Raw genomic sequence first — 144,179 nt, 5'->3', positions numbered from 1 at the left:
ATCTCATCAAGTTGTGCAAAAATGAGTCTGCAAACATTAATGAACTGAAGCAACGTTGGAAAGAAGGCCGATGTGAGTGGCAGAACCTCTGGGTCTCATCAACAGTTATGTTTACATGCTCAAAATGTCACGATTGGAGCGAAATGTATCTGGATTAAAAAACAAAATCAGATTGTGCCGCTTATATGGACACGCAATTAATTAATCTGATCATAATTAGTTTCTATGCACCTTTATTTAGAATAGAACCGCTCTGACATGCGCTGTTAGGAAGAACTTCCGTCTTTGATAAACAACAAAAATAGTAAATAAAGCAGTTTTATACGAGTTTGTTTGTTTTCTCAGCACTGAGGCTGGACTTTCACCAGCTTCTGATGACGGTTGAAACGTTACTGAATAAATAATGATTTTGAGCTCTTTAAATGTTTCTAATAGAAAGGTTCAATCCGGAGCACAGACAGTTTTTCTTCCCGACATTTTTCTGGAAATACGTCAGGTTTACGTCGGGCGCACATGCGCAGTCCAGTCGTTTTGCCATACTCGGAATAACTGGATTCTGACCAGCGTTCACATGCATGTCGATCTGATTATCAATCAGCATAAACCACCCCTCTCATTCCGTTTGAGCTTAATCCGATCACAATATTCCAATTATTTTCGTCCATGTAAACATAGCTACGGTTAAGGCGTAGTTAGTCATTCGTGTGACTGCTGCAGACATTCTTTAAACCTTTGAGAACTAAAACTGAAGCTAAAGGTTTCTCCTTTATAGGTAAATTCCTGCTACCACAATATCTCCCCAAACACAAAGACGAGAAGTTGAAGATGAGATGAAGAAGACGCTAACTTGAAAATAGCAGAGTAGTTTTACAACCCTGTTTCAGGTTGGACGTGTTTTTTTTTTTTAACTAAACCATCTTAAAAAGTGTCATTAATGCTGGTGTTTCACATTCACAATGAAAAATTAGTAAAAGGGCATACAGATTTGTTGCATTTGTTTATGGAAATAGAGACTACGACTTTCTGAGGGAACCTCCCTTTTAGCTTTTGATAACCAAGGAATGGGAGGGAGGGCAAAAAATGTTTTTGTAGAGGTTCAAATAAATCTGGAAGCAAAGAAATCCCAAAATATAGGACAAATATTGATTTCTACATTACTTGTAACTAAATCTTTGCAGAGGGGCTGGAGAACCGCAGGACGCAGTGGTCGAGTGAAATAAATGAACGGCAGGAGATTCTCGGTGAGGATCAACACAACCAGGCGCAACACGGTGATTATTTACAGATATGCTGGCCCAGAAAACAGCCGGCGAGCTTCAGGAACCCTCCCGCTGCTTTCTGGGTATGAAAGCAGGCGAGGACAGCAGGAGCGAGGTGACTCTGAGTGGGGACGGAGGCAGATGGGAACAAAGATCAGCTCGTCTGTGAGCGCTTCAACAGCTGCATTAATAATGAGCGCAGAGATGCAGCTGCTGCTGCTCCTGCTTTTGATGGCCGCCTTCATAATGATGGCACCTTTAATGGGGAACTTCTGGCTGCTGTTCGCTTCGCTCCGGGATGGAGCAGGAAAGGAGAGCATGTGAGCTCAGTTCTGCCTCAGTGTGAGTCCCTCTGCTGCTGCTGCACCCCGACTGAGCGGTCCTCTCCTCTGAACACAAGTCATCGCTTTAATTGTTGTGTTGGTCTCAAACGCTGCAGACCAAAGATCAAAACCAGACTTTTCTGCAGTTTTTGTAGTTTACAGGGAGAAATGCTGAGTTATGCTTGGAGAAAGGGACACACCTGATTCTAGTACAGATATTATTTCCACAGTTAAACAATTTAGTCATTTAAATGAGACGTAAAAGCAGGCAGAGATCTAAATCAATGCAGCACAACGGCTGACCTCACTGAGCAATGTCAGCGAATGTTTACAGAATAAAAGATGTGAAGTCTGCCATAGATTCTCAGACAGGTTTGGGTCTGGGCTTTGACTAGGTCATTGTAACCTTCGGCTATGCTCTGATCCGACCCGTTCCAGCCTCCTTTCACGATCGTCCTGTATGCACAGTAGCTTCATCTATATTCCCTGAAGCAGACTCGCCTCAGCATGACGCTGCACTGCTTCATTGGGTCCATGGTGAGTTCACGGTGTCAGATTTCCACCACACTGAATGTTGGCATGTAATCTAAAAGGTTTACACTGCAAAAAGGGAACTAAAAGTACGTCAAATTCTCTTGAAATTAGTGTATTTTTGCTAGCTTTGAACGGCTAAATGGAACAGTTGAATCAGTATTTTACCACCAAAATAAGACAATCGGATATCCTGCCCTTGAAATAGGATGATGGCGATGAATTGTTCTTATTTTAAGTGCAAAATCTTAATCCATTGGCAAATAGTCTTATTTACCTGCTCAAATCAAGGGAAAATACACTAATTTCAAGAAACTTTTACCTACTTTTGGTTCCCTTTTTACAGCGTAATTTTGATCTTGTAGGAAACTGCGGAGGGACATTCTTTTGCTGGTTTTGTCTTTCTTGTCTAAAACATTAAGTAGAGGGCAGGATGCATGCAGGAAGCCCAATAAGGCTTTGTTCAGCCATTTAATGTTCTCTTTCAACCGTTAGCTGTGGAAATCTATCTAAACAGTTTTCCATAAGCCTGAAGACTACAGCAGGACGAGGAAGAGTTCAATCTGCTCTGACCACACCTTATGTTTGCTTTTAGTTTCTATTTTCCCATGTTCTATTTTGTTTCTACATTTTATTCCTACTTGCTTTTATTCTGTTTTTTCTTTCCTATATTTTAATCATGTAAAGGACTTTGCATTGTTTCTGTACTGAAATGTGCTATACAAATAAATCTGCCTTGCCTTTGCCTAACACGAGTGGGGGCTCGTCCGGGATTACCTTTCCTGCCGCGTAGACAACTGCAGTAGCTGATGAGTTGTTGGAGCTGTGTGCTAATTAGTGTTACGCTGATGCCATTGTTTTGCCCCGATACTGATACCCGATACCTGGCTGCGCAGTATTGGCCCATACCGATACCATACCGATACCATCTGTTTGAAATTGATGCGTGTATATATGAAGAACTGCATACTACTTAGGGTAGTAGAACTTTTTATTGCCTACCTGGAATGGGTGACAATAGTTGAATAAACTTTTGGCTCTCAAAGGCCAAAATAGTGCGACATTTGTCAAATTATAACATGTATAATAGTAGTGCAACAGTAAAACAGTAAAATTACATTAATAACTGAATAATCTCTTTAAACCCTGAGTTTTGGCTCTCAAATGCCAAAATAGTGCAACTTTCATGAACTTATATAACATGCATAATACTAGTTGGGAGAGAGAAGGCTGCGTTCAAGTGACATACAAACATCAGAATGGTATCGGTGCCTATTTGTTGGTACTCGCCGATACCGATACCACCATTTTAGTGCTGGATCGGAGCCCCGACCGATACTGGTATCGGTATCGGTGCAACACTAGTGCTAACGGGGCGTGGAAATCATTAAAATAAAGAATTACATTTATAAACAAATGTACTTACTGCTGATTAAATAAAATTGAACCACCTGACTCCCCAACAACCAACCAAGGAATCAAAAAGTAAAAAAGTAAATTAAGATATGAAGCGAGGGATGTGCACATATTAAAATCTGGGCCAGTAACAAAATCCAATATTAATCTTGTTGTTTCAGCTGATAACCAATATTTACAGACATTATAGATATGACATACATATTTCCCCTAAAAACAAGCACATTATTAAATCCCTAGGCCAACCCCTCCCGCTAGAAACACAAAGGGTAACAAGATGGAAATAACTTTTGGTTGTTAATATGCATGAAGCTACAGTGTGACATTATGCTTCTGCAATAAAAATGTATTTATGTTGAGGCCTTTTGTCCTTTTACAGAGGGTTCCGGTAAACGTTGAGGGCATACAGACTGCCTTTCTCTCGTGGTCTTATGTATAAAGATAAACCAACTAAAATAATCCAGATAAATCATGATTGAATCAAGTTGGATAGAAATGAAAATGGTTGTTTCAGGTGAAGAGTTCAGTGTTATCTAAAAATGATGGATCACACGTTGCCGGACTGGGATTCGGTGACTTATTACAGGCTTTCTGGTGACGCTGACTAGACTAGAAAGTGTTTTATTTTTAAGAGAGTTAATGTAATTATGCTGTTTCCGTACAGGCTGATGAACGAGGTGCCTCCAGGCTTTAAATCTATTAAAAATGTAATAAATATGTTTGTGTCCGCGTGTTGTCGGCTTCCTGTGTGGGTGTGAAGGTTAATAGGGCTGCATGTGTTCCTATGTGTGAGAATGAGTTTTGGATGAGGCCCATTTGTGGCGCATCATTACTCCTCTGGCTCCCGGCTCCGTCTCCTGACAGGCTGATCTATAAATACGACCGGTCCGGACTCGCTGCACGGCTGATGTGCCGCCGCGCCGAGCGCCGTCTCCAGCAAACAGCGAGCGAACGAACAAACAAATGGCACCGGGTCGTAAATCACAGAGAAATAAGGCCCGGGTGTTGTTGTTTCTATTTAACCAGAACCAGCAGACAGTCGGGCGTGTTGGGGCGACCAGAGCAGGATTTTCTCATGTCTGGGATGTAACGATTCGCTTATTTCCTCACTCTAAACGTGGTCAGCAACTGTTTTCTCCAGAGTTTGATCTTGGGTGAGTGTTTGCTAACGCACCAAATCCCAAGACTTTGTTGTTTTACTCCAGAACCTGGTACCAGACCAGCATTTTACCCTTAACCTCCACCTGGGACACCAAATACGTTCTCCAGACCAGGGCCTTGGGTTAGTATTCTGCATCTGAGCCCAACTCGCCGAAAACTGATCCCAGGTCAGTTCATTTCCTCCTAAAAGTGTTCCTGGATCAGCAGCACTATCTTCTGATTTGCAGAGTCTTCGGTTGTTATTTTCCACCAGAATCTGATCCCAGGTCAGCATTTTCCCCCTGAGTCAAATCATTTTTCCAGTCTGTCCTGGTCTGGCAGAGACCACACTGCAAAAAGGGAACTAAAAGTAAGTGACATTTTCTTGAAATTAGTGTATTTTTCCTTGATTAGAGCAGGTAAATAAGACTATTTGCCAATGGAATAAGATTTTTTGCACTTAAAATAGGAACAATTCATCTCTATCATCTTATTTCAAGTGCAGGTTGTCTAATTATCTTATTTTAGGGGTAAAAATACTCATTCCATTGGCAAATAGTCTTATTTAGCTCCTCAAATCAAGGAAAAATACACTAATTGCAAGACATTTTTACTTACTTTTAGTTCCCTTTTTGTAGTGCAGCCTGCAGATCCTGGGTTTGTCTATGGCTTTGCTGCTCCTGCCACTAAACCTCAGGTAGGAAGACCAAAATGAGTTGATAGACGGTCGTTCTGATCCTAAAAAATGTGTATTTGTCAGACATGTGTTTTGCAGAGGGGGAAGCTTTTTTAGCTCATTTAAAAGAGAACTTCCATTTGACATCTGGATAGCTAGGAAACATTTGCTTTTAAACCAGACAGCTTCAATCTATGAACAGCTGGAGGGTGTTTTTACACAGAAATGCGTATTATCAGCATTTATCCCAGTAATCCTGCCTTGGAAAACAGGAACAGAATCAGGTGGAGCTTAAGAACATGATGCACAGCCTTAAGAAGATCCCCGAAGCCCAAAACAATGTCTCTCCATCACTTCCCCTCATCTGGACCTGCTGCTTCAGTTTCCTGCCTCCCCCGTCGATTCAACCTCCAGCTGAGTTTGTGACTGAAGCCGCTGCAGAACAAATGAGACAGCCAGAGAGAGAGGCAGCCATGAAGGAAAATGGAGCATATCAGTCCAAGCTGTTCTCTTTGATCAGGCCCGGCGCCGAACATTTGACATCAGGTACGCTCCCTGAGCCACGTGGCTCCCACAACCCGTCCCGGATAATGAGGCCTCCGTCGGGCCTCTGGCCGCTTGTTTGCCGTCCGCTCGCCGCCGCGCTCAGATCGCCAAATCAATACGAGCGAAGGAGCAGGGGAGGTGCTGCCGAAAGACGCTGCAGACACAGAAGATGAGAAAATGGAGGAATTCCACATCTTCATGCACGAGACGACGCAACCGAACAGAAAGGAACCAGATATAAAAATGTTTTTATTTATTATCATTGTGTGATAAAATAAACTGCAACCAGTTAGAAAAATTAACTCTTTGTTTTTATGCTGTTTTAGCTCCTAACTACTGCCAGTTACACATTAAAACTGTTGCCTAATGCAACTTTCCACTGTGAGATTATCAGGACACCCTATGCCTGCCTGTGGACATATATAGATATTATAATAGAAATGTTAATAAAACAGCAACTAATATAAATGAACAAAACTGAAGGAAAGACCTCTTCAGATACATTTTTGGTCAGGAGTAAACGAGGAAAGGCCCAGATTTATTCCCACAGATAATGACTACAATCCCACGCAGGTGAAAACATGGTTATTCAGCATTATGAAGGACGTTTGCTCGGTTTAAACCTCAGACGTTAAGTTTGCCGCTCCTGACAGCGAGTGAACACCGCGCTGAGATGCAAGGATCTGTCTGATGGCTTCAGGAGTCTGGGAAGGGCTTTAAATGGGTCTCAAACTATCTGAAATCATAATTCCACTGCACAGAAATTATTCTGCAAGTCAAAGCTTCTGCAAACGGACCCAAGGCCGGACCATCCAAGCACAAGTTCATCCTGAAAGCAGACGGCAAGACGCTAAAAGAAGTCCCCAGAAAACCCAAATTTCCATCCTTGGACCTCCAGCAGGTTTTTTTGCATGTCTGTGCAATAAAAAAAGAGACTTTGACAAGTTTAACTTTCACCAAAGCAAGGAGGAAACCTTTGCTCTCCAAGTAAAACATGAAGGTCAAACTGAAGTTTGATGGGGAAAGTAGGAGAACCAGGACCAGATTTACATTAATACAGATTTGTCAGAAACTGAATTATTCGTCATTGTCATGACAGCTTTAAACATTTTTATTTTTGTCTCTTTTTTGTTTAATAACTGTCTGGAATTGTGTGTTTTTGCAGAGCTGTAGTTAGACTGAAATAATTTAAGAACCTGTTAAACACCAGCTGAGAATCTGGGGCAGGGGGAGTCATTTCAGACGTACCATCAGAACAACAAACATTTCAGGGAAACAGGCAGAGGTGAGTCCAGCAGCATCTTTCGATCCAAAGTCCGGCTCTGAAACCTGATCATAACCAGCACCAGCTCCACTGCTGTGTGAGCATCCATGAGGAGTTTTCATAGACAATCTGGTTCCCTGCAGCCTTGTTCCTCAGTTAAAGGTTCAAACAGCTTAATACCAAGAAAACACGTGGCTGGAAAACTATTGTTGAAAATTTTGAAAATATTGATCATACAACAAGCAAGCTGAAAACTTCCTGAAAATGTCCTCAGCACTTCCTGTCATGCTCCTGTCACTAAAACAGCCATCAGCCGCGGTCCATCCAGCCGGCCTGGTATGTTGGCCAGATGCAGAACATGGAATGCATGTCGACCACAAGCTGTGTAGGCAATCTATGCAGTTGTGATATTTCACACACTAATGTTGCTACAATTCAATTACATTTTATTTATATAGCGCCAATTCACATCACATCATCTCAAGGCTCTTTCCAAAGTCAGACTCCATCAGATCCTCCAGGTTGGTGAGAAAGTTTCCTCTCTAAGGAAACCCAGCAGGTTGCATCAAGTCTCTCCAAGCAGCATTCACTCCTCCTGAAAGAGCGTAGAGCCACAGTGGACAGTCGTCTGCATTGTTGATGGCTTTGCAGCAATCCCTCATACTGAGCATGCATGAAGCGACAGTGGAGAGGAAAACTCCCCTTTAACAGGGAGGAGAACCTCCAGCAGAACCAGAACCACACTGCAAAAACGGATCTAAAAACAAGTAAATTGTTCTTAAAATTTGTGTTTTTGTCCTAGATTTGAGCAGGTAATTAAACATATGCCAATGGAATGAGTATTTTGACCCCTAAACTAAGATAATTAGATAAACTGCACTTGAAATAAGATGATGGAGATGACTTGTTCCTGTTTTAAGTGCAAAAATCTTATTCCACTGGCAGATGATCTTATTTATCTGCTCAAATCAAGGACAGATACACTAATTTTAAGAAAATATTACTTATTTTTAGTTCTGTTTTTGCAGTGCAGACTCAGTGTGAACGCTCATCTGCCTCCACCCACTGGGGCTTAGAGAAGACAGAGCAGAGACACAGAAAGCACAGAAGCTCACATTGACCCAGGAGTACTTTCTATGTTAGATGACTGCAACAGTCTTACGTTAAGAGAAATAATTGCTTAGTTAAAGCTGCAGCCGTGCGTCTCTGCGGCGCTCTCAGCATCGGTGCTGGTGGAGGCGGACGCCAGCAGATGGAAACGTCTCCAGTTTGGACCCCATGAACAATTAGAGTGAAAGAGGAGGGTTGCACGAACGAGAGGCAGAGTGAGGATGGATATGCAGCAATGAGGAGGATTATAAATCTAGATAATTTTAATTCTTTGAGCTGTGCAGCTGATGGGAAGAGCAGAGCAGAAAGACAGCTGCACCATAGAGCTTTAAAACCGCTGCAGATCAACAAAAATGCACATGTGTGTGTGTAGTAGTGAGGTTGATGAGAAGGAGAAATGCTTACAGGAGCTTTTTATGCTGACTGCTGACAGAAAGGCCGGTTATCATCAGAATCAGGCCGTAACATCCAGGAAATCAAAACATGATAAAGTTAAGGCGAACACAATCAGGCATTCCGGCAGACAGCCCGTTCCCAGCTTCCTGCTCATGTCAGCAGGTGACATGGCGGAGAAGGTCGCTGTGGGCTCATCAGCCTGACACTTTCCAGCTAGTAAGCATTTTCCCTCTCAACCCTGCGCTCTCACACAAACACACACCGGGGAAAACGGGACGTTCATCTTTTTATCTGTCTGTCGAAAGCTGCAGAGGAACGCCGTTTTATTTGTTTTACTGATGGCGTAAAATTTTACATACAGCAGTTCCTATTAAATCCCTAAGAGTGAGTAAATCCTTGTAAATTCAGTTTATTGTCCTTGAGACGCTTCTGGTGGGCACTGCTGTTACCGTTTGTAGCAGGAATATTGACCAGAGTTTGCTTTAGGGTCAAAATGTGCTCCATTAACCATCTTCGCCGTCGCTATGGAGGCTGAGAAGGTTCATTTTCTGCTCTCCTCATTCTCAGGAGGATCTGTTGGATACTCCAGAGAAGCTCCCAGCTCAGGGAGTCCAGGAGCTACGGCTGGATCACTGTCATCTCCCACGGTGCGTTCATCTGTCCAGGATCTGAAACTGTTCTCCTGCTTGGGGGGAAAATCAGCCGTACAACAGAGGCAAGGCGAGGAGGCAGCGGGAGGTCAGAGCCGGCGGCTGACTGGATCAGTTCTGGAGCTACGAGAGGAGGACGAATGGTGGATAATTTAACAATCCTTTTAAGATAAGATAAGATAAGATAAGATAGTCTTTATTGATCTCACAATGGAGAAATTCACTCGTCACATCGGCTCATACAAGAAGGTGCAGAGTAGGGAAGGTGCATTCAATTATATACAGTGAATCTTCATATATACAATGGATCAGAAAGAATACCAAAAAAAGATCGCAAGGGTTCAGTTAACAGGAATTTGAAAGCATTCCTCACTTCATCCTATGTCAAAATAGATTTTTCTATCTTCCATTTTGATTCAGCTGACTGGTCACCGTCCAGAAACGTCAGATCATGACCAATAGTCCGTGTGCTATAGCTTTAGGAACCAGCTAACCCGTTCTGACAAACATTCTTCATCACAATACTGAGCAGATCGCATCCTTTCCCGTATTCATCTCTTGCGTTTTTTGGTTTTGATGTTTGTCGTTTGGCCGTAAAAAGTTTCAGCACCTCCCTCACAAGGAACCAGCCGGGCTACAGGAACCTTTTGGAGCCTTGCTAACTGAGAAGCTAACAGACAAGCTAACTGACAAGCTAACAGAGAAGCTAACTGACAAGCTAACTGAGAAGCTAACAGAGAAGCTAACAGAGACGCTAACAGACAAGCTAACTGAGAAGCTAACTGAGAAGCTAACAGACAAGCTAACTGAGAAGCTAACAGACAAGCTAACTGAGAAGCTTCCCAGCCTCTTCACCTTTTGTCCTTTTCCTGAAGTTCTGTTCGTTCCCTCTTGGCTCTTTGGTCTTCAGGATAAATTCAGCTCATCCGGACTTTTAACTGCAACGGTTCTGCCTTTGACGCCGATGTTGTCAGCTGCAAACAAAAGATGATGGTGGTGGGACAATGGAGGATGGAGCTATTCTTTCTCTAAAATGCCACTTAGATCTGCCAGAGGAGGCGATATCCCTTAACAAAGGGTTCATTCTTTATGACGAGCTGATAGATTAATTGAACCAAGACGGTTTGACTGCACCGGAGAACAGCGCCGTCTTTAGGTTCCTGATTAAAAATAGAGGTCGCCCTCAGTGGTAACCGGAAAATAAAATTAGACTTGACTTGAATGGAGTTGAAGTAAAAGCGAAGACAAAGAGCAGAGAGGAGGAGTAATTAATGACGGTAGTCAATGAACTGTCAGCCATTGTCTTGGCTTAAATGAAATGTGCCACCGACACCACTTCCCAGCCCAGCAACAACTGGCTCTTTGTCTCCAGGCCGACTTTACTGTTCTTCTCTTTCTTTATGGCTTTATTAGTTTTAGAGATGCAAAGCTTTTGCACGGGACATAAATCACAGTTAAACCGTTCCCCACAGAGAAAAACAACGGCGTGCAATACTGTACAGGTGATGCTTTCAGTAACAAGACGTCCAGAGATTATCATCAACTTTTTATTCTTTGGAACTGGGAGCGGTTCCCGTTGGTTTAACAGGTTTAACCATTTCTGAGAAAATCAGGTTTTCATTTTTTTTTTTTATTGTTGGATTCAGAAATCCTCAGAGAAGCTTTGCCTGGACTCAGAAACCCACTCTGAGTGTTCAGCCTGTGGAGAAGCGTGTCCATCAGTGTTGGACCTTCTTCATCCCACCTTCCTACTTCTGACAGAGATGGGGAGGGGGGGGGGGTATATCGCTTTAACTAAAACAGCACCCATAACCCAGAAATAATGCTTTTTTTTTTTGTTTTGTGTGGTCTACCATGAAAACACATTGGTGGCCAAATGTCGATCACAATATTTGCCCTTTTCTTATTTTCTTGGCTTTATATCCTACTTAAATGCTTCAGATAGAACAAATTATGATTCCATTTATTAGGGGCAAAGTTTATACAGCCAAACTTTATAGCTTATTATTGCAAAAATACATAAAGTAAATCAGTTAATTTGTACAGCATCATTTCACAACATGTCATCTCCAGGCTCTTCCCAAAAACTATTCTATCAAATTCTTCTAACAGGTTGGTTACAAGTTTTCTCTGCAGGTTGCATCCAGTTACTGACTTGCAGCATTCACTCCTCCTGGATGAACATGGAGCCACAGTTGACAGTTGTTGGCATTGAGTCACTGACTTTGCAGCAATCCCTCATACCGATGCATGCATGTGGCGACAGTAGAGAGGAAAACTCCCCTTTAACAGGGAGGAGAACCTCCAGCAGAACCAGAACCAGGCTCAGTGTGAACGCTCATCTGCCTCCACCCACTGGGGCTTAGAGAAGACAGAGCAGAGACACAGAAAGCACAGAAGCTCACATTGACCCAGGAGTACTTTCTATGTTTGCATATCATAGAACAACATAATTAACTGTCAATAATGGAAGTTGTTTTAATTTTACTGGCCAGACCCAATCCTGATATCTGCCTGATCCGTAGAATCAAGGAATCACCTCAAGACTTTTGGAAGGAACACATTGTGTGGTGATCCAGCAACAAAGTCACTGATATCTTTTAATCTGGAAAGGGTACAGAACACGGAGCAGGGTGAACCTTCTTAGTAGAAGCCATTCTGCAAAAAAAATATTCCAAGAACACACAAAGAGAAAAATAAATTAATAAAACCACTAAAATCAAACATATTAATTGAGGTTTTGGAGTGTCCTAGTCAAAGTAAAGGCTTAAATCTGGTTAATGTGGCTGGGATGACCTTAGACAGACTATGCTGGAAAACCCTTTAATGGATAAATTAAAACAATTCTGCAAAACAGAGTGGGCCAAAATTCCTCCACAGAGATATTAAAGACTCAGTGGCAGGAATCTCAAATGCTTGATGTCAGCTGTCGGCGTGAAGGGTGGAGAAATCGATTATTAGGTTGTTTTTTTTTTAAGTAGGGTTTGGAGAACGTTTTAACTTAATTAATGGAATCCCAATTTTTTCAAAAGAAACTGCAATTTGTATTCATGCTTTGTTTAATATTAAAGTTAGCTTGATCTGAGGCATTTCAGCGAGGCCAAAGGGGGTACAAACTTTTTTAAGGTGCTTAAATTGCTAAAAGAAAAAAACGTTGACCTTTTCAGATCCTTATGGCCAGGAAATTCCACTTTCTATGAGCTACAGGTTTTTCTAGGAAATTCCTTAAGATGTTTATATCCTGAATGTAACCTAGAAACATCTGACAAGAAGATCTTACAGAACTGAAGGAGTAAAGTTTGTCCGTCTCAAAACATCTTACCATACATTGATAGGAAAATATTTACCGACAGTACGGAAGTTAAACTACAGAGAAAATAAGCTGCAGGCTGTTTTTACGACGTCTGCAGCCGTCTTTGTTGCCACACAGCCTGTAACCCACAGATGCTGGCGCTCTCTGCCAGAAAACATGATCACGTCTCTCTTCTCATCCTCACATAACGAGATTTGCTGTGATTACAGGGTTAAACGGATTGTTTTGTGCCAGGCAGCTCAGACGCTGAATCTAAACGCTCTTCAAACCAGGAGACGTCTCTGAATCTCAAATTCAGTTAATCACTGCTTATCTGTGACACAGACTACCTACACATAAGAAACCGGTATTTTGAGTCTTTAACCTTGAGATACAACCATCATTAGTGTCTCAGGAGTAAAAATAATCAGTATTCAGCGTTTTCCCTGAAGCAACAGCCTTAAAACGTCTAGAAGAATTTCATAAAGCTTTCTGTTTAATCTAAAAACAGATCATCTTTTATTTTTGATTCGATCAGTTCTGTTTTGCAGCGGCGCAAAGCTTTTTCTGCATTGCTTGAGCATTTTTCATCTGGTTTAATGGCTTCCAGTCCCCAAAACAGCAATACTCTTGACAGATGACCCTACATGCAGCCGAGGAGCCGTTTTTCTATTTGTCTTTCATTCAAGGCAATCTTGACTGTGCAGTTGACGATCTTTGGTGTTTTTACTGTTAACTTCTAAGAATCACCAAGACGAGCTTTTTTCTGGAAAGAAAGACTCAGTTATTCAAACTGAAATATGGAGTAAATGAAAATTTGGAAGTAGAGGAGGGTGTAAAACCAACCCAGGGGAAATCCCCTTTGCATGATCTGTGCTGTCAAAACTGAGATTAACTCAGCAAAGCGCCACTGAAAACATCCCTGCCTGGCACCTCTCCATTGGACGTTAATCCGAGATAAAAGGCAGGAGACGGGATTAAAGGGTGTGGCTGTTAAAGTAAACGTCGGTCAAGTCTCTCGCTGCATTTGTATCTGTAAAAATACTGACGTATCCCATATTTTCTATTAGATCCTGCTGAAGCCTTAATGGAGGAAACTGCAGCTGGAAATGTGGAGGAAATTCTACAAACAGTTCATGATGCAGTAATAAAAAAATATTATCATTGAAAAATACGTAGTATTATCTAATACAAGAAATACAAAATGACTAATGATAGGGGTTTTATAGAAGTGAATCTGTAAGTACCTGAATCCGAGCACCTGTAGGTGTTTGTGAGAGTGCACTTATGTACATAAAGTTTATCCATAAGAAAAATGCTCATTAGTGGTTGTGAGTTCAAATGCTGGCAGGGGACACCAAAACCTTTTTCACATCTGAAGGCCATGATTAACATCGTCGGAACAGCAAACTTAAACATCTTAATATATCTGTGTGTCATCAGCATAAAAGGGAATGACGACAGATTTAAAAATCATTTGAATGTTTTCTTTACAGACCGTACTGGTTATGCAATATACAACCACATTGTTTTATAACTGGGTTAGGGCTGAACAGTGGGGCAGATGTGAGGCCTCTATACATTTCCCTTAGGTTTAAATGTGTGAGTGCATGCTTGTTTGTCCTGAGTGTCTCTGTGTTGAAGTGGCAGCTGGACACACGGTGAGAGGAGGATTGTGTTTCTGTCCATTTTGTCAGTCAAGGATGTTGAAAATGTGTTAAAATGTGGATTTATGATAATAGGATTTCTGCTTTTTGGAGCTGCCGGTTACCTGGACCATTTTATCCCATCCTAGAACAATCAGTATCGGCGCTCCCCAGGGGTTGGTCCTCTCTCCTTTCTTCTCACAGCACACTAATCACTGCAAACCTGTCTATGACACTCCTGAAGTTTGCAGATGACACCACTGTCATAGGGCTAATCCAGGATGGTCTGCTTACAGGTAGGAGGTGGATGGGCTGGTCCACTGGTGCAACCAGAACCACCTGGAGTTAAACCCGCTAAAGACATTGGAGACAACGGTGGAGTTTATTCTGATTCTGATTCTCTTTTATGCTTGTATAAGTTCCTTAAGGGGTTTCTAATCATGAGAATATGGCACTGTTTTAAGTAACAACTCTATTTTGTTTTTTCACTTTTAATTTTCAATGAAATCTTGTTAGTGACTGGCTTGTGCAATATGTGCAGTTTAACCCTCCTATCCATGCAAACTTTGGCTCAATCTGAATACCCTGACAGAGTGAGGACTCTTTAGCCAAAGTGGAAGTGCGGCAGCGGTCACCATAAGTTCTGTCTGAATAGTGCAGTCAGTAAATGCCCCCTTCCCGCGCCTAGTTTTGCCTATGAACCCTTAAGGTATCCCACAATCCTTAGTGCAACATGACGTATCAGCATAGCCCCCTCACAGAAATCAACGTAAATGTCCGTCACTTAATGACGTCGGAGTTTAAGGCTGTCTGAATCCAGAACAGCCGTCCAAAGCTACTTTTCTCCACTTGAAGGTCGAGGAACAGGAGCTAGGAGCCGTTATCAAAGGTTTTCAGATGAAGCCTTCTCTCACTAAGGGAGACAAAGAGATTTTTACTTTGGCTTAAATTATTTAAAGTTCAAAATAAAAGCAGCTCATGCTTATGATGACAGGACGTATAATGTAAGAGAAAACATAATTGGTCCAAAAACTAAACCCCGAGGGACACCGTCTTCAGCAAAGAACAAGCTGAACCTGCCGAAGAAGAACCAGGAACTAACATCCATGATCCTGAGTACTGCAATGTTTTAAAGACAAGAAGCTCTTCAAATGAAAGCTCTGGAAACTGATTTCATCCATTGAGGGATGACTTCAAACAGGGACCTTTAGACGCGGGGACAGTCACTAAATCAGTTAGATGGAGAATAAAAGAAAGAGATAATAGAGAAATGTGCTGCAGACGGCTGTAGATCAGGAGCTCTCAGCCTCCGCTCTGATCTGAAGGACTTTTGGCTCGTTGGTCGTCTGCAGCTCAGTCAGTCTAATGAGGAGAAATGGCGTGATGTCACGATGCAGAGGTAGGCTCCCACTTTCTCCAAGCACAATCAGATTAGCCAGGAATCAAGAGGAGCGTCTGAAGGTGTAATCGCGGTATCATGTGACGACGCTGCTGATCGATCACATGAACCTTCACTGCCGCTTCCTTCGCTCCGTTCTGCAGGACCGCGTCTTGTCGGCTAATTTAATCTCACACATTTATTTCTCTGAGGTCCTGCTGAGGGGACTCCCTCTTTGTCTTCGCTTAGACAAGCAGCTTGTTTGAATACGAATGAGTTAATCAATCTGATGTGACGCGGCTGCTTTGGTGGAGACCAGCCGTCCAGATGAGGCCGAGCTGATGAGCGTTCTCCTCTCAGGCGCCTCTTCCCCTCGCTGGACAAAGTTCTGGGATGTTCTGTCCAGAGCTCAGCCTTCAGGAGCAAACAGGAACATTTTGGATGTGTTTGGCATGTAAACGCACTAAAACATCCATCTCTTCACTCTCTGTGAGTTTTAGCTCAGTCTCCTGAAGGATTCTCATGTTTGAATTAATGTTACCTTATCCATCTACTCTCTCTCCAGCTTCTCTCCCTCTAAACCTCCCATGGATTTAGCTTTACTCGCTTGATTTGCCAGTAATTCTTCTTCTGCTGCCACTGATGAACAACCCTGAAGGCTTCACTCCTGAACACCAGACCCTCTTTAAGGACAATTTCTGCCCAATTTTACATCTTGCAGTAGCTGAGAGCTAAATGTGAGGAGCAGGCGGTGGTGATAATGCACCATCATCCTGTATCTTTATGCCATTCATAACCTTCAATAAAAAAATAAATGCTGGTATAAATGATACTTCACTAAATCTACTCATGTCGGGTAATTTATGTGGATCCATCTCAGGGTGCTTCAAATTCAAATCAGTCATTTTGTTTCTGTCACAACTTTATATTATCTAAAGCCAGAAGAAAAAAAAGATCCGATAATAAGATTTAGGTCAAATAATAGAATATATCTTTATTGAAGGGAAATGGTGGTTTGCAGGTAATCTAAAGGAGAAGGTTTATGTGATGCATGCTAAAGGTGCTCAGCTCCACAGACAATAATCTAGGCTTGGTCTTCTTCGGCCTCTGAACCGAACGGCGGAGCTCCGTGTTGCTGTCTGGAAGCTCCAGAGCTGCCTCCACATCTCCACTGCTGGTTTCCACAGAGTTATGCTCGTTGAGGGCATTGCCTTTTTGTATTTTATTTATTCCTGTGACGTCTTTGGCTGGTTTTTAATTGGCTAAACGAGCAGCGAGTGAACCGGCGCCGCAGCTAGCCTGCAGCCAGACGTCGCCATCCAGCAGAATCTAAATTGGGGAACGTTGCCTTGGCATCAGTGACCACAAAACATTGTTGTTTCCATTGGCGATGGAGACTTTTAAGACATTTTCACAGACTGTGTGCTTATTTCTTGGACCACTGACAAGGCCGACTGAAAACGACATAAACAGGGAGTCTGCCGCTCAACATTTGAATAAATAGGCACGGCACAGAAAGGCTGACAACGTTACAGACTAGGAGAACTTCTGCCTCCTCAGCAGCCATGACACGTGCCTGTTGAACATGGAGAGATACGCAGGAGACCGGCTTCTTTCTCCATCCCAGCAGTGAGAATCCAGGCGTACAGAGCAGCACGCTGACTCGCTCAGGTAGACGTCATCTGTGAAGAACTTAGTGAGAGAATTTCTTTAACTGGCTCGGTGGTGTCTGTTTGCTGGGTTTTGTCTTTGTTTAATTATTCCTTTTGAATGTAAGCTACTCAGAAATTAAAGGAACACTTTGAAAACACGTCAGATCTCAGAGGGATGAAAACAAATCCTGCTGGATGTCCGTACGGCTGTGGAACAAAATGATGAAAATGATCCACCCACAGTGGGTTCAGCCACAGAGAAAGGCAAACAGAACCTGCAGAAACGTCGCTGCAGTGACTCTGAATCGTCCTCGGTAGTTTCTACAGCATCAGTGCTCCTGATGATGATGGAGGAAGTCCTGGGGTGTCTCCTCCCAGACCCTGACCAGAACATCATGGAGGTCCACCCTGGTGGCGTCTCAACGAGTCTAAAGATTTCATCCGGACACCAAACGGCAGTCAGGGCGCCATCGTCCTGAAAATCGTCGCAGGCAGTAAAATGTACCTGGCCTAATGCTAATCTGTTGAAAAGCAGCCAGAACCTGAGGAGACACCAATCCTCCATGGGTTTAACTGGCTTGATTTTATACTCCGATTAAAAAGGGCCGAGTATCAACAGCAGAGATATCTGATCCTAAAACGCAGCAGATTAACTCAGATAGAAAGTTCTGCCTGAACTAGATGAAAAAAAATAAAGGTTTTCAGACAAGTTAGACATCAACATTGATATTTATTCCCAAACTCCCAACATTTTACAGAACCAATATGTGCGCTGGGGATGCAGATGTTTTCTAACTCTTCTCACAGTGTTGTTATTTCCGTCAGATAACTGCTGCTCTCTGTGGGAGGCTGGCCTCGTCTGTCACCATGCATGGCACCACTCACTCATTGCTCATCCACAGCCTCTTTGCAGGCGTCACAGCAGCAGTGAAGCACAAAGCATGCATAAATTACTGCAGCAGATCAGCGTTAGTCCACGGGTCGCCTCAGGGACGCAGAACCGGCCTCCAGCCGGACAGCATTCAATCCCCATGAGAGCTTTTCATGGAGAGTCCAAAACGTTGCTCCTGCTGGGATGAGCCATCACGTGAATACGCCTTCCTAGAAATAAGGCTCTGAGGTGCAGAGTCCAACAAAAGAAAACTGGAATCGCCTCCTCGTCTGATTTTTCCTTATTTTCGCGTATTGTGGAAATGTTAAAGATGTGTCCATGGATCTGTGTTCGTAGTCACGGTTTGTACATTTAGGGAATAATTTTATTTTCCATTAAGGAAGTTTGTGGCATTTATTGAAGGTCTTTATTAGGGCTGGAAAAAGCAAATTGATAAAATAAAAATAATATTGATCGATATCGATATTTATCAACAAATTCAAAACATATTTCTAAGTTGAGCCCTGGCCATTTTATGCTGTTGCTTAGCAACCTATTTTTAGATAAAGTCACTAACACTGAATTCAAACTCAACTCTTTATTCAACCAACTTTTTGCCAAAACTGTAAGTTTTTTAAAAAAAAACAACAAAAAAACGTGTGCTCTCTGAACTCTAAAGGGGGCGGAGCTTGGTTCCTGGGTCTGCGTTGTGATTGGCTGGGAGGATGTAACGACTATAATATTAACCTGCATGGCTAGAATGGAAAAGGAAGGAAAACTTCCTGTTTAACTTTTTACTGACCCTTTTTTTCTATCGTTGTTAAACGTCTATATATTGTTACTGATTAATCGTCCAGCTCTAGTCTTTTTCTCAACATCTACGGCAGACATTAACGTGTCCAGTGACCGGTTCTTGGGCCTCAGGCTCCATTAAAGGTGACTGAGCGTACTTTGGACCCAGGTTAACAGAGATGGCACATCCTGTTTCACGGCTGATCCAAACAAACCCAGAGCTTTGGTTCCGTTTCCTCACCTGAATAACAAAGTGTGCAGGCCACCATGTTTGGTGCAAGGCTGCTGGTTTCATGGTTATCATTTCCTCTTTATAAGGACAAAGTTCCTCACTTAAAGCCAGCAGGGATCGTTTTAGACGTTCTCCATCCATCCGTTCTCACCAACCAGGTTTAAATAGCCTGCATGTACATTTTGACCAGATGAGAGATTATTTAACACAATATGAGAAAGGAACGGACGTTGAACTGGAAAAATACGATTTCAGAAGCATGAACGATAAAATAAAGATGGAGGGGAAGCAATAAATACAAAAAAAATAAAGATTTACCTCCAGAGGATTGGATATGACAACTAATGTTGATAATCTACTTGAATTGATAACTAAAATCTGTACAAAAAAAAGAAAGTAAATATAAGTTGCTAACACCAACCACCTAAGTCCACTGGTGGTCCTTTTAATAACAGAATGGAAAAAAGGTCATGTTCAGCTGCATGTGACAATATTTTCACAAATTATGTTATAAATGACTCAATCAGTTGATTATTAATCAATAATATTAAAGACCATCTGCCTGTTTTTGAAATATGATGAGAATTACAGGATTAACAAATCAGAAAACCAAGTAATATGTAAAAGAGCAGAAACAGAAGAATCAATAAAAACTTTAAAGAACAGTTTAATGTCACATAACTGGGACCCTGTTTACCAGAAAAACAGTTTGAATGGTGCATATGAAGCATTTCAGCAAATATGATAAAGTGAAATAATGATTTATCAGCATGAATGAACAGACTAAAGCTGTTCTACATCGCTGCTCCAGTCAAGCGCAGCTCTGAGACCTGATGAATAAAACCTGAGTGAAACTTTTCAAACAGGTCGTTACCGTTTAGTAATCACTCCGTCTTCCTCAACATGAAATCTGCACGTTTATTAACTGATGAGCTGTAAGCGTAACATCTGCAGTGAGAAGAGCCCTGAAGTCTCTGATGATGAGAAGATGCAGGTCTTCATCTCAGCGACTCCTCTCTGATCAGGAGAAAAACTGACCTCATGTCTGGATGTAAATCCAGAAGCTCGCTCTGCGGTGAGCAGATGTTGCCAGCAGGTGTCTGGGCTGCTGTTCCAGAGGAGAAGTCGGTCAGTAATTGGAGACCTGAGGTCATGTTTTCTTTTTGGACACACGTGCCCATATGTTTCACAGAGCCTCAGCACCGCTTGGGCTTCATTTAGCTAATTTTGCAACACGTCTCTCTAATGAATCCACCGTGTAAATGCATGCTCACCCCTTCACCCTCATTAAATATGACTCCTGCTGCAGCTTCTCACTCAGATAGACATCTGAAATGGGCGGGGGGCGGGGGGTGGGGGGGTCCTTACAGGGTCCCAGGGGCAGGGGGCCGTACTGCAGTGGTGATCTGACCAGAGGCAGGTCCACCATGGACAGCCGGAGCACACAGGACACGCAACCATCCATTAGCTGTCATTGGTGTTGTTTTTAAAATGCTTCATAAATAAACTTGTATTATATGCACACATAAACTCCTGCCTAAGGGCAATAAATACTAATTAAACGAATATTATATAGACTCCATCAGATCCTCCAGGTTGGTGAGAAAGTTTCCTCTCTAAGGAAACCCAGCAGGTTGCATCAAGTCTCTCCAAGCAGCATTCACTCCTCCTGAAAGAGCGTAGAGCCACAGTGGACAGTCGTCTGCATTGTTGATGGCTTTGCAGCAATCCCTCATACTGAGCATGCATGAAGCGACAGTGGAGAGGAAAACTCCCCTTTAACAGGGAGGAGAACCTCCAGCAGAACCAGAACCAGGCTCAGTGTGAACGCTCATCTGCCTCCACCCACTGGGGCTTAGAGAAGACAGAGCAGAGACACAGAAAGCACAGAAGCTCACATTGACCCAGGAGTACTTTCTATTTGAGCATTTTACTTTCATCAAACACAGTTTTTGCTTTCACTTTCCCTGAATAATTAAAAGAGGATCTCAAACATGTTTTTCTCACAAGGAAACACCTTTTGCATTAAACTTGGCCAAAAGCAGCAAGCTCTCTTGACGACAAAATGACCCAGTTCTTGTTGCTCGGCAACAACATTTTAAGACATTTTATGTATTTTTTTTATAATAATTTTTGGAAAATATCCTTTTATTTCCAGATCAACGGGATTTACTGATCTTTCAGCAACCACTGGTGCAACTAAGGCTCTGCAGGAGTACTTCAGATTGTAGTTTGGATTCCAGCTTCCTCAGGTCACCTGCTGATGTGCCCCTGGGCAAGGCACCAAGTTGCCTACCAGTCTGTGCATGAATTTGAGTGGCATTGTGTGAACGTGGCTCCTGTATAGCCTCTGAGTCCTTCTCAGACTATTTTATTAATCTTGTTTGAATATTTCATGTTTAGTTTGTTGTAGGAGAAACAAAAACAAATAAAATCCACGTTTGATTCCTTTCATGTTGAAGATTTTGACCCACATGAGAAAAAGTTTGGACACACTGGGTAAAGGTCGCCTTTAGGTCCTCAGACCCAGTTTACATCTCTAACATTTCTAACATGGCTCCAGTTTGTTTCCTCATCGCCGTTGCAGATCCTCAGGTTTGAATTTAAGAGTAAGAGAGAAAGAAGCGAGGCTGCACCACCAGGTGAGAAATCCTGCTTTTAATCTGCACAAATTAATCCCTGTATTAATCTCACAGGGCTGCAGGAGTCTGTGCAAACCAACAAAAGCCGTCTGAGATGATAAAGCTGGCAGTTTTCTCATTACTCCATGTGAATGCACAGCCCCCCCCCCCCGCCTCTCACATCGGGGACAGGATCAGCTCTCTGGCCAACTTGCATCTCTTTATAGTGACAGAAAAACACTTCAGGCACAAAACTAATTAGCTCTGAATTTTTTAAAATGACGCGCTCCCAATTAATATCTGAATTGTCCCACCAGATTACAAAGCTCCTAATTTGCTCCAAAGCAGAGATCAGATTCACTGATGGTGTCAAATATCACAATTAGACAAACGGTGGCGTGCCGGGCGATCAAACAGACTCTTCTGCTAATTACCTGCAAAACAGACCTGCTGACTGGAGTCCAGGCAGGATTCCTGCATTTTTATTTACATTTCCTGGGGGAAAAAAAACACACTTTTTAATTCTCTGGACGATATGAAATAGCATTAAAGGCGTTAGTCTGCGCTCCAGGGTCCTCCTGAAGTTCATGCAGGACGTCCTGAATCCTCCTGAGGGCCCAGCGGTCAATAGAGCAGCGGCAGGACAATAAGCAGGCAGAGTTGATACTGTATATACATCACCGCTGGCCTTCTGCGGGGCTAATCACGGCACAGAGAGACTAAATGTGGGCCAGCCCTTTATTGAGCCGGTGGAGAGCAGGAGGAGGAGAGGCCCGCCGGTTATTGCCATTGATCTGAAGACGACGACTCCTCTGGGCCGCTGCCGGCAGTCGTTTTTCTGCTGGATCCACATCGATCCTGCTGCAGCTCTCATGCTAATAATTGGCCTTTGGCCGCCCTGCGATGGCTTCATCTGCTCCCTGGGTGCAGGCCACAGACGTGAGCCACATCCTCCGGATCAGGACCGACCCGAGGAGGAAGGCCTGTGTGCACGCTGAGGTCGTTCCTCAAAACATCTGGAAACATTTGAAATGCGTCGAGCATCTGGAAACAGGAGGATTCGCTTCGATTCTTCAACCACAGCAGAAATTCAGATTGGGGAGTAACACTTTCTTCCAAGGATTAGCAAATCAGACTAAATACGTAAAGATTTGTAAGATTTTGCTGCTAAATCCAAAAGGGGCAAAGCTGATAACGTGAACGTCTCCAAACTGTTCCTACAGAGTTGGAGGTCTAGTGTTGTCCAGAGTCTCCTGGTCTGCTGAAGCATGCAGAGATGCTTTCACAGGACTTAAAGGTCCATTCTCAACCCCACAGCAGAACCAAACTAGACACTTACGGTCAGACCGGTACCGTTCTCCTGGGAACCACTACTATTGTTGGGCGGTACTATAAACTGTAATGTTACGTTTATGTAGCCGAGTTGGTCGTTGTTCTGATGAAGTAAAATAAAAACATGACGGTGAAGTTAGCTCCGGATTTGGTGCAGGGTTCTGCAACCAGCGGCTCCAAAGTGGCTCATATTAACTTTAAATAAAAATAAAGGCCGATGCATTTTAAAAAAATATATAGATTAATAAAAAAAAAAATGCTGGTTTTAGTTTTTTTCAGTTTCTTCGTGGAATAATTTCATTAAATTCCGAAAAAGACTGAAAGTAGCAGCAACTATAGTTTTTTGGAAACAAGCTTTTTGCACAAATATTAACATCCCATCCTATTTTTGGAAGCTTATCTTTTCCTTATAAATGGAAATGGGAACAAATTTCCATTTATCAAAAATGAAGTAATTATTTTTTTTTTCAAGCGGTCAGGGAACTTTAGCGGCTCTAAACCGGTTTCATTTAGCTGGACTGAGAGCAGAAACGGCTCTTTGGACCATAAAGGTTGCAGAAATGACATCTGGAGAAAGTCTGATTCACTCTAAAATGTTAGAATGGTCAGATTGTATCTGCATTATTACATTTTGAGACAAAAATAGGCGATTTTTAGGCTTTATTTATACGCTTCACCACTTTAGATTTGGTCAATGTTAAAAATGACAACACTCAGATCTTTCCAGCGATTCTACAGAGTAGTTTGATCTGTTCACTTGGTTTCGGGTCTGAGTCGGACAGAATTAATCATAAAATATTTAATTAATTACAGTTTATCATCTCTTATCTGTGAAAACCCGAAGAAAGGCAGTTTAGGCTCATTTCTTAAATTCTTCACCACAGAGACCAGCTTGAAAACTACAAAAGAAAGAATGTTTCTACACTAATGATGACAAATTTATGAAATAAAGTTGAGAAAACCTACATCTCTACTTCATCCCGTAGGACCTGTGGGCGTCGAGTCGTCCAGGAGTCGCCTTTCTGTCGTAGTTCTCATGCCGCACCCAAAGGTGATGAAGCCAGAAAAGCGGAAAATAACTCGTTTTACAGGTTTATACAGATCAGAAATTGGTTATAGTGTCTGTAAGGAGAATAATCTGGTTCCAATCTGACCGTCCTGCTTTGGTCCAGATTAGTTTAACGCAGTGAAATATCCCTTTAATTGACATTTCAGGACGTTAAGGCTCTGCTGAAAGGCTGAGAGTGAGGGAGGAGCTGAATAATCCATGTTTAACATGTTTTCAGCGTCTGAGCTGCTGCCATATGGTGCTGCTTGGCCTCCAGGCAGAGTGGCTGACTAATAATTGAAAGGCTGCTCTGAAGGCGTGAGGTGGAAGACCTCCTGGTGTGAACTCGGACCTGGAGGGTTCTGTGGGAGTGTTGGGTGACCCGCCTCCCTCTGTCGGTCCAGAGCGTCCTCCCCTCTGTCTGAGCGAAACATTTCACAGCGCTGCTTTTTATCTGGGCTGCGACCTTTATGATAATCTGACCCACCTCCATGTGTTTTATACAGAACCACGGCGCATATTTCACTAAAGTAACAATCATCAAACCTCTCCAGCGACCTGGACTCGTCTAGTCTTGGTCCACAGAGGTCGCCGTCGTGACGACAAGTCGGTTCTGCTCGTTACAGGCGATAACGAGCAGCGATGGAGGAATTTATTTGTCATTGACAAAAAGGTCTGAATCGGCATATACACATTTAATTATTGCCATCTGTGCCGATGACGTCAGCGCGTCCCTGATTAAGGGATGGGGCATTTATGCCAAAGGGCCGCGGTTCGCCCTGGTCTGCTGCAGATTATAGCTATGAAGTGGGAATAAACACAGGGACGCTGTGAAATTAAGATTTTCTTTGTTTTTCCTCTCTGTTAAAGGGGAGTTTTCCTCTCCACTGTCACTTCATGCATGCTCAGTATGAGGGATTGCTGCAAAGCCATCAACAATGCAGACGACTGTCCACTGTGGCTCTACGCTCTTTCAGGAGGAGTGAATGCTGCTTGGAGAGACTTGATGCAACCTGCTGGGTTTCCTTAGAGAGGAAACTTTCTCACCAACCTGGAGGATCTGATGGAGTCTATATAATCTGATTAAACTTGATTTAAGGAACACCTTAAATCAGAGGCAACTGGACTTTGGTTCAGTTCTTAAGCCTGTTTGCTGTTGCAATGATCCGGATATTTGCTCAGGCAAAATGTCTTAATAATTAAAAATTAACTCTAATATTTCATAATTATATTGTATTTTAATCCAGGAGAAATGAGCCGCCTGTTTGAGCTAAACTAACACGTTTTTGTTTTCTTATGAAGACCTGAACACTTTCGTTAAAAAATAAAATCATTTAAGGTTTTCTATCTTTACACAATATTACATAAAACTATTTCAACCTCTTTTATACTTCTGCTTCTAAAACATCCAAAAAGAAAATTTAGTCACAAAAACTTTTATACAAACTGTGATATTGTCTGTTATAAATGATTAACCAAAATGTTGCAGATAAATATAAATAAAAAAAAATTCTGTTAATAAATTTAACAAAATAACAGGCAATGACATGAATTAAAGCTAAAGACACGACTCTGTCTGTAAAGAACTGTTCGTCTCTTTTTCCAACAGTTCATTTAGATTATTTATATCAAAGATTTAATTTATAACATTTGGTTTCTATCATTTCAATTAAATTTAACCTTTTTCTTCCTTGTATTAATCCATTAATGGCTTTAATTAAAACATTTCCCCTATAATCAGGAAATAATTACATAATATAAAAACTTTTCTGTAGCAGTTTTTCAAGAATTGACAAAATGAGTTTACCAGGTAATTATTAAATGATTGCATATTACCATGAATCACTGGTTGGGTTTTATGACAAGTAGGGTTCTCACGATACTAAAATTTAAAACTTGATGATTATACTGAGAAAAATAACATTTTGTTTCAGCAGCAAAAGTTTTTGAAGACTTCTGGTTAAAAAAAAGATTAATTAAAGCTTCCTTAATTCTGGCACTAGAGGACAATTCAGGCTCGTTAAGCGTCACATCCTCTGACCAGATAACCGCATAACTGTTAGCCAAAAGTATTCACACCCAGATTCAGATTTTATTTCCACCATAAAGTTTGTTTCTGAAAGTAAATAGTCTTTAAAAAAAATAAATAAAACAATGTAGAAAGTATCAGTTCGAAGCAAATGCATTTGTTTTTATTTAACCCTTAACAGTTAACTCTTCTCATAATTGCAATTGAGTTTCTGTTAAGATTTTAATGTTTTAAAGTTAAAGTTTAAAGACTTTCCTCCAGAGTTTCTATCAGGTTGGGATCAGAGCTCCAACATTAATATGACCACCAGTCAGAAGAAACAAGCTGGCAGACATTACTTAAAACCTACATACTGTTTTATTTTTTACTAAATGTTAAAGTGTTGCTTTTGTTAATGACGAGTTTTAACTCTGCAAACTTCTGCATCCAATTATTTCTCAGCCATTTGCATTTTAACAGGATGAGAGCAGTCGGGGGACCCGGCTCTCCAAAACAATGTGCTTTCTATTAAAAGTTGTTTTCTGCCGGACCAATTACACACATGGAAGAGTCGGTGGGCTTAAAAGCGCCGACCCCGATAAATAGAACCGCCGGCTCTCCCCCGACGTCTCCGCCTGCGGGGGTGGGGATATAAATAATTTCACGAGCTCTGCGTAATCCAGAAAATAAAAAAGCAGCTCAGCACTTCCTGGGGATAACACGCACACAGCGGGCCAAGTAATTAGAAAAGGGCAAATTTATTTAAAGCACTTACATAGAAAAATATGATTGATTTGAGTCAACAATAATAAATAGAGCGCCTGACTGTCCCCAGGCCACGTCGTCCGGACCACTGTACAATCAATATCCAGTTTCACAATACAGCAAAAGGCACTAGCATTTACCACAATCAACAAGACGAGGATGGAGGCGGCGTGGATGTGGCAGGGCTCGGTCCGTTTGGTACCGTAGAGGGGGGGGGGGGGGGCACGTCTCCCACGCTGGCCTCAGCATCAGGATGGGTCAGGCCAACAGAAACTAAACGGGCTGCAGAAAGCTGGTTAGATGGCATTAAATCCACGTCCGAGCGACTTTCTACTTTTAAAAGAAATAAAACAAAAGATGGTGACAGAACCAGGAAGTCCACCTGAAATTAAGATCTTTTCCTGCTGCTGCGTCTGGGATCTGTTTTTACCGTTCATTTTTAACGATTACAGAATTTTAAAAGTTTTAAAGATAACGCCTCAGGCTCCACGTCTCCAGGGTCACCTTCCAGAGATCGAGCTTAACCAACCGGTACCAGGAGGTCTGGGCCAAGCGGTACCGGGAGGTCTGGGCCAACCGGTACCGGGAGGTCTGGGCCAAGCGGTACCGGGAGGTCTGGGCCAACCGGTACCGGGAGGTCTGGGCCAACCGGTACCGGGTCAGTGGGTAAACCCGGGCCAGGTGTGCGTCTGGCTTTATGCTGCTGCGAATGTTTCTGCCTCCTTCTGGAGGGTGTTAAGCAGGAACTGTCATTCTTCTTCCTACCCCATTTTGAGCATGATATGTTAACTGAAACAAAAATCTGTATTTTCTCTTCTTTCTTATGCACTTCTTGTTACTGTGCACTATTTTATTTTTATATTTGTATCATGTTCATGTTCGAATAAATTTCAATTTCGAATTTCAAATAAATTTTACAGCATATCTAGCTACAGACTTTGACTAGGCCACTCTAAAATGTTTTTTTTTCCAGCTTTTCAAGCCAATCAGAGGAGGAGATTCTGGTATTTGCTGGATTATTTAGCAGCTTCATCATAAAGCTGGGATCGGTTGGCCTACTTCCTGTTGTCAGACGGGTCCGATGTAACAGGAACGTCTGATTCAACTGAACGCAGCTTTCTGTGACTGAACAAAGGTCGGTTTGGATGCCGTCTCTGGCTCCTTCGGGTCTTGGTGTCGAGCTCAAACGGAGCTAAAAGACCAGAACGGAGCCTGACAGAACGTCGGTCCCTTCAGGTGTGACGCAGCAGCAGGAAGGCGCTTAATCTCAGCCGGACCGGCAAACATCAGCAGGACGGCGGCTCAGTAGAACGGCACGGGGATCCAGTGACTCGGACACAGACGGCATAAAAAAAAAAAAATCTTTCTGTAAAAGCGACGTCATTGAGCCGCGTTGGTCCCAGTCGGTTGAGTTAAAACATCTTTTTGCTGCTGTGGAACCTGAAGCATGAAAACAGAACCTGCAGTGCAGCCGTTTACATGCAGGACGAAGCGGGCGGCGCCGCCCTGACGCACACACAGCAGAATCTGAGCCCCCCCCCCCCCAACAGGTCCAGAGACAGAAAGGAGACGGTGGTCGCGTGTAAAGCCGTAATCAAAACTTCTTTAAATGCAAATGTTTCACTATCATTGGTTCAGATTTATACCAAAAATAAAAAAAAAAATGAAAGTGTTATTAAATATCTTTGTAAATGTCATGAAGTCGATAAGGCTTAAATCATTCTCCGGTTGGACGTTGGACGTGGTTCCCCCCCCCCCCTCCCCTCTGAAGTACCGGTCCAGTTGAGTCCGGGTCTCCATGCAGACGGGCCGATGGTTCCCGGCGCGTCTTCTGAAAAAAGCCCTGATTGTCAGAACAAATTAAAACAACACGGTCCGTTTCTCTCCTGCCCTTAAAGCAACGCCTGTCGGCCTCCTCCTCCTCTTCCTCGTCCTTCGTCGCTCCCGCCGCCTGCTCCTCGCCGAGCGGACTGGAGAATAAACGCCCAGGACGCTCAGACAGGCCATAAAGCTTTACCGAACCGCCGGACCTGCTCTCTGCCGCAAAGCGACTCCCAGCGTCAGAACCGGGGCGCGGACCCCGGCTCTCTGGGGTTCAGATGTTCCTCTGGGCGGTGAGGTACTTGAGGGCGGCGGCGCCGTACTTCCTGGACAGGTCCTGGTGGAACTCGTCCTTCAGCGTGTTCAGACAGTTGCGGTAGCTGGAGCTGGAGCGGAACTTGGAGATGTCGAAGCTGGGAGCGTGCGGCATGTGGATCATGAAGGCGTTGGGCAGAACCATCAGGTCGTACTCCTGCGGAGAAACAAAGAAACGGGTCAGATTAAAATCAAAGTCTGAAATCAGTCGGCCCTCCTGAGGTGATGGTGAGCGCCTCCTGCTGGTGAAGCAGAGCTACGACAACCTCGCGCGCAAACAAAGGAATTCTTCTTCTTCTTCTTCTTCTCAGATGAAAACACAGTAGTGGAGCATGGCGGCGGTACGTGTGACTTTACTTCTGATAGCCGTTTAAAGCTAGATAAAGAAGTTAGCTCTGTCGTTAAACCAAGTTTTAATCACCTGCGGATTTTAGCAAAAGTTTAATCTTATTTTTGTTTTAAGGACTTTAATCCATGCCTTCATTAAATCTGGCTTGGATTACTGCATTTCTTTATAGAGATGCATGGATAAATCACAGCAGCACGGCTTCTTACAGGAACCAGGAAGCATGACCATATAAGGCATGCACTGGCCTCTTTACACTGGCTGCCCATCTTCTATCCAATAGATTTTAAGATTCTCTTATTAACTTAGAACATTTTAAATGGGTTAGCTCCCCCTTATCTTTGGGACCTTTTAGCTACTGACAGTTCATCGACTTCAGAGGAAAGGAGATCAGACTTTTTCTGTCATTGCTCCTATTCTATGGAACAATTTAGCTTTTCAAATTAGATCTGCCCACAGCCTGGATCATTTTAATTCGCTTCTCAAAACTAATTTTTATTCTTTGCCATTTATTTGAAGTAGTGTTTTGATACTCTGTTTTTGTGTTATTGTCGTTCTTGTCCAGCACTTTGTGCCGTTTTACACCTGTTTTTAAAGTGCTATATGAATAAATGTGACATTGACAAACAACAGAGGAGCAACTGGTAGAATTACTAAGGCAGCACGTTTCATTCTAGTGAGCTTCATATTTAACAGCGAGCATCAACACTTCTGTCTTTTTCTTCTTCTACTGTTTATATTTGGCTTCCGGATAGACTAGCGCCATCTCTCTGCGGGGCTGACGTGGTTTTTAGACGTACGGCGTGAGCAGCCAGATCACATCAGAGCACCGTACAGAACAGAGATGGAGAGCTGTGAACTTTTAAACCCTGAGGTTTCATCGTACAGTTTAAGCTGCGTATGAGTACAACGACTGAAAACATCGTACAGTGTGCGCCCGGCTTTATACCACAAACTTATTTAAACCCAGAGAATCAAAAAGCCTCCAGCAGAACCAAAGCTTCTGATTCTTTCTGTTTCTGTGCTTAAAAACCAACCGTGTGGGTCGGGCTGGGTGCAGAGACGTACCTGAGCGTCCAGCTCCATGATGTGGGACACCTTGTTCCAGCCGAAGCCCACGAAGCGCTGGTCGTACTCGGGACAGTCCCGCCTCACCACCACGTACGGCTCGAAGTCCGACTCCCACTCCACCTTGTAGGGCGTGGTCGCCGTCCGCCATTTGGCGTAGTTGGTGGGAGAGTGACCCTTCGGCCACACGTGGTACCTGCAGCGGCACAGAAGAGGACGTCGGTCACGGGTTCTGCTCCTCTGGAGCGGGTTCTGGCTCTGGGTTCTGGTACCTGAAGGTGTAGAGAGTCCCCATGTCCAGCATGGAGAGGAGCTCGGCTTTGGATTTGGGGAAGGAGAGGCGGTAGCGCAGCGTCTCGAAGGCCGGAACCACCAGAGCCTTCTTGGTGTGGGCCATGTCCAGCTGGACGATGGATTTCCTGCGGGAGCACAAAGTGTTGAGACTCTGTTTCAGTTTGGACCCGACAGAACAAAAAGCTCATCAGAAGCGTTTATCAGCAGCAGAGAGCAGAGCAGGCGGCCATGTTGCTGCTTATAGAGTCATAAAACCAGTGATTTCCCAGGAGGAATGTTTGGACTGCCTGATGACTCCTGACAGCCTGCAGCTTCTTTACGAGCTCAGAGGCTCCGGCACCAAAACGCCGACCTGAACGTTGATAGTCGCACCGCACGGGTCCGTGGTTCTGAAGGCGGGGCGGCGCGTGACAAGAAACCTGCAGACCGGTCAGATCTAAAGGCCGACAGGCAGCAGCTTTATTATGCCGAGCAGAAATAAGGATCCTTCAGGATGTCAGAAGGACAAGAAGAAGAGCTTCGGGTGTCCAGCATGGTGACGGTTCTGCTGGATCAGCTTTGAGCCACGTCAGGATCTAAAACAGCAAAAGCTCTCAGCATGAAGCGGTAAAAAGACGGCTGCTGTCGGCCTGATGTGTCTCATCCTATCAAGTTTAAACTTTGTTGCTGTTCTACATTTAGAAATTTACTTCTGGTATTTTAGCAACATAGCTTAATTGCATTAGGTGGCAGAAAGCACATTAATGACTGCATTTGTTTTTCTTATTTAGAGAGAAATCAGTAATTTTAAATACATAAAATCATCCATGTTTTATATATCATTTAGAGCAGGGGTGTCAAACTCATTTTAGTTTAGGGGCCGCATACAGCTTAATCTGATCTCAAGAGGGCCACACGAGTAAACTCATTGCAAGATTAAATAGAACTAATAAAAGTGGACTTGTTGTTGATTTTTATATTAAATTAATTTCACTTTTACACAATATATTATGAATAACCTCAGCGTTTTTAAGAAAAGTATGTGCGATTTCAACAATACTTTTACTCAGTTAAACATTTACTTGTGCATTATGCATAAGAACTGATCACAGTGATTATACAATGTTGAAAAACATTTATTCACATTTTTTGGAACTTAAAAATACTGTCCTGGATGACAAAATACATTAAACAGATAAAAATAAAGAAATTATTTAAAATCAATTTTCCACATCTGAAGCTCAGTGCTACCATCTGCTGATTAAAACACAGCGCCCCCCGTGGACAATATAGGAACTGCAGATTTTCAATTAAACAAAGTAAATGTTTTTTCAATAATTGTTTTATCATTCTCTTCCTTTTATCTCCTCTTTCTTTCACCTTTTCTTTTTTCTTCTTGTTCTTCCTTTCCTCTCCTACTTTCCTATTGTAGTGTCCATATCATTTGAGATATTCCCCGCATGAATCATAATAAAACTATTCACATTCATAAATCAAGGGGAGCACTATGGCAAAAGCAGTACTGCTCCACTTGTGAAAGTCAAATCTGATGAGCTCTTTTTGGCATTAAGACAACAATTCTTATTGCCACATTGCCACACAGGACACTGGAAAAAAGATATATTTTTTATTTTATTTTATTTTTTAATAATGATAATGCATTTAGCCGCCGGGCCGGGCTAAATTGTTTGTATTCAGAGCTGTAATCATAAAACCGGGATATTTCTGCCTAACGTCACCGTTAAACTGATTTATGTCTCTGTATTGAGTCTCCTGTTTAAGAGAATTGTTTTTTTTTTTCTCCCCAGAAAGTTTTTTCTAAGGTCAACAACTAAAAACTTGGAGACGCTGTGATCGCAGCGGGCTTACCGGAGGTAGTCGTAGAGACCGTACATCGGCAGGAAGTCCACGTCCGTCAGGAACACGTAGGGCGTGTTGGCGTTCTTCAGGGCCACGTTCCTCACCAGGTTCACCGGGTAGAACTGGCCCTCCTTGTAGACGATGTGGTAGCCGACGTTCTTGCGGTTCTTGAGGACCTCCGAGGCCTGGGCGTAGCGCAGGAACTGCTGCGCCTCGGCGTCGGACATGTAGAGCGCCAGGCTGATGGGGCCCTCCCAGTGCTTACAGATGGCCTCCAGCATCTGCAGCCTGAGGGGGGGGGGGGAGACAGGAGACCCTGATCAGTCCGGGTCAGACCCACCAAATCAAGAAGCCCTGATTTATTTTCTGTAGATGTTCTGCATTAATTCAGTTTTTATCAGCTGATCAGAGGCTGGTGGTGCAAACCAAGCCTCCATCCCGGCAGCCGCAGGAACGTTGTGGTTTCTGCACATCCTCTCAGCCCACCTCCCTGTTAACCTCAAACTAGGTCTAGAATTTTTTTACTCAACTTCTGTGTCATCTATAAAATATCTGAAACAGTTGAAAGTTCCCTTTACTTCGCCTTGGAAAAGTATTCACTCCCCTTAGCTTTTCATACATTTTGTTGCTGCGCTTTGCAACGCGTCCGGTGTGTTTCCTCCACGTCCACAGCTCTCCATCGTCTCTGTGAGGAGAACAGAGTAGCTGGACTACACTGCCCCGTTTCTACCATAAGGTCAAAATAAACTTTTATATTTAATTAACTTACTAAGTTTATTGTTGCTAGCGCATACTCCAGGCTGCCTTACATGAATGCTCTTCTAGTTTAGACATTACAGTCAGGCAGTCTGGTACACAGACATATATACGTAGACGCGTCATAGGGCGCAGGTTCGCACGTCAACGTCACCGCCATATTGTATGTGGCAGAAAAAAGTTGAGTTCTGTTATTGTGAACGTGGATCAGAGAAGATGCCTCATTCCTGTGCTGCAATAAATACACACACACACACACACACACACACACACACACACACACACACACACACACATACATACATACATACATACATACATACATACATACATACATACATACATACATACATACATACATACATACATACATACATACATACATACATACATACATACATACATATAATATGTATTCATAAAAAATTTCATAAAACCGTGTCACATGTGAACCTTTAGGAACAGACTTTTTGGGGGAGTATTAAAGAGGTAAAATTAATAATATGAGAAAAAAAAGTCCTAGGTCAATAAAGTAAAAATAAACAAACACAAAAGTGATAATGTTATGATAAAAACATCATATTATGAGAATTAAGGGGGAACATTTCCAGAATAGTCACAGTTTGCAGAATTATTTCACTCCTGGAGTAATAGGGCCAGGTTAGATTATTTTAAATATTTTTATTCTTTAGGAGAATAAATTCAGGAGAATGAAGCTAAAGGGATACGAAAATAAACTTGTAACATTACAAAAAAAATACTACGAATACAAAGTATATTCAGAGATTAAAGTCCCTCTGATACTGTTTAAGTGACTGAGAAACTGCAGATTTGCCACATTTAAGATGGCGGACGCTCTGACGCATCGCAGCATAGGCAGACCCCGCCCAATGACGCGTCTACTCTTATATTATGTCTATGGTCTGGTAGACAGCTCAGGGGTCCTACCAGGTAGTAACACAGTGTACCGTAATGCTCCTAATATCCAGTGGAGCGGCTTCATTGCTAACCAAAGTCATATTTACACATTTTAAAATATTTTTTTGAGCACATTGTACCACATGAAGTCAGTCAGGAAGCACAACTTTAATCTTATATAAGGCGCACCGTAAATTTTTGAGAATATTTAAGGATTTTAAGTGCGCCTTACAGTCCGTAAATTACGGTAGTCGTCCCGCTGCCGTACCTGTCCATGGACAGCTGAGCCACCAGCGTGACGTCGGTCTCGTCCTCGCTGGGCGTGTACTCGTACTGCAGGAAGTACAGGTGCACTCGGTGCACCGTCAGCCGCTCCCGCCGGAAGTCGTAGCACTGGTCGTCCTCGTCCAGCTCCTCTAGCGCCGCCTGCAGCTGAGGAGAGGAACGGCACGTTTTAACAAAATCGTTGTTCCCTGTTTTTTTTTATTCGTGAAACAAATATTAGCTAATACCCAACCCAACTTTATCCATAAAGCACTTAAAAACAAACAGACCAAAGTGCTGTACAGATACAAGCTAATTTAGATAACAGCAGCAGAATCAAAGTTAAATAAGTAAGAGCAAGACACAATAAGACACTGAGTATTAAAACTCTGTGTTTTTAAAGGAAATTTAAAAACAGGAGGAGGACGTCTGCCTTGCGTCCAGCAGGAGATCGGTCCAGAGTTTGGGACCGGCCACAGAGGAGGTCCGGTGCTGACCTCAGAGAAAGAGGCGAGGCCATCAGAAGACTAAAGAACAATTAAAAGAATCTTAAAACGGATCCTAGAACTGAGCTCAGAACCGGTGAAATGGGCTCAAACGTGTGTGTTGGTTAAAAGACGAGGAGGCGTGTGAACAAAGAGCTGACAGTGTGCTGTGAACATATATGACAGATCCTGCAGGTCTGCTGGTGGTTCCTAGAGTCTCTAAAAGTAGAATGGGAGGCAGATCCTTTAGCTATCAGGCTCCTCTCCTGTGGAACCAACACCCAGTTTTGGTCCGTGAGGCAGACACCCCGTCTACTTTTAAGACTAATCTTAAAATTTTTCCTTTGTGACAAAGCTTCTAGTCAGAGTGGCTGAGCTACCTCTATAGTTATGCTGCTATAGGCTTAGGCTGCTGGAGGACATCAGGGTCTATTTCTCTCACTCTGCTGAGTTCTCCTACTGCTCTCCAATCTGCATTGTTTGTTGTTATTTCAGATTTTAACTTTTTGTTCTCTGTCATTTTTCTCTTCATAGAAGGTACACCTGGTCTGGCGTTCTGTTAGCTGTGACATCATCAGGGGAGGCAGATCATCCTCTATTACCATCTAACATAGAAAGTACTCCTGGGTCAATGTGAGCTTCTGTGCTTTCTGTGTCTCTGCTCTGTCTTCTCTAAGCCCCAGTGGGTGGAGGCAGATGAGCGTTCACACTGAGCCTGGTTCTGGTTCTGCTGGAGGTTCTCCTCCCTGTTAAAGGGGAGTTTCCTCTCCACTGTCGCTTCATGCATGCTCAGTATGAGGGATTGCTGCAAAGCCATCAACAATGCAGACGACTGTCCACTGTGGCTCTACGCTCTTTCAGGAGGAGTGAATGCTGCTTGGAGAGACTTGATGCAACCTGCTGGGTTTCCTTAGAGAGGAAACTTTCTCACCAACCTGGAGGATCTGATGGAGTCTGACTTTGGAAAGAGCCTTGAGATTACATGTTTCATGAATTGGTGCTATATAAATAACATTTAATTGAATTTTCCTTCAGGTACAGACTTTAAGCTGTTGTGATTTGTTAACCAAAGACCGTTTCTGTTTCATTTGTCTGTCTTTGTTACCCGCACGCTGTCCGGGCTGGCCTGGCTCGGGCAGCCGAACAGCTCCCGTCGCAGCAGGTTGCCGTCGTACTCCAGGAAGGTCAGGTAGAGGTTCCTGAAGAACTCCACATGTTTGTTCTTCACTCGCAGCTTCTTTGGGGAGTTCCAGTGGATCACCTGCAGGCACAACAGCAGCGATTGGCTAAAACTGGATTAAACGCTTGTGACACATATTCACGTCTAATTAGTAATAAGTAGCATTCAGGGCAAAATACCGGGAAATAGTCCTAAATATCAGGTCAGATCTTATTATTTCTAACCATTGTTTCTTATGCATATTTAAAGGTTTGTTTGCAGAATACTTCCTGATGTCAACCAAAGACATTTTCTCTACAACTGACCTGAATATAGTCAAAAAATAAAAATTCTACAAACTTGGAAAGACTTATTTTAAAGATCAACATTTAGCTGAGATTAGAAGAATAATCCCAAACCAATTAAAGCCCAGACCTCTTCCTGTTTAGCTACAGCTCTGAAGTACCCAGGTGGGTTAACTACAGAAACCTGTTTACAGCCTATCTGGAAGGAAGGGTAGGCAAGGAAGGAAGGAGGTAAGGAAATAGGGATGCAGGTAGGGAAGTAAGAAAAGAAGGAAGGAGGTAAGAAAGTTGGAGATAAAGAAAAAATGAAGAAAAGAGCTAAGGAAGGAGGTGAGAAGGAAGGAGGTAAGGATGGAAGAAGGTAAGGAAGGAAGGAAGGAAGGAAGGAAGGAAGGAAGAAATGAAAGAAGGAGTTAAGGATAGAGGTAGGTAAGAAAGGAGGTGAGAAGGAAGCAAGGACGTAAGAAGGTAAGGAAGCAAGGAAAAAAGGTAGTATTCGCTAAAGGAAGGAGATAAGTAAGGATGGAAGGAAGGAAGGAAGGATTAAAAGAAGGTAAAGAAGGAAGCATGTAGGTAAGAACGGAAATAAGGAAAACAAAGGAGGTAAGAAATGAAAGAAGGAAGGAAGTATTGAAGGAAGCAAGTAGGTAAGAAAGGCAAGTAGGCGGTAAGAAAGAAGATGAGAAGGAGAGAGGTAAGAAAGGAAAGATTACAAGGAGGTAAAGAAGGAAGGAGGTAAGAAGGAAAGGAAGGATTCAAAGGAGGTAAATATGGAAGGAAGGAGGTAAGGAACGAAGGCAGCAGGGACTGAAGGAAGGAAGGAGGTAAGGAAGGGGGTGATAAAGGAAGGAAGGGTCACCTTGAGGTCAGACACCTCGGTGTAGCACTGCTCTGAGCGGGTGTGATCCGACAGCTGGACGTTCCAGAAGCAGGGCAGCTGGTGAACCAGGACCGGGTTCTGCTTGATGAAGGCGTTGAAGATGTCCTGCATAGAGACCACAGAGCTTCAGACATGGACCACAGAGCTTCACATGTAGACCACAGAGCTTCTGACGCAGCTTCAGACATGGACCACAGAGCTTCAGACATGGACCACAGAGCTTCTGGTTCCTGTCGGTGAGATTCTGCCAGCCAGGTGGAGGCGTGCCTCACCTGGTCAGCGAGCGATGTACTGAGCATGCTCATGAGCTCCCTCTCTGCCGTCAGGCGCCACATCTGCTCCCAGCTGATCCTTCGCAGTCGTTCCAGGTAGAGGAGGATGACGCCTGCAGCAGCGGAGGAGAGGAAACCAGGAAGATGCCTCAGCTGAAACATTCACGGTGAGCAGGAACGTAAAGGCGGAGCCGCTGGGTCAGCATCATCCTTTACTCACCCGTGTTGAAGCCTCTGCCCAGCGCCGGCCAGGGTCTGTGGTTCTTCCACAGGTTGCCAAGGTACCAGTCGCTCTGGTTCTCCACCAGACCAATCACCTGCTTATCTGAAACCAGCAGAAACAGCCACAGAGCTTCAGCCGGTAGGACAACACTAATCATAAGAGATTTCCAAAACTATTTCCATGCATCTACGCCTCTCACGACAACACATTTTGCTGGACGATAAAACTTTCTAGAAAGTATTGGGATAAATCATAATATTATTATTAATTGAAGACCGTTTTTAACCAATACGATAACGGCATAATATCGCAAATACTGTATTTTTTGAATCAGTCAAAAAATGTGCCATAAAGAGGAAAAAAATACATAAATTGCACCGGACTGCACGCATTTATATCACACAATCCAAGACTAAAGACTGACATTTAATCTGGTACACTGATTTATTCAGTTACACAGCTGTAACTGAAGTAATGGTGCTACGTGCTAAGCTGAGAGCATTTAGCGTAATGGTGCTACGTGCTAAGCTAAAAGCATGTAGCGTAACGGTGCTACGTGCTAAGCTAAAAGCATGTAGCGTAACGGTGCTACGTGCTAAGCTAAAAGCATGTAGCGTAACGGTGCTACGTGCTAAGCTAAAAGCATGTAGTTTAACGGTGCTACGTGCTAAGCTAACAGCATGTAGCATAACAGTGCTACGTGCTAAGCTAAGAGCATTTAGTGTAACGGTGCTACGTGCTAAGCTAACAGCATGTAGTGTAACGGTGCTATGTGCTAAGCTAAAAGCATTTAGCTTAACGGTGCTAAGTGCTAGGCTAAAAGCATTTAGCTTAACGGTGCTATGTGCTAAGCTAACAGTATGTCCTGGGTGTTTCAGAGCAACATAAAGCTCACGTGCATCAGCGAAGGTGTACCCCGTCTGGACATCAGACCTGTAAGCTAGCGCTAGCTGCTATTAGCTAAAACAGGGTTCTGTAGTGGTAGCTAAATAACTATATGTAGCAGTATATTGTCTTCACTAGCTTAGAGCGCCCTCTTGCGTCTAATAGACTGTAATGTTTACTCCTTGGTTCATATTGGTCAGTATGATTTACCATTTAAAACTGATATATAAGTTGCACCTGACTATAAGTCGCAGGATTGGCCAACTATGAAAAAAAAATGCGACTCATAGTCCGGAAAATACGGTATATCCTCTCGATCTAACGGCTTTGACACCAATTTCCTTTCTTTTGAAATCAAAGTTTCTCTGGCTCTCATTTTAACTTTGAGCCTGCCTGACACGAGCTGGGCTTCCCCCACCGGATTACTAATTTATTTATTGATTTATTGATTATCGCGACAGGACTACATGCTTCAGTTGTCTTCTTCCTATCGGAGATCGGGTTGATATGCTGAACCGATTTTCCCTCAAACTTTAAACGTAGTAAAAATTAAAGATGTTCTCACCGGTGAACTTCTTGAAGATGCCCCACAGCTCGGCGATGTCGGTGGCGAAGGTGATGTCCGTGTCCAGGACGATGACCTTGGCCAGGTCGGACGGTAAAGCTTTGGTTAGCGTCAGCTTCATCAAGCCGTAAATACCTGAGTAATGCTTGTTGGGGATCCAGGACACTTCGGACTGAAACGACAGCCAGAGACGGGGATCAGAAAAGTTTCGCTGCTCAGAGCTCTTCATTATTCTGATTGGAGGCTTCACACAAAGACGCTTTCAGCATTTTTCTGGCAAAGAGTAAACATGCCCCCCCCCCCTCGTCTGAATCTGAAAACAGTAGCCTTTAATTAATTCTCCCAATTCAGAGTAATTGGATCTGCATAAGTGCATCATCTGCAAACATAATCGGCTTACAGTGGCGGCCGTTTTTCTCCACTTTAAAGGAAAGTGAGGAGAGGCTGCAGGTCGAGGCGCCTGGCGGCACAAAGGGCCGATTGTTGGGCACAAAGACGGCGCGGGAGGAGAACGTGACCATGTGAAGCAGGTTGGAAACACAAACGCTGATTCATGCCCGATCCTCTTTATTCCACTCAGAGCACATCCATCAACTTGAAGCCCAGCTAAATGATTTGCTGTTTGAGTTTTTCTGGGCGCTTTAAGTGTCACTTGACTCAATTAGCTTCTCGTTGTGGCAAATTAAGAACTTTCCAAACTCTTTAAACTGCTTTAAACATGATCCGAAACACAAAGTAGCATCAGAACATTTTACAGTTAAATACGGCCGTCGCCGGGCATGAATGCCACATTAATATGGAGATTTTAGATGTTTTAGGTATTTTATTTTGAATTTGGGAAATTTTATCCAATAACCTACTGCAATTACTATTAAAAACAAGAATTGGGTGATCAATTATGAATCTATTGTGGCTTTTCTCTATGTCACACAGGGTAATATCTCTATTTATCACTCGCTCACCCTGAATCCCAGAAAGAAAAAAAAAAAAAAAAAAAAAAAAAAAAAAAACACCCGGGATTCGTTATATCCTCGTTTTAAGAGTTCCCAAACTGGGTAATGTTTGATCAAATGTTGTGTAACAGAGCCGTGCCTGCAGTGAGACGTTTGGAAATCCTGTTTGGAAACTTGAAACTGAGGCCAAACTGGAACTTCTTCTGTAGCGTCAGACAGAAAGCATTAAGGAACACTCCGACTCCTGCCGACTCGGCGGTTCCATCACGATGTAACGTCTATAAATACAGTCGACTGGCTCGGCGGCTTTATTGTCCAGTAATCGTTGAGTTTGGATTCCCTGAGCGGGAAGCGTCTTCTCACCTTGAGTTCCTCTGCGTCGTAGAAGCTGACTTGAACAGACGGGACCATCCAGGACTGGAAGAGGGAGCTCAGGATCCGACTGGCCACCGTGTCCGTGATGAAGTGAAAGTGGAGAGGGTTCCTCCTGAAACCGGACAGCAGACACTGATTGGCATCCTTTTCAAAGCAGCATGATGCACTGCAAAAAGGGAACTAAAAGCAGGTAAAATGTTCTTGAAATTAGTGTATTTTTCCTTGATTTGAGCAGCTAAATAAGATTACTTGCCAAAGGAATTAGTATTTTTACTCCTAAAATAAGATAATTAGACATCCTGCACTCAAAATAAGATGGAGATTAACTGTTCCTATTTTAAGTGCAAAAATCTTATTCCTTTGGCAGATTATCATATTAAACTGCTTAAATCAAAGAAAAATACACTCATTTTGAAAACATTTTACTCACTTTTAGTTCCCTTTTTGCAGTGTGTGGTTTATTATAAGAACCAGTCCGACCAGCCCTATTATAGGCATTCATCCAGCTTAGAAAGATTTGAAGTAAATTCCCAACAATTAAATTCTGTGGCTTTAACATCCTTGTCAGTTTTTTTTTTTCTGATGTAAAAATTTTAACTTGATCTATATAATCTTAGCCTTCTCCATGAATAATTGGACATACATCCTGTATAATTAAATAGAAAAACATATAGGGGAACAAATAAAGCGGCAAAAGGCATGAACAACCTTAAAAGCCAACGTGAATTTATTGGAGGAGTGTGTGTTATTTGTTGAGGGCGGGTGAGAATATGAGCATGGAAATGAACAAAAGAATGGCTTCAGGGGAGAAACATTAAAGGTTTGGGAGGGTAAAAGCACATCACAGATCCCAGGCGTCGGTTCCGTGGTTGGATCACTGCAGCCATGAACCGTCTGGTGCCGTCTGTACTCAGGAGCAAAGAAAACCTGAGAAATTTCACTCTGAGCTCTGGTTCTACCGAGATAAAAACACTGCCTTCCTTTAGTTTTGTCCACAGATTAAAACCAGTCCCCACATGTATTTTAATACATGAAGAAAAGCCTCAGGGTGGATTAAAACCACACAGAGGACGGCGGCACTTTGCTCCAACACTAAACTTCTCCGGCTGGTTCAGTTCCAGACATGTTCTCATCCATTTAGGTTCTGCGGAACGGACTCACCTGTGAAAGAGGACGGACTTGACCAGGGTGACCACGTCTCTGCTGGCGTTGTGACCGGCACAAACACACGCTACATGGATCAGCTGCAAAAAACACAACGACAAGGTTGGGAGTTTTAACCAAACAGACGCTCCTTCAAAATCTACCAGAACTTTAAGTCCTCGGAGGCTCAGAGTGTTTTAGCGTTTATCTGCAACCCGCAGCCTGGTGCGGCCGTTTCTGAGCCGCCGATGCTGCAGAGGCTCAGACGGTTCCTCCAACCGCTGCTGCACATCTGAGCAGGAATATCTGGGACATCAACTCCATGATGTCAGGCTTCCTTTCTTTTCTCATGTCTCACCAGGCAGGTTTTTTAACATTGTTTTTATATTTCTCACTAAGATCAATGCAGTTTAAGCAGCATTCGTCGCTGCTCTGAACATCTACCTGACCATGGTCTCAGAGAGGGGAGCTCATTTCTACCAATGGGAGATTATTTGTTCACTTTATTTAGACAGGTAATGTCGTTCAGACAATACATAAAAAAATTATCTTGATGCCTTGTTTTTCAGGAAAATGGAGTAAAAATAGGAGGCAGTCTTCTTCCCAATTACTGTGCAAACTGGGGGGGCGTTGTGTTGACTGTACTGTCTTTGTGGCATCTTAAGGTCCATTCATAACTCCCGTAAAAAACGGATACGGATACGTGTGGAGTGTTTCATACGTTCTAACCGTCGATTTCGTCCGTATTTTGACACGAAAATTGGGAGCTTACGATTACGGACGAAACGGATCAATACGGAGCAATACTACCGGAAACGGTGGGGGCGCTATTGAGTTTGCGGTACAAAATGTCAACAAAATCACGAAGAAGGTTAGAATTCTGGGCTTTAAAGGTATACTATGCAACCGGGGTTGATTTTCCAGTGAGGCTCCCCCCAGAGGGCGAAAGTAAAAGTGCACCGTCATAAAGATGCTCAGCTGTTCTGGTTTCTCCATCAAGCCAGGCGCGGTTGTTTTGAGCTTAGCAGACAGGCGAACGCAACGAAAAGTGGAAAAAACGGCAGTACAAACAATGACTAACACAGTGAAAGTATGAACATCAAGCTTCCCGCAGCGCTATCTTGGCAAGGCGGCCGCAATTGCAAGTACGGTATTTCCCCCACAGACCCCCAGGGCGGCCGAGAAAACCTTTGTTCGACCTGAAATGACTCATTTAATCATCCGAAACGGTATGGAAGACATTACTTAACTGAAAAATGTTGCATAGTATGCCTTTAAACAATGGCGGGATTCAAGGAACGACTTGCGGAGCTTGTCCGCAACTACCCACATATATGATGTGTCGTGTCCGGGGCACAGGGACAAACAAAAAGTTTACTTACGGAGCAAATACAACAAAATCACGTCTTTGACCGTCGTCATGTTTGATCAATGACGAATTATTGGCTCCCAGCACTGCCACCTAGAGGACATATTGGTTATTGCGCACCTCAACGGACGGAGGTATGAAGGAGTCAACGGATAGAACGTACGGACAGAAATACGGACGTGTAGGCCAAACGTAGGGTATGAATGGACCTTTAGTGTAGATATACTGGCAGGCTGAGGACAGCACAGGGGATTGTGGGATATGCTGTCTACAAGAACTGGACTCAGTTTATGCTGCACAGGTCCAGAGAAGGGCCGGACACATCCAACCCACCGGGCAATGCACTGTTTGCCCTTCTTCAATCAAGGAAACGTTTCAGGAACATCTAATCTAAAACGAACAGACTCAGAAAAGGCGTCTTCACAAAAGTTGTGAGAAGACTGAGTCTGTACACGTTACAATTTCACTGTTGTGGACGTATATCGTTTGCTCACTCTTAACTACCAGGAATGTTTCATTGCTCAGTTTCATATTTAAGAAGGACTGACTTTCGGAACTCGGTGCAAGTCCTAGCAGACCCCAAAGACTGTTTTATTTTGCAAGGTTTAATCTCTTTAAAAACAAAAACTATGCACAATGTTTGCTGCGTCATTACCTGTAAACATTGCTTATTTATTGCTTGTTGTTTATTGTGTGTACCCTAAACCAGAGTACCTCCCAAAAACAACATTCACCACAATAACACGGTGATTCTTCATTCTCTTGGATCATATCTTAAAAAAGATCATACTAATAGCTTCAGTTTGTTTGCAAACAGCATGTTTGATTTATCAGCATTAAGAACAAGTTGCAGTTGAAATAGATTTGACTGGAAGAAATTAAATGCAGACGCTCAAGAACCAATGTTGACCAAATTATTGTGTCATCTGCATATAAACGCATTCTGGCCTTAATAACATCAATAACATAAACTGAAAATAGTATAGGGCCCAGAACGGAGCCTTGTGGGACACCTTTAATGATTTGTATATAATCCAATGACAGACCACTATGTTAAGCACGATGCTGACATCCAGTCAGACAGTTTGAAAAACATCTGTTTAAGCAGAAAGATAAATCTCTAAAAGCTTCTGACATGGGATTTATTTAGCTACAGAGACAAAAGCCTTAGAAAGGTGAAAAAAATGTGCAGCACAGGAGTCTTTGGCATCCAGGTCTTCCACATTATCATTTAATACTTTAGTCAGGGCTGTGACACGACTGCGTTATCTCCTAGAATCAGACTGATGACAGGATACAATGTTCAATAAAGTCAAGTAGCCTTTAAGTCGGTCATTAACCAACGTTTCCAGGACCTTAGTTAAAATACAACGATTAGAAATGGGACGATTATTTAAATACGGTTGTATTGCCATCTTTCAAAAGGAGAAGGACAAAAGTTGTCTTATTTTGTAGTGAAAGGTTGAAAATGTGTGACACCGGTTCTGCTATAAAGCCGTAACAATGACAACAATTCAGCCTAACATTACTGAAATACCTGGTAGATTTAGCTTTAAATTAATCTCACCTCTCTTATAGAGAGCTAAAGATTAGTGAAGCAAACAGCACTTTGTAACTTTACTTGTCCTGAACTGGTTTGGAAATTATTTTTCTGATAAAACTATAGAAATTATAACCTATATAAAGGTATTTCACAAGGATCCGTTTTAGCATCCATTTATTAATTATAATTATAATAATAATTATAATAATAATAATAATAATAATAATAATAATTATTATTATTATTATTATTATTATTATTATTATTATTATTATTATTATTATTATTATTAATAATAATAATAATAATAATTATTTATTTATTTATTTATTTATTTTCCCATCCTAAGCTGGGAAATGGACTAAATTCAGAATTACTTTTTTATGCAGCAAGAAACTCATTTATATACAGGAAACCTTTTTTGTTTTTTATATAGAAAAAACAGGCGATCCGTGACGCAGGTTTTCTAGTTGTAGATATTTACTTAGAGGTGAACAAAAGTAGTAAATTTGATAGTAAAGGTCGTAGAGTAACAACCCTGAACATTTTTAAAAGAATCAGCTGAGTAAAACCCATCGGTGATAAACTCTTGAACGGCCGTGTTGTTTTTCTGACGGGTGTTTCCTGACCTCACACTTCTGGACGGTAGGCGACCGGGAGCAATCTGTGTGGTTGTTCTTCTCCTCCGCGGTGTTGTCGCCGTCCTCCGGCACGGTGTCCGCCGACGCGCCCCATGGCTGGTTGCCATAGTTGCCCTCAGAAAGCTGGCCGGTGGTGCCCTGCGATTGGCTGAGCTGCAGCTTGATCTGCCGGTTCTCCTCCTCGACCTCTCGGACCCGCGACTCCAGGACGGCTCGTTCCAGGACCTGAGCGGCGGGGGTGTCGGGCAAGCAGGGCGCCAAGAGGAGGGAGCGACCGTCTAAGGAGGGAAACGTGATGTTAGGGCTTTAACCGCTGATCTTAAGAGATAAAAAATAGGCCAGATTATTCCCCAGCATGCAAAGTGGTGTAAAATCTACAAAAACTTGAGCAATGTTGAGAAAATACACAAGAACGGTGAAAAAAAATAACATTTTAAGTGAGGAATAAGCAGCATAAAATGCTAATTTGAACACTGTGTCAAACCATCAACATATTTCACAGTTAAACATCAGCAGCAAACACAATCAGGCTTCTGTTCCTCAGACGCTCTGACAACCGGGGAGAATCTGTGAAGCTGAACTTTGGGCTTCCAATCATCACGTCCCCATCAGAGCTGCCAACGCACGCCGTGGTCGCCGTTTTCTCATCTACGACACAAACATGCTGGGAATTTGTGAGCAAAACGTTCTCCTGAGTCTCACACTTCAAAATTGGCTCATCACACTTCCTCCTCCTCCTCCTCCTCCTCCTCATCATCCTCCTCCTCCTTCTTCCATCTTTCTTTTCCACCAGGAGGCTTGTTTCTGTCTGAAATGAATGTGGATCTTTGTAAATAAAGAAACTTTTTTCTAAAAACTAAACAGACATCAAGGTTAGTTAATTTACTGTTACCCTAAAAACACATGAGTCTGAAAATAAAAGATATATATGGAACTAGACACCAGCCTTTAAGCTTTAACTCAGATATTTGCATCTGGATCTGAATGAAGGAACAAATATTTAGTTGAACATTAGTGAAAAAACACACCAGCTAAAAATTAACCCTAATAAAAACAAAGCAGGTTTGCATTTTGGCATGAAATTACTGGTTAATAATAATAATTTAGTCATAGTAATAACTTGAGTTGAAAAGAATTGGTACTACAGGACTCAGTGAAATGTGTAGAAATGATTTATCTGGCAGACTGCTTCAACATATTTTCACTCAAGTCAAAGTAAAAAGTACCCAACCAAGAAATTACTCTAGTGTAAAAAAGTATTCGGTAAGAAGGCTACCCAAGAAGTGAGTAAATATTTATAACTGATTTAATATTTTAAAAATAAATCAGGCAAAAATATTAATAGATGTTCAAATTCTGGTATTTTAACGACTATAAATTACAAATAACAGTTACAAAGTAACAAATTCAGGCAGAAGAAACTTTTCTAAATAACGTTTTTCAACATAAAAGTCATATCGGGTGAAATGTATTAATTATTACAGTCTAATAAACAAAACAAAAAACCTACAGTAAACTAAATTAGGGCTGTGCATAAAAATCAATACAAAGATTAATATTGATGTTTTTAAACTTCTTTTGGAGGTTTTTAAATTCTCCCTAAAAACACATTAAAACTAAAAACACTAAAAACTCCCTATTTTATTTTCATTCTATTTTATTGCTTTGTGTTTATGTTTTTTTTTTTTTTAGCTTTTTAGTTTTTACCTTATTTCCTGCAACTGTGATATCTGTACAGCACTTTGGTCAACCCTGGTTGTTTTAAATGTGCTTTATAAATAAAGTTTGAGTTGAGTTGAGTTAAAAATGATTTTATACCAATATTCTGGCTTTCAATATCGATATACCTCCAGACCCCCAGGGGGCGTTATCACAGCCGTTACTGTTCATGGCGAGTGAGACGAACTTGCATAATAAAAAAACAGGATCTTAGAAGCGCCTTTGTCCCTAAAATCAGATGACGTAAAATCAATAAATTGAACATAAATACTATATTTGGCTGGTTTTGTTGAACAAATTACTTTGAGCATTAATTTGATTTGATGTTAGAGTTAAATCAAATCAATCTGAGCTATATCAAGAATCATGTTGTATCGTGAGCGATGTATCAAGAATCGTATCGAATCGGCTCATCCTAGAGGAAAACCAGCCCTAGACTAAATAAAATTAAATTTATTTAAATCATGAGCTGGAGGCTTTTACTACAGCTGCTGTTTTGATGGGTTTCTTCCTAAAGTTCTCCTGGAGAACGTCGTTCTTTCAGCAGTGACTTTTGGATCAGGAACCGAGAGTGTTCATATGATTATATATGATTATTAATGTATGATTAAAGGTCCATTTTCAGTTCATATTTATACGTGTGTGTATTCATATTCTCTGTGTAGGAGATTTTGTTCCTCCTCGTCTTTAAATCCAAACTGCTAAAAGCTGAACGCAGTGATGGAGGATAATTAGGTCATTTTCTGACCTTTGCGCTCTGAAGAAGAAAAAAAAACAAAAACAAATAACCATAATCAGGATAACGCTGCTGGAGGAGATGTGGGCACCGACTGCACGTCGTCATGGAACCACATCTAATCCAGTTTGGCTGTTTTTCTGCTAAAAGGGCAGAAATGCAAATTGTGCCTGGTAGCCTGAATATGGGGAGCCGACTGAAGCACCCGCTGCACTTCATAAATGCAAATGTGTGTGCAGCATCTGCCAGTGCTTGTGTCCTCTCCTGTTTGTCCGGTTTGCTTATTGCTGCTCAGTGACAATCAGATTTATTGCTCTGCAAGACGCTGACTCATCTCTACGTTTTCTCTCGTGGATGAAATGTAATTGTAATAACCGACGGCAGCACTGAGGACCAGGCTTTAATCATGGCGTTCCAGGTAATAGTCGCATCCCGTTAAAACAGAGCGGCAATCTGTTGGTCCTCCTCGTTTCAAGCACAGCGCCTCCCGTTCTGCTGCTGCATCACGATGGAAAGTTTAAAAGCAGCGACTGCAGCAGAAAATGGAAAAAAAAATAAGCAGCTCCTGTTTTCTGGTGCATTTCCTGTTACTTCAAACAAGCTTCCCACGTGTGTTCAGGTTGCTTTATTTCCAACTCACATTCTTAGAGTTCTCTTCTCTGTTTTAGCCAAATTATAAAGTACAAATGCAAACATTCAATAGGAATTTATGGCAGATACAAATATTTATAAATATGGCTTAAAAATAAAATCTCCCATTTTATCATACAAAATCCAATTAATCAACTTTTTTTGTTCCTCCTTATCATTTCACAGAAATAAATTATATTTAAAAACTTGCTTTAATTTCAAGCAATTCATCTGGGTGTTGACCTGAATTCAATTGGTAAAACAAGATGGCGGCCCTGCCGTTGTAAACAATGAAAGTATAACTAAATTATTTGCTGCTAGTGGTTTTACGCAATGAGCTGAGAACAGGCTTCACTTGTGTAACTTTGAATTAACTTTAATTTAATTTAATTAACTTAAAGTGTTGTGTATGATGGTTAAACACAATTTCCTCTTTACAATATTTTGACAATATATTTTCCTGAACATATATTCAGCAATGCTGAATATATGTTCAGGAACGCTCTCATTGGAAGCCCAGTGACAGCGTTTGCAAAATAAAATATAGATTTTCCAAAAACTAAATCTTAAAAAAAAATTGTAAATGTGATCTAATCGATTTATCGCCCAGCCACAATTAAATCGATTTATCGCCCAGCCACAATTAAATCGAGTTATTGCCCAGCCACAATTAAATCGAGTTATTGCCCAGCCACAATTAAATCGAGTTATTGCCCAGCCACAATTAAATCGAGTTATCGCCCAGCTATAATTAAATCGATTTATCGCCCAGCCCTAGTTAAATCGATTTATCGCCCAGCCCTAATTAAATCAATTTATCGACCAGCCCTAATTAAATCGGTTTATCGGCCAGCAATAGTTAAATCGATTTATCGCCCGGCTCTAATTAAATTGATTTATTGCCCAGCCCTAATTAAAGCGATTTATCGCCCAGCCATAATTAAATCTACATATCGCCCAGCCATAATTAAATTGATTCATCGCCCAGCCCTAAATAAATCGATATATCGCCCAGCCCTAATTAAATCGATTTATCGCCCAGCCATAGTTAAATCGATTTATCGCCTGGCTCTAATTAAATTGATTTATTGCCCAGCCCTAATTAAATCGATTTATCGCCCAGCCCTAATTAAATCGATATATCGCCCAGCCCTAATTAAATCGATATATCGCCCAGCCATAATTAAATCCATTTATCGCCCAGCCCTAATTAAATCAATTTATCGCCCAGCCATAATTAAATCTATTTATCGCCCAGCCATAATTAAATCTATTTATCGCCCAGCCCTAACGCCTGGACAGATGTGTCTTTTCCGCTTTGGGAATGAAGTTGTGGTTGATGGACTCGTGTGGTGAGGGCAGTGCAGGGATTGCTAACCGGCTTCTGACTTAAAGATGAGTTGCTAAGGTCAGTGTGCACGCTTAAGCCCCTCAGGGAACGACGTGGTGGGACGGTGCAGAAAAACAAAGAGTGAAAAAATGGGTGGGTGACATCTCGCTGCGTCTTTTCTGTAACCATGCATTCTCAGCCGGTGTCTGCCTCACCAAAAATGTCATCATGGTGACACTTAATGACAATAAAGCTTCCTGATTCCTGATTCCAATTGCCTAAAAAGTCTGTCCTGTTTTCTTTTGCCTCCTCTGTCCTTCCCTTCTCCTTGACTCCGTTGTCTCCTCTCTCATATCTCTGCTTCCTTCCTTCCTCTCAGCCTCATCTCACCCGATTCCCGTCAGCCGCGCTTGGCATGATGGGAATGTTCACACCCTCGTCTGAGGGAGGAGGAAGAACATCGCTTTTATGAATATGGCACTAAAACATTTGAATAAAACCTCAGAATTTAATCAGGACTGAATTTGTTTGATAGCATTTGTCACTGATTATGATATTTTCTGAGAATTTTCATCCATTTGAAGAGAGCAGCCGCTGAATCAGGCTCTCCTAATGGAGCTGCTGCATTAACTGGCCGTGGGTTTTTAGAGCTTCCAGTCGACACGCTGGCTGTTGTGTTGTGGGCAGAAGTGCTGACTGGGTTCTCCTGGGAGGCCGTAGCGTCTCTGTTGGACGTCGGAATGAAAAATGGATCCTCCTCGTGTTTAAAAACCTGACTTTGTGGTGAGATTAATGAAAAACCCAAAGCCCAGTCGTGTTTTCGCTCATACTCACTCTCCAGGTTTCCTGCCAGCAGGTAGAGCCAGGTGAGCAGGACGACGGCGGTCAGAGACGCCACCAGCAGCTTGAGGCGCCCGCGGCACAGCAGGTGCATGATGGGGGGGCGGCGGCTCTCAGGTAAGGGACGGGAGGGGAGGGGGTTCAGGTGGGGCTCAGTCCGTCTTCAGCACCCTGCAGCATCCTTTCATCTGAGGAAACAGAGTCAGAACGGGTCAGAATGCAGCCAACTGACCCGGTTTATCAATATATTTATAAAACTACTATCACCCCCCCCCCCCGGTTTCCTCCCAGGTCTACACTAAATAAATAAAAGACATTTTCAGAAGCAGAGTGGAGATAAACAGCGACTGTATATAACCAATGAGACGCACCGCAGGGACCGAAACAAACTCAAATCACAAGAACACGTTTTAATCCCACTTTTAAAAGTTTATGGGGAATTTTTGGCAACAAATAAACCAATGAATGAAGAGGAGAAAAAACAGAAAGTTGTGAAGTCAGACTGGATAACTGCGTGGTCAGAGAGCGTCATGTGACCCGATCGGACCAGGAACCCGGATCAGATGTTTGCTTCCAGCCGGATGAAGCAGAAGCTGCTGCTACATGTAAACAGGGAAAATCCAGATAAGCTGCAGTAAAGTCGTCTCCTGTCCCTCTGTCTCCGTCCTCCTTCACCGTGCAGAGCCTCGTTATGGCTGGGGGGGGGGGGGGGGGGGGGGGGGGGGGGTACATTAATCTCATTTTAATTAGACAGAAGGCCCAGGGACAGCACAGCAGAGACGGACGCCAGCAGGAGACATCCGAGCCGGATCTTACAGCACAACCAGAGGAAACTTTGAGCCCAGTTAACGAGTTTTGTTTGACTTTCTGCTGAATTCTTGGACCGACGCTGAGCTGGTTCTGACAGAACAAACCAAATGAGATTGGACCCAAACTCTGAAAAACCTCCCAGATTATTGCTGGATTAAATTTAGCCGCACCAAAACGTCCCCACAGACCGTTTTCCAGGTGGAACGTCCTTCATTTGACTCGACAACCAGGACGTGTTTGATAAAGCAGGTTGGAAATGGAGATTTAAAAAAAAAAAAAAAAACTTCAAGTTAAAATGAAGAAATATTCAATAAAAAAAAAAAAAAAAAAATCACTGCAAAGAGACAAGACCGGATCAGATCTGAAAAAATAAACCTGAAGCAGATCAAACTGAAGATACGGTGGGCTTCATGCTTGTTGCTAATAAATATGTGAAACAGCAACAACTTCAAACAAAATTTGGTTTTATTGGCAGAAAGATCTAAAACTGCACATTTTAAAACAATTAAACTTTTGATTTAAGTAAATTAAAAATATAAACATGTTTATGTTGTTTTTTTCACATGAATTGTTGGGGAATACGAAAATTTCTGTATCTGTGATTCTGTAAATAATGATTATCATTGTTCTGCTCAATCATTATTTACAGATTCACAGATGCAGAAATTTTAGTATTCCCCAACAATTCATGTGAAAAAAACAACATAAACATGTTTAATTTTTATTTTTATTATAAGGTTATTAAAAGGTTCAATTAGATATTAGAAAAGCGCTCTGCCCCACTGCTGGGTACGGTGGAGGACCCATGATGCTGTGGGGCACGGCGTCTGGACCGGGCCTCTCAGCAGGATAACGACCCAAAACCAGAGTCAGAGTCAAAGTCTGCAGACGGACTCGGCTGTGCTCCAGGTTTCAAAAACGTTAGACGAATGGTGCCAAAAGGCGTCGATTCCTCATTTCCCAACTAAACCACAGCAGATAATTAATAACTGTGGAGGACAAAGAGCAACACGACATCCTTCAGAGTGACGCGGCGTTAAAAAGGCACCGCAGATATCTGCAGCTCAAAGCGAGTGCAGAAAGCCCTCCAATGCTCATTTAAACTTCCCAAGTATGATTTATGAGTTAATTAGGGCGTCTGATGTATGCGCTGGATGCTGTTAGGAGCCATGAAAGGTGCTGAGATGGGGGGAGAGAAAGAAGACGAATGCAGAGCAAAGATTAGGAGGAAGAGGTGAAGAGGTGACGGGAATCACTAGAAGGAAAAAAATGGAGAGCGAGAGGACAAAGAGTGGGGAAAAAAGGAAATAAAAAGGAGCGGAGAGATAAATCTGGGGAACAGGAAAGGTGAAAGGAGGAGAGGCGATAAAAGGGAAAGCGGAGATTAAACGGGACGAAGGCAAAAAGATTAGATGACAAAAAGAAAACAAAGATGAGATAATAAAGGGAGATTTTCTACAGCCGACTCAATAAGAGGTGAGGGGAAGGTGGAGGTGAGGGACAGAACCTCTGAAGAGGCCTTTAACGGCCCGCTTCTGTTGGTTCTGCAGGGACACGGCCGTAAAACCCAAAGCCTGGGCCGGCTTGGCGAGGCGGCAGAACCGGGAACGGCGGCACAGCGAATAACGACTAACTCGCTCCGGCGGCAGTAAATTAAAACCCGACGCAGCGGCGAGCAGCGGGCCGCGGCGCCGCACCGCCCCGAGACATCGTTTACTATTCATGGAAATGTTTGCTGCACCGACGGCCGGATCGATTCCACAAAGAGAACACGGAGGTCAGTAAAAGCCAGAGAAGCCCTGAGCCAACGTCTGGTCACAGAAATGATGGAGGCTGAGACTCAGACGACTGTTCTGTCCTGTTTAGACTGCAGAGACCCACAGAGAGCCATGAGGAGCTTCCAGGGCAGCAGGGAGGAGGTTCTGGCTCTGCCTGGACGGGTCCGCTTGATGTGGGCGATCAGCATCAAGGGGAGGATCAATGTGAGACTGAAGGAAAGGCATTTATTCCAGATAAACACCTGAAACCAGCGGGGTGCACCAGCATCCATTTTCTGGTTCTAGACTTCTCAGCTTAACTCAGCTCTGGGCTTTGACTAGGCCATTCTAATATGGATGTGTGTTGATCTAAGGCAGGGGTGTCACACTCATTTCTATATGGAGCCACTTTGACATCATGAAGTCATTAAAAGGGCCGGCTGCACCTGTATAGATTAATTAATACTTTTAATTTCATAATTTCATTTCAGTTCAATTCAATTGCATTTTATTTATATAGCGCCAATTCATGAAACATGTCATCTCAAGGTTCTTTCCAAAGTCAGCTTCCATCAGATCCTCCAGGTTGGTGAGAAAGTTTCCTCTCTAAGGAAACCCAGCAGATTGCATCAAGTCTCTCCAAGCAGCATTCACTCCTCCTGAAAGAGCGTAGAGCCACAGTGGACAGTCGTCTGCATTGTTGATGGCTTTGCAGCAATCCCTCATACTGAGCATGCATGAAGCGACAGTGGAGAGGAAAACTCCCCTTTAACAGGGAGGAGAACCTCCAGCAGAACCAGAACCAGGCTCAGTGTGAACGCTCATCTGCCTCCACCCACTGGGGCTTAGAGAAGACAGAGCAGAGACACAACAAGAGAGACAAAAAAGCACAGAAGCATACATAGAAATATAAAAAATTCACAGTAGCATAAAATTTGCATCCTTACTCCCAGTTTATACAGTTTATCTGCAAAACAAAAGTTGATGTTGGGTGTGAGTTATACTTTAAACTCATCATTCTGCTTCACTTTTTCTCTTCTTGGACATTTCTGGGTTATTTTAATATGTAGTGGGAAAACTGACATCTAGTGGTAGGATGCTGTTACTACATAGTTAAACAACATTTGCTACAGGAGGCTCAGTTTTAGCCACTTTATACACTTTAAAAGGACATATGCCTCTACGTTATCACATGACATGCCTTTTTTTGGTTCTTGAGGGCCAGATAAATAATCTTGACGGGCCGGATTCGGCCCGCCGGCCTCGAGTTTGGACACCCCTGATCTAAAGGATCCAATAGGATCTCTGGCTGGATGTTTAGGCCTTTTGTTCTACTGGATGTTAACCGTCTGCAGCCTTCGTTCACATTCCTACCAACTGACCATCTTCCCATTTTCCAGCTGAAGAAAACAATCCCCCCACAGCATTATGCTGCCACACCCGGCATTCCACATAAAGCTTGGATGTGGTCTGATCGCAGCGCCACAGTTCTGTGTCTCCTGGGTTTCCGGTACTGAACTGAATCTTGCTGCTTCTCCTCCAGTGGAAGCTAACTGATGGTTGTCCCGTGGACAGATTCTGCCACCTGAGCAGCGGACCTCTGCAACTCCTCCAAGGTTTCTATGGGCCTCCTGAATCCTCTGATGTTCTCCTTGTCAGTTTAGACGGACGTTCGTGTCCATCCTCCATGTTCAGATGATGATGAAAACAGCTGGAACCCTTAAAGGAGCGTTCTAGCAGGAGCACGGCGGCGGCAGCATCATGCTGTGGGCGTTCTTCTCTCCAGCAGTGACAGGGAACCTGGCAGAGTTCACACCAGCAGGACAATGATCCGATACGTCCAGCTGGAGCTCCTAGCAGAGCGGGTCATGTGTTAGCATGGCCTAGTCAAAGTCCACGCTTAAACCCAGCAGGCAATCTGTGCTGAAACCTGAAGGATGATGAACCAAAAAGTGTGTAGGAACCCCTGGTGGACTCATTCCCATTGATGAAAAACGTAGAACATATGAATCTTCTCAGAAATGTAACTTCTCCTCTGATTGTCCCGTCGGTCCGAGCTGCAGCAGCGGGAGACGTCCGGAATAATAATGAAATTAAGACCCGAACCCAGAGCGCCGTGCGCCGGTTCCATCAGAGCGGCGCTTTCTTTGCAGCGAGCTAATCACAGAGAGGACGGCTCTGATTAGGAGAATAATCAGCGCACGCTTCTCCTATTAGAGGAGATAAGAGAGGAGCAGTAATCAACTCCTTCCTCGCTCCGCGTCGACCTCCCTGACCTCCACAGAGAGGAGCGGCGCCTCCCGACACGTGACGTCCAGATCCGTATCTGGAAGAACCGCTCCCCCCCCGAACTGATACTGAGACCAAAGACGTCTGAAATATAAGATTCAGCCCCAGTAGCTGTGATTTCACGGCCAGCAGGAGGCGCTGTAACGATTGTTCTCTCTCTCTGACCCTGAATCGTCTGCCTCGATCATCTGATAAAGCCGGGACGTCAAACTCGATTTCACCGTCAATCTGACCATGACGGCGGGGTGAGCGGGTCGTCCTCCAGCCGGCTAATGAAGCTGGACAAGCAGAGGGCAGAAGAAGTGTTTGACCACTTTAGAAGATTACATGAAAGGGTGGAGGACAACCGTCTCCTGAATAACAACGATTCACCAGAGCATTTATGATTTGGTGTCTCTGCGCACCGGCGAAATGCAACACCTTTCTAATCTGCAGTTAATGCTGGAACCAGTTTCAAAGCGCTAATTTTAAGGTTTACCGTGACGTTTCTACAGCGGTGGGACTTTAAACATCGGGCCAGGCTACGACTAGAGGCTGGAAGGAAGGACAGACGGACGGACGGAGACAGGAGGACAAAGCCTGGGAATAAAATCTCCTGTTTTCTTTCTCTAGACTGAGCAGACGTCACGTTGCAAAAAGGAAAATAAAAGTATGTAAAATGATTTGAGCAGGTAAATAAGACCATGTGCCAATAGAATAAGATTTTTGCACTTAAAATAACAACAGTTCATCCACATCAGCTTCTTTCAAGAGTAGAATATCTTATTATCTCATTTTAGGGGTAAAAATACTCATTCCATTGGCAAATACAGGACTGTCTCAGAAAATTAGAATATTGTGATGAAGTTCTTCATTTTCTGTAATGCAATTAAAAGAAAAAGCCTTTTATTGTTTTAATATCGCTGATTATGGCTTACAGCTTAAGAAACCCAAAAATCCTATCTCAAAATATTAGAATAACGTGAAAAAGTATACTAGTAGGCTATTCAACTAATCACTTGAATCGTCTAATTAACTGGAAACACTGCAGGGTTTCCTGAGCCTTGAAAAACACTCAGCTTGGTTCAGTAAACTAAATCACAAGTATGGTAGTGGTTAAGAGACGACATCAGATTCTCACAGTAACTGGTGTACTGACCATGGCATTACTGCCCTTGATTGGCCTGCCAATTCCCCTGACCTGAACCCCATAGAGAATTTGTGGGGTATTGTGAAGAAGAAGCTGAAAGACACCAGAGCCAACAATGCAAATGAGCTAAAGGCCGCTATTGAAGCATCCTGGGCATCCATAACACCTCAGCAATGCCACAGGCTGATTGCCTCCATGCCACGCCGCATTGATGCACTAATCTGTGCAAAAGGATTCCCAACCAAGTACTGAGTGCATTAATGGACATTTTCAAATGTTTGATTTTGTTTTGCTATAATAATTTTTTTTTTACTTGGTCTGAGGAAATATTCAAATATTTTGAGATATTTGAGTTTTCTTCAGCTGTACGCCATAATCAGCGATATTAAAACAATAAAAGGCTTGCGATATTTCAGTTGATTTGTAATGAATCCAGAATGTATGACAATTCATGTTTTTTTAATTGCATTACAGAAAATAAAGAACTTTATCACAATATTCTAATTTTCTGAGACAGTCCTGTAGTCCTATTTAGCTGCTCAAATTAATGAAAATATACTTATTTCAGAAAGTTTTACTTACTTATAGTTCCCTTTTTGCAGAGCAAACGTGTTATTTGTCCAGATCATCTTCACACATCTTAAAAGTGAAGCGATTCTTGTTCATAGTTCACAGTTCACCACCTAGAGGCGTGGACGAATGAACCGATTCATTCCTCAGTTCATTCACGGTTTGTGGGTTTTTAGTCTCTCCTCTAATATTTGCTCCCATTAACTGAGCTTAAAGCTGCTTTTGTTCACATCTTGTCCTACTTTAGCTGCCAGACAACTAAATTAGTCTGAATTAATTGGCTCATTAAAACTATGGTTTTAAAACGGAGACCGCGGCTGGAGCCTCATGAGGCCAATAGATGCTTACCTGAACCAGAGACAACATCTGCTGCTCAGGCTCTGCTTAGAAGAAAGCAGAGGAGAGAGCTCACTATCATCTACACTGTCTTTACTGGTCACCGTGCTAAAAAATAATCAGAAAAAGGACGCAAAGACTCAAAAATCTGGGCCAATATCTATTTATGATATTTATTATTATATTTATTTTCAACAGAAATGATCGCTCAGCAGAAATTGCTTCTCTGCGTCGGGAGATATGCGCACCAAAAATAATGTCTCGATAATTTTAGGCTGACTGCCGACACGATATTTATCTCTATAATTCTTTTTTCGTTTCCTAAAGTAATTCTAAAAACGGCATCTCTTTATCAAAGCGTCATCCTAAATGTCTCACTGGCACATTTATGGACAAAAAGTTTGAGATAAATATGAGAAACGGCTTAGAGATAACCTACTGCAGTACAAAAAGTATAATTCTAACGCAAAATATGGCATCTAGATATAAACGGGTCTGATCTCATGTCTCTTTCTTAAAAATGTGCATATTTTTAAAATATGCACTCGATATATTGCCCAGCCCTTTCTCAGTTCGTATAGGGCTGGACGACGTAGAAAAGAAGCATATTGATAAAATAGAAATATTATTGATCGATATCAATAATTATCAACAAATTTTAAACACATATTTTAAGTGCAGCCCTGGCCGTCTTATACTGTTGCTTAGCAACCTATTTTTAGATGGAGATAAAGACACTGAAATCAAACTCAACCTTTTATTCAAGCAACGTTTTACCAAAACTGCAAGTTTTTAAAAAGAAAAAGAAAATAACGTGTGCTCGCTGAACTCTATGAAGGGGGCGGAGCTTCTCCTGGATCTGTGTTGTGATTGGCTGGGAGGATGTAATGATGTAATATTAACCTACAATGGCTAGAATGCATAAGGAAGGAAAACTTATTCTATTGAACTTTTATTTACCTTTTTATCTATAAATCAATATACGTTTATCAATCGATATATATTGTTATTGATTTATCGTCCAGCCCTAATCAGAAGAAAAGTTTTTAAAATAGTTTTCAACCTAAATCTGTTGAGGGTATGAATAATTTTCCCTGAAGGTAATGGACCTTCTGCCAGTCACGTCTGTGCTATTTTTATTTGTTTGCATTTTAATATATTTTATCTTTTCAAAGTAACTTTAACAAACAGTGAAGCAGGAAGAAAAGCTGTTTAATTGCTCCAGCTTTTAAACTGTTGGATCAGCGGTTTATTTTTATTTTATTTTACTGATATTTCTGCCTTTTATTGCTCTGCATGTTCACTGACATTCCTCATGATCAAGGATTTAATCCACGATTCCTCGTCTTCAGCCTACGCCGCAGATTTCCTGCCGTTTCAGCCTAAAGTATAAAAATCAAGCAGCTGCCGTTGTGACGTTAAGCTGAAAGCTGTTGATCCGGACGTGCAGCAGAAGATCCGCTCTTCGTCACCGACGTTCCCGGGATGAACAGAGACCGTTCTTATCTCGTCTCGCTGTCAGCAGACGTATCCAGTTTGGTTCTGACAGAACCTGGATGAAGGTTTGACTCTAAGCTTCGCTCTGCGCTGCTGATTTGGGTTTTCCTGCCTCCAGGTGTCAGAGGCAGCTTCGTCTCTGGGAGTCCAGGTGGGATTAGCGCCGCTCTGACCCACGGCGGCCTTTTCATTTCCTCTCCCTGCGGCTCCACAGACGCCAAACACCGACCTTTACTCTTTTTCATAAAGCACGCGTCTTTAAATCACTGACCATGTTGTCCTAATCCCAGTTTAAAGAGATAAAACCTTGTTCCTGCGTCTCTGTGACAGAAGATCCAGGCGGACTGTGAAATGTGAGCTGTGAGAGAAACCGATTATTAAATAGATTCTTTACGATCACATTTCTTTGTATTCAGTCTCAGCCCTGGCAGCTTTATGTGACGCAGGTCCTAGGTTTGAATCCCGGCCCTTTCTGTGTTTAAAAGGTTCTAACGTGATGGTACCACGCCCTGTTTAAGTCACATGATCACTTTAAAATGGCCCCAGGTGTGAATTGGTACCAGCAGGGTCCAGAACCTCAACAACCCGGCAGCCGGGGAACTAATTAATGAAAAATAAAACATAACCCCAGTAAATTTAGGTTGAATTAATTTTATTTAAGGTTTTCACAGACTCCCTGTGCAGTTTATCAGGTACACCGTGTTCATAGCAGGATGTTCTTTGGCCTTCAGAGCTGTGTTGATCCTTAGTGGAGTTCCTCAGAGGTTTAGCTCCATATTCAGATGAGAAATTAGGGCTGGGCAATATGGCCTAAAAATTATTTCAGGCCAAAATCTTTTCACAAATCCTATTGAATCCATTTTTGTTTTTCTTAAAAAAAAAAAAAACTAGAAACAACAAGGAAGTCATTCAAATAAACCTTTTTATTTGACGCTGCTACTGAGTATAATAATGGAATATACATAGAAGCAGTGCAAACCTTAAAATAAGGTAAAGTAGATAAAAAGTTTCCACTTGAACAAAGATGAGTGATTAATGGTGCAATAACTTGCCTTTTCACAAAACTCAGGCAGCAGCTGCCTGTGAGACAGCGCTGAGGGAATAGGGAGACTCCTCGCAGCTCTAGCTGCTGTCCTGACAGACAGATTGCTGCTTTCAAGTGAAGCTGCTAAATCACTAAAAACACAGAAAGGAGTCTGAAAAATCCCCAAATATGAGTCGCTAAGTAGGAAACAGTGGACAGTTGTCTCTGGTTTCCCTTCTCTACCGAGAGCAGAGCAGCCCAGCAGCTTCATTCACTGCAGCTTAGCAGCAAGGCAGGAGTTGGTAGTAAATTTTAACATTTCACCATATTTAAATTCATTTTAAACTAATTATTATTAGAATAAGTGCACAAATATACAGTAGCTATGCTATCTCATATGCTTTACATTTTAACATATTTTTGAAATAATTCTAAAGGTGTGGCGGCTTTTATTTTCCTGCAGCAGTGCACCACGACCATGAAGTGAAAACCCTCAGTAAAAAAAGTTTCAACATTGCAAGCTTTTACCAAAACTATTTCACCTTTCAGGACAATAGAGATAGAAAGATTGATAGATTTTTTATTTTTTTTATTTACATTAGCATCGTCAATCGATTTATCGCCCAGGCCTATGAGGAATCTGTGGTTCCTCCAAAGAATAAATAAAACTGTTAAATTCATTCAAATAGAACAGAAGTTATCATACTTATAGTACATGCACCAGATTTACCCATCAGCCCTCCGGTAACATTATTTTATTGATTATGAGAAAAAAAATTACCTTTCAAAAAGAGGGATTTTATTTGTAGAAATGTGGAACATGAGAACAAGTCTCATTATTAATTAATTATTACGGCGGTCAAATAGTTCGACTTTAATCACATTCTTTAAACAAATGGACTTAAATAACTAGGGTTGTCAAAATAATCAATGTGTCGATATTAGGGCTGGACTATAATTCAATAACAATATATATCGATCGATCGATAGACGTGTGGCGCTAAAAAATAGGGTCGATAAAAGTTCGATATAGAGAGTTTTCTTTCCTTCCTTTCAGCCTATCATATTAGTTGATGCTAGAGTCACTACTTCCTCTCGACCAATCATAATCGCGGACCCAGGCACGCCGTCACAAAGCGCCGTCCTCTCAAACCACAACACAGAGCACGTGAAAATGTAGCAGCAAGGAGCGGCGGAGGAAACGGTCCCAAAACGGGGTTTTACTAGTTCGCCAGTCTGACAGAAATAAACCAGTGATTCGTAAAACTTGCAAGGAACCGCTAAAAACAAAGTCTGGTAATGCAACCAACTTGTTTCATCACGTAAGCCGCTCACTGCCGCAGCAGCGCGAGCTGTGCAGCCCCGCTGCAGCTGCGCATCTTCTTAGGAATCGTCTGGAAGTTCTTCCAAAACAAAGCAGGTATAGCAGCTAAACTGGGCTCCCTTCTTTGTAATAAAATGACAAAGCGTCCAAGCGGCATAAGGACATCACACATGCAGTAACGTGCTTCATAGTGATGGAAAAACCCTGCTTCAAACAAATACTCGCCACTCTTGATCCGCGATATAAAGTTCCGGAATGCAAGTTTTTCTCTAACAGCGCTCCCTAAATTGTGCAACTAGTGCAGAGAATCAGTGAAAAATGAGCTGTAGTCTGCGTCCTTACACGCCACGACCTCTGACCTCAGCCCTGCGTCAGCCTCTCAATTATGAAACCTGAGAAGTAACTAGTGTACTATTCCCACCTAAATAGGCTATTTTATTTATTTATTTAGTATATTTCTTTTGGTCACTTTTCTGGTCACTTTAGTTTATTCTTTGTCAGTATTTAATAACATAACTCAGGTCTCTGAAGTTATTTTTCTTTAAAGAAATTCTGTTATGGTTAAAAAAGTTGGTTAAATAAAGATTTAATTGGAATTATTTAATTTTAATAAAAAACACAAACACATAATTGTTTTAGTGGTATCATAAAATGTCCAGGCAGAGCTGCACATAAAATATGAGTTTAAATATTTTCAATAACTATCGATATCGATCAATATGCACTCTTTTTTTTAGCGATAAGCTTTTTTTCTATATCGTCCAGCCCTAGTCGATATTATTGATACTCAATAATTATTGAAAGACGCTCATCAATAACAACTGATCCATAAAATCAATTATTAGTGAACAAAGAAGCTCGTGTTATGAAGCAGGTAGTGAAAAAAAAACCCTCCATAAACATCGAATGGAAAGACGACCTGCAGGGAAACCAGCAGGAAGCGAAGGAACGCCACAGCCTGAGTCTCAGGGCGGCGTGTTTCAGCTCGCCGCCAACCGTCAACTCATTTCAGCTTCACCACAAACTTTCTTCTAACTGAAAAGGTCCTGAAATGAAACTTCTAACAGAAACATGGGAGGTTTGTCCAGAGAACAGCTTCAAACCTACAACCTTCTGATCTCCTTTACATGGCAGGGCGGGAAAAGTGGAGAGCAGGAAGCTAAGCTGTGGGAGCAACGGCCATCCTGCTCCTGCAGAGCTTCTCAGCTGCAGACAGGTGAGCAGGAACATCAGCCTCAGCCTGATACAGGTGAGCAGGAACATCAGCCTCAGCCTGATGCAGGTGAGCAGGAACATCAGCCTCAGCCTGATACATGAGGTTCTGCTCTACCTTTAGCCCTGCAGCTTGTTGGGTGAGAACGGAGGCGCGTAACAACGTAACAGGACTGAAGAGCAGCCGTGACCTTTGCCCCCGTCTTCCTACCTGCACGTTTCCTGTCAGAGGATCCGAACACGCAGCAACAAACCCAAGTTCAGCCACGCAGAGCGAGATCAGCGCCTCATAATCCTCCTCAGCTCCTTTCCCAGGGTCTCTGCAGCCTTTTGTCCCACTTCTTCGACCTCTGCGGCTCCTTCATGTCCTCCTGCGTTCCTTCGCTCTGTTTGCTCTCCTCCCACTGCTCCTCCTCCTCCTCCTCTTCTTCCTCTTCGCACACACAAACAGGCCACAAACCGCCTCCACCTCCCAGGAAACTGCTCCGATTTCAGCCTCTGCTCTCTCGTGGAGAGAAGAGAAGCTCATCCGTGCCAAAGAGGAGGCAGGAGAAAAGGTGGAGGAGGACCGGAGCGGTGTCACCTTACAGCGTGGGGATTTTTCCTGAGCCGTGGAATGCAGCCGGTCCCTCTGAGGCCTTCCTCTCCGCATCGCTTTGAGTTTGGCTGAACCGTTTGACGGCAGCAGCGTCTTTTATCACGGCGGGGTTTCACGCCGCAGCGCTGGGACGCTCAGGTGTAAATTTGACTAAATCCCTGGGAAAAAAAACAGAACGTCGTCTCCTGTGGATGTCTGCTCCGCTTTCCTGTGGAGGATTTCAGAGCAGGAAGACAGTCGATCCCGACGGATTAAAGGATTCGCCTCATTATCCCGGTAAAAAAGGCACCTTGTTGTCGGCAGTCGCCTCCATAAACACCGCTTTCAGCAACAGGCGGCGTTCCCATAAACACCAGCTGCTGATGACTGGAGCGCCAACGGTTCTCAACGAAAAATAAATAATAAATAAATAAAATGTACGGACAGAACCCGGTTCACAGGTCAGAACCAGACCTGCTGTCAGTCTGTTAGGAAAATAAGTTTTTAGGATCCATTTGGAGGCAAAATGAGCTTGATGAGGCCTAGCAGAGAGGAAAGTGGGCGGAGTCAGCTCTCAGAGAGCAGCTAAAGCCAAACGTTTTGTTTTACATTAAAAATGCACTTCACTGGAGTTTTTAATACTTTTTATGGCACGTTTCATAACGATGACAAATAAACTGTCCAAAAACCTTCAGTAGTTGTTTTGAGTTAGAAAAGAAAGGAAATAACTGAATCTATGTTTTAAATTTAAAAAAATTCTAATTACATTGCGAAAAAAGTGGTGACCAGATTAGTTAAAGTTGATTAGCTATAACCCAAATTCCTAAAAATATTTATCAATACTGAAAATATGACTATTTAATTAGTCATTGTGTTTATAAAAATATTGCATTTTATTTCACTTGTCAAGCTGAACGTTGCAGAATCATTTCAGTATTAAATGTTTTTAGTTAAATTATTTTTTCACTTGGAGCCAAAATCAAAGCAGAAATATGAATCTGACCAATCGCAGAGCCCTTGATTTAGCACAGATTTACAGTTTTAGAATGTACCGCAGATTTTTGCTTATTAACATTTCAGAAATAAGAGCTAACGTGGGTTTAAGTTGTGGTTTTCACATGTAGTTTAACACTAGTCGTGTTCCCATCAATGTATTTAAATATGCATTTTGAAGTATCGCATTAGAAGGTGTTGATGGGAACGGCAAAATTCGAATCAACTTAATTTAGTAAAAAAAGTTTTTACGTTCACTTGATGTTGTTTTTAACTCTTTTTTTTAAATAGAAAATGCACAAGAGAGAAGATGGAAACACATTTGTTGAATCAGTTGTGAAGTAGTGAACGTTTACCTCACATCACTGATTGGCTGCTTCTGGATATTTACAGTCAAAAAGAACAGCTACGTTAATTCTATGTCTCATCCCTAAAAACAAAAACAAAACAAAAAACCTTTATTAAAGCTCAGTTCGTTACCGTGGTCCAAGCTCGTTAGTACCATCTACTTCCTGTTAATTACAGCGTAACGCCGCCGTATGACGACGGTCCGCTGCGCGTTTCCAGGTTAATTCGCTATAAACCAGTGAATGATCCACTTTTTTTCTCATGCAGGTTCACAATGAGGCTCCAGGTTCTTCTTCATGTTGTTCCTCATGCTTATTCTCTCAGGTCTGCAGCGTTGCTCTGTTTTAAGGCTGTAAAAACCGTGTTGTGTTGCTGTCAGAGAGGCTGCGGGTGTAACGTTGAACCTGCTCAGGAATCTGCAGCCTCCTCCGCTCCAGCACCGACGAACAAACACGCCGTCGTCAGTCTGCAGCTTTCCGCTGGTTTGATTTGCAGCCGACTCATCCGGCCTCATCCTCTGGTTTTCCCTGAGCCTGGAGGCATGAATGAAAACCCTGCGCCGCGGGGGGGCGGGGGGGGGGGGGGGGGGTGACGGCTCCACACACTCAGCCTTTGGCAGCGGCACACATGGAACGAGCCAGAGCACGCCGCATGCCTGAGTTAACCAAGCTCCGCTGATAGACGCTTCATTAAGGACGAGGATCGGTGGAGTGGATCAGCGGGGGGGCGGGGGGGGGGGGGGGGGGGGGGGGGGGGGGGCTGCGGCTCTTATCTCGTCTCCAGACACTGCTATTTGAATCCGTGGCTGCGGGGGAACGCACACGGAGGACCCGGGAACGTCCGTAATCACCTGCTGTTATGGAAACAGGGAGAGAAGCTGGATGTGCACGGCGTTCCGGGGATCTTCAGAGACTCCAGAGACACGGATCACTGAGAAAAATTACAAAAATTACACCGCAACGTTTATTTAATCTTTGGAGAACAGGCGCCGCCTTTCGTTTCCTCTGACATGTTTTCTATCAAAGCAGGAAAAAGAGACACGGTGGATTTTACAGATCAGTTTGCATCATTTCTTTAAGCCACAAAATCTTGATCGGGCCGGAAAACTAATCAGAAAAAAGCTTTTTCACTAATTTATATAGAACGCCATCTTATTATAAGCAAGTGTAACGTGAATATCATCAATGCATCAACATTGAAATAAAAAGTATCAGTATGTTCACTTTTATGCAGGTAAAAACTGACTCCAGATAATAAAAACTTAGGATAAAAAGGTGAGAAAATTTAGATTATAAATATTTTATATTTGGTTGTTTTTCTTTGCTCTTTGTAGTAAAGTTTTCTATAAAGGATTTTTTTTAAGTTTTATATGTGAGCATCCCATTTTCTCAGTTCTGCTGCTTACTCTTTTATTGTGTTTTTTTCCCTCCTAAGAGTTTTTGCCCAATTTAAAAGAACAAAACACTCAAAGAATCTGTTTTACAAAAAACAGAAACAACAACAACAACAACAAAAAAAAAAATAATCAAACCCAGGTTTTCTTGATTTTGTATTTCTCTACAAACTTTTTTCTGCAAATGAATACCTGTATTGAAAACGGGAATCCTCTTCAATATTTTCCCCTTTCTCTTCTGCTGTGCAGCTTAACTTTAAATTTAGCTTTTTTCTTATTAATTAATCATGTGTGTAAATCTGGTGTCTAGGCCCACCTGTTTTTGCCACTATTACACCTGAATTAACCCACCGTGTTAAGGTATTTTAATTCTAATAAAATAGGTAACAATAATTTGACAAAGGCAGTATTTATTATGCCTGAATTTAAATTAGCTATTTACACCTTTTGATGAATGTGTAATTATTTTATTGTCTGTTTGAGGACTAAAAAACACTAAGAAGTTTAATTTAGCCCTGAAGCACACAAGAAGTGTTCTGTTTTATATGAATAGAATTATGTTTTTTATTCTAAAAAAAAAAAAAATTCAGAATGCAATATGCAAATGAAACTTTATGCATTTTCTGTTTGTGACCATTTCCACTACAAAGGCACAAGCAGTGTTGGTGTTAAGTCAACCAGAAAGGATTAAACTTTTAACATTTTGATCCTAGAACTTTTCAGCTGCAGATTTATCCTTATTTTAAAAAAAATATTGATTTGCTAATTAGCATTTTTTATTTATTTCTATTACTCATAAAATAAGCTTAGGTGATTATGTGAAAAATCTGCAGAATGTCCCAATTTTTATTGATTAGTCGATTAATCGTCAGGATAATTGATTACTAAAATAATATTTTATGACAGCCCTCATTTATTCATCAATTCCATGGCATGCAGACTCAAGTTTAGGTGTAGAGCACATTTTAAAAAGACATTAAAGTATGAAAGGATAAGTTAAATGACACCTGAATGAACGAAACAGGAAGTGCTTTTATTGTGATATTTTCATATGGAGTTGTCCTTACTGTAGCGGCTAGCTTAGCAGCAAGACAACATCAGATAAGTATTACTTTTATATTGTTCCCTAAACAATCCAGACTCTTATTACAGCGTTCAGTTGGCGAGACGTTTATGTGTTTGTTATTATGAAGCTACAGCTGACATGAGCAGATTGTTATGAGTTATTAACATCCCGTAATAATACCAATGTTTCCCATACATAGCTATATTTCCCATACATAAACTTCATTTTCTCCTATACTGTAGCACTATTTAAGCTACAAGGCATGTATAAAGTAGCGAGTCACTGGGATCCATAATTCCATAATTTCCAACATGCGAAAAACAGATAGAATCGCATAATTCACCGTAAACACTCATGCTAGCTGAGACGAGTCCAAGCATCCAAAAGTAATCACTCAGTAATCTGCTCGCCGTGAATAAGTCTTCCCATCAAACCGTTTTATATCGACCCACTGAACTGCTTGAAGGCAAAACTAGGGCTGGACGATAATTCAATAATAAATACTGATAGATAGACGTATATCGATGATAGAGAAAAAAAGGGTCAATAAAAAGTTCAGTAGAATAAAGTTTACCTTCCTTTCACATTCTAGCCATGTAGGTTAATATCACAGTCGTTACATCCTCCCAACCAATCACAACGCAGACACAGATAAGCTCCGCCCCTTTCAAAGGGTTCAGAGACCAAACACTTTTTTTTTTTTTTTTTAAACTTTCGGTTTTGGTAAAAAGTTTCTTGAATAAACGGTTGAGTTTGTATTCAGTGTTTGTGTGTTCTTTATCTAAAAATAGGTTGCTAAGCAACAGCATAAAATGTCCAGGGCTGAACTTAAAATATATGTTTTGAATTTGTTGATAATTATCGATATTGATCAATATGATATTTGTTTTATCAATATGTTTTTTTTCTATATCATGCAGCTCTAGTTAAATCCTTTATTTAAAAGTCTTGTAGTTTTTTGTGCATAAAAACATTTTGCACAGATATGCCAGCAATCGCAAAAAGGGCTTTTTATGCCATAAAGGATGCTGCCCCCGCGAATAAAACACTATATACAAAATGTCAGAAAAGGAAACAAAATTAATACTGTGTACATTTTATCCATCTTAGCTAATGGTATGGATCCGGGTACCACAGCATCTTGTCCATCTTTAAATGTTTTATACCAACAACTGTGCAGAGTGGAAATTATTTCTCCTCAGAGAAACGAGCAGCTTTCTAACCAGCAGAGGTCAGCAGGTCAACAACACTTTCCTCCGTTTGCTCCGAGAGAAACATTGATCCTGCTGCCTTCAGGCCTCCGGATCAGGTAACGCACCCCCAGACGACTCGACGGTCCAGCGCCAACACTTCCCTGCTCGTTATGGGGTCAAAGGTCAGACCCACTGTCCCAAAGGGGGGCATAACTGAACCCAGGCAGCACTTAGAGAGGAAGAGGCTCGGGTTCTCCTGCAAACATGGAGTCGGGGGGGGGGGGGGGGGGACTTTGGCTTCGTCTGTCTGCACCTGCTGCACTTTGCTTCATCCATTCTTGACTTTCGCAGGAGTCCGAACACGAAACGCTTTGCTGTAAATCAGCAGGACATAAATAGACTGACGCCATCTATGCCGCTCATTTCTACATTTACTGATAATGATTTCCTACAAGTTGTGAAGCTGAAACTGAGCAGAAAAAAAAAAGAGTTTGATGATGATGAGAATATTTACCACCATTTCACACTGCAAAAACGGAACTAAAAATAAGTAATATTTTCTTAAAATATGTGTATTTTTCCTTGATTTGAGCAGGAAAATAAGATGGTTTGCCAATGGAATTAGATTTTTTTCACTTAAAATAGGAACAACTCATCTACATCATCTTATTTCAGGTGCAGTTTATCTAATTATCTCATTTTATGGGTGAAAATACTCATTCCATTGGCAGATAATCTGCTTTACCTGCTCAAATCACGGACAAATACACTAACTTTAAGAACATTTTACTTATTTTTATATCTGTTTTTGCAGTGCATCTGCCAAACAAATCAGAAGCTGAACCGCTTAGGGCATTAAACTATAAGAAACATCAGACGAATTCTCTGCACATCACAGGTAAACATCTCATTTAGACAGATCTATTCAATTATTCATAATTTTAGTTATGGAAAAGATATTCCTATTCATTTCTTTATTTTCACCCCAATTAAAAATCTAAAAACCTCTTTTCCTTTAACCGCCTGGATAAAAAAATGCGCCCCGTGCTTCTTTTCAGCTTTTTAATTGTAAATTATGTTAAAAACCAAGCAGCACTTTCAGTCCACTTCACAATGACTTACTAACTTGTGTTTTGTCACATAAAATCTATTCAAGTGTGCGTTTTTAATGTCGAAAAAAGTAAAAAATTTCAATGGGCATGAATATTTTAGCAGGGCAGCCGCTCATCCTTCCTTCCACCTCTCAGTATTTACATACCGAGAGTCGAGTTTTTTTAGCAATTCTAATAAAAATGAGCAGCAAAGAAGCAAAAAGTTAAAGGACAAAGATCAGCAGAGTTATTTTAAATTCGGAGAGCAGATCATCGTTCTTCATCTCTCTCAGTGTAAACATGTGCTGCCCTCTGGCTCTGCGCTGCCCACCCACACCGAAAGTATAAATAATACGACAATGGGCCCACAGTGTACACATCCACACACACAAGAGCTCTTCTGTGCGTTTCTGTGGGCTCCGGCTGCCCACACACTCCACATTCTTACACGCCGAATCCGTTTCAGGACAGCAGAGAGGGTCAGAGGTCCTATTGGGAATCTATTATCAGCCGCTGCACGTTTAGCTGCTGTTTGGGAGCAGATCCATAACGTCCTGAAGATGAAGCCTACCTTCGTATCAGTAGAAGGTTACAGAGCTGTCGATCAATACGATGACTAAACGACTGCTTGGCCGGTAGCGCAGAGTCCTGACTTTTAAAACTTTCTGGCACCAAACTTATTTTTCCCTGCAGAACGTTGACTTGCTGCTAATAAGTCGTTATGGCCGCTGTGACATGTGAGGAGCTCCTCCTTGGTGCTCCTGCTCACCAAGCAGCCCAGAGAAGCTTTGGATTGGACCTTTTCTGAATATTTTGCGTGACAAACTCCCACATAATCGAATGAATACTGGAAATGTGGCAAACAGAGATCCTGACACAGGATTTAAATGAGCTCTTTAATCATCTTATACCGCCCACGGCCGTCTCTGGAGAAACTCTTTTTGCATACAATTCCAAAGTTTTTGCAGACCTTTGGGCCATTAAACTGTTTATGTTAAACTTTTTATTATTTTATCAAAGCCTGCTACCCGATTGGCCAAAAATAAATACGCTATTAAAAAGACAGTTCTCTTCTAGTGTAGAAAAAAGTGGGTGAAATGCTGTTCAAAACTACTTAATATCCAAAAAAAGTTTTTATTTTTTAGTTTCTGGCTCGTATTGGCAGAATTATTTATATTAGTTGTCAAAATGAGCAATATCACTGTGTAATCGATAAAAAAATTAAGTATTTTTCGAAAATACTCACGTGCGTCTTAATCGATATAAACCGACTCGCTCACAGCGCTACATCACCAGAGAAGCTCCGCCTCCCTGCAGCCGCTCAGCTCAGCAACGCTCTGCTGCTGGAGGCTAAAACTCTGCTAACATGTCCAGTTCAGCCAGAAAAACACGAGAGCCTCTGGGCAACAAGAAAAACGCAAAACTATCGTTGAGGAGGAACTTTCCCAGTGAGGCAGGCAGACAAGAAAAAAAACTGAATTCCTAATGGTGTCATATGCTAGGCTAACGCTACAAGCTAATGCTACAACATTGATGTTTGAGAGAAACGTAGCAGTAGAAACGTTTACATGGACAAAAGTGATCGCAATAAAGGGCAGATAGGAATAAAAACGCGTCGTATAAACGAGCCAATCGGAATATAATAATCGGATTAAGCTCAATCAGAATGAAATTGTAATTCGAATGAGAGGGGTGGTTTATGCCGACAATCCGATCAACGTTCATATAAAGGCATAGAACATCATGCAAGTTCAGTCTGTAAAGAGAAACAAACTCGTATAAAACTGCGTTGTTTACCATTTTTGTTTCTCAGCAAAGACGAAAATACTTCTGTGTTGTTTTAGGGGAATATGATATCAACGCATGTCAGAGTGGTTCTATGCTGGATAAAGCTAGGTGCACGTACACGCACATTATGATTGATTGTCTGCCATATAAACGGTACAATCAGATTGTTTAATACAAATACATTTTAATCTGATCGTGAAATTTTGTGCAAGTTAACATAGCTAATGTCTGTAAAGCTCCTGTATCTGCAACAGTGATGGAAGCAGTAAACATCCCAGATGTTGTAAATATTAGATTTACGGACACAGACACCCCAGTTCTGTTGGTCTGAGCTCAACCGTCGAGATTAGGGCTTGATCGATACGTCGACCGGCAAATATTTTGGGCTGATATTTGCGATTCATTTCCCCATTTTCTCAAATCCCTTTTATCTGAAAACCCACGTCTGATCTCCAGCTGGCGAGCTGCCACCGCTGTGCATGTGTTCGCTCCCATGGAGAACCGTGTATGCACATGAAAATTTAAACCAATCACTACGCGTACAGCATCTAACTTTACATAAATTAATGTCCATACACTGCAGCGGTGATCAGTGATTTTGCTCCTCCTCCTCCTCACTGAGCTAAAAAAGATATTTTCTCATTCATTAAGCGCCACCAAACTGAAGCTGAAGCTGGTTGTTAATATTAGGTAGTTTAAATGCAACTTTTGAGATTTTGTGTCGTTTTTATCATGTAAATGAAGGAAGACAAAACACCATCGGCTTCAAGAATCTGCAGCACTTATCGGGTATCAGCTAGACTGATGTCAAAATAATCATCGCGCTTAAAAACCCTGTATCAGTCAATCCCTAGTGGAGATGTGCTTTTGCTTTCTGTGGAACGAATTAAAGCAGTAAAATGTTAATCAATAGTTAAGCAACGACACAAACCAGTTGTTAGGCATTCAAGGCTAATGTTACCAACAATGACAAATGCTCTGGTGGAGCCAGACTGAAGCTTACAATTAGAGCAGAAATAAGTGGGAAGCAGCAGCAATCTACCCTGCTGCTGTAGTTTTATATTTTTTATATACATACACACAATTGATCACTAAATATGAAATGGAATATAATGCAAAATTAGCAGCAAGACAAATTGTACAGGGCTGCTGCTGAACATATTTTAATGGACCTGATTCTTGTTTACACTGTAAAAATATGTATTGCACAAGATGTGTGAATCGGAGTTAAAATGATATTTGTTGTGAATTGGCGGCATTAAAATAAACTGAAATTAATTGAATTGTGAGGTGTAACAAGTAACAAGCGTCAAATCTTAAAACTAAAATAAATAACAGTTTTATTAAATTCTGCGTTTTTTTTGTTTTCAGAGCCTAATGTTGCTTTGTACGACCAAATCTTTTCTACTAATTACACATTTACTTTTACACAGCTGTTCAATCAATCATTTTAACCTAAACTATTTTCTTTCCACAAACCATATTACGTACAATAAATCAGTCCCTACAGGAAGTTGTGATTTTGCAATTACAAACTACTAATACAAATTCAATACATACTTGCAACTTCCATCATTCCCCTGAACTTTTCCACAAATCTTACATTTGCAGTTTTAACCTCCTCCTCTTAGCAAACACTGGATTTCCTGAATTTTGACCAATTCCCTAAGAATGACCTAACTTTGCTTCCTGTTTTGACGGTTTCGTGTCTTTTAAGTCAAACACACCAGATGAAAACGTGTATGAAGCTAAACGGTCACACTCGCCATCAAATATTAGGGCTTAAAAACAAAAAGGTAATTTTACCAAAGCATGACAATGGTGGAACGTTGTTCTGCGTCATTGTGGTGGAACATTGACCAAAATCACCGCTGGATCGCCACAGCGGTTAAAAAGCGAGGACCACAGACACGCTTACAAGCGCAGAAAGAAACAAGGTGAGTTTGACGTCTGTTTTGGACACTATTAAAAAAGTCAGCAAGATCCCAGGATTTCATCACTCAGGCACAGTTTACCAGGAAGAAATGGAAGCACTGAAAACACATCTTGCTGAGAAGCCGGTTGTCGTTAAATTTGATGAGACCCTAGATGTAGAGGGGAGATGCAGACTTCATATAATTGTCGTCTCCCTTGAAATGGAGGATTCTGGTCTACCGTGCGAACAGTCTTCCTAGGAGTGCAACCTTTTAAGCACTTTAAATAATTTGCTGCAGAAGCCATTTTGAGATGTTCAGTAGGATTTCTCATACTGTGTTTATAGTTCATGTTAACTTGAATAAAAAACGCAGAATTCTTCTTTTGGACTTAGACGATTCCTCAGGATTTAGGTTTTCAAGTAAATTTTTAAAATGGCATACCTATTAAAAATTAAAAAAAATCATTTGCAATTTGAATATTAACCATGTTATAAACCAATTTCTTTTTATTCTTTTGGTAAGTTATGCGTTTTCTTTTCCTATGTTGATTTCATGCACAGCATTTTGAATTGTCAGGTTACTGAAATTAACAACACAATTAAAACGAGCCTTGCCTCACGTGCAGCACTTTTAACCTCTTTTGTTATGACAGTGTTACGGCAAATAATAAAGCTGGGAAAGAAAAACAAGTTGGTGTAAAATCTAGTTTCAGGGATTGATAAATGTTGGGATGTTGAACAGAAAGAAGGGCTCCTGTGGTCTGACAGCACCAGAGCCGGAGGGAACAAAAGTACCAACCGACCTCCGTCTCCTTCTGCCCACACAATCCCAGCCTCGCAGCTTCCACTTCCACAGAAATTGTTCATGTCTCCAAACTTTTCTACATTCATTACTGAGTCAGAACAGCTTAATGACTCAAAGTACGAACCCTTTGTCTGTGAGATGTCTGCGCTTGCGGCCCTCTGCTGAATGGGAACAGCTGCTGGTGGGTTTGGGTCTCTTTGTGGCGTTTATGTCCTTCTGAACACAAACACAACTTGTTTGCGGTTCTTCCAAAGCCAAGCCTTTTATTTCTAAGCTCCGACGTTGACGACTACTGTAGCTGCTGTTTATTATTCCGCCAGATGGGATGAAAATGGGTCTCAGTGAACGACCCGGATCAATCTGTGGCAGATCAGGGTGGAGGAGATGAGCCCAGCGAGAAGACCTGGGAGCAACACAGACCGACTGCTCACACGTAGAGATGTATCCCTGTATCCGGTCAATAGGCTGCATTGATCGTGGCTCGGTGCCATAACTGCCGGTACCACGGACCGGCCGCAGTGCCATGATCTGCCCGGACAGAAGTCAATGCGTTGGAGGACTTTAACCACGGATGTCAGGATCCGGACGGGTTAAATAAAGGACACTGGATGGGTCTGCTGGCCTTTCTGTGATGCTCAGTGTTAGATTAGCAGACCACAACCTCTGGTACCGGTACGATGACTTCCATTATTTCCTATTGACTTATTTATTTTATCATCTCAACAATGTTTTATCTTCTTTTTAATTTTTGCGTCCGTCTCATGTGATACGTTACCGCTAAAATGAAACCCACATGCTTTTGAAACGAGTAAAAAAACAAACGTCTTTGAAGGGGAAGAGGAGACCTAAGAAGAGGTTACGACTTCTAACGAAAAGAAACATTCAACAGAAAACCAGGAGTCCTACGTAAAACATTGTGTCCGGCTGTCTAATGAGGTTCTGAATGGACCCGCAACACATTTTTCATTTGACACGGCAGGTGAATCTAGTCACCTGAAGCAGATCGGATCTAAGCAGCGCACTTCAGGAGTCCTTGTCTCCTGTCACTCATAGACGGGACCGTCCTGTTACTGCGGGTAAAGCTCGAGGCTCCTACTGAGTCAGAAGTTGTGGTGAGCTGTTTTTTTTTATTCACTTTATATTTGTTCTAGTCTTGCATCTTATTTTGAAGGCATGATAGAATGTTATCATAGCAAAGAGAAGATGTTGCTCAGGTTGATGTGATGCGATAGGTACTAAGTACTAAGTAGGGCTGTGCATAAAAAAAAAAATAAAAAAAATCAATACAAAGATTAATACTGATGTTTTTAAAAACTATTTAATATTGATATTCTGGCTTTCAATATCGGTATACCTCCCAACCCCTAGGGGGCGCTATTACTGTTCACTAACCTGACTCAAGCCAGGCGCATGTCGCTCCGCCTAGCTCCACTCACATACATCTGGGACACCGCCATAGGAATTGCCTTTATTGAAGGCGGGGCCTTATCAAAAATCCTTCCATATGATTGGATAAGCCACTTGTCTGTCATCTTTATCAACGTGCTATTTCAACCACTCACACCGAAGCTAACCCGTGACGCTGTGAGAGCGATGCAGGCAAAAAAAATGGTTCGTGCTAACCGCTAACTTGGCAAGTTTTGTTTTCCGGGGCGCCCCGGAACACAAAACTTGCCAAATCCGGTCGGGAGAAGGGCAAAAATATGGTTTCCACCAACAAAAGCCTTCAGAGGCGTTCTCTGATGTTCTTTTAATGAAACAATATTAGGTAGATTGGACAACACAGAAGAATAGCCGCATCAATGTTAACGCTTGCTTCCTCAACGAGCCGCCATTGCTATCAAAACAGTCTCACGTCACGGTCGCATCTCCACTACGTCACATCTATGGAACTCCAGCCCTGCGTCCTGATTGGCTGGACAATAAAATTGGTTGGAGAAATCACTCTCTATGGGAGATGTCCCAGATGGATGTGAGTAAAGCTAGGCGGAGCGAGACATGCGTCTGGCGGAGTCAGGTTAAAGGTTCACAGCCAGGAAGAGGAAGATAAACGACTTTGTGAAACGGCCGACAGGATCTTAGAAGCGCCTTCATCCCTAAAATCTGATATTTGGGCATATTTTTGGTTTCTGTGAAACGTTAAATGCTTTGAACCAAATGATTTATTTTCTTGTTAATATATCAGTGTTCAATAAATTGAACAGAAATCTGGCTGATTTTGTTGATTGAATGACTTTGGGCTTTAATTTGAAAGTAATAAATATCAATATTGGAGTCAATTCAAGCTGAGCTATGCATCGATAATCGTATCGGCTCATGAAACCCAGCCCTAGTAATAAGGTTGCTTGTGAGAACACAGTGGACTCACGTTTTTTTAATTATTATAATCAGACAATACTAATCTTCATGCCACTCGTATTATTTTATTTTGTTGAATTTGTGCGCCACACCTTTAAAGCTTTGAGTCCATCAGCCGCTGTGGGGGAACTTAAACCCTCTGTGCCCTTGAACTTTGCTTCACTTCACTGGAGGATCGCAGACAGTTTCTGCACAGCTCTCTCAAGGTCCAGCAGCAGGATTTTGGCCAGGCTGAGGTCTGGACTTTGACTAGACCATTGCAACACATTTTCTTTTTCAGCTCTTCTGGTGCAGATCTGCGGCCGCGTTGTGGATCATTGTTCTGCTGATGACCCGGTTTGGACCAAATTTCAGCTGTTGGATAGATGGACCTACTTTAGACTATAATACTTTGGTATTCAGAGGAGTTCATGGTCGACTCAGTGACTGCAAGGTGGGGCTGGGCCATATATTGAGATTTTTTTAAAAAGAGATATAAGATGAAACTATATCGTTTATACGGAGATGGTCCATGTTGCGTCATAATTATACTTGCATGTATTCCACAGGGTTTTCCCCTGGATCTGGAAACCCTGTTCCAGTAGGTTATTTTTCAGCCATTTCTCATATTTATCTACAGCTGTTGGTTAAAATGTGTCTGTGAGACATTTGTAATAAAGCTTTGATTGTTTTGGTTCATTCCAATGCATGTTTTCTTCTGTAAAAAGATAAATCTTAAGTAGTAGGTGATGGTCAATTAATGAGTGCATATCTAATATTTATTATGAGTCATAATCAACTGTCTTTGGTTGTTCTGGCTCACGGGTCGGGTTAGAAGAGTGATTTTAATTTATATAAAGCTAAATCCAATCAGACCAAGCCCTAAATGGAAATGTATGGGGATCTGTGGGAAGCCTCAGCCTGTCCGGATCAATGCCGACATGTCAGTCAGGATACGGATCCTGTTTGTGGAGCCAGGACCGGACTCCGTGTTCCTCTAAAAGGATGTGTCCATTCTTATTAAAAAGGAGGACATAAGGACCTGCAGACATGCTGCTCCAGACGAGATGGGAAAAGCTTCTGGGTTTAAGAAATAAACTAAACGATGTTACCGTCTTGTCGAGCGAGCGAGGAGTGAGATAGCGGCGCGTGGTTGATGTGTGCAGATTGGATTGTCGGGCTTTTAATTGGCGAGCCATGATGTGGAGCTACAAACCGAAACACGCTGTTTTTTCCCTGAGAGATCTCAGAAGGGAAGCGAGGAATGTTGGGAGGTTTCTCTCGGCATCAAACCCAGATTGTCAAACATGAGACAAAATGAATAACTCAGCCTGGTCTCCGGCATGACTAAGATTCAACACGGCAACACGCCGCGGCTGCCTCGTTAACCCTCTCCTTCGCCTTAACGAGCCGCGCTCTCCCGTCACCCCCGCCACTCGTCAGCCGACGCGGCGGCGGCGTGGCAGCCTCCGCAGAGGCGCCGCACCCACAGCGGGCCCAGACCGTGTCGCCGCTCTGAGATACGTTTAACGCCTCCGTGTTTACTGGCTGAGTGACGGAGAGACAGAAATGACTTCATCAAGCCAACGGTTCCAGAGGATCTCCAAATGTTCGTGTTTTATCGCTCCATAAAAACAGGTTGGCAAAGCAAAGCCAGCAGCAGAATAAGTGAAGCAAATGAGGTGTCAGACACACATTATCTGAAACATTTGAGCGGAAATTGTTTGATTTAAAACCAGCGTCTGATCTGCAAACTTCAGGACTGAAAAAGATCTTCATGCACAGAAGTACGAGAAATCAAGAAAACAGACACGCAGTGAAAATGTTGCTCATTTAGCACGACACCAGGGCTGCCTGTCAGTGTAGGGAGGGTCATAAGGCGTCTCGTCTTTTTTACCCGTTTGGCTGTGATCCACAGCGCCATGCTTGGAGAAAAGCAGAAACATGCACGGTGGTGGTGGGTGATTGGTGCTTATGTTGCTGCCACAGGACCTGAGTCAATGTAAGACCAGCTGGATTTGGGTCCAAACTGGACAATGACCCCAAACACAGCAGCAGATCTGCAACAGAAGGGCCGAGAGAGAGAGAGAGAGAGGGCGCTGCAATGGCCTAGTCAAAGTCCAGACTGAAGAGCTGTGGTGGGACCTCAGATGTATTTTTGCTTTGAAGGTTTTGTGATATTTTCTGCAGAAAATGTTTGAATATGGTTTGAAAACAAATGGCAACAACAGAAAAATGAAAAAAAATCTCTATTTTCAACAGGAAAAAACTCATCTGGTCTAGAAATAAAAAATATGTTTTCAAAAGGCGAACTAATCTGAATTTATTTAAAAAAAAAAAAAAAAAAAAAAAAAACTCCCAGGAACTAACATGACGGCTCCGGCTGTGAAGCGGCGCTTAAAGAAGGCGCTGTGATTGGTCAGGAGGAAGTATTACGTCAGTAAACATTTAAAATATAAAACCACTGAACGTTTGTTCTGGGTGCTCATGAATCTTTTTATTCTCATTTTATCTCATATTTAGAATATTTATTTTCGTACTTTTTGTTTTATTCCTGACTTATGTTTGCCTTTTATTCATTGTATTTTTTTTATTTAAATAATAAAATATTTCATTAACACCTTTCTTGATTTTATCTTATTTTTATTGATTTATTTTCTGAAATTCTAATTTATTTTTAATTTTATTCTAACAATGTTTGTTTTTTAAATGTTAATTTTATTTAAATTCTTACTTCAATTTCAGCTCATTTCAGTTTTAACTCCAATTAGTTAAATATTTGTTTATAATTCAGTTTTTGATTAATCAGTAGTTAATAACATAACAGATTTGGTGTTTTTTTCTTAAGATAAAAGTAATATTTTCTTTAAAGCTGTATAGATGAGGCTCTGGCTGCTGTTAAAAGACGTTTGAAGGAGCATCTAAGAACGCAGCTAGCATGAAAGCTAACGATAAGGTAGTTGGAAGGAGTTGGAAGGTGTGTAATATCCCCCCTTCACGTCCACAGCTCTCTAACCGTCTCTTTTGGAGAACAGAGTAGCTGGACTACACTGCCCTGTTTCTACCATAAGGCCAAAATTAATTTTATATTGAATTAACATGAATGCACTTCTAGTTTAGACATTACAGTCAGGCAGTCTGGTAGACAGCTCAGGGGTCCTATCAGGTAGTGACACAGTGTACCGTAATGCTCCTAATATCCATTGAGCGGAGCGGCTTCATTGCTAACTAAAGTCGTATTTACACATTTTAGAAGATTTTTGAGCGTATTGTACCACATAAAATCAGACAGTAATCATTTATAAGCCACATTATACATTTTTGAGAGAAAATTGGGATAATATAGTCTGAAAAATACAGTACTATTGCAACTGTGCAGCGACCTGCAGCCCTGGAGGCGTGTTTGGTTTCATTCGGTTTGCTGATGAGAAGACGGTCGCCTCGCTGCACCCCGCTGCTGGTTTCTGTCGGCACCGTAAGTCCAACGCAGCGATTTCTGAGCAGAGGCCCCCGAACGCTGCAGGAACCGAGGCTCCTTGCTGCTCTCTGCCGTCGACCTCTGACTGATCTGAGGTCTGCTGAGGACGCTGCTGTCAGGAATCCGTGAGCATATGGGCACGCTCCCTCACATCCTACGATCAATCCGCTGACGTCCCGACGCCCAAACACTTCGATCGATGTCCTACTTGGACATGCAGCGAAGACAACTCGCCTTCTGCTTTACAGACTTGGAAACTCATCTTTATTTGTGGCCAAAACTGACCTTTAATGCAGCAGGAGGGCAGTTAGATAATAAATACACTTTCAGTTCATGGACCCTGCTCCAGGTTCCTGCTTCTGGTTTTGTCTCTTTTAAAAACGACTCAAAGCTTCCGACCGTCTTTACGGTAAAATTTTATAGATTCAAACTGTTCTATTTTTGGTCGGAAAGTAAAAATAGGTTCATTTTGTTTGCATAATGCAGAATAATTCATGACTCGTACGGATATAGAGCACGTCTGAGGCACATGTGGGTTCATGAGTTAATTATGCAGCAGCTTGGTTTTCCCTGTGAGAAGCTGCTGAGTTTGGACCTGTTAGAAGTTCTGGAGCGCCAGAGAAAATGTTTTCATGTGCGTCTCAGTCCTTTCTGGAGTTTTACCCAATCATGACAGTCTGGGTTGTTTCAGGATTGAGATGATCAATAACCAAGAAGACCATTCAGATCTAGGGCTGGGCGATATGGATTAAAAAATAAATCTCCGATTTTATCATACCAAATCGGATTAATCGATTTTTTCCTCCTTTTTGTTTCATAAAAAGAAATTAAAGAAAATTATTTTAAAACCTTGCTTTTTATGTCAAGCATTTCGTCGGGGAGTTGACCTGAATTCAAAGTGCAACTAAAAACAAGCTGTGAAACAGGCTTGTAAAACAAGATGGCAGCCGTGCCATTATAAACAATGAAAATATAACAAAACATTTGCTGCTAGTGGTATTACACATTGAGCTAAGAACAGGCTTCACTGCACTTGTGAAACTAAGTAAAAAAAAAAAAGTGAATAAGTGAATGAAGTACCTCGTATTATGGTAAAAAAAAGTTTCCACTTAACAATATTTTGACAATACATTTGCCTAAACATATATTCAGCATCACATGCTGTTCTCTTCATGGAAACCCAATGAGTGTATTGGCAAAATAAAATCCAGATTTTCCAAAAATGAAATCTTAAAGAATTGTAAATTCGAATTAATCGATTAAATCGATTTATCGCCCAGCTCTATTCAGATCTCTGATCCGTTTTAACTAGGCTGAACTGATCCAGCCCGGACTTTGACTAGGCCCTTCACACATTTAAAGGTTTCCCCTTAAATCCCTCCAGAGACGCTTTGGGCCGTTGTCCTGCTGGAAGATGACCCTCTGTCCCAGCCTCAGGTCCCAGGTAGCGGTTCTGATCCAGACTATCCCTGTATTTAGCTCCATCCATCGGACCCTCGACTCTGTCCGGTTTCCCAGAACCCGGTCACTGGGCTGTTCGTCTAGCTAATAACAGCTAGCGTTAGCTTATGTTGTCCGGAAGGTTTACAGCTTAGCTGGCGCTGATGTTCTGGGGCTTAACTGGCCTTTTTCAACGTTGCTGTCACACATCCGTGTCGTACCGTTAGCTTAGCACGTAGCGCTGTAGCGTTAACGGTCTAATTTCAGTGTAATGTTGACGACTTTCAGCGTGACGGGCCGCTGCACAGAAACGCGCTGACGAGAACCCTGGTTTGGACCAGACAGCGTTTTCATTGGTGGCTGAAGAGTTCAGTTTTGGTCTCATCTGGCCAGAGCGCCTTCCTCCATACTCATAGGGAGCTGCCCAAGTGCCTTTTGGCAAACTCAATTTATTTTTAGCCCACAGTAGTCTTTTTCTGGCCTCTCCTCCATGAAGCCCAGCTCCTTGGTCTTCGTGGCGCTTGGTGCTGCTGCACCTCTGGATGCTTTCAGGACAGGTGTGTTCACCTACAGGTCATGTGACCCTTAGATCTCACACAGGTGGACTTCATTTCACTAACTATGGGACTTTTGAAGGTAATTAGCTTTCTTTTTTATTTTCACCTTACAAACTTAAGACTATTTTGTTCAGATCAGTCTCATAAAATACGAGTGAAAACATTTAAATTATAAGCTGGAATGTAAGAAAATGGGTGAGAAGCTAAGAGGGGGTGAATACATTTGCAAGGCGCTGTAGATTAACTGTCTCTATTGCCTTTTGAAAAACACAAATGCACATTTTTAAGAAGCTATATTTACTTATTCCACCACCACGTACGCTACGGCGGGCGTGGAATCAGCTTTCATTCTCCTCGGCTTCAGCTGCTGATCCGCAGGAATTCAGTCCCAAACTGCTGAGAGGCATCGGTTTCGGGGAGCTTCGGGATTTCGTTTAGACACTGTAGCAATTCCTCACCCCTGCTGTCAGCGAGCAGAGGGCAACGGAGGGGTGGGAAGGGAGTGGAGACGGGTAAAGAGAAAGAAGACAGCAAAAAGAAGGAGCGGAGGTAAATGATTAAGTATAGCTGCGACTTAATTTCCCCAGCAGAGCTCCGATCCTTTCCAGTCGCCAGCAGCAGATTCATCTCCCTGACAGCAAAGGAAGGAGGTCTGTGTTGTTGTTTGTGAGGTCGGGGGGGAGCAGATGTGGAGAGGAAAACGAGAGGCAGACATCCATTAATGAGAGCTTTCCACTGTACATGTTGTCTCTTTCAATCTCCGTCCGTCACTTTTCCCCCTCCTTCCATCTTCTGCCTTCATTTCTCCGGCAGTCATAACAAATGTCGTAGACGGCTCCTCTGGAGGGCCTCATCATTTACTCTCCACGAAGGAGAGGACAGCGAGGGGGAGGAGGAGGAGCGGGCGCAGCTCCTGGCAGAGCCAAGAAGATCTTCCTCCACAACTCTGGTCGTATTTTTCCAGAGTTCAGACCGACTTTTAGAAGTAGCAGCATGTTGAGAGACCTCGTCCAGCTGATTTCAGCTTTAGGGGAGGCTGGCTACGCATTTCCTCCACAGGGACCTTCTTCAGGAACCCAGGGGGACTTTTCTGCCCCGTTGGTTCTGCTGCAGGGTCCAGGAACAACTCAAGAGTGTCCAGTTGGAAATGCATCCCAGAGAACAACCCATTTTGGATGACCATCAACCTAAATCTGGAGCATTTCTTTATTACAAGCCGCTGAAACGGGCTTCCTCCACAGGGCTCAGCCTACGAGAGAGGGCGAGGAGCTTCTGTCTCTTTCTGTCTCTGCTCTGTCTTCTCTAGCATAGAAAGTACTCCTGGGTCAATGTGAGCTTCTGAGCTTTCTGTGTCTCTGCTCTGTCTTCTCTAAGCCCCAGTGGGTGGAGGCAGATGAGCGTTCACACTGAGCCTGGTTCTGGTTCTGCTGGAGGTTCTCCTCCCTGTTAAAGGGGAGTTTTCCTCTCCACTGTCGCTTCATGCATGCTCAGTATGAGGGTTGCTGCAAAGCCATCAACAATGCAGACGACTGTCCACTGTGGCTCTACGCTCTTTCAGGAGGAGTGAATGCTGCTTGGAGAGACTTGATGCAACCTGCTGGGTTTCCTTAGAGAGGAAACTTTCTCACCAACCTGGAGGATCTGATGGAGTCTGACTCTGGAAAGAGCCTTGAGATGACGTGTTTCATGAACTGGTGCTATATAAATAAAATTGAATTGAATTGTTTAATTATTTCCTTAAAGAAGAGCCGCTGCTTCTCTGCATCGAAAGGTGTCAGCTGAGGGGGTCTGGGAATCTGAAGCAGTGGGACGGTCTTCCAGGCGCGTCCCACTGGGAGGAGACCCCGGTCACGAAGGTGAAACAGGACCAGAGTTTTCCTGATCCTTCATCTCTGCAGGAAACATTTATTTTTCTTTCCTGTGGTTTGAACGGGATCAGAAAGCAGGCGGTGTGTTTATGTTCCACCTACTGTGGGCTGACAGCTGATCGATAAGCAGATATGCTGCTGATTTGTTTACCGCTGATTGGCCGATCAATAGATCGACGGGTCATCCTCAGCAGTGAGCTGTGTGAAAACAATCTGACGGTTTTACCGCCTCGTCTCGTTGAGCAGCTCTGCTTTTATCAGAAATTATATTTGATTACAACTGCAGTGGCTTCATTTAGCCTAAGGTGGCAGATTGACTGCTGACTGAAATTATTATCCTGATATTTTAGTCAAAGTCCTTTAGACCTCACAGAAACAAATGTTTTAAAGCCAAGATGAAGCAAACCAAACCAGCCCACAAGTAAGGGAGTTTTTAACATGACACGAGTATGACCAGCAGGTCAAACAATGAAAAATCTAGTTTATTTTACCCATTTAATTAAATCCATCAAAACTGTGAAGCCTCCATTTTTTGTCTGTAATCACATCATTTAGATAAAGATCGGAGAAAAATGCTTTAATGCGTCAACGGACAATAAAAGTGAAGTTCTTTCTTTAATCAAGTCCCAGACGGATGCCTCTAACAGAGGAGCCTGCAAGGTCGTTAGCTTTGGTCCCAGTTCCAACGTCGTTAGGCTCAAAGCTAAGTGCAGTCTGATTTCTGCCAGCGCTCGTTAACTGGCCCTGAAATTACTGATCACCACTGGATGTCCCCGAGTTACCAGAACCAGACACGATCAAGGATGACTTATTTTGGGATCAAACTATTTTGTTGTTCTGAAGCTAAAACCCGCTAGGCTACCAGCTAGCGCTCTTTTGAGTCAGATGCTAATGTGTTTTAACGTTGTGACAAACCTCATTTCCATGAGGGTTTTAAACACCGATGGGACCGGAATGTTTGTGTTTTCCAGCCCGCTCATTAAACTGAAGCACGACTAAAAACTGTTTAAACAAGCGCTGAAGCCCGCTAGCATAGCAGCTACCGGCTCGCTACTAGCCAAGTTGAGAAATTACATTAATTAAAATTAAATCTCCTAATAGTTATTGATTTTTAATTTAGCAAATAAATTAAATATATTTCCTAAGTAATCTTTTATCTAATTCTGGTTTGCAGTGTGAATAGGTTGAACACATGGCAAATGTCATTTTAAATTAGTTCAGCTAATTTAACCTCTTTCCAAATTCCTTAAGATGAATTTTGGTAAATTAAAGATTCCCACTGATCGGATTTTATATGTCCTTTTGACCATTTTTGTGTACATCGTTCCTTGGTTTATTTAATCTTAATTTTGCTTAGTAGTTTTATTTAACTTCCACTAGACTAGTAAAGAAGAGTTGATTTAAATGTTTGACTGAAAGTTGATTTTTGTGTTTCTGTTAATAAATTATTAGATTTAAAAGAGGTAATTTATTCCATATGTGCACAGAGTTTGCTGTTAGATCGACAGACTGAGGGTTATTTGAATAAACATTAAATAACACCATTTAATTGCACGGTGGTGTCATGTTCTTATGTATTGTTCTAAATTTCTCTAAAACTGAATTTTGGGGTTCTATTGCTTGCCTTAATTCTCAAATAAACATAAATAATTGTTGAAATATATCAGTCTGTTGGGAAAAATTAAAAAACATGTTATGTTATTGCACATTTTGAACCGAATTACTCACATTTTATTGAGGAAATTGTATTTATTCGTGGTGACTGGCTGAATATACTTGAGCATTTTAACTGTATTTCTAACCCAAAGCATGATGGGAACTGGCAGCTAATCTGATTTCTACTGGCGGCTCCAGTTTGCGGCACTAACTTCCCGGACCTGTAGAAGCAGCGGCTTCATGTTCTGGCCCGACTGATGATGCCCATTAAATGATTTACGTTTCTCTGCGTAACGACATCTGAGCTGAGCGGCGTTTCACTTCGTCACCTCAGTCTGCTGCCTCTCACTGAGAACACACCTTAGACGCACCGCTGCTGCTATTCGGCTATTGATTCGGCTCTTAGGTGAAATATGGAAATGTTCTGACCCGGTGTAAAACTATGACTTCCCCGTGAGATTTCTTTTGCTTCCCCACAGAATCCATTCCACTTGATTGATAGGAGAATACTAATAAGTCTAAAACTCCTCTCCGTTGTTTCTTGGTTACCCACCTCACCTGCTTTCTCCAAGCATAAATAAACTGATAAATAAATAAAAGCATAAATAAACCGATAAATAGATAAAAGCATAAATAAACTGATTGGCAGCTGAAAACAGGGCGGGGTAACGTAATTTCACAAACATTTGGTAAAAACCTTTTAAATGGCCTTAAATTGAGCCGTGGCTTATACCAAATGACAGCTAAACAAATCTAGCTTTACCAGTAAATGGATCACATGTTTGCAACAGCTGATCCCCTTTTTTGATTTACGTTGCGTCCATTTTGAAGCGACACGGGACATATTTTTTCATAAATGTCAGATATGCATGTCTGTCACACACATATCAACATTAAATCTAATATCAACAGAATTAAAACCCAGTAAATAATTAAAGGAGGACCTCTGCACCCGCGCTGCTTTCACCATTGCTCCTCCGTAGGGCTGAGCGACATATGAATAAAGCACATCGATAAAATAGAAATCATATCGATTGATATAGATAATCATCAACAAATTCAAAACAGATTTTAAGTCCACTTTATGCTGTTTCTTAGAGACCTGTTTTTAGATACAGACACACAAACGCTGCATTCAAACTCAAACCATTATTCAATAAATTTTTTTGCCAAACAAAATGTTTTTTTTAAAAAGAAAAAAGAACGCGTGCTCTCTGAACTCTTTGAAGGGGGCGGAGTTTATCTGGGTCTGCGTTGTGATTGGTTGGTAGGATGTAATGACTAATATTAACCTACATAATAGAATGCAAAAGGAAGGAAACTTTTATTCTATTGAACTTTTTACTGACCATTTTGTTCTATCATAAGATAGATGTATCTTATTCGATATTTATTGATATTGAATCATCGTACAGCCCTATTCCGACGCTCCTTTATTTCCACTCTGAAGCGAAAACTGCTCGTTAAAATAAAGGCGTGAGTGGGAAGAGGTAAATCCCAGGCTGAAGAGCACAAGTGGGAATAAAACCGATGCTTTCTATGAGCTTGTTGGGTTCTAACAGTGGAGACCTAGAGTTGGAGTCATGGCATTTCTGGACTTTTTTTTTTTTTTTTTTTTTTCGCGTTCTAATTCAGCTGCTTTGAGTTTTTAAGGTGTCTGTAGTGGTTTTTACGAGTATTTATAATCAGATTCCGACAGTTCTGTGGATACATCTGTCTAATATACTTTGATGACTTACAGTAATTGAAGGAGATAAAAAAAAAAAAACATTAAATTCCTCTCTTGGTGCCGGTGGTTCGGTTGAAGTAGCTGCAGAGATGATTGAACTCCAGACGTGTCGTGGTGGAAGTTGATATTTTTCAAATGAACAGCTTTTTCAAAATAAAATCCTCTACAAACTGCAGTTAAAATGAGAAAAGACCAGTAAAAAATAAATAAAAAAATAATCACTGTTAGCCACACGGGATGAGAGAAAAGCCACATGCGGCTGGTAAACCACGCTTCAGTCACTCCCTGCCAATGTCTTTAGAAAAATCAGAAAAGTTTTAAAAACTGATCATTAAATGTGAAAATATGAAGCAACAGATTGATAACTGGACCTGAAACCTTTCCAAAGGGAGGAACCTTAAGGAACCTGCCCTCCGTCTCTAATTCAGGGTCTGAAACTGTGACAGAGACCCTGAGGTCTGCAGAGGTTCCCGTCCAGAGATTCTGACCCGTTTCTATCCTGCTGCCTCCAGCAGAGCAGAGGGCCGCGTCAGTGACCTCCGCTGTTTGTCAACTGTCCAATGAGAGGCGGGGTGCAGCGCTGAGGTCAGAGGTGGAGGGATTAGGTGCTGGGGGGGGGGGGGGGGGGGGGGGGGTCACCTCTGAATGGGAGTAGAGTGGATGGGGGAAAGCTTTTCAGGCGGCGCGGTGTGAGAGCGTGAAAGCTCGTTACGATCGGTGCAGATCAGCTGCCGCCACAAGCAGAGCCCATAAATCAGTCAGAGCGTCGCATTCCTGCAGCGGCGGGAGGCGATCTAATGCGATTCACACAGAACCGGCCCGTTTTCCAGAGACAGTCAGAACCCAGTTAGAACCATCACTGCAGCCCAACGCTGGCTTCAGCCTGATGAACGTCCTCGTTTGCCTCTGCTAGCTTCAGACTCCACATACCGCAGAGACAACATGATCAGGAAACCAGGGCGGATCGCGTTAGGACTTAAAATAAAGCCGTGCACGTGTGTGTTCCTGTCTACGTGGCGCTGATTATGCTGCTAAAAAAAGGAACGGGGGGGGGGGGGGGGGGGTTTAATCGAAAGCAAACTGTTTTGGAAAGGTGTGAAAGTCTGTGGGGAAGATGAGGGAAGTGGTGATAACAGGAGAGAAGCAGCACTCGATAAAGTCCCCCATCAGCAGTTTGAGTCTGCAGCTCCTGGCCGGCTGGCAGATCTGCAGCTCTGGGTGAGAAGACCCCCCCCCCCACCCCCGACCGGCAGAAAAGCCGCCGGCCTCACGTCAAGACAGGAAAAAAACAAAGAAAATAGACGCGTAACAAAGCAGGAACGCCGCTGTGGGAAGGACGTTTTAAACCGGAAGTATTGGAAACATTTCATAAAACTGGTTTGTTGTGCCGCTTTTCGGCTGATAAACATATGTTAATAATAAACAATCGAAGGAAATGTTTCTGGGAGGTGCATCAGGAAACATGGGCGGGTCAGACCTGTGACGGAAGTTATAAAAACGATTATATAGTTAGAAACGACTTGAGAAAGCAGAGATTAGCTACTTATTTTCAGCGCCCCCTACTGTTCAATGTGCACTGAGCTTAAAGTGGATTGAACTGGTGTCAAAAAGCAGGAAGCACAACATTAAGCTCATACCGCTCAGTAAATGTAACTTTTTCTTCCATCCATCAAGCTGTTCACATTTAACTTTACCGACTATTCCCATTTTCTCTACTCTAAGTTCTTACAGCATCAAGAAATATCAGTAAATTATGATGAAAATATGACTAAATGCAGAAACTGTGCTCAGTTTAGCGGTAAAATTATGCAACAAGCTGTGCTGCAGCAGCTTTTTATTAAAAAACAAAAACAAACACGCATTTGTTTCAAGAGCATACATTGTTTACAGCAGCCTGCTAAATACTGAGAAGAAGTTGGAAATACTTTGCATCGTTGCGTTTATCGTTCTCACAATAGAGAGCACAAAATATTGCATTTTAAGTCCATCCCTGCGTGGTTTTATTAAAAAAAAAGTTGCATCTGGCTTCGTTTGACGACTTTTCAAAGAAAAACAGCAGAATTTCCTGCTGCAGATCAGAGCCTGAACACATCATGCTTACATGACGACTAAAATCTATTCAAGTGTTCCTTGAACTACTAAGAAATACTAATATGGATAAATTTGTGATTGTGACGCCCCGATTTTAACCTTTCCAAAGCAAAAACGTGTCTAAAAAACGTCTGATATTAAATTCAGATGGATAAAAAAAGAGCAACAATGAGCTCCTCCATCTTAATCTAACCTGTGAAGACTGATTTGTGTAAAACGGCTCTCCTCCATTAACAAATACGGTTCCTCTGAGTGTAACTACAGAGCAGAGAAAGAAAGCAGAGGCTCTGCAGTATCGATCTGCCCGTGGTGCTTCTTTTAGAGCTCACTCCTCTGAATGAGGTTCCACCGCCGCTGAGCTGAAGCCAAACCCAAAAAAAGGCCTGGAGCACACATTAATAATTTCCTCTGCAACTTCTCTGACGCAGAAAAGAGAAGCAGAGGAGCACAAACAAACAACGGCGCACCTTAATAGCCTGGGAGCCAATTTAAAGGAGAGGAGGAAAAAAAAAAAAAAGAACACAGGAGTTTACCAGCTTCACTAATGTAAGTCCCAGCGTGAGGAAACCGATGAGCGGTGACGAAGAGGCTCCTCCGTCTCTGATGACTTCACCGCAGCCCTCCAGGAGAAGATCCAGCCTGCGAGAGACGAGGAGGCAAAGACACACGAGCGTGAGACCAGGCGGCGTACCGGAGACCCAGAAAACAGCAGAACCAGAGGAGGAGCTGCTCCTTCCTCTCATCATCATCATCATCATCATCACAGCCGACATCCATCAGACGCTCCGGCTCTGTAAACTAGCAAAACGGTTCCCTCATCCGCCGGCTGAGACTTTAAGGCTCATTTTGGTTTAGGGGCCGCATTCAGCTTAATCTGATCTCCAGAGGGCCACACGAGTAAACTCATTGCAAGATTAAATAGAACTAATAAAAGTGGACTTGTTGTTGATTTTTATATTAAATGAATTTCACTTTTACACAATATATTATGAATAACCTCAGCATTTAAAAAAAAAACAGTGCAATTTCAACAATACTTTTACTCAGTTAAACATTTACTTGTGCATTATGCATAAGAACTGATCACAGTGATTGTACAATGTTGAAAAACATTTATTCACATTTTTTGGAACTTAAAAACACTGTCCTACATGACAAAATACATCAAACAGATAAAAATTAAGAAATTATTTAAAATCAATTTTCCACACCTGAAGCTCAGTGCTACCATCTGCTGATTAAAACACAGCGCCCCTCGTGGACAATATAGGAACTGCAGATTTTCAATTAAACAAAGTACATGTTTTTTTCAAAAATTGTTTTATCATTCTCTTCCTTTTATCTCCTCTTTCTTTCACCTTTTCTTTTTTTTCTTCTTGTTCTTCCTTTCCTCTCCTACTTTCCCATTGTAGTGTCCATATCATTTGAGATATTCCCCGCATGAATCATAATAAAACTATTCACATTCATAAATCAAGCGGAGCACTATGGCAAAAGCAGTACTGCTCCACTTGTTAAAGTCAAATCTGATGAGCTCTTTTTGGCATTAAGACAACAATTCTTATTGCCACATTGCCAGACATTTTTTTATTTATTTTTGTTGTTGAATAATGATAATGCATTTAGCCACCAGCCGGACTTAATTGTTCGGTGGGCCCCTGTTTTAAAGCTTCTCTGTGAAGGAAAAAAGAGGAGCTGGGCCCCGTACTGCGGCGCCTGGGTTTGGAAGTGGACCGGACTTCTAGAGAAACATGGAGGCAAGCCTCTTAGTTATGCAGCTGCATCCCAGGAGGTGGAGAAGCTCCAATCAGGCTCCTACAGGCAGGCAGACTCTGTTCTTCTTTAGGATCGGACTCACAGAACCAGAGGAGAACGACTGGTTCTGATATTTAACGAGCGCACTAGAAATCTTCTGCTCGCCCCTCTTCATCCTTCCTCGTGTCCGGACGGGGATCTATGCCACTGAGCTATATTATACACTGGAGTGCTGATTTTGTCGAAAAACTGAAGTCACTGGCGGCCATCTTGCTACTCCCTACTCTCACAGAATCCCATAGGATTTGGTTGCAACAACAAGCAGTTTTCTGGCTGAGTGAAAACGTTTCACAGGTAATTCTACAGTCAGTGGATGTACTAACACTATCAACTACTAGGAAATTAGGTGCTGAATTATTTTACATGTTATTCATATTAATATTAATATATATATATATATATATATATATATATATATATATATATATATATATATATATATATATATATTTAAATAAAATAAATAAAATGTAAAATATTTCAGCACATGACTTTCTCAGTACTTGATAGTTTTAGAACATAACATAAAAGTATATGGCATTTGACATTTTAAAAGTTTTAAGCCCCCCTGAATATGAGAAAATCTTCGTTATTCGATGCTGTAGCGCACATATTCCATAGTTACTGGGGGGAATTAGGGAGTACCAATATGGCGGCTGGTGGCTTCACAGCGACTCGTTCTAACAGCGGCCGATTAGCACTCCAGTGTATTATATAGCTCAGTGATCTGTACGCATGTGAAGGTTAATTAAACTTTTGTGTAAACTTCCTGAGTTTTTAACTCCATGTTTTCCCAACGGAACCGGACCGGATCTCTCGCCTAGCGGGTCGCACTGGGTCCGGTTTTCTTGGCGCCGTGAAGCCACTGCGTGGATGGAGGACTCTACTGTCCTGTTGTGTTCCTGGGTGATGAGGAAACAGACGGAGCGTAATAAAACCGGGCGGGTTATCACCGTAATAATGGCTGCTGGGTCAAAGGTCACCGAGGCTGCAGGCGGGGCTCATTACGGCCCGATTCTGGCGAGGAAACGCTCCGTGGCGAGACTCTGAAGGGACGGAGGGGCAGATGGAGGAGGAGTGAGAGGATAAAAGCAGATTCTTGTCCTGATTGTGTCCTGCCCGGCGCCGCCTCGGCTCCGGGTCCAGATGGCAGCGTCTCTCTGCTGCAGAGGGAGGCCGGGCCACGCCGCGGCGGTCAGAAGCCCTGAGCCCCACGCATCCCGTGGTAAACAAACACCTCGCATGCCGACAGCCCTAATCTGCATTAAGCAGGGGATGCGGGGGGGGGTTCTGGAATGATCCTGAGCGGCAGGAGGTCCGGGGCTGTTTTTACTGCCGCTGATAGCTGCTGCCGTTGTGTACTAACAGCTCTCTGATGGCTGCAGGAGCAGCGCCAGATTGGCTCGTAGCGGGAAACAGCAGCAGCCATTAAAGCCGCTTCATATGGCCCGAGGCAATGAGGCAGCGGAGGGGGGGGGGGGTCAGCGCCGAACGGGGCCCGGCCCAGTGTGAGACGGGTAATTTCTCTGCCTTTATGTTTTAGTTGGCAGTAAACTGAATCGGGGGAAATGCAGCTTTGTAGACGTCTCTGATCAGATCGCTCAAGTTTTAACACAATTAGCTCTGCAGCGAAAATCAAACGTGAGGCCAGTCGGTGCCGACTTCAGCGCCCCTTAGAACAAATTCTCTGAAATCTTACACCTGTCCCACCTTCAACAGCACAGAGACAAGCAGAATATCAAATAATCATGAACCTTCGCTTCGTTCAGCTGAAGGATTTCACGTCTGGTTGTGAAAACGCCTTCAGCAGCAAAACTATCAGCGTTCCTGTGTGCAGCTAGCAGCAGAACTAAAGTCCACTGTCAGTACCAGCACTGGTTAGACTCGTCGAGGTTTGTAAACATTAATTCAATTTAATTTTATTTCTATAGCTCCAATTCACAACACGTCATCTCAAGGCACACTGCAAAAACAGATATTAAAAATAAGTAAAATGTTCTTAAAGTTAGTGTATTTGTCCGTTATTTGAGCAGGTAAAGCAGATTATCTGCCAATGGAATGAGTATTTTCACCCATAAAATGAGATAATTAGATAAACTGCACCTGAAATAAGATGATGGAGATGAGTTGTTCCTATTTTAAGTGAAAAAATCTCATTCCATTGGCAAACCATCTTATTTTCCTGCTCAAATCAAGGAAAAATACAGATATTTTAAGAAAATATTACTTATTTTTATTTCCGTTTTTGCAGTGCACTTTCCAAAGTCAGGTTCCATCAGATCCTCCAGGTTGGTGAGAAAGTTTCCTCTCTAAGGAAACCCAGCAGGTTGCATCAAGTCTCTCCAAGCAGCATTCACTCCTCCTGAAAGAGCGTAGAGCCACAGTGGACAGTCGTCTGCATTGTTGATGGCTTTGCAGCAATCCCTCATACTGAGCATGCATGAAGCGACAGTGGAGAGGAAAACTCCCCTTTAACAGGGAGGAGAACCTCCAGCAGAACCAGAACCAGGCTCAGTGTGAACGCTCATCTGCCTCCACCCACTGGGGCTTAGAGAAGACAGAGCAGAGACACAGAAAGCTCAGAAGCTCACATTGACCCAGGAGTACTTTCTATGTTAGATGGTAATAGTGGATGATCTGCCTCCCCTGATGATGTCACAGCTAACAGAACGCCATTAGCTTCCACCACAGCATTCCAGTCAGATCTGACGTCTGCACGCTGCCTTTGCTGCGCCTCCATTCTTCACTTCATGGTCTTCATACCGCCGCCACCATGCTTGGCAGCTGGTACCCCATGTGCTGCATTTGGGTTTCTCCAACATGGTCTGTGTTGGTCTGCCAAAAACTGACACTGAAGTTTGTAAATTTTATGTGAAAAAAATGGTAGAAGTTGAAAGAAGAACACATTAACATGGACCGACAACCATAATATAAACTTTAGCCCTTCGTTTAAACTCTCAGCGTTAATAACGTTAAAAAAACGGGCATCTGTGGCAGCGTCTGAAAGGATTTTTGTCAGAGCGGCTGTTTGCGTAAAGCCCTGGTGTTCATTTTCTGCTTTTCTCTGCCTGCCAGTAATATCATCAGCTGCATGTACGCCGATCATTAAAGTCAATGATTCAAAGAAGACTGAAAGCCTCCCCTGCTGGAGCTGCAGCTAAATAACTGCAGGATCATCTATAACAGACATTAGCTGAGCAATCTAATTATAAAGTCATCATTAAAAACATCATTATTCCTGCTTTTTCTTTCCTAACAGGTGTTTGATTAAATCTCGTTAGTATTATTAGCTCCCAAGGTTACATCATAAAAGTGAAACTTTTGCACCGTCTGACTTTAAAACTTTCTGGTTCTGGTTCTGGTTCCGTCTCAAATAACTTTGGTCTTATAAATCGAGCGACGACCAGCAGGTGTTTTACGGCAGGGGTCAGAATCTGGGGTCAATTTTTGCTCCTTTACTTGAACGGATAAAACAGGACAGGATATAAAGTCTTGTAAAATTAAATAAAGAAATTAATATTTTCCTCTTCCTTTTTTTCTGTGCTCATTTATTAAACACCTAAACTTAAGCATTTTGTCATATTTTCCCAGATTATGCAGGACCTGGGCAGGATGCCTTAACCCTCTTCTGAGGACCTGATTTTTATTTACTGACCCTGAAACTGTGGATATTAGGGCTACAGCGGGAAATAAACCCCAAGCAGCGCTCACCATCAGCTATATGCTCTTATCAATGAGAACCTGTACAAATAGTTTTAACGTTAATAATGATATTAATGCTGTTTATTGGCTCCTGTTTGGATGTTTGGGGCGCGGGGCGCTGAGCTGCAGAACATTGATTTTCCTGCGCTCTCATATTCCTGCAGCATCTCTGGTGTGAAACTCAATGAATTTTTTTTTTTTTTTTCTCGTTTCTGAATCCTCAGAGAAGCTCAAACAGCTGAAGAGTTGAAGAAAGAACCCCAGAAAAAACAGGAGGAACTGAGATAAGACGGATTTTCGGATGAGTTTGGGGACTTTGGGAGAGATTGTGGCTTTCGTTGGAGGCAGGAAAGGGAGGAGGGTTAAAAGTTTCAACTCCCTGAACTGCTGGGCTTATAGCGCAGAAAGAAAGATGTGTGGTTCATGTTTTCTCCCAGGTTAAAACACAGAGGTTATTTTTTTTATGAGATTCTGATTAATTAAACCTGATTTGCACAAATCCTCACGGCGATCACCAGCGGTTTCCTCCAGTAAAAACCTTCCTCTGAGGCCAGATCAGAAAAGAAAGTAAAGAAAACGCTGAACGTGTCGTTCCTAAATGCTGTAAAGATGTCTCCATAAACCAGCGTTGATACGAACCCACAGAGTGCATGCATGATTAACCCGTCCACACGGCTCTACCTCTGAAGACAGATCTTCTGGTTGTGGTTAAACGTCATTTTTTCCTGCACTTCGGACCAATCCCTGATCGTCTGCGGCCGTGCAGGACGCACTGACCTGCAGCCGCAGCAACGTGTGCACCATGTGACAGGAGGAAAAGCTAAGAGCCTAGCTTCCTCTAGTGGTGGCAGTTTCTGCACCTCCACCATCAGTTTCAGGCGGGCTGTGGAGGAGGAAGCGCTACCACTACACAGTCCAAGTCAACTACTGTATAGTCTGTATAATTTCTACTTATCTGTATGGTCAGTACATCTCTGCAGTGCAATAATCCAAGCGCTCTTTACTGTGCAGATATTTTATATCTAAAGGAAACATATTCCAGGACATTACAACTTTTCTTATGCTCTTTTAGGGCTGAACAATTAATCGCATTTTCATTATAATCGCAATTTAAAAAAAACGCAATTTCCAAATCGCAGAGGTCTGCAATTTTTGGCTATGTAACAATTATGGAATTAGACGCGTCCTTTAGGTGTTGGTAAAATGTTTAAAGTGGGTTTGCCTCCACATGGAAGGGAGACAATTGCAGCAGTGAGATAATCTAACTTTATTACTTGTTTTAGAGTTTATATAATCATACATAGCATTAAGTTCTGGTCAATCAACTTGCTTGTTGGTTGCACTTTATGTTCAACAAGGATCGATGTCCAAATCAATTAAAAGCTGTTCTGTTGAATAATATTCTGATTAATAGAAACATTAAAAGTTCTTGTTTTGAATAGTCCTTGTTTGCAAACGTCTTTATTTAGAGGCCATTTTTGTTGCTTGTGGTTAATGCGGAGAAAAGTCAAAATTGCAATTTTGGTTGAAATATATTGTAGGCAGAACGCAATCATTACTGCTCTGAGTTTAGATGCTGTGGGTCTTTTAGCAACTAATCTGCACGGCGAGGAAACAAATTGATTTGTTGTTTGTATATGTTTAAAAAGACATGATAAATTAAACTGGGGGAAAAAAAATGCATTAAATCGCAATATTAAGAAAAAAAAATTGCAATTAGATTATTTTCCAAAATCGTTCAGCCCTATGCTCTTTTGTACTATATACACTCTTTTTATATTATTCTGTCTGTTGTATTTTATCTGTAATGACATCTTGCTTTAACTCTGCCCTTTGTACTCTATATAAGCTACTGGAACCAGAATGTCCCAGAAGGAGTAATCCCGAGGGATAAATAAATTTGAGTTTTTAAAAGTCCACCAGCACCTTCATCACTGCAGAGGAGGCCGATGAAGATGTGTTTCTGTACAGATGTACGGACGGCCCATCCTGCGCGGTATTTTCCATTCATCTGCGTTTTCTGAGTCGATTCAGAAGGAATCGCACAAAAACCCAAAGATGGATGTTTTCACTAGAGATACCAACTCCACCCATAACCCAGAAGCTCTACGCCGAGGAGCGGGACGTAAGAGGCCGTGCGGACGGGTTGGTCCGTCATGTACGTTTTATTGATTACTTCAATGCTGCTTTTGGATTCAACTCTTAAATTCTCAATGAATATTTCATAAAAAAAAAACCCGTGGAGCTTCTCTATGACGGAGGCAGGCCGTCTGCTGAGCTGACGAGGCGCTGCGCCGACACAGGAGGAGGTGAAATCTGTTCGCTCAGCCTGAACACGCTGACCGCCGCTGACATCTAAACCCAGACCGGCCTCGCCCAATCACCTCTTTGGCTTCACAGTCGCACAGAAACAGGAAGTCACAGACTGGATCAGAGCTTCTAATAATCACGCCGGTCTTATTTATACCCAAACAAATAAAATACGGATGCACAGATGAATGAAACTTCTGGCCGATATTGACATCCGATATTTGAACTGCTGTTACGGCCGATAACCGATATTTACCGAAACCAGGAATGAGAAAAACGTGACCACATCGCAGACAGCTTCAGCTAAAGACAGGGTTTCTACAGCATAAGGCAAGTTAAATTCAAGACTTTTTAAGACTTTTTAATGCCACTTGAAATAAAAAGTTAAGACCAACTTCACGATAAACAAGTTAAACCTGTTTGCGACAACTTTACCCAAATGTTTATTTTAACATAAACCATTACCTTCTGGCCCAGTAGACATGTTTAAAATTTTGAAAAACATTCCATATAGGAAGAAAGCTAAAAAAAAAAAAAAAAAAAAACACAAATTACAGATTTTTAACAACTACTGAACTGAATTCACAAACTTTGTTTTGTTCCCTACTAAAATAAACTATAAATCAGTTTTAAAACCCACAACATAAGCAGTGCCAACTCTTTTTCGCAGCTATGGTCCGGCCGCAACAGTTTTTATTGGTTCCGCTATCGGGACGGAACCAATAATGGTTACATTGAGCCGTTCGGTAAATTAAAAATATATATAATTGTGTCAATTATTTTACTGTTTGGTAAGGATTACAAAAATAAAATCCTAATTATGACCTGGTAACAATTTTAAGACCTAAGACAGACTTATTTAAGACATTTTAATGCCAATTAAGGCCTCAGTTTTATATTACAGAATTCAGCGCCTTTTAAGACTTTTTAAGGATCCGCAGGAACCCTGTAAACAGCTTTACCAAACAAATAGCACATGTAAACATCCGTTATCTATAATGGCCCAGTTTTACTTATCGGACCGATACCGGCATGCAGAAAAATGACTAAAATCTTCTGATACCGACGCGAGCTCCGATTTATCCAGCGTCCCTTAAAAGAGGAGAGAAACCTTAGAGCTTAAAGCTTGAGCTCGCGTTCTAGAATATTCTATGTTTTTTTCTGCTCCGTCAGGAACATTTTAAAGTTTTTACATCCTTTGGACACAGAAATGGTGAATTTCAGTATCTGAGCCCAAAAGCTTGTGTGTGAGAACCAGTTGAGTGAGTTTGTGCCAGACTCGGCAGCTCAGACTGAGTTCATCGCGTCTGACCTGGTGCCGAGCCGCGGCTCCAGATGCGAATCGGGCCTAAAATGAAAATGGACAGACGGCAGTCGGAGCCCAAGGCTGTGAGCCGACCTGTCAGAGGAAATAAGTCTGACTGAGGCAGGATCATCATCTCTGTTCCCTCTTTAAACATCCTGCTCACTGCATTTCATCCACACTCCATTTTCTGAGCCTCAAAATGCTCAAAGACGACTAAACGTTGCTGTTGTTGCAAGAAAAACTAAAATATTAGCTCTTATTCTGACAATCATCGCTGACTTTCCTGCACATTTACAGTCAATCTTATTTTAACTGGAAAGCAAACAACGTGAAGTTGGCGCAGAACATGCAGAAGGTTCCTTTTAACGATCCAGATGGTTTCCAACTATTTTAATCCAAATTTTGTTCATGTTTCTGGCTCGTTTTATCGTGTTTTTAGCCAAAGTGCTAATATATCAATTTAATAGAGTGTCGCTTTTACTGCTCATGATGACGCTGTAAAGTTCTTGTTAAAACCAAAGTCATACAAGTTTGAAATTAGCAAGAAAAGCATCAGATTTAGCAGAAAATGACCAAAAACCGTACAACCCATATTTTTTTTTACAATGCAGGGACGCAGTTCATCTACATCCTGGTGTATTTGTGTCATTTTCCAGGTAAAACTTTAATAATCGGCCCGACTTTTGTTTTCTGGCAACCGTATTCATGTTAACCAGCTTTATGTTGGCGGGTTTGTTTCAATCAAGACTTTCTCACACCAAAATGTGCATTTAAAATGGCACAAACAAGTTAAACAGTCAGAAATAAAACATAAATATAGAATATAAAGTCCTGAAGGTGAAGCCATGGTTGGTTTTTGTGCTTTTGCAGCTGAAAAGAAAATAACATAAACTCCCAAACACGCGGAGTATACTTTTATTATTTTATGTAACGTTCTGTCTCTGAATTTATTTATTTTTTAAACTTTCTTCTAATTTCTGGTGGAAATGAAATGTAATAATCACCCAGACGGGTCGATCTACAGAACATCTCCACGTGAAAACTTGTGCACCACGTTTTTCTCTAAGGAGCTCAAAGAGGAAAGGTCTGCAACAATCCACCGTCTCGTAGTTCCCTAACCTGAGAAACTCTGAAGTTAAATAATCTAGTTTGGAGAAGAAAAATGAAAAACATGTTTGGTAGTATTTCAAACCCAGAAAAAATTAGTGAAATAAAGATGAATGACATCACCAGACCGCCGCTGTGCTCATTAAAACGGAGAGACTTCCCGGATCTATAATCCCTGCTAGTCTCCTCCTGACCAGTACTCAGCCCGGTTCACCCGGCTCAGGACTTAATGGCTCTTGAATAATTTATCAATAAGATCAACAGCACACATTCCCACTTATTCAAAAGGTCTAAACAATTATCTCTTTTTCCATCTTCCCTTCATGCCTCTTTATTCTCAGCCAAGCCAAGTGATCGGACTCGGCTCCATCTCATCTCATCCGGTTCATTAGCCGCACGCCTCTTCCCCAACGACGAGTCGACGCCTTTTATCGACTCCAGGGACCCGATGAGGGGGCTTCAATGGCTGCGTGATGAGATAAACAGGTACAAATCCTATCTGCTGCTTTCCATACACCTCTCATCATGAACCTGAGCGCCGGAGGGAGTGGGAGCAGAGGTGGGAGCGGCGCGCTCATTCGCTGAAGAGCCGACATCCCACACAGAGAGAGCAGGAGAAACAGATAAAACTCCACATTAGAGAGGAAAGACTTCCAGAAATGAAGGATTATTCTGCAGAAGTTTCTCTGCTCAGGTACAGGAAGGAGAAGCAGTCATGAGGGGTTGAGCAGCTCATCTGCTTTCATGGTAGATATTTGCTTATTTAATTGTTAATTATCTTTATCCTGGGTGAAGATGACGCCATGTTCTAAATTACCAACGTTTTATTTTGGTAATTCGGTCCTGTGCGTTTCTGTATGTTTATTAATGATTTTCTTGTAGTTTCTCTTAATCATGTTGTTTATCAAATGTATATAGATGAGATAGCTGAATATCTACACAGAAATCTAGACAGCTGTGTGCAGGAGCCCTGTCACCATCTCTGCCTCATTATCCAACTCATTGTTGCAGCTGAATATTATTCATACCATCTGTGTCCTTTGAAAAGTTTGTAACTAGAGATCTGACAGAAAAAGAATTACTCATCATACAGACATACGAGCATTTAGATGTAATATATTTGTGACTTATTTTCAAAAGATTACATTTAAAATCAAATGTAGACACATAGGGAACAGTTTAACCACTGAGGCTGGACATGGACATGATTCAGTCACTTTACAGTAACTGTCGGATTAGTTTGACGCAAACAGGAAGAACTACCCCAACGTCAACATATAGAGGAAATAAAAAATAAAATACAAATACTGGACGATTCTAAATCTGTCAATCACTAAACATTTTTAATCAAACATACTTTTGGTCTTCAGAAAACGCCAAATCTGAAGAACTAATATCTCAGCATGGTTTAAAAGTTTCTGTCTGCCGGTCCGTCCATCCCAAACCGCTAATCTGAGATCATGCTGCAGGGCTGATGGGGCTGTCCAAACCAAACGCCTGAAAATGTGCATCCCCAGCAGCACTTTCCAGTTGTTTCGGTGAATCGCAAAACATTCCCGGAACAAAATTATTACAATCATATTCGATAACTTAGAATATTATTGAAACCCATATTCTAATCTATTGAGCATCACTGTATATCGGCTCGTTATCCATTTCTGGGTCTACCAAAATGAGGCAATCCCAGAAAACATCCAAAGGATGAGCAACAGCAGCCCAAAGCACCTCGGCTGAGACGGTTGATTACAGGCCTGGTGGGCAGCCAGGTACACCACACGGTCGCACCAGGTTTTTAGCTGTTTAAAAATAAAAAACTACAGAAAATAAAGACAGCGTTGTGGATCATGGGAGTGTAAACAAATAGAAGCCTGGTATCCCACAATGCAGTGCGGTCGTATGTCACCCTTTCAAGACCCACAGACAGGAAAGAAAAATGAAACGCTGAATGGTGCTACATGCTAAGCTAACAGCACGACAGATGTTTGAGAGCAGCAAAAACAGGTCAGTATAGCTCCTGTATCTGCAACAGTGCCGTAGTAAAACTCAAAAAGCTAACGCTAGCTGTTGTTAGCTAGATGGACCCAGACGGCCCAATGACCGGGTTCTGTTGGCCTGAGCTCCCCCGTCAACGTTGCGTAGTTGAATAATAAATAATGGAGCCATGAACCAACAAACCGACCACCCACCCCACAAAGGAGCTTGCTGGAGAGCGGCTGGTACCAATTTAAATGGACTCGACCAAACTCATGGGTGAAGGAACACCGATATCAGGTGAAGTCTGACCTGGGCTTCAGGCAACTGGAGCAACGTAATAATCAGCTGTAGTGATTTCAAAGATAATCAAAAGCCACTGTTCTGTTTTACTCCTTAACATGTAATTCTCTGAGCTCTGATTAAATGTTTATTTTTTTATACAATAAACCTGAAACGGCCGTCATGGCATGCTTGGCTAAATCTTCCCCGTTTACATGACTGAAGTGTTTCTCATGTGTAATGTCAGTTTTTAAATATATACATTCTGATAATTTAGTCATTTATGGCATAATTTCTATTAAATGATATAAAATAGATATAAAATGTTAATGTGGTCGTTTAGTTTGTGACTCAATGACATCAGGAAGGAAAAAAGGCTGAACTCAGAGGAAGGTTAAACACTTGCCATGACTCAGACCTTCATAAAATAAAGATTCTGCATTTATCATTCATCTCAGACTGTCGAGCGCTGCAATATCTCTGCATGCATCTGCAGATAATTCAAAGAACACAACAGTTTATCACATATTAGATCAATGCCCGTTTTCTGCATCACTGTAATGAAGCAGCTTCATGACTTATCTGGATTTTTATCTGCTCTGGGTGACTGCGCGATCCCAAACATTCACCAAGCAGGAAGCTGCAGGCTGGGAGCGATCCGATCATCAGCCGTGTGCGTGTTTGAATCCTCAGTTATTAGGTCAGGAGAGAGCGTGCAAACGAGCCGATTCCCTTCTGTGACCTGGTTTCTCTGAAGCCGGAGTCTTGATGCCATTTTTGGTTCATATTTAGATTACGTTAAGAAGAAAATGTGAGAAAGGCTGCATTTGGCTTTAAAGCGTAGGAGAAGCACAGGTGTGCTAATAAGGATTGCATTCCCGTTAGAGGAAGTGAAATGCAGGGATTTCTGCTGTGGAAAACAGAAAAATGTAGAAGCTCTACTTTAAGGAAGACTTGGGCATTTGATGGTATAAATCCTATCTGACCTGATGAAGCTGAAAATGACTCACCAGCTGTTTCTGACAGGAAAAAACTTGCCTGAGTGACCGTCATCTTGTGGGATATGATAAAAAAAATCCCTTCTATCCACAAAGATTAGGATAATCCTCAGAGAAATTGCACATTGTGGATTCTCACAGCACTTCTTCCTCTCCAGGCTTCGGTTCCAGCAGAGACGAATACTTATTAGTTGCCACCTGCTGGCAACGCACTAAACAAAAAGTGGCTGATTCCCTTTTTTTTTTGTATCCCATTTGTTTTTTTTCCTGGAGCTGAACAGCCGACTGTGACTGTTTGCAGCGGCCGGAGGATGCGGGAGACAGATAAGCTGATTGAGGATCATGTTTAGTAAGTGAACGCGTTTCTGTGGTCTGCTGTGGTTGAGGAGGAACTGAGCCAAAGGGTGAAGCTCTTAATTTGCTGATCCAGCGACGTTCCAACACACAGCTCTGGACCGGCAAGCATGCATCATGACGGAAAGAACACGACTCTGGCTGCACGCTGCTCCAAGACGCTCCTCTGCAGGGTGGTGGAGGTGTAACGATAGGGAAAACATTTTAATAACATCTAAAAAATCCCAGATACGTTTAATGGCATACGATGTGGTTGTGATGTAGCCCCAGACATCCTTAAAGTGATGTTTTATTCCTGTTTCAGTGTCTGAGCAACTGTCAGATTTTTTGGACTATAAGTCACTTTTATTTAGAAACTTACTTCACAAACTCCAAGACTAAAAACTGACATTTAATCTGGTAAACCAATTTATTAAATCACAGCTGCATTCACAACCAGCTGAATAACCAGGAACATACCGGGGAGGATGAATGGGGAAAATTAGCATAACAAGCAACAGCAACTTAAAACCGGTAAAATGTCAAAATTACGCTAAGATTAGACTGTCAGCATAACAGTGCTACATGCTAAGCTAACAGTAAAGCTTCTGAACATGCATCTAGGGTTGGACGATAATTTAATATCAGTATATATATCGATCGATAGACGTATATCGATGGGGGTCAAAATGTCAATAAAAAGATCAATAGTAAAACAGTTTTCCTTCCTTTTGCATTCTAGCCATGTAGATCAATAGATTTTAGAGCATGTGTTCTTTTTTTCTTTTCCTTTTTTAAACTTGCAGTTTTGGTAAACAGTTGGTTGAATAATTGGTTGAGTTTGAATTCAGTGTTTGTATGTTCTGTATCTAAAAATAGGTCGCTAAGCATAAAATGGCCAGGGCTGCACTTAAAATATGTGTTTTGAATTTGTTTATAATTATCAATATCGATCAATATGATTTCTACTTTATCAATGTAATTTTTATCTATATCGTCCAGCCCTACGCGCGTCAGCGAAGTTTTAAACCGCTGGACAACATAAGCTAACGCTAGCTGTTATTAGCATCACGTAAATCCCAAAGACGGGGTTCTATCGTGGTTTTATCGCCCCTTCGTGCTGCAATGCTCCGCTGCGTGAATGCAGATCAAAACAGCAAAACAACATTGTTTTCAGTCTTTGTTGTCTATAAGTTAATGCTCCAATTAATTTTACAGTGGTACAGAAGCAGCATATAGCTTTCACTAGCTTAGAGCGCCCTCTTCTGGCTATAGACGGTAATGTTTAGTCCTTGGTTCATGTTGATCAGTGTACAGCATTTAAAAACATGTCGCATCTGTTTATGTCGCAGGATCAGCCAAGCTATGAAACAAAGTGAGACTTACAGTCTGAAAACTTTATGCCCGTCCCTCCTTGTAGTGATTAGGGATCAAAGCACGAAGCCTGGTGCTGTGGTGGTTCTGAAGGCGTCATAGCATTGTGCTAGCGTTAGCGGTGCTAGCGTTAGCGGTGCTAGCGTTAGCGGTGCTAGCGTTAGCATTATGCTAGCGTTAGCGGTGCTAGCGTTAGCATCATGCTAGCGTTAGCGGTGCTAGCGTCAGCGGCAGTGTACGGTAATATGTTCTTGCATTGCTTACATATTGTTTGTGTCTTGTCCATCTCTGTAGCCACTAATTGTTTCTACTAAAGCTACTAAACAATGGATTTAAGAGATAGCAGCAATATTACGACGTTTTAATGTGGCCAGATCTCATACACTGATCTTGTTACACGCAGAGCTTTAAGCGAAGAAATCTGACTTAAACGTCGTTCATGTTATTTTGTGATATTTACTGCAATAATGATAAATAACGTTTGCAGTTTATTTTAAATCCATCCCATTCCGTTTTAGTCAATAGATGCTGTGGCTTTTATCACTTTATTTAATTAGATCCTTAATTCCATTTGATTTAATTAGATGTTGATTTATTGCTGCTCTAATAAAACCAATGGCGAACATTTTTTTCACGAATAACCCACCCCAACAGTACTTTTATCCTTTGAGATTTGCAAACATCATCCTGTAGTTTATGATGAAAGTTTTTGACGATGATGGTAAACGGTTAGATAATCGGCCCAACATGTTGCTGAATGGCCGGACAGATCATCGAGGGTTGGAGGAGACCCTCCGCCTCCCTGCTGCAGCTGACCAACACCCTCCATTTGCTGCCTGACCTCCTTTAACACCCTCGCCCCGCCTCCACATCTCCAGCTTGACTCAGCATCCTCTGAGCATCAGCTGAGCTGCAGCATTTCACCGTTTGTGCTGCTCCACATCACAAACACACCCACGGCCTCCGGGGGAACGCTGTTAAAGCACTGTACACATATGATGACTGTATATAGAAACCGACACTGTTTGCTCCTCTAAAGGCCTGATGTGAGCCACATTCAATCACATCTGCCTAACGCGACCCCATAATTTCATTATTTTGGGTCTACGACCATCATTTTGTGCAGATTATTGTCATTCCCAGTATCACGTTTGGTCAATCTCCCTTAACAAGCATTAAAAATAAAACGCTGTCCGCCCAGGTCTACAGGGAAGCAGACCAAGAAGGGACCTGTAACAACTGATGACGGATCAATACTGTTCAAAGTCTCATTTAGTGGTGGAATAGTTCTGCCATCACTCCTTGTAACATCAATGTTAGAACAACAGGAGACTCGGAGCCCATAAGAAATGGAATTCAGCCTTCATTCACTTTCTGGCTCTTAATTGGAAACTGGAATAAAAAGCAACAACGCCTGGTTCTGAATTTATATTCGTCCGTCTGGTTGGGTAACGACAAGTCGGGTCATCAAAGGAAGTCAGCTAACAGAAATATGCTCCATGTGTTTTGGCCATTTCATGAGAATTAAAAGTTAATTGGAGCACACGAGGAGTGAGAACCCAATGCAACAGGTCCTTCAAATGGTTCTTATTGGCCAGTAAGACAAAACTCTCACAGGAAAAGTCATTTTTACTACCATAATTTTAGTTAATGTATTTTCCTTTGCATTATGCATATTTTTCTGTCATTGGGACATTTATTTTGAAAAACTTTACTAGGTCATGTTGGTTCTGCCGGCACACATGTGAGGTTTATGCCAATAGTGAAGCCTGAGCACGAAACGCTATAGCCAGAAGGGCTACTTTAAGTTAAAAGAAGTCAAAGGATGCAAAAGATTATTTGTTAGGTTCTCATTTCTACATCTAAACCTGCAAGGTATGTTTACATGTTATATAACTTTATGTCTTTGTTTTGCCATCTTGCTGTTATTGAGCTTTATGTTGTATTTTAGTTTGACGGCAGCGTCGTGTGAGGCTGTAATAATACCAACATCATCAAGATTGAACATCCTACAATAAAGACAACTTCATGCCATCAGTAAAATTAACTGACTATTTTTAGGTTTTTGTCACAATTCTGCTTCACTGCTCCTCCCACGGCATTTTTCATGTTTAGGTTTAAAAATTTTGGATATTTTACCACAGAATGTTTTGATTGTAAAAAATTTAAACCACTTTATTGCCCACATTTTCATTTCCAAATGCACAACCTAAGCATGAAATCATAAACGTGTCTTTTGCTCGTATTCACTGCCAGCTGTCAGTTTATATCTCTGAACTGGGACAGAGGGGCTCTTTTTAACCGTCATATCTCCTATAAAAACACCTTTAGACTCCCAAAGATCAGCGGCCATCAGAACATTCTCGCCGTTCAGAGGCTGTTTTTTTTACCCCCATATCAACATTTTTTGATGGTAAAAATATCGTCTTCTCCCTTGAAAGCAAAGAATTACCATGGCAACGCCACAGCTACTATAATATTCTGTCAACTAAGTTGAAATGCTTCAGAAGTGACCACGTTTATGCTGGATTTTCAGCATTGATGTTTCTTTAAAAACATTTTTTTTTTATTAAAAAGTTACTCTAAACCTTTTTTCTTGAAAAAATTTAAAAAAAAGGTGCCATTTGTAGCTTTCAGGAAACATTCAACTAAGCAGGTGGTTTGCGCCTTTATTAAAATATGTATTTTTTACATAACCTATTTATTGTCGTCCAAGCGGGGAAAAACGTAATTTATTTTATGGATTTTTGTTTGCGACATTAAATATGATCAGAAGAAGCCTTCATGCTACTTCTTCAGAGGAGACACCTTCTGCAGACTGTTTAAAAGCCCTGCAGCCGTTCTGCATTCACAATCTGCTCCTTTTAGCGTCTGAATCTGCATTTTGACGCACTTTAAACAAGCAAGCGATCTTATTTTCAGCTCCGATGTCAGGAGGTTCTGGTTTCCCTCCAGGTTCACCGCCTGCGACCCAACACAGAAGAAACCGGCTCCAACTGAAACCCTGCAGAGACGCTCTCATCAGCGAGGCGTCACACGGCGTCAACCTGCCATCAAAACGAGCGAACACGAGGCGAAGCGGCGGGGCGTTTGAAGCTGACCCGTCAGCAGCCGTCAGTCTGGACTCGGCAGCGCCGCCCGGGACGGTGACGGCATGCTGGGAGCAAAGTTCACGTCCAGCCGGACTGACAGGAACAGAGGAGATGGCGACAGACGGGGAGAACGACACGTGAGCTCCTCCTGGGATTTAAACCCGTCTGAGAAGACACACTCACAATGTGAATCACAAAGACCTGGAATTATCACAATAAACTTAAATTAAAGATGAAACGTAGCTAAAAATCCGTCTTTATATCACTATTCGTCGACGAGGAGTGAAACGAAAAAGTGAAATGCCAAAAAAAACAGACATCAAATGGTGCTAAATGTATTAAAATATACATATCTATATATTAAACTTGGGTTTTTGTTCCCGTATCACATGGTTCTATAAGGTGGTTACAGAAGCATCAGAGGAAGGCAGGTGAAGGTAAAAAAAGCGAGAAGCAGAAACAGATTTTATTCAAGTTAAAAAGTTTAAATGCAGAGAAAATCTGCATTTCTGCCAGCCAGCAAACAGCACCCCCCCCCCCCCCCCCCCCCCCCAAGAAAGGAGAAGACCACCCAGCCCTCTGAAACCCTAGGAAGCAGTAATCTGCGATTAAGAAGTCAATATTTTAGGAACATATAGAAATAAAAACCCAGATTTATAAACCAATAAACATGCAGACTAACTCAAGTTGCCCGTTATTTTCAGCCCTTCTTTGGTTGTCGTAACGTTAGACATTATTCACGTTAGCCCAGTCTGAGCTGGTCCAGCCCGCTGACATAAACCCAACGATCGGTCCGGATTTAACGCAGCAGGACTGGGTCTGTAAAGTAACACAGATAAGTTTCCTTTTTTTAACCCAGCAGTTTGGGGAAGCAACTAAAAAACATGCATTTAAAATGCAACGACCAGATGAGGTTCTTTAAGGTTAATTGATGAAAAGCAAACCAAGGAAGAAAAACTTTAAAAAGGACTGAAGCAGATGTTCAGTGCAGATTTCTCTGGGTCGGGCTGAATTTAGCGTAACAGTAACAGAGTCATGGTGACCCAGCATCAGAGGGAACACGGAGACCAGAACAAAGAGCTCAGGTCGCCTAACAGTTTAAAACCCGCAGCCCTGCACCGTCTGCCCATCAGGTCAGCGTCGTTACCGGTAACTTTCCGTCCCCCCCCCCCGTCCTGATCGGCCTGCTCCATGGAGCAGCTTCACCTCAGAACCAAACCAAATTACTTCAGACAAACTTCTACATCTATGGCTATAGGTTGTGTTTTTATCTTCATTCCAAAATCAGGTAACAGATTTAGCCCTAGAACAAACTAAAATGTTTTTTATAGGCACATTTAGCTTCAAGGTAAAAACTTCTATCCAATTTTTATTCCATTTTATTGCACTTTTGTTGCATTTTTTTTTTTGTGCTTTAAAGCTCTGACACTCATGCATGTTTAGCTGAGGGCTTTTGGAGGTAAAAGGTGAAGAAGGGAGACCCAGACTTTGCTCTCTTTAGCTACACTTTAAAGCTCCTGAGGTGTTCTCAGGCCAAACGTTACTTAAAGCAAACATCTAGATTACGTTACGTATCTTATATTCCTCTCTCCTCCCTGCAGAGCTGACCTAAACTCCTCTGCAGAGCCACGTCTGCTCTGCCGGTCCGTCTTCCAGAGGAATCGGAACATCTAAAGGCCGGCCGCCACTTTCAACTCTAACAAATCGGACTGAACCGTACCATCAGGCTTTATTCCCTGCTTTGGTTTATCGCTTTTTGCTGCTTCACTTCTCACCTGAAATAAACGTAAAAAGGTGGGAAGATTGAAAAATTCTCCCAGAGAAAGATAAGAACTTACCAGCAGGAGCTCCTGTGGTCCGTCCAGCAGAGCTACAGCAGCCTGAGAGGAAGCGGAGCGAATGCCGCTGCTCTCCGGCTGAAAGCCCGGACACAGAGCCCCCCCCCCCCCCCATCCTCTCCCTGCTCCTGCATTCACACGGCCCTGCAGGAGCCCTCTCAGGAGCCCGCCCTGCAGGGCCCAACACCCCCGCCTCTGGAGGACAACATGGCAGCACACGTTGGGACTTCCAGCAGAACCCAACCCACAGCACAGAACCGCCTCAGACCCGATCCGATGTTCTCCACAGGCTCCTCTGATCTTCTGGTTTCCACGTTTTCTGGAAGCCATTTAATTTAAAGTCCCTTTATTTTATTGCAGATATTTATCAGGCCTTGCAGTTTGTTACAGATTTAAATCCAACTATGGTTGTTAGAATAATTTCTATTCAGATCCAACTGGTCCTGAAAAGATTAGCTAACATAAATCACATAAGGCACAAACGTCCACAAACGGATTTAAAAATAAAAAGTTATCTGGTCTATTGCTTTACAAAACAGGGAAGTGACACTTTTGAATGATGCATTCTTTTTGGAGATGAGGGCTAAATTGCCTTCTGCTTAATTGGTTTGCTTTAATTAAGGCAATAAAACTATTTTCGAAGGATAACATTTTCTGCCCTTTAATATAAAAACATTTTTGTCTCAGTATCAAAGCCATTGTTGACAAGCCGACATCCAACAACAACCTTTAATCTGAAGGTAAAACGAAGCTTCATGGACTGAATCACTACAGCCAGTCGCCTTCAGAAACCCACGCTGATCAGAATGAAGACTGGATTTAGGTGCCTTGCTCAGGGGCACATCAACACGTGGCAAGAGAAAGCTGGAGAGAAACCCCCGACATTCCAGTTTAAGATGACTACGCCATCCACGGAGCCACAGCCGACCCGAACAAGTGATTTGTTCGTTCTTTGTTGTGACTTTGGACCTTTTTCCACTGCAGGGATTTTAAAGCAGCTAGCGCTAGCTTACAGCTCTGTTGTCTGCGCTGTATGTGAAGCTAACAGCAGCTAGCGCTAGCTTACAGCTCTGTTCTGGTGGGGAGGGGTGGGGGGGACTTTCAGGGTACCCTGGGATTTTTGGAGGAAGGGTCAAAACGGATTGTTCAAACAGAAGTGCCATGGTGGCAAAAAAAAAAAAAAAAAACAGATATATTACACTTTCTGTGACTAAAAACAAACTTAAGTTTGTTTGCACACTTTTTGGCTTCTCGGGAAGACTTGTCAGTACTTTCAGCTTGAATGTTTACTGTAGCTTTGAGACTATAAGTCACACTTTGTTTCATAGCTGGCCGATCATGCGACTTATATATCAAATTTAAATTCATATTAACCAGTATGAAACAAGGAGTAAACATTACCATCTATAGCCGCAAGAGGGCGCTCTAGGCTTGTGAAAACTATTCTGCACCACTTAAAAATGTAAACATTAACTCAGACTACAAAGACTAACTTGTTTGTTTGTTGTTTCACTGTCTCAGTCTGCATTAACGCAGCGGATCGTTGCGTGGTTCAGCTTTAAGGACCCAGACTGAGACAGAACCTGTTACTGGGCTGTCAGTGAAGCTAACAGCAGCTAGCTTACAGCTCTGTTGTCTGGGCGGGTTACAGCTTCACTGATGGAGGTGAGCTTTATGTTGCTCTGAAACATGCGTGACGTACTGTTAGCTTAGCACGTAGCACTAAAGGTCTGTTAAGATGAAATGCGCTGGATAAAACCTGCTGGTTGGAGCTGCCAATTTATCCCATTCATCCTCCCAGGTACGTTCCACGTTATTCAGCCGGTTGTGGATGCAGCTGTGGAATTTAATAAGTTGCCTTACCAGAGTAAATGTCACTTTTTATTCTTGGATTGTGTGAAATAAATGTTCAAATAAATGCAACTTATATAGTCCAGAAATGACAGTATTTCTCTGTGTCTGAATTATATGTGAACTGTGAGCCGGCCTCTGACCAAAACGTCATTATGGCTACATAATGACAGAAAAGACTCTTGATTATTGAATAGCCGGCTCATCTTTAACAACTATTGGAGTTCCTGGATGATTATATAAACATAAACATGTAACTGTCCCAGTGTGTGAGGCAAAAGTTAAGTGAAGGTAAAGGGCGGGATTTCCTGGTGATGCATTTGGATTTTATTACCGCCACCTGCTGGACTGGAGGTGTGGTGCAGTTTTCATTAGGCTGATTTAATGCAGAGGATGAGAGTCTGCGACCGTTGGTGTGGCGTCTTTCAGGCAGAAACCTGACCTTAACGACACCGAACACCAGAACCAACGTGCTGTTCATCTCAGAGTCTCCAGCACAACCACTTTTTAAGCCCTGGAGAGAAGATTTGGAGCTTTTCATGGGCAGAACCCACCCATTCCTCCACAAAGACACACGCTCCAACCCATCACAGAGTATTCAGATTTTAAAAAGTGAGAAATCTAATTATAATCGCATACGCTCATCACACAACTTAATCTGATTCCTATCGCGGATGATTAAATGCCGACAGTTACTATGAAATCTGTTGATGGGAGCCTCAGATGGAAAACTGCTGCTTTAACAAAAAAAAGTTACTGACAGAAAATGGAGCATTTTACAGTGGAAACAAAAAATATGCAACTAAGAGCTAAAAATACATAATTCTAGTTTTGATTTTCCATCCTCCTCTGGTCTCAGCAGGACCAAAACATTAAAGTAATGTTACAATAAGGGCCTGGAAACCTTCATTACACACGCCAATCATCTCTGAATACATTTTCCTAAACCCAGATTAATGAAGCTGAACATTTACACTAGATGATCTGGAGCCTATTTACCAGAACAATTTCACCACAAACAGCAGTAATATGTCCTATTCACTAAATGATTGACCCGTTTAGTGACCAACAGTCGGGGAAAATCCTCCGATACATTTCTGTTTTCAGGGTTAAACTGTCCAAACCTAAAAGATTCTCCAAACACTGAGATTTTTAAGGTCACACTCTATCCAAAACATGCCTAAAGTCGTTAAACAACTTTTTTAACCACGTCTCTTTAAAACCAGATGTTTACTTTTTAGCCACAATTTTCCTGCTGTTTAATCAGAAAGCAATCAACTTTAACGCAGCGGGTCAGGAAACCTCTGGCAGTTGTTGTGAAAGCAGAAAAATAAAGCAAAAAGCAACATCTGGATGTGGGCAGTAGAATTTTTTGTGCATAATCAACATCACGCATATTCAGAACAGAACCGTTCCCACCAACAAAGCGAGAACTTAAAGTCCTGCTTTCTCTGTTTTTTTTTTTATTTATTTAATCCATTGCAGCTGAAACAACGCAGGGAACACGGTCTGCTTTTCTTTAACTCACATGTTCCTCTGTCTGTTCGTCCGGCACCAATTTACCATCTCTAACATGAACATAATGACCGTGGTCCACCCGGGTCGCCGGCAGGAACGTCTTTAATGGGTCGCAATGAATCAACACAGGAGCAGCAGCACAGAAGTGGTTCTACAGCGGTTTATGGGGCTGCTGCTGCCCAGCGCTGGATCTTCATCGGTTCCTCCATCATCCCTGCCAACAGTAGCTATGTTTACATCCATTGAAATGTATTCGAAATTTTATATTATCACTCAATCAATTAATACGATCATAATGTGCGTTTATATGCACCTGGCTTTATTCAGAATAGAACCATGCTGACCTGCGCAGTAACAAATTCCCCTAAAAAAAAACCTGACAAAAAAACAAAAAAAAAAAACACAAGTCTTTGCTGAACAACAAAAAATAGCAAACAAACAGGTTTTATACAAGTTTGTTTGTCTTCCGAGCGCCCAGACTTGCACCAGCTCCTAATTACAGTTGAATTGTTAACATTAATAATTTTGAGCTCTAAAATATTTCGAACAGAAAGGTTGAATCGGAAGCACAGACAGTTTTGCTTCCCAACGCATTTCCACCACTCAACAATGTGGAAATAAGTCACTCGGGTCAGTTTGGCACATTCAGAATAATTTGATCCTGACAAGCCTTTATATAATAATGTTGATTGGATTATCAATTAGCATAAACAACCCCTCTTATTTGGATTACAATCCCATCATCATATTCCCATTTGGAAGTACGTACTGCTCATGCACAGCAGGGGTTAAAACAAGGAAGCGGCTAACGGCTATTAGCATCTCCAGGCGAAACAATGAAGAAAGGTACAAGATCCAGTGAAAAAATAAATATATGATTCCCAGAGGGAAAAGCCTGGAATGTCTCTGAGAATCCAGTCTGAACGTTGGTGTTCACTGAAGCGGACGCTAAACCTGCCGAGGCTCAGATGTGACGCAGAGTTGACTGACGTGAGTAAATGTTCTGATATGAGGCTCTTTAAGTTTCTGTAGATCGGTTTATTTAATTAACAACGGTTGGCCTTCATCACGCTGAGCTGCTGCTTTATCAAATTGCAGAGGGTCAGGCTCGGTCGGCATTATTTAATACTGATTTATTAATTAAGCAAACCGGCTATATGGTAGTTCTGTGATACTGTTGCAAGATGGCGCCACATCTGTTTATATCTGCTCAATGCGCTTGGTCCTGGAGTCTTTCTGGCATCAAAAAGGACCATAAAAACATTATCAAATTGTTTTTGGTCTTTTTTAAGCATATAACGTGGCTACATACCTTTAAGAGTGCTACTTCCACGAACTGTGAATCTCCCTTAGAAATATGATCATTTTAGACAAACTTGAATTTATTCATTAAAACTTTATTAAACTTGAAAGTTGTGCGATACATTTAAACTTGTATCATGTTACACTGAATTCAGCTCCATTGCCATTTCAATATTTATTTCCATTTATTGTATTTTTTAATTGTTTGTAACATTAAGCTAAACAGGAAGTAGCTTTATGTTATATGACTGCGCAGTTAAAATGCATGTTTTGTTTATCGAGTCTTGAAAGCATTGAATGCCGACTTGGTTACTTAATAACAAGTTATTTATTGTGAAATTTAATAAACTGAACGCTGGTTATGTTTACCAGTAAACTGAGAATGTAAATGATGTTTACTACAGTTTTCTGGCCCTCTACAAATCAGGTATTTTTTCTACCCCTCAAAATAACTTATGATGGCGAGCTCTCTTTTTATTTTATTTTTCTGTTGCATTTTTGGAGTATCCATTTTTGGTTTGCCTGGACAACAGAGTTTAAAATTTTGAGAACTTTGAGAAATTTTGAGAACATTCTGAAACAATTTCTTCTGAAAACCTACGGACTGAAACTTTGAACATTCAACAGTGCTTCGAATATTTATTGTCTGGGTTGTATTTGTGTTTGTTGTCATTCCTTAAAATCTATATTTGGTTTGTTGTTGGCAAATTTTCCTTTGCCTTAAATCTAATACATAATTATTTAATATTGTTTGTCTCTTGTGATCATTCACACCATTCAGGGTCTATAAAGAACAATCATTGGCTCATATTGTGTCAATGTGTTACAGTTGGATCGGTGCAATTAGGCATGCTATGGACCTGGGTTGTCTGACTGTTCAGCTTTCATCTGAAAGACAGTCTGGGGGGACAAACTGTCTCTGTGGAGGCTGGTTTTAGTCAGTTTCCTCGGTAAAAAAAAAAAATAATAATAATAATAATATTTTCTCCTACACCGGTTTGGACTAAATATGTCTGCCAAATAAGTCCAAGAGTAATAAAATAGTATTCCCCCTCCCTACAAAATAATGGTTTACATTAACGTAGTAAAAGGTGATAAACTAAAAGGTTGTTACACATTTATTCCTCTTACTAGACACAGAAACGGGACTACAAGGAGAAGAAAACAGCAGGATCTTCGAGGAAAGCCCTGAAATCAGAGCTGGTCTCCAAAAAGCAGCTGGAAGCTGAAGCTGCTGCAGAGAAGCCTTCAGACTGACTAACATCATGAATTTTTGTAAATAATATAAGAAACTAAACACTAACTCAACTTTAGGATTTTAAATATAATCTATGAATCGTATCTTAGCATTTATTTTCACATTTATGAAGAATATAATCATAAAGCTAATGCAAATACCCAGCAGATGAAGAAGCTCACAGTAAACGAGTACCTACACATTTTTCATGGCAGGATTTCACAATTTTCCCATTACTGTCATTTATGGGTCAATTTTAATACATATACACAAAAAATATAAAAAGAAACAACAATTTACAAAAATGCTTTTACAGTATAAAGACCGTAAATATGGAACCTGCTTAAAGGACAGATGATGGACGAAAGGCCAATAAAGTCTAGAAACACTCTTCTCATCCAGACTGGAGGAACCAGGACTTCAGCAGAACAGTAAAACCATTAAAAAAATAACCCAGTCTCATTCTGACGGCTCGGTTTGTTCCTGGTTTCCTCTTAAAGCACCAACCAGATCCCCTTCCTGGTCCGTTTGTTCAATTCGGTACCTAATGAGTAAAATGTTCAGACAGCCGCTCAGTGGCCCCCATGCAGACCCGGAACAAAGGAGAGTCCGGCCTGAACCTTCGTCTGGGTCAGCGGTTCTATTAACTCCAGCTCTAATCACCACTGAGATCTGGACAAGCTACATCTATGGGTGGGGTCAAGTGTGAGCAATGCGGGTTCCCCATCCCCAGAAAACGTCTGTTAGCCGTTTTGTAATAAAACTCCAGCCTGCCTCTATGTTTATGCTGCAAAGTTCAAAATGTCCACATCTGAATAGGTCGTGTCGCGACGCGTCCACGTGTTATTTTAGCTAGCAGGAATGCGCTGGCTAGAGTTGAATAAAATATCCACAAATAACGTTATCTCATGTTTCTGCTGACAGATAAGCAGTAGAATTGACAGAAATGAAACGTAATTACAACTTAATTTTGATGATTTATGCATTTGTTGTCAGTGGTGCAGTGCGTTAAGGAAAATGTTTTATTCATTTCTGCATTCTGAAGTCACTACTTTTGTAGAAAACATACTTTATGAGTACTTGCATCTAAGTTAACAGAGTGAGCCCAGTAACAGGCATAGTTTGAGAGATATCTTCTAATGGGTGACAGTTTTTCTCCAATTTAACAAACATCTGGATTCCAGAGATCACTGCTGGTCAGAGGCAGGAAGTAGTTACCGCTTAGCTAGACAGACGACCACGCACACTTAAGGAGCTACATCATCTTTACCACCAGAACTACACTACTGCTGCTGAATTTATCCTCCTCTCTGCATCCAGGTGGAGGTGTAGTTGTGGACAGCTTCAGGTTTCTGGGCGTTCACATCTCCTCCGACCTCTCCTGGACTGTGAACACCTCCCCCCTGGTGAAGAAGGCCCAACAACAGCTCTTCTTCCTCAGGAAACTGAAAAGGTCTGGACTTTATACTCTGCTGCTAATAAACTTTTATAGAGCTACGATTGAAAGCATTTTGTATCTCAGCATGACAGGGAGGTACATTAGCTGCACGATGCAGGAGAGGAAGGATTTAACACGGGTGGCGAGGACAGCGCAGGGGATTATGGGATGCCGTTTACAAGACTTGGGGCAGTTTATGCAGCATGAGTCCAGGAAAGGCCCAGACGTACGGCCCCAGATCCCACCGACCCAAGCAACGCACCGTTTGTCCCACTTCTATCAGGGAAACGATTCATGAACATTAAATAAAAAAAGTGAATAGACTTAAAAACAGCTTCTTTCCCAAAGCTGTGAGGGCTATCGCCCCCTGCTGGGACTCCGTTCTCTCTGTTACATACTTACAAACATGCTGCTGGTTCCACAGGTTCTTCATCTGATGAGAATCATTTCCACCGTTTAATGTCCATTAGCACACTTTTGGTTACTCAGGGAGTGTTTGTCTGGACATTCACCCAACTGGACAGTGTTTTACAAACAGACTGCTGTCAATTTTCAGCTCATGCTAAAGAGTTTTTACAGACGTTTTAGCTTCTTAGGAAATGGTTGGTACTTCCAACTTGAACATTTTATTTTTTATCTGATTATCCATCAAAAATTGCACAGTATTTCCCCTTTTGTTAAGACTTTATATGTGAATTCTTAGCCTGTGTCTCACCAAAATTTCACTATGGTTACATTATAACAAAGATTCTTGATTTGTCTAAGCTTGTATTAAATAACATTTGAGCTGAGTTCAAATCAGGTTGTGGTAAGTCAACATTGTAAGTGGCTAATTGAATTGCTGGCAATTAGCGACAGTGGCTAAAAGTTTAAATGAAAAGAATAAAATTGTTTCTGACCCCGAGATCTGTGTAAAAGAATAATTGAACGGGGCAAAAACTCTGAATAGTTGATGGAGATTGTATTGTCATGATTCAGACAAATTCATGACTCACAGCAGTTCAAATGCATAAATGTGACATTAAATTGGTGATAAAGAGCTTCCAACAGCAGCACTTGACTCACACTTGTTAACATTTAATCCTCATTGTGGCTAAAATAAACCTGACAAACAGCTCTCAGGCAAAAGGGAAGGAAAAAAAAACAAACACATCAAGTGGAAAAGAAACGCATTTCAATCACGGGTGGAGCAATTATTCACATGCAGCCTAACAGGAAAACACTCATGTGTGGTCATTTCTACACACTAGATTTCCTTTCTGACCCACGTTTCGAGTCATGTTAGGCTCCACAAACGAAACCCAAAGCAATCCTGTTGGCAACAACTGTGTTTTTTGCCTTTTGGTTCTTCAGAAATCTAATGAAACAACAGAATGTTTAGAGGCAACGGCCGCAGTTACATTTCTTTAACAATAAAGCAAAACAGCTGATCAAATGCATAAACCGATCATCACCAGCATGAGCTCCTCTAACGCAGACAGAAGTCTGGGAGTTTGCTGCAGCGGATGCTGAGAAGACATCAGCGTTACCTGACGTCAGGCAAAGGTTACTGGCTCAGATTATTTCATGACATCACAAAATATGAGGGATACACTTATAAATATCTATTATGGCTAAACAACAAGGAAATCATTCATTCATCATTGTTTTTATTTGATAAAAAAAAAAACAACAAACAAAGACGAATTTCCCCATTGGGCTTGAAGTGCAAACCTTAAAATAAGGGAAAATAAATAAAAGGTTCCACTTGAACAAAGATGAGTGATTAATGGTGCAATAACTTGCCTTTTCACAAAACTCAGGCAGCAGCTGCCTGTGAGACAGCGCTGAGGGAATAGGGAGACTCCACGCAGCTCTAGCTGCTGTCCTGACAGACAGATTGCTGCTTTCAAGTGAAGCTGCTAAATCACTAAAAACACAGAAAGGTATCTGAAAAATCCCCAAATATGAGTCGCTAAGTAGGAAACAATGGACAGTTGTCTCTGGTTTCCCTTCTCTACCGAGAGCAGAGCAGCCCAGCAGCTTCATTCACTGCAGCTTAGCAGTGAGGCAGAGGAGTTGGTAGTAAATTTTAACATTTCACCATATGTAAATTCATTTTAAACCCTGATTCTTATTAGAATAAGTGCACAAATATACAATAGCTATGCTAGCTCATATGCTTTACACTGTGTTAACATATTTTTGAACTGATTCTGAAGGTGTGGCGGTGCACCACAATCAATTACATGTAGCAAAAACCCTCGGTATAAAAAAAAAAAGTTTCCTCTTTAGAGCATATTTTCCTAAACATATATTCAACATTGCAAGCTTTTACCAAAACAATTTCCCCTTTCAGGACTGATATATATAATTTTCCAAAAATTAAATCTTAATAAAGTGCAAATTCGAATGAATTGATAAAAATCTATTTATTGGCCAGTCCCATTATATCCCTACCTTATTGAAGTGAAAAAATTGACATATTGCTGACATTACTTCTCTGCTTCATTTAAAATTCCCCCAATCCTGCGCCGCATCACCTTCCCATGACAAGAAATGTCACAAACGGTTATTTTAGTAATTGACAGATTATTCTGACGATTAATCAGACAAAGAAAATGGAGCACTTCAGATTTTTCATTTAATTACTTATTACTAATAAAATAAATTTAAGCTTAGGGACATGCAATTTTCTTTTTTAACCCTTAGGGTTTTAGGAGCAATTTCCACCTGAAATTACATATCTGGTATAAATCAAGTACAGCTCCAAAGTTCTAAAGTGTAAATGTAAGTGTTTGTGTGAAGCTAAGGCATTAAAGAATATGTTTCAAGTGGAACCACTGTTGGAAATGTCACCATGTCTGATTTATAGGTCATTAAACGAAGAAAACAAATCTAATTCTCTGGGCCTCGCCTAAATATTTTTAAACTAAAACTAAAATTAAAATAAAACACTGAAAAACTACATGAAACCCCTTTTGAAAATGTAGGAGAAGCCTCAGACTTTGTAAATCCACATCTTGAATATAACTGCTGGAAATCTGGACTGAATCAGCTGAAGCATATTTGTTTCACAAAGGTTTTAGTGAGCAGTATTTATCCAAATATGCTGAAACTGCACCAGATGTGTTTTTCACCTTATAAAAAGGGCAGCTGGCCAAATAAAAGTGCTGATTTCCATTGTGGAACTCTTTCTGCACATGAAAAAGCCTTTGGTAATAAGGTGTACCCTGTGTTTCCTCAACATGCTCCATTGTGCACGGCATAAATCAATAAAATGAAAACTCATAAGTAATTTCTTTTGAAAAAAGCTTGTAGCCTGTTCACTATATGTGTTGTTATGTTGAGAGAAGGAAAAAAAACAGCGCTGCAGAAAGTTACATTGGTAATTGGTCACAGCTGCAGCTTGTTGGTAACTGCCTGTGCACTCCTGTCCACACAGCAGCAGTGACTGGCAGTTTTGTAAGCTTTGTTACGCAGTGAAATTACTTCACCAGCACAGATGAGACAAAAACGTTCTGCATCTTATTTAAAAAGGTACGACTCTCTAGATTTTAACAATATAGACCTTGAGGTGGTGGAGGTAAGCACGTCAGTGCAGCAAAGCATTTTTCTGAGAGTCAGCAACGTTTGATAGAACGTTAAATGGTCTTTGTGTGTTTAAAATGTAAAACCAAAAGTATTTGTGAAAAAAAAAAATAAGGGACTTGTTTTATAAACATTAAAGCCTCCTCCTTGGATGTATTTAGGAAAGAAAAAAACTTGACCGTTTCTCACCTACTTTTAAAGCCTGATAAAATAGGAGTGGCTCAGCTTGGCCTGAAATTGGGCCCAACGGGGTTAACGAGTCAAAGTTTTTGTGTCACTAGTGGCCTTAATTAATTAATAGCTGGACAGGAAGAAGGGAAATCAAAATCGTCGACAGCGATGTTGAGGACTTGACATATGGTCCACCTTCTCTAGCACTGAACCACATAGGCCTGAAATTATTTGTTTTAATGTTTAATAACATAACAACATGAGGGAATGTAGAAACTGAACATAAGAGGAAGAAAAATGGAGCCTTTTGTGGGACTCCACAAGTACCAGTAACTTTATCTGACTGAAAAATCCAACAAGAACTGAGAAAACCCAATGAGGCTGGAAAAAATATAAGTGCTCTGCCTTTTAACTCAAAGTTGTATTTACGTTACTGAAAAGGAATGAGAAGCAGTATCAAAAGTGCCTATTTATATTTTACTCTAGACACAAAACCAAAGCAAACATATTTTTGTTAGGAAAACTGTGTAGAACCAGAACCTTAAGGGAATCCACCACTGCAATACAAAAAGAGTCAAACTAGAACAAACAGAAAAAGTAGAGCTCCGTGTAAAGCGCTACAGGCCTCGGTCAACATGAGAAAGGTAAGATATTAGAAAACCACAGAGCAAGTATGGATTGTTTGGAATGGTTAAAAACTACGTTTCTATCTAAAAATAATAAGGCAGCAGGACTTAGGTCTGCAAAGCTGCATCTGAATGAACCACAGGAACCACAACCCTCAGCTAGAGAAGAGCCAAGGAGGAATATTTGGCCTTAATGATAGGGCTGAACGATTTTGCCAAGTATCAAAATTGCGATTTATTTCAACCATAATTGTGATTTAATTTGAACTTTTCTCTGCATTAACCACAAGCAAAAAAATGGCCTGTAGATGTAGATGTATTTAAACCAGGACTATTTCAAACAAGAAAATTAACAGTTTTTATTAACCAGAGTATTATTATTCTAGAGAATAGCTTGTTGAGTTGGACATCAATCCTTGCTGAACATAAAGAGCAACCAACAAACAAGTCTATGTATTAAACAGTTTGAATGCTACTTAATGCCAGAAACTTTCCTGAAAGTTTCTGGCATTAAGTATGATTATATAACTCTAAAACAAATAATAAAACTAGATTATCTCACCGCTGCAGCTCCCTTCTCTTCCATGTGGAGCAAACCCACTTTAAACATAATTACCGACGCCTAAAGGACGCGTTGGATCCATTAATTGTTACATAGACAAAAACTGCAGATCTCTGTGATTTGGAAGTTACTGTTTACATGCATCTTGCACTACTCACCATGACTGAATATTGCTGATTTGCACTGCTGACTGTTTATTCACAGTACCTATTGTTTACATATACATTTGCAATACTGTACTTTAACTGTAATATGCAATTATCTTCCACTGCACTTTAATTTAAATAGCTTCTGTCCAAACTTTATTTATTTATTAATTTTATAGTAATAGCTACCTGTATATCATGCTCACATTCTGCCTATAGTAATAACCATCTGTACATATATTCATAGTACATGTAAACTCTGTTCATCTGTATATTACGCTATTGAACATATCTGTAAAATTCTATTTATAGTAATATCCACCTGTATATTATATTCAGGCACATATCCAGCTGTAAATTTAGTTCACAATACTAGTTACCTATATATTATATTTATAGGACAAATTTAACAGTAAAATTCTATTTATAATAGTATTCATCTCTATATTTATTCAGTACATATCCATGTCCTGTACTTATGGAACCATTGCTTATCCTGCACTTGCTGCTATTGCACTTCTGGTTAGACCTAGACTGCATTTTGTTGCCTTATACCTGTACCTGTGTAATGACAATAAAGTTGAATCTAATCTAATTTAAGTTGCATTTTTTAAAATTGCGATTATATTGCAGATGTGTTTAATTGTCCAGCCCTACAACTCAGCATATAACCACTAATTGCTCCGCATGGCGGCTGAGGGCTGATGATTTGGGCCCTGTGTTGCAGACACGGGACATCAGGACCTCTACTATCCCATTTATGCCACGTTTGGTTTTTACTTGATCAAATTTCAGATAAAAAAAAAAAAAGGAAAGGGAAACTGGTACGACAGTAGAAAAACATCACAAGCGTTGCTGTGTGCTGAAACAAAAGTGCCGTCCCTTCCCCTTACATCAGAGTCTATATTGATTTTATTTTTAAATATCCCTTTGCACAGCAGAGCAGAGGCGCAGCACTGTTAAAAAGCGAGCTGGGCACAGAGTAGACGTTGTGCTGCCGAGAACATAGCGTCCAGGACGCGACAGTTACACCTTCTGGCAACAGCTTCCATTAAAGAGGAGTCAGGGCGGGTGACTGAGTGCAGCGTGCCGAGGTAAATCTGAGAGGCCCAGCTGCCTAATGTCTCTTTCTGCTTGGTCAAACACGTTATTTATTTCTCATTGTGTGTGTCCACAGGCCGTAAATATGTTTGTAATTACCCACACGGCCATCAGGTGGGGTTAATGGAGAAGCCATTAGCACAGATAGAAAGTGGATGGATGACGGCGCAGAAAGGGAAGCTGCATTAGAGAGGCTGTGGAAGGAGAGGCGGGCGTAATCAGCAAATATTAGTCATTAATTCTGCTATTTATACATCCACCTGCACGCCTGCTTCCTCCTGGACCGGGTCGGCAATTAAAACCGGATCACGGTGAATTAAAACAGCAATATAGTCATCAAAAGTGCTAAAGGAGGCAGATGTGACTTTATAAATATTAACATGTTTCTGTTTTCTAACTTTTCCTTTCCGTCGGTGAACATTTGTTCACGCAGTAATTAGTCGATAATTAACATCAGTGAAACACGTGCTCCGCTCATCCATGGTTCTGCTGGTCCATGACCCGCTTAGACAACTTTAAACGGGACGACTGTTTTAATTGTCATAACAGATTAATCTAAAACTACCAGAAATCACGTGCAGAGTTGGGATCTCAGCGCCAAACCGGCACCTTCGGCTTCACCCGACCTGCAGCATGTTCAGCTTTAGATCAGAAAGCTTGGGATGTTGTTGTCGTAGAAACCAAGCTGAACGCCGTTATTTTACTGGTTTTAGGAGAATTTTTATTCGTTTTAGATAAACATGAACACTTCTCATCCTGCTAAAATGTTAGTTCTTGTTACTGCAGCTCAATGTTGGTTCTCCCTGCCTCCGATGTTGCAGGCAGAGTAACTTATAAATGTTTTATAAAAAATAAAAAAAATAAAAAATGATGCAATGCACAAAAGTTTACAGTTAAGAGGCAGAATAAAACGTATTAAGACTCCATCAGCTGCATTAGCCAGAGATCACATTAGGGCCCATTAAACTGCATTACTGTATTGGATCTACTTTTGGCGTATCGATCGGGCTTTTTTTAACGGTTCGTTTTCGGTTTAGCACACAATAGAGCAGGAAGAAGTCATTACAGGGATTTACAGGCCGAGTCAAAGGGCTAGAAAAGGCTGCAGGAGGACGTCCCGGATGGAAACGGCGACCGAAAAGGAGCAGAAAGACAGAGGAGGAGCTGATCTGGACGATAAGTTGGCGTTAGAGGAGAGAAAGCTTTGTGCAAACACGCCGAGCCGAACGGCAGCTTTTAGCATTCTTATTTCTAAGGAGTCCTGATGGGCTTTAAAAGGCAACGGTAGAGTGAAACACTGAATACACACCTGCAAAGGTCAGGCGGACTTTAAAGGCAGAGACTTTAAACCCTTAAAAGGCTTTAAAGACGCTTAATGTGATTCAAACTATTATCTCCCCTGATCAATGAAGTGATACTGCAGTCAAATGGCAGTTATATAATCTCTGCTCCGGTTGTAAAAGCCGACTCTCCCACTCAATCTGGGAACACTAACAGCATGCCGATGATGCGTGGCGGGGTATAACGCACACACGCACACACACACACACACACACACACACGCACACACACGCACACACACGCACACACACGCACGCACACACAAACAAACGGCCCGCTCCAGCAGTGAAATAGATGTATCAGACTGACATTAAGACAACGTCTCCAGGCCTTTAGCATAAAAGAAAATGTCTGCAGACGCTGCAGCAGCTTCCTCCACATTTATTGACCTCCGGTAAAGGGCTGAGGGGCCTTTTGGTTTCCTCCGCGCAGAAAACGACAAGTCTGACAGAATTCCACCATCCCAGCGAGCGGGGAAAGATTTAGAGTAGTTTCTGAAGTATTTTGGTCGCTGCAGGCCCCTGTACCTGTTAACCCAGAAGAGTAACAATCCATCCATCCATATAAGAGTACGTAGCTTTGTCACATTATGATGTTATATAGATTTTTTGGGATGACGATATTTGCGATAGTCAAAGTCTGTTACGATTTCCGATCGATATGATGCGATATTATCTGCCCATCTAACACAGTTATTTACACTGATATCAACTAACAGCAAAGAGAAAAATTATTTGCACATCTCATTTATAAGCTCTTACAGACATTTAAATCAAAAACAGCATACTCTAATTTAATAATAATGATAATAATAATAATAATAATAATAATAATAATAATAATAATAATAGATCAACTGTTTACTATAGTCTCATGCTTAAATTTTAAAATAAAGTTGGATGTTAAAATTATGACAATTCAATATTTTCATTTTGTATTGACATAACTGGAATGTTAATTATTTACTGCATTTTTCATATTATAAGTCAGAATATAAGTCGCATCAGTCAAAACGTGCATCATAAAGAGGGAAAAGACATATATAAGTCGCATTTATTTAGAAATTTATTTCACAAAATAAAGCAACTTATTAAATTCCACAGCTGCACCCACAACCAGCTGAACAACATGGAACATACCTGGGGAGGTTAACTGGGGTAAATTTGCATGACAGGGAAGCAACTCCAACAGGTACGGTTCTTTCCAGCGCGTTACAATAAAATTACACCAAAATAAACGCAGGAACAGCTTCTTTCCAAGAGCTGTGAGGGCTATCGCCCCCTGATGGAGGACTCTGGTCCTACATTTGTTATCGCCGCGGTTTCTCAGCAGAGGGTGACTTACCCCTGCTGAGAGTCTGTCCATCACTAGCTAACTACTAACCTAGCTGCTAAGCTAACTGCTAACCTAGCTGCTAAGCTAACTGCTAACCTAGCTGCTAAGCTAACTGCTAACCTAGCTGCTTAGCTAACTGCTAACCTAGCTGCTTAGCTAACTGCTAACCTAGCTGCTTAGCTAACCGCTAACCTAGCTGCTTAGCTAACCGGATACATAAACACTAGAAATGTGCATGCGCAGCCATCAAGAGGAAACTATGAAGGGAAGAGCACGAACACTGGTGTTATGTGAGTTAAGGATAAGGTGAAACCCCCAGAACCTGAGAGACAGAGGGGAGTATATAACATTTATGGGTGAGAGCAGGAACAGAAGCAGTATAGCAAAAAGTGTTTCTGAACAGAATTACCAACTATAGCTTTAACATCAGTCTCGGCCAATGTTATTAATTTGGGGTTAGAGATTGTACCTCGAGTAATTTTTTTAACTTATCAGTCGGATAAGTCAAACTGGGTCGGTAATAACAACTAGGGCTGTGCATAAAAAACGATTTGATTAATATTGATGTTTTAAAAACGATTTAATATCGATATACCTCCCAACCCCTAGGGGGTGGTATTACAGCGTGCCATTACTGTTCACAACGAGGAAGAGCAAGAGAGACGAATTTGCAGAACGGCCGACAGGATCTCAGAAGCACCTTTGTCCCTAAAATCTGATATTTGGACACGTTTTTGTTTTCTCTGGTACGTTACATGCTTTGAACCAAATGCACTTTATTTTCCTGTGAATGTATATGTGTTCAATAAATTGAACATAAATATAATATTTGGCTGGTTTTGTTGATTGAATGACTTTGGGCATTAATTTTTAAAGTAATAAATATCAATATTGGAGTCAAATCAAATAAAGCTGAGCTACATATTGAGAATCCTATCGGCTCATCCTAGATGATACCAGCCCCATTAACAACTTAAGCTTATTTCCATCTAGTTGCCCTTTGTACCTGTGTTTCAGGGGGTTGTTCATGCAGTTTTTGTTCGGTCACGTGACAGTTATGCGTTACGCAAATGTGTTTGTATACACAAATAAACACACGTCGGTAAATATCGGTTATCGGGCATAACAGCAATATTAATATCAGATACTGATACCAATCTGCCATGATAAACAACATCTCAAACACCTGAGGGGATTTTATTCCATGTCCTGCTTGCATTCCTGATTAACCGTCACCATTAAAGTTTTTTTTTTTCACAACCTGCTAAAATAATAAATGATCTCATCACTGCTGCACACATGAGAACCTTGCAGAACCTCCCAGCTGCCGTTGCTCTTTGTCACAGACTCCTCTCCTCCTTGTTTATGAGGAGGAGAGGAGGGGGGGGGGGGTGGGGGGGGGGACTTTGTGCTCGTTAGCCCCTCAACTATCCTCCCATCAGGGCGCTGGGTCTATCAATGCAAAAACGGATCAAAAAATAGGTAAAATGTTCTTAAAGTTCGTGTATTTATCTTTGATTTGCCAATGCAACGAGTATTTTTACCCGTAAAATAAGATAATTAGACATACAGCACTTGAAATAAGATGATGGAGATGAGTTGTTCCCATTTTAAAGGCATACTATGCAACATTTTTCAGTTAATTAATGTGTTCCATACCGTTTTGGATGATTAAATGAGTCATTTCAGGTGGAACAAAGGTTTTCTCGGCCGCCCTGGGGGTCTGTGGGGGAAATACCGCACTTGCAATTGCAAGAGCTCACGGCCCGCACACACAGAAGTCTCGCTTTACTGCGAGAACTCCATGTGTTTTTGCCCTGCCATTCACTATATGCACGCGCGAAAGCAACAACAAAGAACCGCGTGTTAACGTCAAATAAACATGCAAGCATATCGAGTTTTATTATTATTATTTATTTTTATTTTTTTTTATGTTGGCGAGACGCTACCGCGGCGAGGCGGTAGCGGTAGCGTCTCGCCAACATAAAAAAAAATTAAAAAAATATAATAATAATAATAATAATAATAATAATAATAATAAAACTGGCGAGGCGGCCGTGGCCGCGGCTTGGCGAGGCAGCCGCCTCGCCAAGATAGCGCTGCGGGAAGCTTGATGTTCATACTTTCACTGTGTTAGTCATTGTTTTTACTGCCGTTTTTTCCACTTTTCGTTGCGTTCGCCTGTCTGCTAAGCTCAAAACAACCGCGCCTGGCTTGACGGAGGAACCAGAACAGCTGAGCATCTTTACGACAGTGCACTTTTACTTTCGCCCTCTGGGGGGAGCCTCGCTGGAAAATCAACCCCGGTTGCATAGTATACCTTTAAGTGCAAAAATCTTATTCCCTTGGCAAATCATCTTATTTACCTGCTCAAATCGAGGACAAATACACTGATTTTAAGAGCATTGTACTTATTTCTAGTTCCGTTTTTGCAGTGTAAAAGCCGGGTGAGGTTAGCGTCGGCCGGCGGATCAGAGGTTGGCCTCCGTTGACCCAAACTGAGCCAATCAGGAGTGAGATATTCACTCGCCGGGTCCTCGTCTTGTTGCTTTAGAGCTGAACCTGACAAGGTTCAGGTTCTCATTAGGCTTTATGCACAGAAGCACATAAAAAAAAAAAAATCTGTTAGCTTTAGGCACTAATAAAGCTTTAATGGTGTTTATAATGAATAAAGCTGAAAGCCGGGTGATAAAAAGCTTTAAGACTTTAATATTTTACAGCTTTCTTTGCAAAAATGACCAAATAATCAATACTGGCTTCTGGCAAAAGACGAGGTGAGAGGAGATGATGTGGTTGCTCTGCATCTCCTCTGATCAGGTTAGCAGCGCACGACGGATACAACCGCATGAAAGGATTTTAAAATATTGCAGCAAACAGGCTAGTAACCACAAGGCTGCATGAATGAATGAATGAATGAATGAATGAATGAAAGAAAGAGAGAGATAACGGCAACCTTGCTGCTTTGGAGTTTTATTCTCTTTTTTTTTTTTTAAAGCTGCCAACATTTTCAAATGCAGAATTTTTAACAACAGACCGAAGGTTAAAACTCAAAAGCTGTTTTTGTTACGCTCGCTATGCTAATTCCACAGAGTACTGATAGACCAGTTTAAAATGTAAACCCCCGTTTGTTTTTTTATTTAAAAGAAAACTCAGTTTTTATATATTTAATAATTTTCGAAGACAAACAGGCTAAAACTATTGTTGTCAAGTCTGAAATCAGCCAGAAAATCCTGAGCAGACCAACTCTGGATATTATGGTTCCTTTATCCATGCCGAGGAAATTCAGATTTTACTCCAACCCTACGAAAAGGGAACTAATAGTAAGTAAGATTTTCTTGAAATCTCTGTATTTTTCCTTGATTTGAGCTGGTAAACAAGACTATTTGCCAATGGAATAAGATTTTTGAACTTAAAATAAGAATAATTTATCTCCATCATCTTATTTCAAGTGCAGTATGTCTAATTATCTTATTTTAGGGGTAAAAATACTCGATCCATTGGCAGATCATCATATTTAGCTGCTCAAATCAGGGACGAATGCACTAATTTCAAGACAATGTTACTTATTTTTAGTTCCTTTTTTGCAGTGAACAGTTTAACGTCCTTTCAAAGCAATGAAAGAGAACGCACCAAAGTCAAAAGGCTTATCCTACTCTAAAGGAGCAGCCCCTCCCCTACATGTTGCTGTGCACTGCCAGTCAGCTGGAAGAAAAGTTCAAAAAACTAATCTGTCTGGAAATAATCTGCTTGTTACACTTGTCTATAAAACAGCAGAACAACAACAAAAAAATGTGTTTACTACTAGTTGAAATCTATATTTCAGTTTATAATTGCCCTAAATTTATGACTCAAAATCAAAGTTAAAGGAAATAGTATATTAGCAGCTTTCTGTTAAACAACAGCAGTTATCTCAGACATTAAATGATGCATTTTTAGAACCACGGTTGTTAGAATAACATTCCTCCCGTCTGATGTCGGCGTATGCCTCCATCCTGACCAGCAGACGGTGTAACTCTAGGAAATTATAGAAATATTTCAACCACTTGTTTCTTATCATTTTGAGGATTATAGTTTGAAGATGATTAAAACCCAAAATTCTGTGTCTCAGAACATTTAGACTGCTGGAAAGTTTTTTATACGTTCAATAATTGGTCTGGGCTCCTTTTGCAGGACTTCCTGCATCGATGCGGCGTTGCATGGAGGCGATCAGGCTGTGGTTCTGCTGAGCGGTTCTGAACACTGCCGTCAGGTCAGCTTGTCTGCAGAGGTCCTAGACTTTAGAAAACCCAGTGGACCAGAACCAGCAGGCTCCACGAACCATCACTGAGTGTCCAGGCCGAACTTTTAGATTCCCTGTTTTCCTGCCACACTTTTTTCCTTCCACTTAACTTTCTAAGAACATGCTTCGTTACAGCAGCTTCTTCAGCTTCAGAGACAGAGTCATTGGTTCTGGACATCTGTCCAGTCAGCAGTGTAATACTCTAATTTATACCTGCGTATACATTTTGTCCAGTGAGTTCTGGTTCTGACCCAGTTTCTCCCTTCATGCAGACGACGCCTGAACCACTTCAGCTTAGATGACTCCGATAACTCCTGAGGAACAACGGCAATCAACATCTTTCATTCGGGTCGTTTCTGTGGTGCCGATCCAAACCCAGCTGGAACGTAGACAAGAAATCAGGATCTGAGCGACGCCGAGCCATGATGTCGTCTCTTAAGTTCACAACACGTGGTTCTAAAGCACTAGTTTGTATTAAAGGACAGGAACTAAAGGCAGAAATCACTACAAATGTAAATGTGGACAGACTTTTAATGAGTGATTTATCTGGTTTTATAGAACACATGATCCAGGATAAAAATCAGCATTTAAGATCCTAACGTTAAGCCTCTAAATGCAGATAAAAGAATCTCCATTCTTCATCAGTCAGGATGCCAAAAGGTGTTTCCTCCCCGGCAGAAAGCGGATCCTTAGAGATGTCCTGGTTGAACCTCTGTGAGAAAAATGAACTGCAGCCGTCCAGGCCGAGCTTTAGATTCCCTGATTAGCCTCGCCACACATTATATAAGAGCTCTTTAAGCCGAGGAGGTCTCCACGCTGCAAAATAAAATCACCTTAATATGCAAACTCACGCGCAGACGGCGGGCCGAGCCTGGAGAAAGGCCCTGGGGTCGGCCGGGGTCCGCGCACGCCGACATGCATCGCCGCTTCCCTCCGCTCACCTCGCTAACCGCAGCGTCGACGCCGAGTGCCGGAGGTGAAGTGTGAAATGGTTCTGCGGCAAACTCTGGGGAGTCATCAGGAATTTGGGCCTCACACTTGGAAGGGTTTGAGCAAATGTAAAGGACGCTTTTCATCTCCCAGACTGGGATTTTTTACGCTTGCTGGGCGGGTTAAGTAAGGAGTCAGCAGCGAAACGCTCCTGCACAGCACTTCAGCTCGCCTCCCAACCACCGATAAATATTTAAACTGCACTCTGGTGGGCGCAGAGGTGAAAACTTCAGCAGTGGTATTACACGGAGAGAAGTGAGACGGGGGAAAGGGACAAAAACAGCAGATTTAATTATTCGCAGGCTTGTACGGGGAACTCCCCGCCTGAGGAAGAGGAACCAGCGACGGATCTCAGCCTCCAGATGACAAAGTGAGCCGCAGCTTCCAGGAGGAGGTCTGTAACAGCAGAGCGGCGCTAAAAGGACAAACAGCTGCTAAATCAGGGCTCCGCGGGTCAACCTGGACATGTTCCTGCTATCTGTGGCTTCAGTTTGCAGGTTCTGACACGATCCGGTTCTTTTCAGAATGCAGAACTGGTTATTATTGCAGCTTTAGATGCTCAAAATGCTGCTGGTTGTCTGACAAAAAGCAGCTGATTCCTCTTGGCTGGCCAAGAAAAAAATTCTCCAGACATTAACAGCTCAGATGTTAATGAGCAAACTGTGTAAATTAATTTATTGTTGAGCAGAACTTTGAACTGCGACTACAAAAAAAACAGTTCATGAAAGCCATAGGGGTTTAATTCTTAAAAAAGTAGATTATTTACATATGGCACTGTAATGGATAAAGGAAAATCTGATGTGATTTTTGTGCTGGAGGAGAAAACAGAAGGACGTGTCTGTTTGTTCACACGTCTGTTTAAAAGTCAATCTTTTAGTGACTCCTTTTAATTATTAAACAATCTCTAACCCCAAATTTGACTACAAGGCAATGCAATCAAGCAGAGGAGTGTGTGCACTGCAATACACCTCCCGTTGAACAGGTGGCGCCAAAGACACACGGTGGAGAAGGGAAAACAAGAATATGAAGAACGAGTTCAGCTCAGGTCATGAACTCAATAAACAAACATGTTGCTGAAATCTTGGAAGACAAACCAAGCTTGTTTGTTTTTTTAACCAGTGGCGGACAAACAGAAGCCAGTTGTCGCCCCCTACAGGTACGGAGAGGGAAACTGTGTATAAGTGTAACTCAACTAAAATAAAAAAGTAAAAAAAATAAAAATCAATGACATGTTTTGTAAAACAAAAAAAGGGCACCCTTGAATTACTGCACAAAAAACTAACAAATAACCTTAATAGTGGCAGCCAAGCTGATGTCCAAAAAAAAAAAAAAAAAGAACTAGCGACTTTGCGGAGCTATGAGCAGAGTCGGAGGTCACTTTGTCGTCACAACGATCCATTAAAAACAGTTCTGATGGTCTGGTTCTGTTAACACAAAGTGTCAAAGTTTTAATGATCAACATGAACATAAAACGTTAAATGGGGTAATGTCCCTGCCACACCACTAGTAGGCGGTATGGTCTTAGAAATGCATAAGTAAAAACGGTCCATAAAAAGACGCCAATACTAAATTATTGGGTTATGTTCCAGGATTTTCCCAAACAAGAATATTCGGTTTTTCCTCTCTACACGACAGACGGAGACCCGGAAATTTCTAGAACGTTTTTTGTAAACACTAGAACCCGTCTACGACTTGTGTCGTTTTCAGAGAAAACGAGCGCCACTGTGGCGTAGACAAACAGTACAAACAAGGGTTGTCAGGATGCTAAGATTACAAACTCGATTTGGATAGATGCCATTTAAATAAGTGTGGAAATCAAAGGTATTATTCTTTTAATGTGCAAATATTCCAGAAATCTAAAATTAACGGCAAAAATATGCCACCAACATTTATCTGAGGTAGCAAAAAGAAACTGGTTTCCTAAGGTCATGCAAAACCAAAATGACTACATTTTTGGTTGAGGTAACAACACACAAAACCGCTTATAAAGGATGCTAGCCACAGCTAATGGCCAATCATAAACAACCAGCAATAATTGAGCTGCAAGCTAAACAGCGCTAGTAGGATGCTAGCCACAGCTAATCACAATAACGCACAGCGCCGGTCAAGCTAACATCAGCAATTACCTTTGAGACAAAAAGTTAAGTTATGAACGGGAACTTTAATTTATCAACCTGTCTGAATTTGTCATGAAGGCCAGGGTGTCGGCCCTTAACATGTTTGCTCACAGGTTTGATGACATCTTTGGGTTTCCCTCCTTCGTTCGCCTCGTATTCTCGATATTTCCCAACAAGGCTTTGTCTGGTCTGGCCCTCCTGCAGCTGCGGAGGTCATATAGTCACCAATATATGTGCGTGGGTTGGGCTGGACGATATATAAAAAATGCATATTGATAAAATAGAAATCATAACGATTGATATTGATAATTATCAACAAATTAAAAACATATTTTAAGTGCAGCCCTGGACATTTTATGTGGTTGCTAAGCAACCTATCTTTAGATACAGACACAAACACTGAATTAAATCTCTACCCTTTTCAACCAACTTTTTACCAAAACTGCAAGTTTTTAAAAAAAGAATAAAGAACGTGTGCTCTCTGACCTCTATGAAGGGGGCGGAGCCTGGGTCTGCGTTTGTGATTGGTTGAGGGGGAGGTAGTGACTATTATATACACATTATAGGCTAAAATGCAAAAGGAAGATAATCTGTTATTCTATTGAACTTTTTATTGACCCTTTTTTTCTCTATCATCGATATACGTCTATCGATCGATATATATTGTTATTGAATTATCGTCCCGCCCTGTGTGTGGGTGCAAAAATAACACGAGGGTCGCAGTGCACAATGTGGGCTGTGCGCTTATTATCGATACCGTGTCAAATAAACATTATATCACGATACTGCATAGGTGTATCGATACGTTTTGGAGTATCAATATTTTTGACAAGTAGAAACGCCATGAAACCGTTCCGCTTTCACTAAGATAATATTGTGTAAACAGAGGGAAAGTACGCCACCTCGACAACGGTTCATTAGGAGTCAGCCGACCCGACAAAGCTTCTGTAGAACCAGCGACACCTCAGTCGGTCGAGATGAGGCCGCCTCATTCCACGTTTGCTGAAATAAAAGAAACTGCTTTCAAGTTTTCTGAATTCAAGTTGTTTTGTTTAGCGAGTTTGGTGCAAAATGAGAGTATAAGGGACGTCTCCCCCGTCTCCACCCAAGAAGACAGCATCACAGAGGGAATGGAAAGTGTTCCTGCTGCTAACGCTTACAGGGATGGAGGGGAGTGCAAACCCGTTAATGCAAATAAAAACACTAAATCAAAGCTTTCCAGATCCTGAATCTAACCGCCAGCTAAGACATCGGGTCATAATTGCTGGAAATCTGTCCTAGATCATTTATCATGTAGATCAGCCATCCCAGGGAGGTCAAATTAGACCCCATAGCGCGACTCTGTTGGGTTCTGCATTTTGAATTGTTTCTGTAAAAACCCAAAGGCTTTTCTCAATAATAATAAAAAAAAAAAAAAAAAAAAAAAAACACAATGCATAAACTTGGGTTGAAAATTGCATTAGAAGAAAATAATATCTTCCCTAAAAAGGAGGTCAGAGTGAGCTCAGATTGTAGAAATGGATTAGACATGAGAAAAATCCGTGGATTATCATACAAACTGCAACAGAGTAATTCATGGGTAGTTTTTTTTTTCTTCTTCTTCTAATACTCAAGATGATCTTCTGCTCCACGCAACCGATTGCGATTTAAAAACTTATTATACGTATTTTAATACAAAAAAAGAAATAAAAAACATTGGAAGGCAGAGTATAAAGTAGAAATCTGTTCAAGATTGGTTTAGGGAGCACATCTGCAGTATGATTATTCCCGGGATTTATCAGCAATCCAAACAGAACTGGGTCATGAGTCAAGAATTTAAAGCTTAAAAAAAAAGAAAGCTAAATAAAAATGCATGTTAAAAAAAAGAAAGGATGTGCAAAGATATAGTGCGCAGAGGTTTCCTGCGGGGTGCAGAGCAGGGCTCCCCGGATAAGAATGCAGCTCAATTAGACCTTAACAAACACCCAGGTCACATGGACGCGGCTCTCACACACACACAACCACCAGCTGAGCTCCGAGCTCACATCACCTGAATGATAAGAGATTAAACCCGCTTTCTGGTGCCTCCGACGGCAGGCTGAGCCACAGGAAAAAAAAAAAAAAAACCTCACCTGAAAAATCTCAAGGTTGTTCCTTCCACTTGTGTCCTCAGCCTCGGAGCACAATATCCGTATGCTAATCCACGGAGGTCGGCAAAACGTTCAAAAATCCACCTGGAACCGAAGCAAATGCCTCGGAAAACAACGAGAGGATAAAGATGGCACTGTTTCCGATCCCGAAGGTCCGTCTCCGCTCCGGCAGCTTCCCAAAAACCGCCGTCATGCAGGTAATGCTAGCACGGTCCAGCCGAGGCACAGAGCGAGCAAAGCCGGCCGATGGAGAACAAACCCCCGCCAAGTGCTGCGGAGCTCCGGGGTGGTGGTGGTGGGGGGGAGGGAGAAGAGGCCGACGCCGTCCGGACTTCAAGCCCAGGGCGGCCGGATGCTAGCCGGTGTGGCAGAGCACGTACGCTGCAGCTGTCAGAACCGGTTTCCGCTGGTTCCTGCGGGCAGTTGGTGCCGGCTCGCCCCGCTGTAGCCGCGGTCTCCGCCGCTCCGAGGCTCCGTTATGAGTCGGTCACAATCGCCTCGCTCCGACCCGTCCGCCGCGTTCCTTCTGGAAAAATGAGGCAGACTGCAGAAGCGCCGCCTGTCTGTCAAGGAAAACCCCGCCCCCTGCGACCTCAGCCAATAGCAGCGGCCCTCCTGCGTCATCGCCCCGCCTCCTCTCCCTGCTCTGTTGCGGGGAGTTTGGCAGCGCTGAGCTTCCCAACAGGAGCCAATAACACACATTCAACCTCTAACACGAGCAGACACGCTCTCCGCCAAGCTCATTCAGCCACAGAGACACTTCTGTCCACACCTGACTGAACCACATTAAAGACATTTCACAGCGTTTTAAAACCGAGTCACCACCTGAAGCTCAGCTCTCTGCAAAACATTTCCACCTCAAGAACCTAAACACCCTACAGCAGTCAGAAAGCAGAGAGTTTAACTGGGATTACAGAAGTGTGAGCAACATGGCTCTGTGCCCAGGGCGGCATGGACTCAGGGCCACCACTAACAAGTTTTATTGCGTATGTTTGCTGGGCCCCGGGGGGCTCTACGTATAAAGCAGAGGTGTCAAACTCATTTTTATATGGGGCCACTTTGGCGTCATGAAGTCATGAAAAGGGCCGGTTGCACTTATATAGACGATACTTTTCATTCCATAATTTCATTCCAGTTCAGATAGAAGTATAAAAAATGCACAGTAACATAAAAGTAGCACCCTTAGGCCCAGTTTATACAGTTTATCTGCAAAAAAAGTTGATATTGTGGTGTGTTACACTTACAGGAGGCACAGTTTTAGCCACTTTATACACTTTAAAAGGATATATACCTCTACTTTATGACGTGATATGCTTTTTTTTGGCTCTTGAGGGCCGGATAACTTACCTTGACGGGTCGGATTTGGCCCGCGGGCCTTGAGTTTGACACCTGTGGTATAAAGGAACGCGACGGCCTGTGTAATTAGTTCTTCCTGTTTCATCCGGTTCGCAGATTTGGCAGCAAAGGAAGAAGACAATCATCAGAGACAAAATACCTATAATATGCATGTATTTATTACAATTGGAATTCCAAAGGGAGACAAACACTTGCGTTACCATAAAGCTCCATTTAGTATATTACCAAAATCCCCCTCCACAGGTATTGTAAGCATCTGTCTGCCCGAAAACTAGGGCTACACAATTAATCGCATTTTCAATATAATCGCGATTTAAAAAAATGCAATTTCCAAATCGCAGAGGTCTGCAATTTTTGGCTATGTAACAATTAGTGAATTAGACACGTCCTTTAGGTGTCGGAAAATGTTTAAAGTGGGTTTGCCTCCACATGGAAGGGAAGACAGTTGCAGCAGTGAGATAATCTAACTTTATTACTTGTTTTAGAGTTTATATAATCATACATAGCATTAAGTACAGGTCAATCAGTTTAATACATAGACTTGCTTGTTGGTTGCACTTTATGTTCAACAAGGATCGATGTCCAAATCAATTAAAAGCTGTTCTCTTGAATAATATGCTGATTAATAGAAACATTAAAAGTTCTTGTTTCAAATAGTCCTTGTTTACAAACATCTTTATTTAGAGGCCATTTTTGTTGCTTGTGGTTAATGCAGAGAAAAGTCAAAATTGCAATTTTGGTTGAAATATATTGTAGGCAGAGCGCAATCATTTCTGCTCCGAGTTTAGATGCTGTGGGTCTTTTAGCAACTAATCCGCACGACAAGGAAACAATTTGATTTGTTGCTTGTATATGTGTAAAAAGACATGATAAATTAAACTGGAGGAAAAAAAATCGCAATATTAAGATAAAAAAAATCGCAATTAGATTATTTTCCAAAATCGTTCAGCCCTACCACAAACCCCCAATCACATGTTTAATATAGGCGGTCGGCTCCTCACGGAGTAACTGGGGGGGTGGTCCACGCACACACAATATCCAGGCGCTTATCTTCCCACAAGCAAAACAGATACTCAAGTGTCAACTTCAGGAACTAACTTTAAATTAGTAGCCCAGGTGTTTTTTTAGGAGTTAACCGAGATAAACATTAAGAATCATAAAAAGCTTTAAAGCCGTATACCATTTTGAAAGGTCCCTCTTAAAACCTCCCGTTCTTCTTCATGCCTGGTATCTATAAGAGCTTGAATGTATTTATTGCTGCAACCCTCCCACTCTGTAGACTCCAAGCCACACAGGTCTAGTGATTATGAGGTAACTTTTTGTATTTTATGAAAAATAAATTTTCAACACAAAAATTATTATATATTTCTATACAAAAGTTAGGAACAAAACTATTCTTACCCATGGCATATTTATATTAGAAATTATTTTAAGTTTTGTTTGTTTGTTTGTTTTAAACCAGATCTACTGGCATTACTTTTCAACAGTAAGAATGAACATACACTTATGATTGTGTTTATTCAATATAACATCATTATAATATCATATATGTCTTTGTTGCTTCCCCTTGTTGTATCGCACTTCCTGTTACGTAGTCATGTGGTTGTACATATACACAAAAACAATTTATTTACTAACAAATTGTAAATTTTACAAAGTGTAAAACACATAAATAAAATATATTATACCAATAGGGAACAATAATTTAATCGAAAAACTTTTACATGCAACTGTAGAGAGCTAATGGCGAAGAAATTTGTTACGTTATACGTGACAAGGCCCCTTTGAACAATGGAACGGGGAAAAAGAATGGAAATACTAATAATTATCCATGGTTCGTTTTTCAATACTTAACCAAATTTGGTTAAATTTGGAGAATGTCTAAATCTGTAGAACATTTATGCATTGCGTAGGAACCCTGGCCGCAACTGGAAATATATAAATAAAATCCCCTCAGGAAAATGTGAACATGTGCAAGGCTCTAAACAAATGTCTTCTTTTTATAAGATTTTATGCTGGGATTTCATGTTTAATTGACACAGAAACGGGAAGGTAGAAGAGGAAAAAGAAGAGAAACAGATGAGACAAAATGCTAAAAGGGAGAAAAGGTGAAAGAGAAAGAGGAGAGAAAAGAAAAGGGAGAGAGCAATATAACATCCTCTGAGTCTGCTTCTACACCTGCAAAGAGAGATATAAAAAGAACAGCAGAACCAGCCGATAAAGTATTAAAGGTACAAACAAACAACACCTTGATACCATCACAGAATAATGTAGAGCATTATTTAAAAAGAAATGTATAAAGGGAGAGCTGAAGATAATAACAGGGGTTTTCTGTATAGAAGTGAATCTGTAAGTACCTGGATCCAAGCACCTGTAGTATTTGTGAGAGTGAACTGGTGTCTGTGAGGTTTATCCATGAGAAAAATGCTCATTAGTGGTTGTGAGGAGCCAAAGACCCCCAGAACACCGAGGCAGACGCCAAGGGAACCAGAACCCCAGAAACAAGTTTGTTTATATAGAAAACAGGACAGACATTTTTCAAAAAATAGGAAAATTATGTAAAATAAGTCTCAGTTTTGAATAAAACATTACATACACACCGTAGGGATTAAGGGAAACGTATTAGGGTGGTTTAAATCTTATCTGTCTGACAGGTTCCAGTTGGTTCATGTTAATAATAAATCTTCAAACTCTAGGGTCACTTGTGGAGTACCACAGGGTTCAGTCCCTGGGCCAATTCTCTTTGATTTATATGTTGCCATCTGGCTTTGTAATAGTTTTAAGGTACTGCTGGTAGATGGCGCCACGTCATGTTTATATCTTCTCATGGCGCCCTTGAGGGGTTCCATTTAGTCTCAAAAAGGACCATTAAAACACTATCAGGATGGACTCTTGGAGTATATAGCTGTATTTTACCATAATCAACTGGAATTTGGTCTTTTTGGTATAGGCATATAACGTGGCTGTATACCTTTAAAGTCCTAGGATGACCCAAACAAGCTGGGAGGTGTTGCTCTGGAGGAATAATATCTGTGGCTTTCTCTCTAACTCAACCGTGGAACAGCAGACGATAGTTAAATGAATACTTGTCATCATTTCTGCTCTTATAGCTTCAAAAGTCAAACAAGTTCCACTTTAGTCTGCATCATTCATGATCTCCTGGCCCGTTTGGATTGGCTGGAGGTAAACCCGGAGGCCACTCTTCTATAAAATCAAACGCGTCACATTTCCTGCAGTAACGGCTCCTGCTGGAGGCGTTAGACCTTCGGTTGCTGTTAATTAGCCAAGTGATTCCGAACAAAAGAGAGAATCTGATGGACATTAGCAAAGACTGAAACTTACTCCACAAAGAAAGGTTTTTCATATGCAATACATTTATTACAAGGTTTAATTCATACAGTAAACTCACTTTACTCAGTGAATCAGACCTTGACCTCTTCTCTTGCTCAGATATTTCCCATGGCTATATTGAGTTATATTCAGCACATGTGAACATGCATCAAAGGAAACAGAGAACTACAATCATTATAAGTGACCTGCAGCCATGAAAACCACACAAGCAATCATTGAAAGCGTCAGCGCTGAAGTCTTTAAAGGACACATTTTATCATATTTTGGTGCCAGAGAATCCAAAAATAAACCTAAATCCAGCCTCTCCACTGCCAAATATGATTTCGTATTCAGAATCTTTGCTTCATTGGGAGGAGCATTAACCTGGCCAGCCAGATTGATATTGTGTAGAACTTTACATTCTCCTCATAATCAATCTAGAACCGCTCCCATTGAATCAGTTTGGGGAAAGGAGGGACATTCAGCTGAACTCTCTAAGCTGATTGGGCGAAGCAACACCTAGTGCCCGCCTACCAAAAGTTAGTTTTAGCCAATGACCGTATCAAATGAAAACGCAAACCACAAGATGGATTCTCGTGTGTTTGTGAACGCACAAATGCTGCGAGAATTTATCTTCCAGGGAAGGTTAGAGGAACAGCGCCCGGCTGAGGAAGCTGGACACCGCATCCAGAACGGCCCGACCGCTGAGGAAACCACAGATTACCTGGTTCTACAGAAGCGTCAGGCTTCGCAGGTAAGAACAGTTTGCTTTTTATGAGCCCTCTTTCAGTACAAAACATCTGGCAACTCCTGTGGATAATGTTATCACGTATTTTCATAACTGCTCTCACCAAAGCATTCAATAAATGATTAGATGCAGCTGTGAGTCTGTTGTTCCTCAGTGTCTGAGCCAAATGAAGGGGATAGTGCATGTTAGGCATGTGTAAAATGAATCGTTTAGGGACAAGGGTTCCTGCAACATAGTACAATAAAGTGAACAGAAAAAATCAACAGTGTTGATCTGAACCTTTATGGAACCTAAATGTAAAAATCAAGGACAATTCTTTGTACAATGTGGGCGAATATAGCCGTCATTAACCATTTTTGTTTAATTTTACCCTGCAGATTTAGGGCTGTAGAGTCTTTCCTGTCTGAATGAACTCTTTCCAGGACCAGGAGCTGAAAAGTAACTAAATTTGAGTCAATGTTTACTCAATCAGATTTCAAAATGTGCCGGAAAGGTTACAAAGATAATGTATGCATACGTGTAGACCAGAGTTCTGCAACCTTTACAATTCAAAGAGCCATTTTTGCCCTGAGTCCAGCTAAATTAAATGGTTAGAGCCACAAATGTTACATAACCTTTTTGCAAAAAGGCAGCTAATAACTTTTTAAATAAATATCTAAATTGATATTCAGTAAACTAAAACATGCGTTCAGATGAGACTCATTAGTCAGATTAAAAGTACCTTTTGGAAATAACAACCTAAGCAGGTTTGAAACACAAACCCACTTTTCTGTATTTAGAAATATTTTTTTGTATTGATGTAATATTCTGACCCTAAATGTCATGTGAGCAGAAAATCATCATAAGTAACAGAAACAAATGCTTGAAAACATCAGTCTGTGAAATAAATCTAAATAATGTTTCACTTAGTTGACATAAGTAAACTTTCCAATAATATTCAAATTTATGACTGTATAGGGAATCAGTGATCCCTTTTTACGAACTACCTTTTAATTTCTATACTAGGGTTTTAAAATGAAACAAAAACACATAAAACTTAAAAAATACATATCCATTTTTCTTGGCATTATGTTGGAAATAATGTGCTTCTTTTGCATCATTTTACACAAATATCACCATCTTAAACATGTACATGCTCTCATCCTCTTGTTGCCAAAGTTTTATGTTTTTCTTTATTTTAATACCTTAACATAGAAATAAAATGGGGATTCTCATAAAATGAGAACAGATTTCACAGAAAAAATTCTATACATTTGAATATAATTGAAAATATCAATTATGTTTTTTAGTAACTCACCAAGTGAAATACATTATCTAGATGAATTAGACACAGACTGATATCTTCTAATTATTTTCATTTATTATGGGGATTTTCTGCTTACAGCTAATAAAAGACAACATTTAACATCTGAATAATACATTAATCCCATTAAAAAGCAATTTTAATACAGAAATGTTGGCTTAATTTAAATTGTCTTTAACACCCACTTAATGGTCATTATTTTCAAATGTTTTTTAAAAAATACAAACACAAAAAATATTCATTAGAACATGTTTCCCAGTCTATTGAATAAGGATGTAGATATTTATCAAAAGTTCTAAGTTGTCTTTTTCCAAAAGGTCAGGTAACATTTGCAGCTGTAAACGTTTTGTTACGCTGGACTGAAGACACAAATGTCTGTAGATTGTAAAGGTTGCAGAGCTCTGGGACCGTCTGAGCCTGAAGTGCTGCTGTCCATGGCACTGGACAGTCAGTTTTATCTTTCTGATATAAAAAAATAGATATTCAAATGTGCCGCTGTAAGATAGTCTCACAATTAAATCCCATATTTTATTAGCAATTAGTTCAACCAGAACACTTCTTCATTCAGGAGCCTTGATTTTTAAAAAGGCAGCTTATCAGCCAGCTTCTCATAAGGAAAACTTTGCATCCACGCAAATGACCTTGGCTGTGATTATTCAGCCATTATAGCCTAATTAGTTTCTAAACCTTAATCAGGCTTACCTGCAGCAATTTCAAATGTATTTTTAATAATGTATGAATTTGTTATTTCTGCAATGGAAAATGTTTAAAGTTCAAACACATATAGATTTACAATGAATTTATCTTAGATAATTAGGCATTTTGAATGTTTCTGTTACTTTAGTTTCCACCAATGCGATGGATTTCACCTTTGACTAAAGCTTCTGACTGAAGTTTATATAAACTCCTCAAGAATGTTATTTGTATTCAGAGTCGTCAGAGATGCATTTAAACTGTTCTTTTTCCAAGGAACTAATAAACAGGAGCTGGATGCATGAGAGGGAAATTGCTTCTTTTCTTTCTCTGATTCCCACCGGATCAGAAATATGAAAACAGGCCCAAATAAACACATATGTTGCACTGATGTTTGGCGAAACGTTCCTCAGAAACCTGCCGTCGATACGTTTTTTAGCTCGTGGCATCTTACTGGATGTTAGAGCACTCGTCTTTGCAGAATTGTTGCCGCTAATTTAAATGTGTTTTATATTGAACATATTAGTGGCACAGCTCTGACCTTAATTCTGGTCACTGTGACCCAGCAGCTGCAGACTTCAGTCCAGCTTGTGGGTGCAGTTTGGAGCAGATCTATCCGGGTCTGTCCATGTTGATATAAACCCGGCTGCACTGTGGACAGAGACACGAGCCTTAATTATCATTCAAACTGATCTTCTTACCTCTGAGGGTGACCGTTAGCGATGGATGGTTGAAATGATGCTTGTAAACTTTATGTGTTACAATTTATTTACTTTTCTCTCAGGTGTCTTTTGGTGTGAAGAAACAGGTGAAAACGGGTGAAAACTGGCCTTTTGTAGCAATACCGTACTTTATCTGTAATATGCAATTACCTTCCACTGCACTTTAATTTAAATAGCTTCTGTCCAAACTTTATTCATTTATTCATTTTATAGTAATAGCTACCTGTATATCATGCTCACAATTCTGCCTATAGTAATAGCCATCTGTACATATATTCATAGCACATGTAAACTCTGTTATAATAACAATCATCTGTATATTACGCTATTGTGCATATCTGTAAAACTCTATTTATAGTAATTTCCACCTGTATATTATATTCGGTACATATCCAGCTGTAAATTTAGTTCACAATACTAGTTATCTATATATTATATGCATAGGACAAATCTATCAGTAAAATTCTGTCTATAATAGTATTCATCTCTATATTTATTCAGTAATAACCCATGTCCTGTACATATGGAACCATTGTTTATCCTGCACTTGCTGCTATTGCACTTCTGGTTAGACCTAAACTGCATTTTGTTGCCTTATACCTTTACCTATTTAATGACAATAAAGTTCAATCTAATCTAATCTAATCTAATCTAATCTAACAATGTGGACATGCCTAAACGGCCATTTTTCTCCTCCTCCAGTCATGCACCCTCCAACAGTTGGTCAGATTCCTTCTAACCCAAACAGAACATTTAACACAATCACATTTTTTACATAATAAATGTTTGAGGACATAAAAGCCGACTTGACGCTTCACGTTTCTGAGAAATCATCCTGCAAGGCCGCCGTGAACCGAAGGGTTTGATGCTGAAAGGAAAACCTCACAAAGCAGCTGCAGAACCAAGGAAACGTACTTTTGCTCAGCAAAGCCTCTGCAAAACAAATTATAACTTGTTGAATCTTGTTAGACACGGCGCCGGGGAGAGCTCTGATCAATAAAAACCTATTAAATAAATACAGAATCACGGCCTTGAGAGAAACGTAGCAAGTCAATCAGCTGTCTCTTTGTTTTTAATCATTTATCTGTGTTTTCTCATTTTTTATTTCATTCCTGAATCCCAGACGTGTTCAGGTTATGTTGACTTCAACTCGATTCAGGCTGGAAGTCTGAGTTTTCCTCAGTTCTCCTCTTTTCTGTTTTGGCCTGAAGAATCATTGAGGGAGACATTATTCCTCACATCATTTTTCTCTGCTCTACAAAGTAATTTCAGTTATTTCACACACACAGAA

The 144,179-nt window shown here is 41.5% G+C and overlaps 1 protein-coding gene and 1 long non-coding RNA gene across 5 annotated transcripts; one reads left to right on the top strand and one right to left on the bottom strand.

Moving 5' to 3' along the window:
- Window positions 1-27,917: 27,917 nt before the first annotated feature.
- On the bottom strand, window positions 27,918-135,280 carry large2 (LARGE xylosyl- and glucuronyltransferase 2). 4 transcript variants are annotated; one of them, XM_012879189.3, is made up of 16 exons: window positions 134,719-135,280; window positions 89,429-89,534; window positions 50,617-50,810; window positions 45,356-45,645; window positions 41,833-41,915; window positions 40,660-40,783; window positions 39,344-39,515; window positions 37,891-37,995; window positions 37,671-37,783; window positions 37,378-37,503; window positions 36,160-36,315; window positions 34,574-34,737; window positions 32,641-32,919; window positions 30,771-30,917; window positions 30,499-30,694; window positions 27,918-29,241 (listed from the first exon to the last, which is right to left on the bottom strand). In XM_012879189.3, exons 3-16 carry the CDS (start codon window positions 50,714-50,716, stop codon window positions 29,044-29,046), a joined length of 2,253 nt encoding a protein of 750 aa, XP_012734643.2. In that variant the 5' UTR covers window positions 50,717-50,810; window positions 89,429-89,534; window positions 134,719-135,280; the 3' UTR covers window positions 27,918-29,043. The 4 variants fall into 4 exon arrangements, with proteins under 4 accessions (XP_012734643.2, XP_035991753.1, XP_021180485.2 ...); XM_036135860.1 differs by lacking the exon at window positions 89,429-89,534; XM_021324810.2 differs by lacking the exons at window positions 89,429-89,534; window positions 134,719-135,280 and adding an exon at window positions 62,782-62,967.
- LOC118562867 lies at window positions 80,769-107,325 on the top strand. Its single transcript, XR_004930846.1, has 3 exons — window positions 80,769-82,100; window positions 99,477-99,621; window positions 107,049-107,325. It is a non-coding gene; the product is annotated as an uncharacterized LOC118562867 (long non-coding RNA).
- Window positions 135,281-144,179: the final 8,899 nt, after the last annotated feature.

This window comes from Fundulus heteroclitus, chromosome 4, assembly GCF_011125445.2.
Source record: "Fundulus heteroclitus isolate FHET01 chromosome 4, MU-UCD_Fhet_4.1, whole genome shotgun sequence".
NCBI classification, from domain to species: domain Eukaryota; kingdom Metazoa; phylum Chordata; class Actinopteri; order Cyprinodontiformes; family Fundulidae; genus Fundulus; species Fundulus heteroclitus.
Note: the sequence above shows the minus strand (reverse complement) of the source record. Positions and strands in the feature narration are given on the sequence as shown.

Coding starts and splice junctions, on each gene's coding strand:
- large2 (XM_012879189.3), bottom strand. CDS start 50,716: ATGCACCTGCTGTGCCGCGGGCGCCTCAAGCTGCTGGTGGCGTCTCTG. Junction 37,996..39,343: donor CATCTTCAAGAAGTTCACCG/GTGAGAACATCT, acceptor TGCTGGTTTCAG/ATAAGCAGGTGATTGGTCTG. Junction 37,784..37,890: donor GGGCAGAGGCTTCAACACGG/GTGAGTAAAGGA, acceptor CCGCTGCTGCAG/GCGTCATCCTCCTCTACCTG.